Raw genomic sequence first — 144,179 nt, 5'->3', positions numbered from 1 at the left:
CACGTGATCGTTTTCTTAGCCGTGTGCGGTGCCCCCTTCCACCATAATCCTCGATAATATTGTAGCGGTGCTTAGGCGAAGCCCTGCGACAGTAGAACATCAAGATCGTCACCACGCCGTCGTGCTGACGGAACTCTTCCCCGACGCTTTGCTGGATCGGAGTCCGGGGATCGTCATCGAGCTGAACGTGTGCTAAAACTCGGAGGTGCCATAGTTTTGGTGCTTGATCGGTCGGGCCGTGAAGACGTACGACTACATCAACCGCGTTGTGCTAACGCTTCCGCTGTCAGTCTACAAGGGTACGTAGATCACACTCTCCCCTCGTTGCTATGCATCACCATGATCTTGCGTGTGCGTAGGAATTTTTTTGAAATTACTACGTTCCCCAACAGTGGTATCCGAGCCTAGGTTTTATGTGTTGATGTTATATGCACGAGTAGAACACAAGTGAGTTGTGGGCGATATAAGTCATACTTCTTACCAACATGTCATACTTTGGTTCGGCGGTATTGTTGGACGAAGCGGCCCAAACTGACATTACGCGTATGCTTACGCGAGACCGGTTCTCCCGACGTGCTTTGCACAAAGGTGGCTAGCGGGTGTCAGTTTCTCCAACTTTAGTTGAACCGAGTGTGGCTACGCCCAGTCCTTGCGAAGGTTAAAACAGCACCAACTTGACAAACTATCGTTGTGGTTTTGATGCGTAGGTAAGATTGGTTCTTGCTTAAGCCCATAGCAGCCACGTAAAACTTGCAACAACAAAGTAGAGGACGTCTAACTTGTTTTTGCAGGGCATGTTGTGATGTGATATGGTCAAGACATGATGCTAAATTTTATTGTATGAGATGATCATGTTTTGTAACCAAGTTATCGGCAACTGGCAGGAGCCATATGGTTGTCGCTTTATTGTATGCAATGCAACTGCGCTGTAATGCTTTACTTTATCACTAAACGGTAGCGATAGTCGTGGAAGCATAAGATTGGCGAGACGACAACGATGCTACGATGATGATCAAGGTGTCGCGCCGGTGACGATGGTGATCATGACGGTACTTCGGAGATGGAGATCACAAGTACAAGAAGATGATGGCCATATCATATCACTTATATTGATTGCATGTGATGTTTATCTTTTATGCATCTTATCTTGCTTTGATTGACGGTAGAATTATAAGATGATCTCTCACTAATTATCAAGAAGTGTTCTCCCTGAGTATGCACCGTTGCGAAAGTTCTTCGTGCTGAGACACCACGTGATGATCGGGTGTGATAGGCTCTATGTTCAAATACAACGGGTGCAAAACAGTTGCACACGCGGAATACTCAGGTTATACTTGACGAGCCAAGCATATACAGATATGGCCTCGGAGCACGGAGACCGAAAGGTCGAGCGTGAATCATATAGTAGATATGATCAACATAGTGATGTTCACCAATGAAACTACTCCATCTCACGTGATGATCGAACATGGTTTAGTTGATTTGGATCACGTAATCACTTAGAGGATTAGAGGGATGTCTATCTAAGTGTGAGTTCTTTAATAATATGATTAATTGAACCTAAATTTATCATGAACTTAGTACCTGATAGTATCTTGCTTATTTATGTTTGATTGTAGATAGATGGCCCGTGCTATTGTTCCGTTGAATTTTAACGCGTTCCTTGAGAAAGCAAAGTTGAAAGATGATGGTAGCCATTACACGGACTGGGTCCGTAACTTGAGGATTATCCTCATTGCTGCACAGAAGAATTACGTCCTGGAAGCACCGCTGGGTGCCAGGCCTGCTGCTGGAGCAACACCAGATGTTATGAACGTTTGGCAGAGCAAAGCTGATGACTACTCGATAGTTCAGTGTGCCATGCTTTACGGCTTAGAATCGGGACTTCAACGACGTTTTGAACGTCATGGAGCATATGAGATGTTCCAGGAGTTGAAGTTAATATTTCAAGCAAATGCCCGGATTGAGAGATATGAAGTCTCCAATAAGTTCTATAGCTGCAAAATGGAGGAGAATAGTTCTATCAGTGAGCATATACTCAAAATGCTGGGTATAATAATCACTTGATTCAATTGGGAGTTAATCTTCCAGATGATTGCGTCATTGACAGAATTCTCCAATCACTGCCACCAAGCTACAAGAGCTTCATGATGAACTATAATATGCAAGGGATGAATAAGACTATTCCCGAGCTCTTTGCAATGCTGAAAGCTGCGGAGGTAGAAATCAAGAAGGAGCATCAAGTGTTGATGGTCAACAAGACCACTAGTTTCAAGAAAAAGGGCAAAGGAAAGAAGAAGGGGAACTTCAAAAAGAACAGCAAGCAAGTTTCTACTCAAGAGAAGAAACCCAAACCTGGACCTAAGCCTGAAACTGAGTGCTTCTACTGTAAGCAGACTGGTCACTGCAAGCGGAACTGCCCCAAGTATTTGGCGGATAAGAAGGATGGCAAGGTGAACAAAGGTATAATGTATATACATGTTATTGATGTGTACCTTACTAATGCTCGCAGTAGCACCTGGGTATTTGATACTGGTTCTGTTGCTAATATTTGCAACTCATAACAGGGACTACAGATTAAGCGAAGATTGGCTAAGGACGAGGTGACGATGCGCGTGGGAAATGGTTCCAAAGTCGATGTGATCGCGGTCGGCACGCTACCTCTACATCTACCTTCGGGATTAGTATTAGACCTAAATAATTGTTATTTGGTGCCAGCGTTAAGCATGAACATTATATCTGGATCTTGTTTGATGCGAAACGGATATTCATTTAAATCAGAGAATAATGGTTGTTCTATTTATATGAGTAATATCTTTTATGGTCATGCACCCTTAAAGAGTGGTCTATTCTTATTGAATCTCGATAGTAGTGACACACATATTCATAATGTTGAAGCCAAAAGATGCAGAGTTGATAATGATAGTGCAACTTATTTGTGGCACTGCCGTTTGGGTCATATCGGTGTAAAGCGCATGAAGAAACTCCATACTGATGGGCTTTTGGAACCACTTGATTATGAATCACTTGGTACATGCGAACCGTGCCTTATGGGTAAGATGACAAAAACACCGTTCTCCGGTACTATGGAGAGAGCAATAGATTTGTTGGAAATCATACATACAGATGTATGTGGTCCGATGAATGTTGAGGCTCATGGCGGATATCGTTATTTTCTCACCTTCACAGATGACTTAAGCAGATATGGGTATATCTACTTAATGAAACATAAGTCTGAAACATTTGAAAAGTTCAAAGAATTTCAGAGTGAAGTTGAAAATCATCGTAACAAGAAAATAAAATTCCTACGATCTGATCGTGGAGGAGAATATTTGAGTTACGAGTTTGGTGTACATTTGAAACAATGCGAATAGTTTCGCAACTCATGCCACCCGGAACACCACAGCGTAATGGTGTGTCCGAACGTCGTAATCGTACTTTACTAGATATGGTGCGATCTATGATGTCTCTTACTGATTTACCGCTATCATTTTGGGGTTATGCTCTAGAGACGGCCGCATTCACGTTAAATAGGGCACCATCAAAATCCGTTGAGACGACGCCTTATGAACTGTGGTTTGGCAAGAAACCAAAGTTGTCGTTTCTAAAAGTTTGGGGTTGCGATGCTTATGTGAAAAAGCTTCAACCTAATAAGCTCGAACCCAAATCGGAGAAAAGTGTCTTCATAGGATATCCAAAGGAAACTATTGGATACACCTTCTATCACAGATCCGAAGGAAAAACCTTTGTTGCTAAATTCGAAAACTTTCTAGAGAAGGAGTTTCTCTCGAAAGAAGTGAGTGGGAGGAAAGTAGAACTTGATGAGGTAACTGTACGTGCTCCCTTATTGGAAAGTAGTACATCACACAAACCAGTTTCTGTGACACCTACACCAATAAGTGAGGAAGCTAATGATGATGATCATGAAGCTTCAGAACAAGATACTACTGAACCTCGTAGATCAACCAGAGTAAGATCCGCACCAGAATGGTACGGTAATCCTGTTCTGGAAGTCATGCTACTAGATCATGATGAACCTACAAACTATGGAGAAGCGATGATGAGCCCTGATTCCGCAAAATGGCTTGAAGCCATGAAATCTGAGATGGGATCCATGTATGAGAACGAAGTATGGACTTTGGTTGACTTGCCCAATGATCGGCAAGCAATTGAGAATAAATGGATCTTTAAAAAGAAGACTGACACTGACGGTAATGTTACTGTCTACAAAGCTCGACTTGTCGCAAAAGGTTTTCGACAAGTTCAAGGGATTGACTACGATGAGACCTTCTCATACTTAGCGATGCTTAAGTCTGTACGAATCATGTTAGCAATTGCCGCATTTTATGATTATGAAATTAGGCAGATGGATGTCAAAACTGCATTCCTGAATGGATTTCTGCAAGAAGAGTTGTATATGATGCAACCGGAAGGTTTTGTCGATCCAAAGGGAGTTAACAAAGTGTGCAAGCTCCAGCGATCCATTTATGGACTGGTGCAAGCCTCTCGGAGTTGGAATAAACGCTTTGATAGTGTGATCAAAGCATTTGGTTTTGTACAGACTTTTGGAGAAGCCTGTATTTACAAGAAAGTGAGTGGGAGCTCTGTAGCATTTCTGATATTATATGTAGATGACATATTGCTAATCGGAAATGATATAGAATTTCTGGATAGCATAAAGAGATACTTGAATAAGAGTTTTTCAGTGAAAGACCTCGGTGAAGCTGCTTACATATTGGGCATTAAGATCTACAGAGATAGATCAAGACGCTTAATTGGACTTTCACAAAGCACATACCTTGACAAAGTTTTGAAGAAGTTCAAAATGGATCAAGCAAAGAAAGGATTCTTGCCTGTGTTACAAGGTGTGAAATTGAGTAAGACTCAATCCCCGACCAATGCAGAAGATAGAGAGAAAATGAAAGATGTTCCCTATGCTTCAGCCATAGGCTCTATCATGTATGCAATGCTGTGTACCAGACCTGATGTGTGTCTTGCTATAAGTCTAGCAGGGAGGTACCAAAGTAATCCAGGAGTGGATCACTGGACAGCGGTCAAGAACAGCCTGAAATACCTGAAAAGGACTAAGGATATGTTTCTCATATATGGAGGTGACAAAGAGCTCATCGTAAATGGTTACGTTGATGCAAGCTTTGACACTGATCCGGACGATTCTAAATCGCAAACCAGATACGTGTTTACATTAAACGGTGGAGCTGTCAGTTGGTGCAGTTCTAAACAAAGCGTTGTGGCGGGATCTACATGTGAAGCATAGTACATAGCTGCTTCGGAAGCAGCAAACGAAGGAGTCTGGATGAAGGAGTTCATATCCGATCTAGGTGTCATACCTAGTGCATCGGGTCCAATGAAAATCTGTTGTGACAATACTGGTGCAATTGCCTTGGCAAAGGAATCCAGATTTCACAAGAGAACCAAGCACATCAAGAGACGCTTCAATTCCATCCGGGATCTAGTCCAGGTGGGAGACATAGAGATTTGCAAGATACATACGGATCTGAATGTAGCAGACCCGTTGACTAAGCCTCTTCCACGAGCAAAACATGATCAGCACCAAAGCTCCATGGGTGTTAGAATCATTACAGTGTAATCTAGATTATTGACTCTAGTGCAAGTGGGAGACTGAAGGAAATATGCCCTAGAGGCAATAATAATGTTATTATTTTATTTCCTTATATCATGATAAATGTTTATTATTCATGCTAGAATTGTATTATCCGGAAACATAATACTTGTGTGAATACATAGAGAAACTAAACGTCACTAGTATGCCTCTACTTGACTAGCTCGTTAATCAAAGATGGTTATGTTTCCTAACCATAGACATGTGTTGTCATCTGATCAACGGGATCACATTATTAGAAGAATGATGTGATTGACATGACCCATTCCATTAGCTTAGCACCCTATCGTTTAGTATGTTGCTATTGCTTTCTTCATGACTTATACATGTTCCTATGACTATGAGATTATGCAACTCCCGTTTGCCGGAGGAACACTTTGTGTGCTACCAAACGTCACAACGTAACTGGGTGATTATAAAGGAGCTCTACAGGTGTCTCCAAAGGTAAATGTTGGGTTGGCGTATTTCGAGATTAGGATTTGTCACTCCGATTGTCGGAGAGGTATCTCTGGGCCCTCTCGGTAATGCACATCACATAAGCCTTGCCAGCATTGCAACTAATGAGTTGGTTGCGAGATGATGTATTACGAAACGAGTAAAGAGACTTGCCGGTAACGAGATTGAACTAGGTATTGAGATACCGACAATCGAATCTCGGGCAAGTAACATACCGATGACAAAGGGAACAACGTATGTTGTTATGCGGTCTGACTGATAAAGATCTTCGTAGAATATGTGGGAGCCAATATGAGCATCCAGGTTCCGCTATTGGTTATTGACCGGAGACATGTCTCGGTCATGTCTACATTGTTCTCGAACCCGTAGGGTCCGCATGCTTAAGGTTTCGATGATAGTTATATTATGAGTTTATGAGTTTTGATGTACCGAAGTTCTTTCGGAGTCCCGGATGTGATCACGGACATAACGAGGAGTCTCAAAATGGTCGAGACATAAAGATTGATATATTGGACGGCTATATTCGGACACCGGAAGTGTTCCGGGTGATTTCGGAGAAAACCGGAGAGCCGGAGGGTTACCGGAACCCTACCGGGAGTAGTAATGGGCCATATGGGCCTTAGTGGAGAGAGAGAAGGGCGCCAGGGTGGGCCGTGCGCCTCCTCCCCCCCTTGGTCCGAATTGGACTAGGAGAGGGGGGCGGCGCCCCTCTTTCCTTCTCCCTCCCCACTTCTTTCCCCCTCCTAGTAGGAGTCCTACTCCTACTAGGAGGAGGACTCCTCCTGGCGCGCCTATAGGGGCCGGCCGGCCTCCTCCCCTTGATCCTTTATATACGGGGGCAGGGGGCACCCCTAGACACACAAGTTGATCCACGTGATCGTTTTCTTAGCCGTGTGCGGTGCCCCCTTCCACCATAATCCTCGATAATATTGTAGCGGTGCTTAGGCGAAGCCCTGCGACGGTAGAACATCAAGATCGTCACCATGCCGTCGTGCTGACGGAACTCTTCCCCGACGCTTTGCTGGATCGGAGTCCGGGGATCGTCATTGAGCTGAACGTGTGCTAAAACTCGGAGGTGCCGTAGTTTCGGTGCTTGATCGGTCGGGCCGTGAAGACGTATGACTACATCAACCGCGTTGTGCTAACGCTTCCGCTATCGGTCTACTAGGGTACGTAGATCACACTCTCCCCTCGTTGCTATGCATCACCATGATCTTGCGTGTGCGTAGGAATTTTTTTGAAATTACTACGTTCCCCAACACCATGATCATCGTTGTCACTGGCATGACACCATGATCTCCATCATCATGATCTCCATCATCGTGTATTCTTGAAGTTGTCTCGTCATCTATTACTTCTACTACTATGGCTAAAGCTTTAGCAATAAAGTAAAGTAATTACATGACGTTTATGTTGACACGCAGGTCATAAATAAATAAAGACAACTCCTATGGCTTCTGCCGGTTGTCATACTCATCGACATGCAAGTCGTGATTCCTATTACAAGAACATGATCAATCTCATACATCACATATATCATTCATCACATCCTTTTGGCCATATCACATCACACGGCACATGCTGCAAAAACAAGTTAGACGTCCTCTAATTGTTGTTGCAAGTTTTTACGTGGCTGCTATAGGTTTCTAGCAAGAACGTTTCTTACCTACGCCAAAACCACAACGTGATATGCCAATTTCTATTTACCCTTCATAAGGACCCTTTTCATCGAATCCGATCCGACTAAAGTGGGAGAGACAGACACCCGCCAGCCACCTTATGCAACTAGTGCATGTCAATCGGTGGAACCAGTCTCACGTAAGCGTACGTGTAAGGTCGGTCCGGGCCACTTCATCCCACGATGCCGCCGAATCAAGATAAGACTAGTAACGGCAAGCAAATTGACAATATCGACGCCCACAACTGCTTTGGGTTCTACTCGTGCATAGAAACTACGCATAGACCTGGCTCATGATGCCACTGTTGGGGAACGAAGCAGAATTTTAAAATTTTCTACGCATCACCAAGATCAATCTATGGAATCATCTAGCAATGAGGAAGAGGGGAGTGCATCTACATACCCTTGTAGATCGCGCGCGGAAGCGTTCAAGAGAACGGGGTTGATGGAGTCGTACTCGCCGTGATCCAAATCGCCGATGACCTAGCGCCGAACGGACGACACCTCCGCGTTCAACACACGTATGGTTGGGAAGACGTATCCTCCAACTTGATCCAGCAAGGGGGAAGGAGAGGTTGATGAAGATCCAGCAGCACGACGGCGTGGTGGTGGAAGCAACGGTGATCTCGGCAGGGCTTCGCCAAGCTCAGGGAGAGGGAGGAGTGTCACGGGAGGGAGAGGGAGAGGCCAGGGGCTTGGGTGCGGCTGCCCTCCCTCCCCCCCATGATATATAGGGTCCCTAGGGGGGGGGGCGCCGGCCCTAGGAGATCCAATCTCCAAGGGGGGGCGGCGGCCAAGGGGGTGGCTTGCCCCCCAAGCCAAGTGGGGCGCCCCCACCCCTAGGGTTTCCAACCCTAGGCGCAGGGGGAGGCCCAAGGGGGGCGCACCAGCCCACTAGGGGCTGGTTCCCCTCCCACTTCAGCCCATGGGGCCCTCCAGGATAGGTGGCCCCACCCGGTGGACCCCCGGGACCCTTCCGGTAGTCCCGGTACAATACCGATTACCCCCGAAACTTTCCCGATGGCCGAAAATTAACTTCCTATATATAAATCTTCACCTCCGGACCATTTCGGAACTCCTCGTGACGTCCGGGATCTCATCCGGGACTCCGAACAACTTTCGGGTTACCGTATACTAATATCTCAACAACCCTAGCGTCACCGAACCTTAAGTGTGTAGACCCTACGGGTTCGGGAGACACGCAGACATGACCGAGACGACTCTCCGATCAATAACCAACAGCGGGATCTGGATACCCATGTTGTCTCCCACATGCTCCTCGATGATCTCATCGGATGAACCACTATGTCGAGGATTCAATCAATCCGTATACAATTCCCTTTGTCAATCGGTACATTACTTGCCCGAGACTCGATCGTCGGTATCCCAATACCTCGTTCAATCTCGTTACCGGCAAGTCACTTTACTCGTACCGTAATGCATGATCCCGTGATCAACCACTTGGTCACATTGAGCTCATTATGATGATGCATTACCGAGTGGGCCTAGAGATACCTCTCCGTCATACGGAGTGACAAATCCCAGTCTCGACGTGCCAACCCAACAGACACTTTTGGAGATACCTGTAGTGTACCTTTATAGTCACCCAGTTAGGTTGTAAGGTTTGGCACACCCAAAGCACTCCTACGGTATCCGGGAGTTGCACAATCTCATGGTCTAAGGAAATGATACTTGACATTCGGAAAAGCTATAACAAACGAACTACACGATCTTTGAGCTATGCTTAGGATTGGGTCTTGTCCATCACATCATTCTCCTAATGATGTGATCCCGTTATCAATGACATCCAATGTCCATAGTCAGGAAACCATGACTATCTTTTGATCAACGAGCTAGTCAACTAGAGGCTCACTAGGGACGTGTTGTGGTCTATGTATTCACACATGTATTACAATTTCCGGATAACACAATTATAGCATGAACAATAGACAATTATCATGAACAAAGAAATATAATAATAACCATTTTATTATTGCCTCTAGGGCATATTTCCAACAGTATGATGGGGTGATATCCTCCTTTGAATGATTTAAGTGACTTGACTTGGCACATGTTCACGCATGTAGTTGAAACAAAATCAACATAGCCTTCACGATATTTATGTTCATGGTGGATTATATCCTACCCATGCTTGCATCCAATGTTTATTAATTTTAATGCGTGTACATGGTTGTTGTCGCTCTCTAGTTGGTCGCTTCCCAGTCTTTTGCTAGCCTTCACTTGTACTAAGCGGGAATACTGCTTGTGCATCCAATCCCTTAAACCCCAAAGTTATTCCAGATGAGTCCACCATACCTTCCTATATGCGGTATCTACCTGCCGTTCCAAGTAAATTTGTATGTGCCAAACACTAAACCTTCAAATAAACATTCTATTTTGTATGCTCGAATAGTTCATGTATCAACCAAGGCTATCCTTATCTTCCGTGTTAGGCGGGTTATTCTCAAGAGGAGTGGACTCCGCTCCTCACTCACGAGAAAATGGCTGGTCACCGGGATGCCCAGTCCCATGCTTTATGCAAACTAAATCAAAATTAATTGCAAACAAAACTCCCCCTGGGACCTGATGTATGTTGGAGGCACTCGTTGTTTCGAGCAAGCTATGGATTGATGCTTGTTGGTGAAGGGGGGGTATAAACTTTACCATTCTGTTTGGGAACCGCCTATAATTTGTTTAGCATGGAAGATATCGCCATCTCTTAGTTGTTACTTTGACAATGAAAGTATACCGTTCAAAATACAATTTATCTCTATTTCAAAACCGAGCTCTGGCACCTCTACAAATCCTTGCTTCCCTCTGCGAAGGGCCTATCCATTTACTTTTATGTTGACTCATCACCCTCTTATTAAAAAGCACTAGCTAGAGAGCACAGCTGTCATTTGCATTCATCACTATTAATTTATATTGGGTGTGACTATGATTGGATCTCTTTTACCATGAATTACAATGTCTAGTCAGTCCTTGATCTTTAAAGGTGCTCTACATTTATGTTTTGCGGTCTCAGAAAGGGCTAGCGAGATACCATCTTGTTATATCATATTATGATTGTTTTGAGAAAGTGTTGTCATCCGAGATTTATTATTATGACTTGCTAGTTGATTATGCTATTGATATGAGTAATCATGAGACCTGAGAATTATTGCAAATGTGGTTAGTTATGATCTATGCTGAAAACTTGAATGCTGGCTCGACATAGTTACAACAACAAGAGCAAACAGAGTTTGTAAAAGTTTTTCTTTCTTTCTTTCAGTTTGTCAACTGAATTGCTTGAGGACAAGCAAGGGTTTAAGCTTGGGGGAGTTGATACGTCTCCGTCGTATCTACTTTTCCAAACACTTTTGCCCTTGTTTTGGATTCTAACTTGTATGATTTGAATGGAACTAACCCGGACTGACGATGTTTTCAGCAGAATTGCCATGGTGTTGTTTTATGTGCAGAAAACAAATATTCTCGGAATGACCTGAAACTCCACGGAACATCTTAGAAAAAATAATAAAAAATCCTTGCCAAAGATGAAGACCAGGGGGCCCACACCCTTCTCACGAGGGTGGGGGGCGCCCCCCCCCCCTAGGGCGCGCCCCCTACCTCGTGGGCCCCCTAGAGACCCTCCGACGCCAACTCCAACTCTATATATTTGCTTTCGGAGAGAAAAAAATCAGAGAGAAGAAATCATCGCGTTTTACGATACGGTGCCACCGCCAAGCCCTAAAACCTCTCGGGAGGGCTGATCTGGAGTCCGTTCGGGGCTCTGGAGAGGGGGATTCATCGCCGTCGTCATCATCAACCATCCTCCATCACCAATTTCATGATGCTCACCGCCGTGCGTGAGTAATTCCATCGTAGGCTTGCTGGACGGTGATGGGTTGGATGAGATTTATCATGTAATCGAGTTAGTTTTGTTAGGGTTTGATCCCTAGTATCCACTATGTTCTGAGATTGATGTTGATATGACTTTGCTATGCTTAATGCTTGTCACTAGGGCCCAAGTGCCATGATTTCAGATCTGAACCTATTATGTTTTCATGAATACATGTAGTTCTTGATCCTATCTTGCATGTCTATAGTCACCTACTATGTGTTATGATCCGGCAACCCCGAAGTGACAATAACCGGGACCACTCCCGATGATGACCATAGTTTGAGGAGTTCATGTCTCACTATGTGCTAATGCTTTGTTCCGGTTCTCTATTAAAAGGAGGCCTTAATATCCCTTAGTTTCCAATAGGACCCCGCTGCCACGGGAGGGTAGGACAAAAGATGTCATGCAAGTTCTTTTCCATAAGCACGTATGACTATATACAGAATACATGCCTACATTACATTGATGAATTGGAGCTAGTTCTGTGTCACCCTATGTTATGACTGTTACATGATGAACCGCATCCGGCATAATTATCCATCACTGATCTGGTGCCTACGAGTTTTCCATATACTGGTTCTCTCTTATTTACTTTCCCGCTGCTACTGTTACAATCACTACAAAATACCAAAAACATTACTTTTGTTGTCTTTACTTTTGTTGCCGCTACCACCACTATCATATTACTTTGCTACTAAACACTTTGCTGCAGATACTAAGTTTCCAGGTGTGGTTGAATTGACAACTCAGCTGCTAATACTTGCGAATATTCTTTGGCTCCCCTTGTGTCAAATCAATAAATTTGGGTTGAATACTCTACCCTCGAAAGTTATTGCGATCCCCTATACTTGTGGGTTATCAACACCCACTTAGTTTTTTTTGTTGAGCTTTCATACATTTATAGCTCTAGTGCATCTATTGCATGGCAATCCCTACTCCTTGCATTGACATCAATTGATGGGCATCTCTCTAGCCCATTGATTAGCCACGTCGATGTGAGACTTTCTCCTTTTTTGTCTTCTCCACATAACCCCCATCATCATATTCTATTCCACCCATAGTGCTATATCCATGGCTCACGCTCATGTATTGCGTGAAAGTTGAAAAAAGTTTGAGATTACTAAAGTGTGAAACACTTGCTTGGCTTGTCATCGGGGTTGTGCATGATGAGAGCATTCTTGTGTGGCGAAAATGGATCATGACCAAACTATATGATTTTGTAGGGATGAACATTCTTTTGCCATGTTATTTTGAGAAGACATAATTGCTTAGTTAGTATGCTTGAAGTATTATTATTTTTATGTCAATATTAGACTTTTGTCTTGAATTTTTCGGATCTGAATATTCATGCCACAATAAAGAGAATTACATTGAGAATTATGCTAGGTAGCATTCCACATCAAAAATTCTATTTTTATCATTTACCTACTCGAGGACGAGCATGAATTAAGCTTGGGGATGCTTGATACGTCTCCAACGTATATAATTTTTTTATTGTTCCATGCTATTATATTATCTGTTTTGGATGTTAATGGGCTTTATTTTACACTTTTATATTATTTTTGGGACTACCCTACTAACCCAAGGCCCACTGCAAATTGCTGTTTTTTTGCCTATTTCAGTGTTTCGCAGAAAAGGAATATTAAACGGAATACAAACGGAATGAAACCTTCGGGAGAGTTATTTTTGGAACAAACGTGATCCAGAAGACTTGGAGTAGACGCCAAGCAACCAACGAGGTGTCCACGAGGCAGGGGGCGCGCCCTCCCCCTCGTGGGCCCCTCGTGGCTCCACTGACCTACTTCTTCCTCCTATATATGTTCATATACCCCAAAAACATACAGGAGCACCATGAAACCCTATTTCCACTGCCGCAACCTTCTGTACCCAAGAGATCCCATCTTGGGGCCTTTTTCGGAGCTCCACCGGAGGGGGCATCGATCACGGAGGGCCTCTACATCAACTCCATGGCCCCTCCGATGATGTGTAAGTAGTTTACTTCAGACCTTCGGGTCCATAGCTATTAACTAGATGGCTTCTTCTCTCTCTTTGAATCTCAATACAAAGTTCTCCTCGATCTTCTTGGAGATCTATTCGATGTAACTCTTTTTGGGGTGTGTTTGTCGAGATCCGATGAATTATGCACTACTAGGAAAATACCTGTTAGTGGCGCACCTATTTTGGCCGTTAATGACGCACTATAGGTGCGCCACTATCATCACGCCACTAGTAACAAGTACAAATGGCGCAAAAAGAAAATTCAATTTTTTTTCATTTTTGTCTTAATCTCGGATCACCATGGCTTAATCTAGGGTCAATATGCTTAATCTCAAGTCAAATCACACCCCATGGTCAAACTTCCCGAAAGGTCACCCATCCTCACACTACTCCAGCCCAAGCACGCTTAACTTTACAGTTCTATCCAACCCCAGCACCAGCTCACTTAACAGGCACTTGTTGATATATCTATCATATCAATCCTATTAAACCTTGTTGATGTCTATGACTTTGTTCATGTTCATGAGTGTGATGAAATTTTGAAAAAATATTTCAAACTTCCCGGTCATATGACGTATCATATTTTGAACATTTTTTCCAAAAAAAATTCGAAACCAATTTTTTTCTGTTACTAGTGGCGCACCTAGCAAATGGTGCGCCATTACTAAGTTTTTTTTCATTTTCCCCCCTCTAGATCTTAAAAGCCCCGTATCTTTTGTTCTGTTAGGTTTTTGGGGATTCTGAAAATCTTCAACGGGGTCCCCCGCGTTGAATTCAGATGTAACTTTTCGAGTAGATGATTTTTCATATAAAAAACCTTTTAATCCGAGTTCGTATGCAAAAGTTATGCCCATTTTACTAAATTCCAGAGAGATTTTGCAAATAAAGTCGAAATTCATATTTGTAAATTTTTCCAACAACTAGACCACATATCACATGGGAAACTTATTTTCTTTTATTTTTTGACATTTCCATCATTTTTCTTTTATTTTTTTCTAAAACTGAAAAGGCGGTCCCAGGGAGGGGGTGCAAAGAAAGTTAGTAATGGCGCACCTACACAAAGTGCGCTATTACTATAGTAATGGCGCACTTTGTGTAGGTGCGCCATTACTAAGTTTGACTAAGGTTTGACCCAGTCATACACATAGTAATGGCGCAGTATCCCCTGGTGCGGCATTGCTAACATTTTTTTTTTCAAAACTAGTAATGGCGCACCACACACCAGGTGCGCCATTAGTAATATGTCAATAATGGCGTACCTGTATCTGGTGCGTCACTGCTATATAGCAGTGGTGCACCACATACATGGTGCACCATTAATGTCCATATTAGCTATAGCCCTTTTTGTACTAGTGGTGGGTTTATGATCAAGTCTATCTATGAACAATATTTGATTCTTCTCTGAAATCTTTTATATATGATTGATTATCTTTGCAAGTCTCTTTAAATTATCAGTTTGGTTTTGCCTACTAGATTGATCTTTCTGCAATGGGAGAAGTGCTTAGCTTTGGGTTCAATCTTGCGGTGCTCGATCCCAGTGACAGAAAGGGAAACGACACGTATTGTATTGTTGCCATCGAGGATAAAATGATGGGGGTTATATCATATTTCTTGAGTTTATCCCTCTACATCATGTCATCTTACCTAATGCGTTACTTTGTTCTTATGAACTTAATACTCTAGATGCATGCTGGATAGCGGTCAATGTGTGGAGTAATAGTAGTAGATGCAGGCAGGAGTCGGTCTACTTGTCACAGACGTGATGCTTATATACATGATCATGTCTAGATATTCTTATAATTATTCGCGTTTCTATCAATTGCTCGACAGTAATTTGTTCACCCACCGTAATACTTATGCTATCTTGAGAGAAGCCACTAGTGAAACCTATGGCCCCCGGGTCTATTCTCCACTATATTAATCTCCCGTCAACAAGTTATTTCTGGCACCGTTTATTTTGCAATCTTTACTTTCAATCTATATCATAAAAATACCAAAAATATTTATCTTATCATTATTATCTCTATCAGATCTCACTCTCGTAAGTGACCGTGAAGGGATTGACAACCCCTTCATCGCGTTGGTTGCGAGGTTCTTATTTGTTTGTGTAGGTACGAGGGACTTGCGTGTAGTCTCCTACTGGAATGATACCTTGGTTCTTAAAAACTGAGGGAAATACTTATGCTACTTTGCTGCATCACCCTTTTCTCTTCAAGGGAAAACCAACGCAGTGCTCAAGAGGTAGCAGTCATCACCGGAAGTGGTCCCGATTATTGTCACTTCGGGGTTACTAGATAATAACACATAGTAGGTGACTATTGACTTGCAAAATAGGATCAAGAACTCACATATATTCATGAAAACATAATAGGTCCAGATCTGAAATCATGGCATTCGGGTCCTAGTGACAAGCATTAAGCATAGCAAAGTCATAGCAACAACAATCTTAGAACATAATGGATACTAGGGATCAAACCATAACAAAACTAACTCGATTACATGATAAATCTCATCCAACCCATCACCGTCCAACAAGCCTACGATGGAATTACTCACGCACGGCGGTGAGCATCATGAAATTGGTGATGTAGGAAGGCTGATGATGAGGATGGCGATGGATTTCCCTCTCCGGAGCCCTGAACGGACTCCAGATCGGCCCTCCCGAGAGAGATTAGGGCTTGGCGGCGGCTCCGTATCGTAAAACGCGAAGAATCCTTCTCTCCTATTTTTTTCTCTCCGAACGTGAATATATGGAGTTGGAGTTGACGTCGGTGGAGCCTCAAGGGGCCCATGAGGCAGGGGGTGCGCCCCAGGGGGCGCCCTGCACCCTCGTGGACAGGGTGTGGGCCCCATGGTGTTGATTCTTTTGCCAGTATTTTTTATTTATTTCAAAACGTGTCTCCGTTGATTTTCAGGTCATTCCGAGAACTTTTATTTCTGCACAAAAATAACACCATGACAATTCTGCTAAAAACAGCGTCAGTCCGGATTAGTTTCATTCAAATCATGCAAGTTAGAGTCCAAAACAAGACCAAAAGTGTTTGAAAAATTAGATACGATGGAGACGTATCAACTCCCCCAAGCTTAAACATTTGCTTGTCCTCAAGCAATTCAGTTGACAAACTGAAAGTGATAAAGAAAAACTGTTACAAACTCTGTTTGATCTTGTTGTTGTAAATATGTAAAGCCAGCATTCAAGTTTTCAGCAAAGATTATGAACCAACCATATTCACAATAACGTTTAGGTCTCATGTTTACTCATTTAGGTCACGGCTGTGTCGGGGGAGCGGGGGTGGGAAGTTGTCGGTTCCCCGGTGGCGGGCGATGTGGGAGGTGACGGCGTTGCAGAGGGGATGTTGCGACGCCGGCAGCTGGTAGAGTCACCGGGAAAATTGGACGGCGGCGTAGGCGTCGAAGGAGGCGGGCGAGGGTTTGCTGTTGGATGGGGAGAGGCCAATGTGCCACCGACCAGCGGGCCAGAGGAAGAAGAAGACGAGCACGCGTGCGTCCGTCTCATGGCCGCGCCAACGCAAATCCGGCTCAAAAATAGGCTGGGAATGGGTCGCCCACGGATGAAAAGCGGACACGCGTCCGTTCGGATCGGCGCGCTGGGCCGACTTTTGTGTCCGCGCCGACCTAAACGGACGTCCGCAGACGAAATGGGTCATCCCGTTGGAGTTGCTCTAAATACATTGGAATTTTTTGGAAGGTATTTTTTGATTGTCAATAGAAAAACTGCCGCCAGGGGCGCAGATGCGCACCACCATTGATGTGACGGTGGCCGATCTTTCGATGAGAGTGGGGATAATTATCGATTTGGTGGATTTTGACCTTGACGATCCGGCTATACCGTACCCGACGATACGCCTCGACAATCGCTAAACCAATCTCTGATGGTTATTGACCTTACCGTAGGCACGATCAACCTGAACAACGAGGTTCAAGTTCCTGCAAGCAACCGAAGAACCGGCAAGAACAAAGGTGAATTGCAACTGAAATTGCGGATAATAAATTGAGCACACGAACTAGATGGAAAGTTGGGGTTCCACTGTGGATCTGACAAGGCGATAGTCCTACACATCTCGTAGATGCGAATTGTACCGATGGCTAGACAATACAATAAAACTCAGGTCTAAAACCTAATCTAGGATAGCTATTTATTAAAGGCAGATGTACGTAGAGGCAGATATGCGGCCAGTCGGTTCGCTGTCCCATCCTCACACGGAGACCACGGGCCTGCGTGTAGAGGCCAAAACGTTGCAGCCAAAGGATAGGGCCCACCTCCGTCTTCGTGGCTGATATATGAGACTAATCCAAGTACTTGGATGGTTCGGTGTGCATGCGCGCAAGGCCTTGCCTTGGACCTTTGACTGTTTGAGTTGATGAGTCCTGACATGCATGGCTAGCTAGCCCATTTGCATGGTACGTATGGTAGTCAAGACACATGCATGGTATCTTTTTATTTGAAGAGCACACACACGAAATGCATGGATGCATGCTGCTTGTACACATGCATGCCTCTCTCTATATATACATACTTTCCTTCTTCGTCGCATCTTGACACGTGGCTTGTATAATTCCTTAATTTTGCATATAATTAAAAGAGGTGTTGCATTTTTGTTTTCAACCATAAAATAATTCATGAAATTATTGTTAATAGAAGTCACCTTTGAAATATGTAATTTTGTGTTATTTTTGGTCGTATCCGAGGCAGCCATGTCCACATCATCCTCCCCTTCTTGAAAATAAAGCCGTCCTCGGCGTTGCTCATTCCGAAAAAGTACTAACCAAGAAGAGAATGTGTATGCATGTAGTAACTTCATAGGTTTATCAAACATAATATCACACAAAGAATTAGTAGGTGAAATACATATACATACTTCTTCATGTTGTATTATCTCTATGCAACCTAAATCATGAACAGTGCTCTCAGATGGCTCATTACTAAGAGAGGAAAAAGTATTTGTTTCGACTACTTGATCACACGATGTAAGCAATTTAGTAACACAAATATCCATAAGAGGTGGTGTGATCAAAATAGATGCCATGTCATTGAACTCAACACATGAAGATTTTAGTTTAGCATGACATGGAGCAATCTCATGTGGAAGGGTAGATTCAATACCTTTCTTATTACCTTCGATGGCCAACTCAGAAGATGTAGGTATTGTCAGTGGCATCATGCCACAAGCCGAGAGTGGTGTGGGTCCAACAACCACTGTAGTTTGCGCATGTGAAGAAGTATCTGAAACAAAACTTCGTGTAGGGGCTCGCACTATGTGTTTGTTTGTCTCATGTATGTGTCTATTAATTTTCCGTTCAACTGTACAAGCAAGATGAAACAAACCATTCATGGAATAATATTCTTTATGCACAAGTATATCATAGATATCTCGGTTTAATCCTCTCAAAAATCTATTCATGGTAGCTTCTTCACATTCTTCTAAGCCACAACGAAACAAAGCAGTGCACAAATCATTATAATATTCTTCAACGGTGTTACTGCCTTGTGCTAAACGTTGCAATTTCCTAAACAAATCACTAGCATGGTATGAAGGAACAAATCGGTTTCGCATAACATGTTTTAAAGCTTTCCAAGTAGTAGGTCTACTATAAATATTTTCCCTGCAATAATTTCTCCACCAAACTGAAGCAAACCCGAAAAAGCTTTTAGTGACATCATTTATTTTCTTATGCTCTGAAAAATCATGGCTACTAAATATTTCTTCTACCTCAATTTCACAATCAATATATGAGTCAGGGTCATATTTACCCTCAAAATTTGGCAAAGAGGTAACCTGATGATGTGTGTCTCTACCATGATGTACATCATGCGACGGTCGTCATACCTTCTGTGGTGGGAAAGAGTGATTTGTATCAATATGCGGCAAGTCCTCTCCCACAATAGATGCAACCCAACTGTTGGTCGCTCTTGAACCTGACATGGTTAGTACCATACAAAAACAAAATCACAAGTATAATGTTTCTATAGTACTACTCGAAGGTGGTGGAAAAAAAAATCTCTCAACACTCTAGCAATTACCAAGCTCTTACCAGTTCTTACCGTGCTGCAGTGGTTGTCGGCCTTTGGCGTTGTCAAAAGTTATCAAAATTGGATATAGCAATTGCCAAGTGACCGAACAAGGTATAATATAGGAGGTGGAGCTTGGTGAAGGTTTCCTCAACTCACAATATGTGGCACAATCAAGCAAAAAGTAATGCAAGCTGAATAATTGCTCAAACTCCTAACTAATGCTGGCAGTCGACTAGTAAGAGATAAAACAATCTAAGCCTAGATACTGAATCAAGGGAGGGGAAACCGATAAAAATATAATAGCTCTAAATAGCTAGATATAAGTGAGGTATAAACGTAGCGTATGGCGATCAAGAGCGACAAAAGAAAATGTCCAGCAAGTATCACATGTATAGTAGAGGAACAATTCTGAACGTCAAAAGAGATTGCACCAAGAGTGCTAGCCGGCCTGAATGTTGCAACCCTTTTTTTCTCTTTTTTTTGCTTTGCTTTTTTTTTCTTTTACTCAGGCCGGTTGCTAGCAGAAATCACGGACACAAGGTAAACCTCAAGAAAAAAAATGCAAAATTGCTGAACAAATTGCAACAAGCTAGCTAGAAGTGTTTGGGCGTTGTGAGTAGCTAGGAGTAGTACTAGAGATTTGTGGTGGCACGCGTGGAGTCAGACAACCAGCGCGGGGTGTCTGGCGGTTAGCGTGTTTTCCTCTGGTGAAGCGGCACAGGGCAACAGAGATGAGGTGCCTGGGTGTCTGGCAGCTCGCGCGAGCGTGTATGGATGAAGCGTGGATGTACGTGCGGAGATCTGCAATACGAATCAGCGCCTGATAAAAAATAGACTGTAGCAAAGGGATACAGACGTTCGAGTCAACAGAAATTGGAAACCACAGGTCGCTATCTATTTTATTTTTTTTTTGGTCAAATTACGACTGAACTTGTGACAGAAAATATGGTGGTCAAAAACAAGGTTCGATCTAGTAGATGATTTTCTCCCAAAACTAATCTAAACCAGCACTAATTTTAGGATGGATGCAACCAAAAATTCAACTACACAAGTACTAGATGCAAAAATTGCTAAAGGCTAAAAAAAAGGTAGGCGTAATGGATGAACTAATCTATACTTTTTTTTGCTTTTTCGTGGGTTTATAGGACAAAAGAAACTAATCTACTAAAACTGTAAATCTCTCACCGATGAACCCGAAAACTGATACCACTTGGTGTGACGGTGGCCCGATCTTTCGATGAGAGTGGGGATAATTATCGATTTGATGGATTTTGACCTTGACGATCCGGCTATACCGTACCCGACGATACGCCTCGACAATTGCATGCTGCTTGTACACATGCATGCCTCTCTCTATATATACATACTTTCCTTCTTCGTCGCATCTTGACACGTGGCTTGTATAATTCCTTAATTCTGCATATAATTAAAAGAGGTGTTGCATTTTTGTTTTCAACCATAAAATAATTTATGAAATTATTGTTAATAGAAGTCACCTTTGAAATATGTAATTTTGTGTTATTTTTGGTCGTATCCGAGGCAGCCATGTCCACATCAACCATGGCCTCCTTAATTACCTTGCGCCGGAGGGCAGCCATGGGCCATGGCTGGCCTATTCGGAAGCTGCCGTGTACATTCTCTTCGCAAAGTGCTTTCGCTGTCTTGGAATCGGTATGCGCTCGCTGCTAGACCGGTGGTTGAATGGTCGCTAAGACGTACGGAAGGTGGCATGGAAAGTGGAACTAAAAGAACACCAAAACACGTTAGTTATCTGCACGTATGTACCTACCTATGTGCCTAAATAAACAAAGGAACACGGCGATCAAGCTGCCTACGACCTGGATTTGGACTTTGACGATGGACGGAAGAGAAATGCCAGGAAAATCAACACGATCTCGAGTTCACCGCCGACTCCACCAAGCGGACCGACCAGCTAGCCGGCCGGTCGTCTCCGAGTCTGCTAGACACGAACCAAATGAGAGGGAAACAAATCTTCTTTACACAATCACATTACTGCCTCTAATCCAAATTAACTGTCGCGGGTTTAGTGCAACTTTAGTACAAAGTTGCACTAAACCTGGGACGATTAGTTTGGATCGGAGGGAGTGACATTTTTTGTATACCCTCATTACTATGCACGGGTTATTATTTAGTAAACTCTAAAACTATTCTCAAGTATACTAGGAATTCAAAACATTGTAAAATGGGCCCTATGTTCATGACATGTTTGAAAAAATGATTGCTGAAATTTTGTAATCCGGTCCCTACAATTGTTTTCCTATCCAAGCTTTACGAGAAAAATGAAATAAAGACGAAGGGCATGGTCCAAGAGTTTATATTATGCTATGGTCGGTTTATGTCATGGAGTATATGATAAAAGAAATATATAGTCTATGTTTGAGAACGAATAAAGAAATAGTTTTGGTTGGCTTAAGACATTGCATCTGTTTGTAAGGAGTTCATTTTTCACCAAATGAGCCTCGAGGGATAAGTACCGCCTGAACTCAAATTTGGGATGATTTTAACCCTCGAATCTTCAAAATCGAGTAATATCCCCCCTGAGTGTTTCTACTGTGATTTGTGGTTTTTCAATATGAGTCCGTGACATGAAGTGTAGGTAGAGCAAGTGAGGGGCTTTGACTTGGCATGTTTTTTTAGGGCTTGGCATATTTTTAGGGTTTTCTTAGGGCTGCTTGGCATAGTTAGGTTGGATCAGGTTCAACACACAACGAAACGCTTGCCTCGCAAAAATAAAAAAAGCGCTTCTCCCAGACTTTTTTTAGGGGAGGCTTTGCGGTATTCCTCCGTGGGCTTAAGTGCTTTGCTCTCCGATCTACCAAGCCCAACAAGGCCTGGTCCAGTCAGTCCAGAACTCCGAATCCAGCGACACGTCACGCCTTCTCGAGGCAAAGCAAAACCAAACCAAGCCAAGTATCCATCCAATCCAACCCGGCGCACGCAGCGACGACTCGCCGGAGAAGATTCCCGTCGGGAAATCAATCCATCGGAGGAGCTCCACGATGGCGGGGGAGGGAAGGCCGGACGCGCAGCTCTTCCAGCTCCTCACCGACCTTCTGCAGGAGGTACGTACGTGCGCCCGCACGCCGTCTTGATCCGCGTTCGATCTCGATTCCTCGCCGGCCGCCGTCGACTGGAGCCTGGCTCGCCGGTTTCCCGACCGGGAGGTTCGGTTTGCTCCTGTCCGAGGTCTCCCGTCTGCTGGATCTGGTAGGCTTAGAGAGGGGGAACGCGTCTGGTTCTGCTTACAATCGTTGACATTGCTATTATCTGTATCTGATATATGGCCAAAACGCCAACACCCAAGTACCTGCACTTGTTTACCAGGTTTTCACTCACAAATCATGAAAATCAGCACTGTTTGTACGTTTGTTTCATCGTGTGGTGATTTGCAAGACAAGAATAGGGTAGCCCCCCAGAATCTTTTGTAGTAGCTGTTTTGCATTGTTTTATCAGAAACTAAGCGAATATTATGGGTTTCTGTGCCGCCGTGCACCTGCCCTACTTACTGTGTCTAGCTGTATCTGAATATTGGCAATGCCATGCGTGTGATGCTTTGTCTCATAATCTGTATACCAGTTCATTGATGTTGTCTCTGTCGATTCGGACATTGTTATGCAAAAACTGTTGGTTTACTCTTACACCTCAGTTTCCTGAGTATATTTCTTACTTCAGACAATTCAGCCTTGTATATTTTCCATGACTGTACTGTATTTGTCTTGTGGTGATGGACTCTTGAGTATAATTACCTTGGTGTCTCCATGCATCCGCCCAACTGATTGTCTCTAGCTGTATCTGAATATTGGCAATGCAATGCATGGGTGGCTTTGTCCCATAATTTGTAGTGTACCAGTTTATTGATATTGTCTCCTACTATTCACCTCCGTTTCCCGAGCATATTTTTTACTTCAGACAATATATTTTCCATGGCAATACCGCATTTGTCTTTTGGTGATGGACTCCTGATAAATTAACATGTCTTCAATCCTCTTTTGTTAATATGTAGGTGGAGTCAATGAGCAACCAGGAAGAGGTAGAATTGAGAGCAAAGATTGAAGCGCTGGGCCTAGAAGTCACTAAGGTTCCAGAGAAGGCACCTAAGCAACTTGATGAGGTAACTGCAGCAATCTTACCACCTCATCCTGCTATTCCCCTGTCCATGAATCCAAGTCTTATTGTCTCATTAGCTTTGTTCCAATTCTTTCTTCAGTTAGAAATAGCTGCAGAGCTGGACAGGCTGTCGGCAAGGCTCGATAATGTCGACAAGATGATATCATCTGCCATGACATCTGACCCCGAGGTGAAATCGCTTCTGAGCAGCACCGCCGATGTCTGGATGCCCGTCATCACCGCGTCTGCTGATGAAAGGCGAGGGTTTGCGGAAACAAGTGGCGACAAGGGAGAGCAAGAGAAATCTAAGTAAATAGCTTGGACTGAAGCCCTTGTAGTCCTTTGTGCCAGCCTTGTTCTACATGTTTCTTACATGAGTATATGTCCATAGCTATGTATCAAATGTTCTTTTTTGGGGGCATAACAGAAAATAATCACACATGTTGTTCATGTACTATAATAACTAATTTGTCGGATGGTTTGAGGTAATAAAGTCTGCCAAGTACTGTAGGGGCTTCCCTTATAGTCTTTTTGTCAAAAAAGAAAAGCCAGCCAAGCATTTAGCATTGTGTTCGGTTTCAAGAACAAAGATGTACCTGCGCTGCCAATTTTTTCTGAAAATGCACTCTGGTTGCAAGCATGTGGAAAGCATAGGTTTTGTATGGTGCTCATTTGCCTAGTTTTCCACAAATTATTTAGAACAATGTATTCGCTGCAAGAATGTGCTTCGGAAGTGTGGTCGTTGACAGAAACACATCATATCCACATTACCATCTTAAAAATGCAGTTAATTTGAATGTTTGAATCAATTTTTCGAATTCTACTCAGTTGAAGAGAGGGCACGGAACAGGGCAATCTGGTCTTGTATTCATTGTTTCAGAATAATAATAATATTGAGACAAGCTTAGAGCATTATCCCTCTAAAATCTGTGCTATTTATCCAATCACATGATCCGTTGGCTGCTACTCAGGCCAACTGGTCCCCACCGCAGCTTAGCTTCTTGGCGCGAAACCAACGACCGGGAGAACACCACGAGCTCACATCGACGGTGGCCAGGCCGTACGCCGGCCCTCCTCCGCCACCCGCTGCCCCCTCCCGAGTACCTCCAAAGCTGTCGCCAGCCAGCCATGGCGACGCCCTCCCGTCCCACCGCCACACACTTCACCTTCTTGTCTCGGCTTATCCACACTCCCTCTAGCTGCACCACACTACACCACGTGACCTCTTCGCTCCCGTGCGTATTCACGAGCTGCTTGCTGGCTAGCTAGGAGGCGCGCTGCCGGCGAGGTGATCGGGTCGACGAGCGCGTGTTGCCGCAGCCATGGCCGACGACGGCAAGCCCCGCGACCAGACCCTCCAGGAGCTCGACGCGCTCAGCCACACGCTCTACCAGGCGCACAGCAACCGCCGCCACGCGTCGCTCGCCCTCCCGCGCGGCGTCGTCGGCGAGGATGTCGTAACGGCGGAGGCGCTCCGGGCAGAGGTCGCGCGCCCGCGGACTCGCCGCCTGTCCATGACGTCGCCGTTCCGGTCGAGGGGCAAGGCGGGGAAGAAGGATGACGACGACGAGGACGACGACCGCGGCAGCCTGAGGGCCGCGGCGCCGTCCAAGAGCCGGAGCTTCGCCGCCGCGGTCTCCCCGGCGCTGGGCGGCGGGGAGAAGAAGAAGGGGTTATGGGGCTGGAAGCCGATGCGCGCGCTGTCGCACATCGGCATGACCCGCCTCGGCTGCCTCTTCTCCGTCGAGGTGGCGGCGGCGCAGGGCCTGCCGTCGTCCATGGACGGGCTCCGCCTCGCCGTGGCCGTGCGCAAGAAGGAGTCGCGCGAGGGCGCCGTGCAGACCATGCCGTCCCGCGTGCAGCAGGGCGCTGCGGACTTCGAGGAGACACTTTTCGTCCGTTGCCACGTCTACTGCAGCGGCGGTGGCGCCGGCAAGCCGCCGGCGAAGTTCGAGCCCCGCCCGTTCCTGCTGTCCGTGGTCGCCGTGGACGCGCCGGAGCTGGACCTCGGCCAGAGCTCGGTGGACTTGAGCGCCCTCGTGAAGGAGTCCACGGAGAAGAGCCAGCAAGGGGAGCGCGTGCGGCAGTGGCAGATGGCGTTCCCTCTCGCCGGCAAGGCCAAGGGCGGCGAGCTCGTCGTCACGCTCGCGTTCCAGATCATGGAGGACGGCGGCGTCGGGCTCTACAGCCAGCCGGCCACCAAGACTGCTGCATCATCCTCCTCTAGTTCGTCGGCGTTGTTCGCAAGGAAGCAGAGCAAGACGTCGTTTAGCATCACGAGCCCCAAGGTCACGCGATCGGAGCCGTCATTTACGCCGGCGAAGGGCACGCCGTCGCAGGACTTGAGTGGAATCGACGACTTCAAGCTCGACGGACCTAGCACTCCGGTGCCCGAGCCCAAGCAGGAGCAGAAGAAAGAGCCGGAGCCGGAGGCGAAAGCCGATGACTCGGAGTTCACGGAGTTCGACTTCGACGTCGTCGACAAAGGCGTGGAGGGGCAAGAAGAGAAGGACGAAGCCAACGCCGACAGCAAGAAGGAAGACAAAGAGGCGGAGGAGGAGGAGAGCGCAACGCCGGCGGCCGGCGATGAGGTGGTCAAGGAGGTCGTGCACGACAGCGCGAGCATGTGGCGCCTCAACGAGCTGGAGGCGATCACCAATCAGATCAAGGCGCTCGAGTCACTGATGCTCGGCGACACGCTAGAAGAGGATGCCGACAAGCCGGCAGAGCCGCAGGAGGACGAGGCGGCGGTGGAAGGGCTGGAGGCCGACGAGGAGGAGGTCACCAGAGAGTTCCTGCAGCTACTGGAGCAAGGAGAGGGCAATGGCAAGTCATCGACCGCTCCTCAGGTGTCATCGCTCAAGTCCAGCGCGAAGCCGGGCACCGGCGCCGACGAGGCTTGCTACGTCTCCGACCTAGGCAAGGGGCTCGGCCCCATCGTGCAGACCCGGGACGGCGGCTACCTGGCCGCGACGAACCCGTTTGACATCCCGGTTGTGAGGAAGGAGCTTCCCAAGCTCGCCATGCAACTGTCCAAGCCGTTCATCCTCCGCGGCCAGAAGCTGCCCGGCGGCGGCGCGGAGGTGTTCCAGCGACTGTGCGCCGGCGGGTGTGAGACCCTGTGCGAGAAGCTGGGCGCGCTCACCGCGACCGACGAGGTGATCGGCAAAACCGCAGAGCAGATCGCCTTCGAGGGCATGGCGTCGGCGATCATCAGCGCGCGGAGCAAGGAGCTCGGCGCGAGCTCCAGCGCGGCCGAGTCCGTCTCTCTGCTCCGGACAATGTCGGCGGCGATGAGCGACGGGCGCCAGGAGAGGATCACCACCGGCATCTGGAACGCCCATGAGGCGCCGGTGACAGCGGACGAGATTCTGCCGTTCTCGCTGCAGAAGATCGAGACTATGGCCATCGAGGCGCTCAAGGTGCAGGCCGGCGTCGCCGAAGAGCAGGCTCCCTTCGACGTGTCCCCGGTCACCGACGCGGTGGACGCTGGGCACCCTCTGGACGCCGCCGTGCCACCGGAGGAGTGGGCGAGTGCGTGCGCTGGCGCAGACGCGGTGACCATGCTGGTGGTGGCGCAGCTGAGGGATCCCATGCGCCGGTACGAGGCGGTCGGCGCGCCGTCCATCGTGGTAATCCAGGCTGGACGGGCCGGCACCGACGCCGATGGCGAGACCAGGTTCAAGGTGGCCAATATGCACGTCGGCGGCATGCGGCTGAAGACGGCCGACCGGCGTAACGTGTGGGACGGAGAGAGGCAGAGGCTGACGGCGACGCACTGGCTCGTCGCCTATGGGCTCGGCAAGGCCGGCAAGAAGGGACGCCCGTCGGGGGCCGCAGCGGGGAAGATCGGGACTGACGTGCTGTGGAGCATGTCGTCGAGGGTGGTCGCCGACATGTGGCTCAAGCCGATGCGCAACCCGGACGTGAAGATCGCAGCCAACTAAAACTAGCTGCCGGTGAGCTCCTCTGTTTCTCTGCAGCTGAAACACTTCTTCATCTTCCACACCTCAGAACTACTTACTGAATTCCTGCACTTAACTTGTAGCAGGAAAATTGAAACTGTCAATGTTTTCTTCATCTTGTTCCTATGTTGATGAGAATACTGTAAGTAAAATTATTTTTTTTGAACAGATACAATACAAGTATTTTCGTACAGGATACAAGAAATGAGAGTATCCAAAGTGTTGCTTGCTCCTGAATATAGTGTAAATGACAACTTGCAAGGGAATTTGATCACTACTACAAACAAATAAAGAAGAGTAACATCACACATAATATTATGATTCCAGTTTTCATCCTTCGCGGCATTATTTACAATGGATCTATAGCCGATTGTTTGCATGCACGACAAAATGACATTTTCTCACACAACTAACTTCGAAATGGAGATACTACAAAGCATCCTGAAAACACACCAGGCTGTAAGTCTGTAACCAAGGTGCCAAACGGGTGCTGAAGTTCATGGACTTATGGTTGTCTAAGATGCGTCTAGAACATACAAATCCTTCATACGGCTCAGTTAGCTACTGTTCCCTACAACTACAAATCACTCACATTCGTCATAATCAGCAAGAACTCAGAACTGTGGGTAAAATACTGCTGAGTGCCTCTGAGAAACAAAAAAATGTATCGATAAACTTTTGTAGAACAGGTCATATTACGTGTCAAGTTTTTCCAGATCACGAGGAAGCCCTCCACTGGGCGGCCTGAAATAAACAGATCAACAGATCAACAGTCATGACAATGCTATCCACAAGAGAGCTTTCAAGAATGTACAACAGAAAAGGTCTGTAGATAAGAGCTACCAACAACAGAAAATACAGTCTGTAGATAAGAAGATAAGGAAATTATTCCAGCCATCGAAGTGCACACTTACAATCCAGTAAATATCTTAATGGTATCGTAGAAGAACCATTGCATGGTCACGACAGGCCCTACAAGGGTAATTCGAATGGGCAGGCTTCTTGTGAACAGCCCACGCAATCCAATGCTTTTTATAGCCTGAAAGGGATACAATGTGATTATTATAGGAACAGAGTGTCAAGACTTGAAATTAACTAATCTGTTGGCTGGACAGGTACAGTCGCATCCTTACATGTAGAACGTTTTTAGCCTTTTTGTTGTACAGAGAAGAGACGATGTTATCTGCAGGATTTGAAACAACAGTACCAACAGCACCAGAAATATATCCAGCCAGGCATGTAGCACCAAGCTGCTGCGCTGTTGAACAATCCTGTTTCTTCTTTTGAATGACTTTCTGGTACAGGAAGTCGACGGTATGCTCAAATGACGAAAACATTATCATAGAAACTGCAGGAGAATAAAATAGGATAAGATAAACCTGTACATGTCAGAAAAAAGGTGACTAAACCTGTACATGGACTAATTAACTTGGGGAAAGGTTCAATTATAACATAAAGATAACTTTCCATGTATCAGAAGCAGACTGACTGTCATTGTTCCTAACTCACTGAGTAGAACAAATGACCATCACAAGACAAAAGGTGGACACTATTGACTATTGTGATATAAATGCAACCTGTGTTTGCCTCTCACACTTAACTCATGGAGTCCCTTTTTACAGTTCAAGCAACAAGTACTCCCTCTGTAAAGAAATGTAAGACTGTTTAGCTCACTACTTTAGTGTTTAGTGTGCTAAACAGTCTTACATTTCTTTACAGAGGGGTACCTTTAATTCACTCTGATAAAATCGGGAACCAAGCAAGATTTAATTCACTCTAGTACTGTAATAGCTACAACTATTTTTAGAAGAACATACCTACACCATATATCTAACTAGATTTATCTTCTAAGCGGGAAAATTAATACACTCATAACTTCCTGATACGTTACTTTAATTGGCACAATAGGATTTTGCGAACAATTAATATGTGAAACAGGGGGAGTTATTACATGGAAGATTTCGTCCCCAAAGTGGTAAAAGCCCCCTGTAAAATCTGCAATGAACAAGAAATGCACTTTCCATAAATTTAGAACTCAGGAAGATTAAAGATCGTATGTCCAGGCATACCAATAGTGAATCTAATGAACCTAAGAATAATACGAAGGAAGCTTACCCAGACAAGCCCTCAGCGGCATACACCCTTGGAAAGCCATCGACCAAACCTTTTGCAAACATGGGCTGTGTCTGCACACGGACTTTCACCGATTCGAAGGGGCAGAGGGCAACATCAGCTATGATCTGAGCAGAGGCGCTGCTAAGAAAGTAAACTGTGCTCCTGTTGCTGTCCACCAGCGCATCAGAATACTGCTTCTTGAAAAACTCGTAGAGGCCAAACTTGCAGCCGCCCTGAGCGCCGTAGCCGAATAGCTTCCCTCCCCAGCCTCTCCAAAGCGACGAAGCGCCCTCTTCTCGTACAAGAGCACTCAGTCCCGAGCATATAGTGTTATATTTAACTGGATTCACCTACCAAAAATAGATAAACGGAACAAAATTATACAGCCGCAGGCATTCATAGGATAATTTCTGAGGCAGCAGAAAACCGCAAGGCATTAATTAAAGTGGACATGGCAGTATTGTTACAGGTCTCCATACAAGATACACATAAGGGCCTTGTCTTTTAAGATCAACAAAGGGACATGTCTTCAGTTCTAGCTACAATACACTTGTTTGTGTGCAATCTGACATGACCCCCCAGCTTCTGATGTTTCTTCTACCGTTGCCGAGTAAAATCGTTACAGGAGTAGGCAAACTTGGTCATGGCTAAGCCTCTCCACGGGAGCAGTTTCAGCCAGGAGCTAAAAAGATACCAAGTTTATACAAGCTATATATGGCCTGCTACACTCAAATACTAGGTCAGAGCTCGCACGAGATCGTCCACGCAGGAAGAATCCCGGGCTGCATCGAGCACGCTGTAATTCGACCTCGAGCGAGCACCATTTCTCCCTCTCGCCAGCTAGAATAATCCTAATTAGCGAACCCACCGGCATTCCCTCCCCGCAGGGTTCAACATACAGCGGCGAGCGCACGTGTACCTGCATGTTGACCTTGAGGACGTCGAGCGGGGTGATGGCGAGGTGGGTGGCGCCGGCCGCCAGCATCCCGCCGCCGAAGCACAGGGCGTAGTACTCCGGCGAGAACAGCCGCATCCCACTCCCTCTCCCAACGCCGACGCCCCTCCTCGCCGCGTCCGCCCCCGCCGCCTCGCCGCCGGCTCCTCCGCACGAGGCCATTTTTGCGGCGCCGTGGGTGGGAGGGGGGAGAATACCGGCGCGCGAGGGGGGGGGGGGGGGGGGGGGGGGGGGGCAAGAGGAGAAGGAAGAGGAGGATTCGCTCGGTCGGTTCCTGCGTTCGTGGAGACTGGACCGGGAGCGGGCCACGTGGCCAGGCCGCGGGCCGTGGCTTCGTCTTGCTGAGACTGTTTGTTTAAGCGGCTGACTTGGCACGTCGAGGGCCTTGAACCCCCAGTAGCACGGCCCTGAGCGTGACAGGAGTAGTTGGGCCGCACGCGGCTGGATTAATCGCCTACTTGGACTGGTACGTCCCACAGGCCACAGGTTAAAACAAGAGGCAGGCAGGGGTTCTACTCAAAAAAAAAAGAGGCGATTCTAAAAAAATAGAGGCAGGGGTATTTTTTTTATGTTCTAGACTAGTTAATTGTCCGTGCGTTGCAACGGCAGCACATACATTCTTCCACTTCTGAACTTTGTCTAACGAGTAAGTCTTAACTCCCTTATCCTATATCCTATATACATAAGAAGTTGATCCCCACTATCCTATTTATCTCAAAATGCACACGTGCCACCTCATCAAAGGCCCACCACTACATGCATGAGGCAAAGTTTTCCATTATTAATTGATCTCATGCACCCTTTTCACTTCCCATACACGCCACCTTATCAAAGGTCCGCTCAACATGCATGAAAAAAATCCATTACGTTATGCCACTTATATTCAAAATATGTTCTAACTACACAATCAATTCCAATATATGAGATTTATTTTTAGCTTTAGTTCATATAATATTAATTCAACAATAGAAGCTTCGTACAATCAAATCACTGAAATATATTGCAATTCATTCTCGCAGCAACTCGCCGGGTATTATCTACTATCCTCAACGAGCCTTTCTTGCTCCCGGTTCTTTCAATTCAACCTACTCTACCATTTTGTTGATGCTTCGAGGTGCCTTTGAGACCCCGAGGTTTAAACTTTGCGGTAATCATGTATTACAAAGCTTTGACAAATTACATGTACCATTGACCTTTCATTTGGGCCAGAATGCATTGGAAATGTTGGACAAGGTACCCAATGCACAATGAGAATACTTTCAATAGAGCATTCCGAAAAGATCTAACTTCCAAACATACTCACCTCATGAGCTTTCACAATTACTCTTCTCAAGGAGAAAAATGCTTTTAAAGAAGAACTTGCCGAGTGATAACAATAAGCGGTTAAGATATCAAAGTGGCTTTTGCAACTCCATTTTATGCAATGCCGTTCTCGAGTCCGTGCTACCTTGAAACTTGAATGCTTGAATTCTGATTATGTCATAACCCTTCACCAATTGTGTACTTAAATCCCGGGCACAACAACTACTATCTCTTGGTGTCCTTCAACTTCTGAGTCCTACAAGAACATGCACCTTTTCTAATCCCGATGCTTACAACTTTGTCTAACGATGATCAAAACGATTCATGCGCAGGCACTCAGATATACATACTAACCCACTATGCCAGTGTATTACCATTTTCATCAATATAGAAAAGCATTGTATTGAACATACACAAATACCACATAATGCAACGGCTATGCTCTAGATCCATTCCATAATATACAGACAAATACGTAAACAATAATGTAAAGCAGTTTGAGAAAACAAACATTTATAGAGCCATTTTGATTCAAAGGTATTTCATATGAGAAAAATGATGTAGATTGATCATGCATGAAGAGATGAACCAAACATGATAGTATAAAATGGCACAAGGCCATAAATTAGCTCGCCTCTCGTATAACCATTGATGATATCAATGTGTTGTACTTGAGCTAGAAAAAAGTGCACAATCTATTTCAGTTTGAAGTAGCCTGCCTATACTCTGCGAAAAATGCTAATGGTCACCACCGTGGTAGACGCCTTTAAAACAAATTTCCACGGCTCGATTTTTTTTTCAAAATTTCATATGAATAGAAATACACATGTATATCCAAAATTTGCAAACATTATACTTTGACACATAGCGTACACAAAAAAAGACAAAAATATGTATTTTCAAAATGGGTCGACCTTTTTTGTTGTTTGGGCCGGATTTTTCTTTGTACAGTCTACAAATCACAATTTTTGCAAATGCATTTTCATGCGACCATGCGGAACACATATAAGTTTCCATGGAAATAGTTTCAATTTTTTTCAAAATTTTAAAATGAAAACACGGAACGACGCAAACGTCATTTCGAGTTCGTAGACGTTGGTCCCAATGTGACGCTCTGACCAGCAGCGAACAAGGAGACCCCCCCCCCCCCCCCCCCCGCCCTGAGCGTCGGCGAGGGTAACGGTGCCCACACGCACCTCCACGTGAGTCGGCCCACATAACAACAGAGCGTCCAGATCCAACGCTGTTTTTTTTGTTTTGCTTGTCGCTTTCGACCGGTCGACCGTTGACCAGTTTTTTTAAGAAAAATATGATTTAGAAAAAAAATAACTCAAAAGATAGCTCAGAAACTCGAAAACATTTACATTCAAAAAAATTCATGGGATTCAAAAAATGTTCATGAACTCTAAAAAATTCAAGTGTTCAAAAGAAATTTCATGCATTTGAAAAGACTTCGCCATTTAAAAAAAGTTCACGAGTTAAAAAATCATGGATTCAAATAAAATTCATGCATGTAAAAAAAGTTCAAAAAATGAAAATAAGTTCACGAATATTTTTTAAATCACGAATTTAAATAAAAAACATTCAAAAAATTACAAATATGAGGAAAGGTGCCTAAAAGTTCAAAAATTTGAAATAAGTTTTTAAATTTAAAAAGACTTAACGCCATTAATAAAATAAAAAGGAAAGGAAAAGAAAAAAGAATAAAAATCGTCTAGAAAACAAAAAAAACAGAAAAGGAAAAAAACGGTTAGAAGCATCTCAAAACCTGTCGGAAGCTTCTAGGAGCTTCACAAAACCGGCTGGGTTCACTTCCGAAAAAAGAGGAATTGCACGCACCGAACAGGAATGTGCGCTACAACCGTTTCCGAACCAAAAATATATTAATGGGCAAAGCCCAAAGGAGGAGAGAGTATGCGCCGGTTTGCACCAACAACTATGCAGTGGGCGCCAATAAGAGCGGAGGCGAACGAGGCCCAAGTAACGGTGCAGAAACACATTTGTTTTGCACGTAATTTCAATTAGTGATTTCGAGTTCAGGGAGCAACTAATTAATAAGCGCTCCTTTGGGAGCCTCACAACGATCAGCGCCATTGACACGCTCTCAGCCGCCCGCCACGTGTCGTGCTCTGGGCTCTTCTTTTGGATTTTATTTTTTTATTTTTTCGCACACGTTTTTAGCTTTTTAAACAGTTTTTTCTCGTTTTTTCGACATTTTGCTTTTCCACTGGTCTTTCTTAGCTTTTGGAACAAACAAAGTTCGATTTTTTTATGCGAGAAAACGTGTTTTTTTCTTTCACGAGAGTCATGGTTTTGCTTTCATGAGAGGCACGATTTCGTTTTCGCAAGAGTCACGGCCGTGCCTCTTGGAAACAAAAAAAACACGTTTTCTGTTTTTTTCCTTTCGCGAGAGTCACGTCCATGCCTTTTGGAAACGAAAAAAAACGTGTTTTCTGTTTTTTTGCCTTTCGTGAGAGGCACGGTTTGCTTTCGCGAGAGGCACGACCGTGCCTCCTCAGAAAAGGAAAAAAAATGTGTTTTCTTTTCTTTTTCTTCCTTCCGCGAGAGGCACAGTTTTGCTTTCACGAGAGGCACGGTTGTGATTTTACGAAAGGCACGGGCGTGCCTCTTTTGGAAAGGGAAAAAGCACGTGCTCCTGGTTCGGTTTTTTCGTTCGTTTTTTTTTGTAAAAAAATGTTCGTCAAAATCTATCAATATGAGATCTAGTTTTGAAGATCTCGACGCGAGAATCTAGCGGTGAAAACGAAATAAATCGTGCATCCAAATCTCGATCCGTTTTCGAGTTTGTTAGAGGAGTACTCATTGCAAAGTACTCCTCAATTAGTGATTTCGAGTTTGTTTGGGCACACCGCCCTTACGCCATGGGCCAGCCCATTTAAACTTTTTTTCTCTACTGTTAAGATTCAAAATGTTTGCACCGGTTATGATTTGAAGTCAAGAATCCTATGCACAGGGCAACAATGGTAACCATTCGGCCACCCGTTGTTGTGATGTTTAAAAGTCCTTTAGCTTCTTCAATATGGTAATAAACAACGTTACAGTTTCCCTGTTTTCTTTTTTTTTCTTTTTTGCTTTGGTCGGTTTTCTTCTGGTATCTTCTTTTTCTTTTTTCTCTCGTATTCATTTTTAATTTTCTAACAATTGTAAACTTTTTTAACTTTGAGATTGTTTTTTCAAATTTGATGAATTTTTTTCAAAATTGATGATTTTTTTCTCCAAATTTGTTGAACTTTTATCATCTTTGATGAATCTAAAAAAATTGATGAACTTTTTCGGAAAATAGGTAAACTTTAGAAAAAGTGAACTTTTTTCATATCCTACGAACCTTTTTCAGAAGTGATAAACTTTTTTCAGCACCGATGAACTTTTTTTCAAATTCGATGAACTTTTTTTTTCAAATTGATATTTTTTTAAGTCTTTGAACTTATTTTGAAATCCATGGAACATTTTCAAGTTCACAAAAATTTTCATATATTGTGATTTTGCTCTTTTTTTGTTTTTTTAAGTTAACGCTGGACTAGTCAAGCAGCCAACTTTTTTCCGAATCAACCAGACCAACTAGAATCGGTTCGGCAAGATTTTCGCGTCACGTTCGCTGCAATCATTTGAAGTTTAGTTGGGCCGGCCCAGTAGCGTGACACTTCATGCGCCAGTAACCTAAACCGGCGCTGAGAGCGCCGGTTTGGAGCTCCCATTTGTTAGGCTGAGTTGTCGTCAACACGTGGCCCTCTCATGCAGAGAAAAAGTATAGCACCCAGCCGCAGGTAGGCTACAAGAAAATCCCGAGGCTCATGAGCGCTCAAGATCGACTCGTGTTTTGACTTGACTCGAAAATAAATTAGCCGAGTATGAACAATTTATCTTGCTCGAACGAGCTTGCTTGATTTTAGTTTAACATAATATAATTATATTAAATAATTATGATATATGGTAGAAAGGAAAAAGTATAGCACCCAGCCGCAGGTAGGCTACAAGAAAAGCTCGAGGCCCATGAGCGCTCAAGATCGACTCGTGTTTTGACTTGACTCGAAAATAAATTAGCTGAGTATGAACAATTTATCTAGCTCGAACGAGGAATCAGCTGATCTTGAGCTAACACCGGCTCGCTTGATTTTAGTTTAACATAATATAATTATATTAAATAATCATGATATATGGTAGAAAGGAAAAAGTATGGCACCCAGCCGCAGGTAGGCTACAAGGAAAGCTCGAGGCTTATGAGCGCTCAAGATCGACTCGTGTTTTGACTTGACTCGAAAATAAATTAGCCAAGTATGAACAATTTATCTAGCTCGAAGGAGGAATGAGATGATCTTGAGCTAACACCGGCTCGCTTGATTTTAGTTTAACATAATATAATGATATTAAATAATCATGATATATGGTAGAAAGGAGTAGGATAATTTATTACCACATATATGTTGTGTATGATTTTTCTCCATTTTATCTAGAGATCTCATCTCTTTTATCTACTAGGACTAGCAAACATGAAAGCTTAATTAAGGGTAGAGGAAACTTAGGCCTCAATATGCAGACCGTGTGTTAAATATCCTATTATTTTTGGCCAAGTTTGAGAGCTGACGCACTTTCGTTTCTTTACTTGCCCATCCATGGTCGCTTGCTGTGTTAAAATTTATATTATCATGTTTTGATTGGAATATTATTTTATAGTGATTTTTTATGTTGTGTTGTGGTATATCTTGTTAGAAAATTTGTCTTAGATTAAGAATTATCATGTTATTTAGCTCGAAATTTGCTTCCGAATGACTCGAGATCGTTATAAGCTGAGCATGAGTCACTTTCTACAGCTCGACCTTGAGCTTAACTAAGTTTGAGCTTGCTCGAGTTTTAGTATATGTTGATCTGAGCCTAGTTCGACTCGCTCGAACTCGATTCATTTGCAGCCCTAGCCACAGATGCTCCATTCCCTTACCGCTAGACCGTTCCAGTCGGTTTCCCTTCCATGCTTGATTCCATCCGTCCTAAAACCGTCGTCTATGCCTTTGGATGAAGGACTCGTCATCCGCTCGTTGAACATGAGTGACCAATCGATGGTGGAGACAAGGAGCGAAGGCTATATGCTTGGATCAGGCCATCAGGGCCCTCTCCCCCGATCTCGGCCTCGAGTGGAGCACTCCGCTGTCAATCTAGACCTCCAGCGGCAGCGCCCATTGTGACACACCTTCTTACCCACCGTGACGCCAACGAACTGGCGCACAGCCACACTGCCGTCCAAGATCGTAGCCATCCGCATTCCCTCACCAGTCATGCCTTCTCCACTCTCCTCCCCAACCCACTCAAAACGAGAATTATCCTTATCCCCTTGAAAATAAAATCACCCAGATCCCCTTCCTCCTTTGTTGAAGTGAGCAAGGTTCACGTTTTTCATTATAGAAGGTAGCTGCAGCCTTGTGAGACATGAGACCAACTTTTTCTGTTTGCAGGTAATTTTATTTTCTTCCTATCATGTTACTCTGCAATCGGTCAGCATATCCATGCATGTTTGAAACAGTTATGGACATGCAGGGTTAATGCTTTTTTGCTCAGGTACAGCTTACCAAACATGTTGCTTGCTGTGAGTGTGTCTGAATCAAGACTACAACATTCTTTAATCAATGATTTGGTGTTGTAAGTTGTACAGTTTTTTTTTCTGCCAAGTGTGTTTAATAAGTGGTCTGCAACACAAGATAAATATTTGTAAGCTCATATTCACATTGATCTAATTTGTGTCCATTTGTTTGCTCAGGTCAGGCCACTAATCGAGAAGCATGTCTTGCATGCATTGCGGGTGGAGAAGCTAACTGCTGCTAATGTATGATCCGTTGTTCCATTTGCATATGTGTTAGTGTCGCAGAATGTTGTTCATAAATAAAATGTTCTTAGAGCATTTTTTGGCGGGAGGGGTCTGTTTTCAGTGGTTTCTTCGCGTTTTGTTAGGATTTGCATCCTGCTCAGGAAGACGAGATGGCGGCGGCTCCCTGAAGATAGAATAAGGTTCTCCCCGCCTAGCCCCCATCTCGATGGTGTGTTTAACATCATCGGTGGGCGTGTGGAGGTGTGTCTCCGGCAGATCTGTCCTTGGTGGATTTGCTCGGATCTGATTGTAGTTCGTCTCCGGTCATGTGTTTTTAGGTTGGATCCTTCCGGTCTATGCTACTCTTCATTGGCGACGGTTGCTGTTCTGTTGCGCTGATCCTATAGGGCCTTAGCACAACGACTTTCCGACTGTCTACTACAGCAAGTTTTGTCCGGGTCCGACGAGGGAGGGGCAATGACGGCGGCGCCCCTTCGGCTCGCTTCAGTGGTTGTAGTCGTCGCTAGGTGGTCTACGGATCTGGATGTAATTTTTATTATCCTGGTGTTCGTTGTACTGTCATGATTGATGAATAGATCGAAAGTTCTCTCACAGAAAAAAGTACAATGACAAATTGGATGATCCAGAGATGTAATTTCTTTACTCAGTTGAATGCATCAAGTTAATTCCAATACATGTATTTGACACACTTATATAAGTTCAAGGTCTGAAGCTCTTGTCATTTGTTTGGAAGTGGACTGTGTCGAGAGTGGTTTTGATTTTTTTTTCCTTTTATCATTTCCATCCAGGGATCAAGTGAATGTGAACTTGGGGTTAACTTGATTTTGAAATGGGTAACGCTTTAGTTTATAAATCCAGTCTTGTCACAGCTGGATGCATTTAACAGCCATAAGTTCCTTGCTGAAGCCATTTTATTCCTCGCCTTGGAATGATTGCTCAACTTATTTCTATTCTATGCATAGTTTGTCCTTAATTTATTGGTTTATTTTCCTTGACTTATTTAAATTTCTTGCACGGATCCCTTTTTCAGTAAAAGAGTAGGCCATTATCTCGCTGGGAGGCATTATGTACTTAGTTGGCGGATTAATTTGTCTGCTCTCAAGTCTCAACTTAGATCAAATGTATGCTTTGCTAAGTTTTTTATTTATTTATTTTTTCTTGTTACCATCAGTTATCTGATATATCCCTCAAAGAGTAATAACCAATCATCAAAATAAACAACTTATTCTTCTGATATGTATGTATTTAATCTACATGTTCCATGGCTCTATACATCAATGAAAATTCTTGCCAAAAAATGACGGGCGCGGCAATGCACAACATGGTCTAGTATATGCTTTAAAATAACTTAACGGATATGTTAATTAGTGTGTGTGAGGTGACATAGCTGTGTGTGCTCAAAAATAAATTCACTCCCAAAGATAAAATGCAGAGCTCCACATCCACCCTTCTAAAGTCTGAACAACAATCAAGCTACTCCTTAGTCCCTAATTTCTACAGAAAAATCGATAACATACAATTATCCATCGATATCATCTTGATCGTAGTGTAGTTATATAAGATTATTTTGCTAAACAGTCTGATTCTTCTTCTACAAACTGCAACCCTTGCACTCTGTAGACCATTGTCCAATGGTTAAAGAGACCGAACAACACGATCGCAAATGAGCTCAAGAAAGCCAACACGATCATAAACTAGGTTCACTAAGGATTTAGGTATGAACAAACTATTGTATGCAGTGGCGGAGTTTCCTAAAAACATCCAATCTAAGCTCACACAAAAACAATCCTTTACAACTTAATCCAAGGCTGGGGGCCAATCCCCCCCCCCCCCCCCCCCCCCCCCCGCCCCACCAACAACTCTCTTGACATGAGGTCTACCACTGATTGTTTGTACAATCTAATACTATGATTTAACACTCAAAAGAAAAGAAAATAAGGAACCAAAATATCATACCACATATAATAATTACATAAAACAACAGGTTAAATAAATATCGATTGAATGAAAATGTAAAAACCCCTTTAATATGTAACGAACAGCTTGTAGTTTCATCTGCAGCTTGATTACGTCTTCCAGGGAAAAAATGGCATGTCGACTAAATATAATTAAGCAAAGCATCCTTCTATGACCTCAATCAAGGGTCAAGAAAAACCATTAGGGCTAGGTAAGACTTGCACAATACAAAGAGGATGTGCTATCGTATCAATATTTTGAACAACAATTGCCGGTCTAAAGGAGAGACGAGAATATTCCAATTTGTTTTCTTCTTGTTGTTACCATGCCAGTGAAGCAACTGGATCTGACAATACTACACCTAGCCGGCTACAGGTACACACTCACACGGCCGCTGCGTGCCACCTTAATTCACAATGAAAGTCAGCGCATAACAGGTAGCCGGTTGACCACGTATGTACGTAGAAACATGTCACCCGCTGCATGGTTTTCATTATACTCAATCAACTCCCATATGCATCAAACTAGTTTGGATTAAGTCTCCATTGAGTATCACCAACATCCCTCTACGAAAAATCAAAATTAAGCGGTGGCCTGTAAGGTCCTCTCGTTAAGTGTCTTTACATAATCATATCTTGCTTCTTATTAGAATTTCTCATGTACTATGAAATTCTCTTTCGATCAGCCGGATCATAAGACCACTCATCTAGAATAATTTCTCTATGAATAGAAGGCTTCAGGAGACCAGCTGCGGTGACATTTGATGCAGTTTGCCTACTTCTAATGGGTGACCTTGACGTGCCTGCGTCATTATTAGAATTTGGTGACAGATTTCTCTTTGATTAATACCTCCCATAGCATAGATCAATCAAAGTCCATGGAGAAAACATATATTAGAAAGCAAGGAAAAAATATTCATTATCACACTAGGCTATTAGGCCTGATAGAACACGCACAAGAGGAAGGAGATATGGCAATATTAATTATCTCAATTTTGGGGCTACAATTACTACCTTGCCGTTGTGGATCTGCAGCGATCTACTTGCCCCTGAGTCCGCCGGCCGAGCTATACACAAACATATACGAGATGCGAGTTGAAAAAACCTACAGATAAGAGACGACATATGAGGCGTGCGGCTGACGTGCTTATACAACAACGTACGTGACTAATCAAGTCACGGTTTAATTAGGCATGTGTGTATAGTCATTGCTCATGGTTTTGGTCCTTTTATTTAGTTGTCCACGTCACATTCGATGGGTTTTATTGGGTTCAAGTCAAGTGAATACATACCTATATATAGTTGGTCAAGAAAATCCGTTGGGTTGAAGTGAACCCAACGTTGCTACACTGGCCCCGCCGCTGGCAATAATTCTTTTGCACGGTTCTGTATCAGAATCGTCACTCTACAAAATAATTGGGCTGACAAGTCTCATCTCCATCAAGGTTCTACAATGAAATCTTTTTGGTGCACATATCTCCTTTGCTGCTGTAATTTTTCAATGGTTTCATATTATATATATAGTTTCAGTGTGTAGTTTGTTCTATAGGCTCCAGTTGGTTCACAATACTTGGCATTTGATGAGTTGTGGCCTCAGTTGTCACAATTTCAGTATGTATTTTGTACTCATGATGTAGTAGTAGGAGCATCAGGGAAGTGTTGTGGAGGAGACGATGCTATCTAGGGCTATAGCGGTGGGGGTGTAGATACGAGGATGATCAAGGCGACATGATGGTGGAGAGGATTGGGTCACACGCAATACAAAGAGCACAGAGGTCAGACGATTGTGATTGTTACTTTTGTGGAGTCTACAATAAATTAAAGGTTTGGTCTTCCTAATCTTTTGGAAACTTTTAATCTAATTCTTTGTATGTATCAATATTTTACTTTTAGTATATAATAGATAGATGAAGTAACATCTTTTGCCATTCGAAATGCTAGGTATAAATAATATGTCCCATGCTCAAGGGTTTGCTCAGCCACCGCTAGGAACTCAAGGACAAGTTGGTGGTTCCTCTCTTCCGTCGGCGCCGCCATCGGTCTGCCTCGTCTCCTGTGGTCTTAGGGTCATCTAGGCACAGTGGACCCAGGCTCCTGCTGACGGGAGGGAGCTTGTCTCTATTTTTAGTATTTTAAAGGCTAGTTAGGGTTTGTGTCATGCTTAGGAAGGCGAGGTTGCACGGTGATTCCGTGAAGATGGAATGAGGTTCCCCGCGCTGATCCCACGTCCCGACTATGCATCTAGCGTCGTCGGAGGGTGTGTGAAGATGTGTCTTCATCGGATCTCGCAACATTCCTTTTGTTCTGGTCTACTCTAGACCTGCTTGGATCTAACTTTTGTCCGTATGTGTTCATGTGTTTATAGGTCGGACCCTTACCATCTACGCTTCTCTTCATCGACGACAATTGAAGTTCTGGTGCGCTAGTCCTGCGGGGCCTTGGAACAACGACTTCCTAACTGTTACTACAACAAGATTTTCTTGGCTTGGGTGAGGTTGGGACGATGATGATGGCACGCCTTTGACTCTCTCCAATGCTTATAGACGTCGCTAGATGGTTTAAGGATTGGATGTACCTTTTACTTATGATGATTAAAAAATCAAATCTATTATTAAAGTTTATCATATGTACAAACTTTTCCCTTTGTACTACTGTGACAGTTGACATATATATAGCTTTCCGAGAAGAAAAATATGTTGTATGCTCGTGGTTTCCTTTGTGGCCACCATAAACTGCAGATGTGTCCGTACTGCATGCACGTGCCAGTGCAGGCGACAATTCATATTTACCACATACTGCGGCGGTTAGCACGCAAAAGCGCACCCATGCAGCGGCACCGATGCTACATGAGTCGACCCATTTTGTGCCTTTTTAAACTCTTTTGTGGCTTTCACTGTGTGTTTCTTCACCGGTTTTTGGGAACCTCCTCTGACCTGATTTATTCGTTTTTATTTTGGTTTTCTTTTGATTTTGTCTTTCTCTTTTTTTTAACATTTTCCCTTTCTATTTCCTTTTTTCACACCTACAAACTTTTTTGAAATCCTGAATGATTTCGAAATTAATACTGTTTTAAATCATGAACAATTTTCAATTCATAAATTATTTTTTAAAATCATGAACAATTTTCAATTTTTTTGCAATTTTTAAAAATATGCAAACAATTTTCAAACTCATGAAAATTATTGCAATGATGGGTCTCCTTCCAGAACATTCAATTACGAGTACGAGAATTGAAAGACATGAAATTTCTCAAATCTCTATGACATCTAGTAGATAGATAGAATATTTTCACGAATAGGAAAATCAGAAGAATCTTTCTCTCTATTCACTATCATTCCACGTCTTTGACTGCTATTAGTTTTTTTACTACAATAGATATAGTTTGATATGAGAATACAGTTCTCAAAATAATGGAAACGATTCTCTTATAGGAAATGGTTCGAAAATCGCTATTCCACCTTTTAGGTATCCTGAAAAATGATACGTGTGAAGATCATGCATTTTTGTCAAATTCAGATCCATTTTCGAGTCCATGATATAACACTCCCTCCGTTCCTTTATATATGGTGTATTTGTTTTTTGATAAAATTTCAGAATGTAAGGTGCATTTCTTCTAATTCATGATAATTCCCTTGTTAACCCTTCATAAAAAGGGAAGTAACTCTCTACCGATTGTCTGTATCTCCCTTTGTAGCAAAAGAAGAAAAGTATCTCTGTATCGATTGCATGTATCTCTTTTTTTTCTGGACTAACTGATTTAGTTGCCATTAACCAACAAATTTTTCAAGGGTAATTTCGTCCTACCTTGTCTATAATTAAGTGTCTTTGTCACCGTGCTGAAAATTATACACCTTACATAAAGGAACAGAGGGATTATAACCAAATTGGAAAGATCTTCCATCTGTTTAGATAAGAAAGAATAAATGCAAAGGTGTATAATAGATCGACATGAAGATCGTGAGCTGCCCCATAATGAAACCAGCAGTATTCGTAAATATCCCCTTCTTCCCTAATCCAAGATTGGAGAAAGAAGATCTAAGAGGGGCATATGGAGAATGTAGTCAGAAATATATAATAGAGTCCGACCATAACAACCGAATTAATTATCCTCATCGAGAAACTTAGATTACTAAATAGAAGATATTTGAAAATCGTGGCATGGGTCTTTGTTTTTTCTTTCTTTAGAGTTTTCAATATGCACAATTTCTCGATGTTTCAATGAGAGCTTCTTGATTTTCCATATATAGAAAGAGATAGACTACAAATGACATCTCTTAATATTTACAAAATTTGTGATTTTTTAGAAATTCATGAACAATTTTTGAATTCACGGAATTTTTTTCGAAAATTTTAAATATATACGAAATTTTGTGAATATTTTGAAATTCATGAACATTTCTCAAACTCATGATATTTATTTTTGAAATTCATACACATTTTTAAAATCGCATATATATTTTTTGAATTCACGAATATTTTTGAAATTCATCAACATTTTTTGAATCCTCGAATATGTTTTCCAGTCCGCGAACATTTTTCTGGAATTCTTAAAAAATATTTAAACTTATGAACAAACTCCTGAGCATTTTTTGAATAAGTGATTTTTTAAAATTATGAATTTTTTTATTTCACAAATAGTTTCTCAAATGTGCGCACATTTTCTGAATTCGTTAAATGTTAAATTTGATGACATTTTTCTCAAATCGCGAACATTTGTCTAATTTTTTTGAACTATCTTAGTACTCTCTTCGGTGCTTTTTACTCCGCGTATTAGATTTCTGTCAAGTCAAACTTTACAAAGTTTGACCAAATTTATATTAAAAAATATCAACAACCACAATATGATAATACTGATCGGGCATTTTGAATATTGAAACTTTCTTCTATAAGTTTGATCGAAGCAAAGATAGTTTGACCTTGGATAAATCTTATATGCAGACTAAGAAAGATCGGAGTGAGTAAACGGCCGGATGAAATAAATAAATTCCACTTACAACCAGCTATAATAAAATGACAATGCAAACACTAGGGGGCACTACGTGTGCACTTTGTACTGAAAGGCGTGTTTTTTGCATGGTAATACATATCTTATTTATATCACAACGATCATAATACAAGCCACTACAAACTAACGCTAGGTTTAGTACAAAGAAACAACAATAAAAAAGTAAAATTACAATCAAGACCAAAAAATCCTCTGAATTTGACACCAATATCCGTCGCCTGCCTCTGGAACCACCACAACAGCCACCAAATGAACAAATGATGGATCATCTTCACAATCGAGCTCAAAGTGACTTTATCGCTGATATACAGTTTTACGGACCTCCAAGGTGGCTCACCAACGGCGAAACCATTATCGTTGAACGAATAAGACGCCGGAGGAGAAAATCATACCTGTCATCCACGAACCACGAACCCAGCACACGCTCCACCATCTTTCATATGCCGCCGATGCAGACCACAATTTGCATCCACTCCCGGACTACCTCTTAAGCTCCGCGCCGGCGCTGGAGCAAACACCGTCGCAACGGCTGGAGCTCGAGGACACAGATCCATCACCAGGATGTCGCTGCATCCACGCCGTCCTTACTTGAACATACTAGTTTTCAAATCCATCTTCAATCATAGGACCGATCGTCTCATCAGAATAGGATCTGAAGAAACTTTATTTAGCGTTGCCATCGCCGCGGCCGAAGCAAGACGATGAATAATCTTAAAACCTAAACTATATGAGAGTAACAAAACGATCCATACACGTGGATCTGATCTTCGAACGGAAGAAAGAAAAGCAGACGTCCCTACGCGACTCCTGAAAGGTGCGTTTGCTGAGTTTCCAGTGCACGGGTCGCTGTATAGAAGTTCTCGTGTAGGCGTCCCATCACGGCCTAATAGAATTTCGGGCACAGCTACAGTGTTTCAAAATATCCGGTGTGCGTGCGTGCCCGGCGCCACCACCTTGGCGAATGCCGGCCACCACGCGACGGGGGTGAGCGTGACTCCGCGCCGCCGGCGTGATCGATTCGATCCCTCCACTCGACAAAAGCTATAAATCACCATGTGTAAGTCTTCGTCTTGACTATGCTCCTTCCTTGTAAAGCGTACGAGCCGTGCCGTACGTGTGCTTTATGTTACACATGAACATTTTTGGATTTTTTTTACCATATACTAAATTTGCAAACGTTTTTCGAACTGATGATATATTTTTTGAAATTTTTGACATTTTTTAAGACCGGATACATGTTTCAAGAAGTCAGGAATATTTTTGAAATTCATGAATATTTCTGAATCCATAAATATGTTTCAAATTCGTGAACATTTAAAATTTATAATATGTTTTCAAGTTCGCAAACTTTTTTTTGATTCGTGAACGTTTTCGGAATTCATAACAAATATTCAAACTGACGAAAAAATTGCTGAGCATTTTTTGAATTCGTGATTTAAAAAATGAATGGACTTCTCCTATTTCACAAAAAAGTTTTTTTAATGCGCATACATTTTCTGAATCCGCTAAATGTTAAATTTGACAACATTTTGAAAAATCGCAAACTTTTTCTAATTTTCTTGAAGCATATTAGTAGAAAGCAGGGTGAAAAAAATAAATTATGCTTAAAACCGCCCATAAAAAATAAGATCGCAAACACTAGGGAGCGCCACATGTGCACTTTTTACTGAGAGTCGCGTTCGCTGAGTTTCCAGCGCACAAGTCGCTGTATAGAAGTTCCTTTTTTTTCGACGAGAAATATTGATCTTTATTGCATAATGAAAAATTTATTACAATCAGCCATAAGGCTTGCAGCTATGAAGGAGGGAGAAGACTCCAACCAACAATCAGAATCTTTCATTGTCCAGGCGTTCCATCACGGCCTAATAAATCCCTGTTACAGGCGTACAGCTACAGTGTCTCAAAATACCCCGGTTGCGTGCCGGGCGCCGCCACCTTGCCGAACGCCGGCCACCACGCGACGTGACGGGGGTGAGCGCGACCCCCCGTGTTAGGATTAATTAATTAGTTTAATTAATGGAAATCCCTGCTTAGCAAAACCGATGTATGGTTTCTCTCTCGATGGATCACGTCCTATTGTAACGGACGCGTTCTTTCGATCCATCTTTTATAAAGGTCGCGCCTGTGCGACCCGTCCCTTCCAGGGATATAAATATGTACATCATCGACATTCATCAATAGTGATTGACTACTGTTCATTCGCACAGTTTCTTTACATGTTATCACGCACGTCTCACTAGCGAGAGCGACAGGCCACACACAGGAACTCGCCGAAGAAGGACTTGGAACAGTGAGGATGTCGTCCCTCGCCTCCCTTCTCCTTGGTCTTCTCTGGAAAGAAGGTCGCTGCCATTTCCTTGCCGAGCAGCGCCGCCGGTTCGTCCGCCATCGATGGGGGGCACCACCAGCAGTTTCTGGCCTTGGCATTAACCGCTGCCAGAACTTCGCTGGAGGACGCCGCCATCACGCGGGCGTTGGATGACGCCGTCGCGCCACGCCGGAGAACCACCGCCTGGCCACGCCGGTTGACAACCGTCAGGGTCTGGACCCAGGGCTAGTTGCCGGACTGAATGCTCCACCACCGCAGAACACTGGGATGGGCGTGCAAGAGCCTCCAGTTGCCGCTCCATCCGCACCACGGTGGTGCCGTGTGCACGGATATGGCCCGTGCCCCGCTTGCTCCAGTGGCACATGTCTGCCGTCACCAACGCCGGCAGAGGAGGATGAGCGGGAGATCGTCCACGACGTACCTGCACGCGGCTACAGCCCAGCTCCGACGCGCGTCGCCAACGCCAGGGGCGATGGCCTCGTCTTCATCCCGACTCCAGGACGCGCCATGGCCACCGTGGGCGCGGTCACCACTGCCGGAGCAAGTGGAAGCACCGGTCTAGGGCCTGAGATGGCCACCGCAGGGACAAGCAGTGCCCCATGGGCGTTTGGCCGCTCCCCTGCTCCTCGCGGCGAACAGGGCCCCTTCCTCTTCGGCACCGGTGGGACGCCTGCCACGGACGTCGCCGGAACGAGCGGCAGCGCAGGTCTGCCCAACACCGGCGCGAGCCGCCGTCTCCTCTTCGGCCGCTCCGTCACCGCCGTTGACCGTCGTCCTGGACGCTGTCCAGGAGCGTGGGATCCGGCGTCGCTCGGACTCGCCAACGGACTCTAGAATGGAGTGGACATCCCTGACTACAGCCCCTCGTCGGACGAGGAGGACTCCCTTCCTTCGCCGCCGGTGGCTCGCCGGTGAGCGCGTGTACGGCGCGGCGGCAGGAACAAAGGAGGGTGCCGCTGCGTGGGATGGGGATCGGGGGCGGTAGGGGAAACCCTAACCGTCGACCGCTTTTATTCAACGCTAAAGCGGTCCGGGCCTGTTGGGCTGAAAGGCTTGATGGGCTGCGACCTAAGCCTAGTTCTGAGCCGCAGAAAAGAAGGAAAATGAAAAAAAATACTGTAGCAGTGGGCTGTGCTACTGGTTTGGGTCTCCCTGTATGCGACCCGGGACCGTTTTTTTCGTTTTTCTTTTTCTGTTTAGTTCTTTAACTAGCAGTTTGAAGTTGTGACTAGTTATTTAGTAATTTGTGTAAATTACTATATTGTATTGTTCAGTAATTAGTGTGTATTACTGTATTGTACAAGTACAATGTATGTCAACGTATATGTTCCGGCAATTTGGCAATTGCTATATGTTGATCAATATACATGCATTGTTTTATTTACAACACAATTAATTTACTATGAGAGTACATTAATAAGCATGATGAAATTAATAAGCATGATGATTGCATGCAGGATATGGCTGACATATCTAAAAAAGAGTTTGCTGAACTTGCCGTCGATGGTTCTAACTATTTGACATGGGCAATGGATGTCAAAATCAATTTGACGGCCAAGGGACTCAATTCCGCTATAACCACACCTGCCCAAGAGACTGCATCCGTAACAGTCATAATAAGGTATTCAGCGTTGCACTTCATTCGACATCATCTTCACCCTGACCTAAAGACAGAGTATCTGATGGAGGAGAGCCCTCTGACACTCTGGAACTCCTTAAAAGGGCGGTGATGTTGCCTGAAGCGCAACGGGAATGGGCACTAGTCCGATTCCAAGACTTTAAGTCTATAGCTGCATACAATTCTCTTGTTCATAAGATCAACTCCAAGTTGAGATTCTGTAATAGTGTAGTTTCTGATACTGATCTTATTGAAAAGACGCTTTCTACTTTCCATCCTTCTATGAGGATACTTGCTGAACAGTATCGTCAGCAAAAGTATAAGAAGTATTCCGAGTTGATTTACTCGCTGCTTCAGACGGAGAAGCACAATGAGCTTCTTGAGAAGAACAATTTGGCTCGTCCAACAGGAACGATGCCTCTGCCTGAATCACACCTCAACTCTAAGAATACTCAAAAGTTCAATGGTTCCAAAAAGAACCGTAGGACATTCAATGGAAAGTGGAAGCGTAATGAGAAGCAGAATAAGTATGGCGTCCAAAAGGGAAAAGGTTCTTTCAAGAAGAATGAAAGGGCTAGCAACACCTGTTGCTTCAGATGTGGTTGTAAGGAACACATTGCAAAGAAGTGTGACACTTCCAAGCATTTGGTGGAATTGTACCAACAGTCACTTGGAAAGGGCAAGAAGGCTTAGGGGAACCAGTATGAAGCACACTTCACTGGCAATGAAGATGGTACCCCTACGGTTGATGGTTCTCGAGAGGATTCTCCGAACATGGACAACCAGGAGAAAAATCGGCAAGTGGAAGATCCAATACTAGATGTCGATGACATGCTAGTGGAATTTGGTTCTACTGACATATATGGAGACCAGATTTAGTCTCATTTGTCTAAATATTGTAATGATGTTATTAGACATATTACATGTGTCGTAAAATAAGTTATGTCCTTAGGCATAATGTGTTAGCTATGTCGTGTGACATAGGACTTGTAATAAGTACAAGACATGTATAGTTTGTAATGTATGTATTGATTCTATAAGAGTTTGATTATATACTGAACCTTGTTCTTTTACTCTATAGAACTTCAAGGAATAATACAATGGAGGAGGAAATGTGTTTAGTGGATAGTGCATCTACTAACACGATACTTAGGGAGATGAAGTATTTTCAGACACTCAAGAAGAGTAATGGAAGTGTCATGACAATTGCTGGTCGAGACACGGTAATTGTTGGTTCTGGTCAAGCTACAATTACACTCCCTATGGGTACTAAATTGGTAATCCCGGATGCTCTACTGTATCCAGATTCTACTCGTACCTTGCTGAGTTTTAAGGATATCCGCAAAAATGGTTTCCATGTGGAAACTAATGATGAGAGTGGGGCCGAATGCCTACTCATAACTCAGCAAAAGGGATTTCGAAAGGAAGTCCTTGAGAATTTGCCTTCTCTATCTTCTGGGTTGTATTATACATACATTAAACCAGAGACACATATGGCGTACAAGATAGTTTTTCAGAATCTTGATAAGTTCAAGATTTGGCATGGTCGCCTGGGACATCCTGCTATCGGGATGATGAGAAAAATTATTGATGGTTCTGTTGGACACAACATAACGGATAGAAAGTTCCCAAAATCATCGGATTTTGTATGCACAGCATGTGCAACTGGGAAGTTGATCACAAGGCTATCTTATATGAAATTAAAGGATGAGCAACTTGATTTCCTTGAACGCATTCAAGGAGATATTTGTGGTCCAATACAACCGTTATCTGGACCATTCATATATTTCATGGTCCTAATTGATGCATCAACGAGATGGTCAAATGTGTGTCTACTGTCAACAAGGAACCATGCTTTTGCAAAGCTAATTGCTCAGATCATTAAATTGAGAGCAAATCATCCTGAGCATAGGATAAAAACCATCCGAATGGATAATGCTGCGGAATTTAGTTCACGAGCATTTAATGATTACTGCCTAGCTTTGGGCATTTCAGTGGAGCACTCAGTACCTTATGTACATACCCAGAATGGTCTTGCGGAATCACTTATCAAGAGAATCAAGTTGATAGCAAGACCGCTCCTGCAAAATAGTCTTCTTCCAACTTCATGTTGGGGTCATGCAGTTTTACATGCTGCAGAATTGATACAAATTCGACCAACTACATATCATACGGTCTCCCCATTGCAGTTAGTACGTGGAAACCAACCAAGTATTTCCCATCTGCGACAATTCGGTTGCGCGGTATATGTACCGATCTCACCACCGCAGCGTACATCAATGGGCCCTCATAGACGAATGGGGATCTATGTGGGGTACAATTCTCCGTCAATTATTAAGTACCTGGAACCCCTGACAGGGGATTTATTTACAGCTCGGTACACTGATTGCATTTTTGATGAGGACAATTTCCCGGCATTAGGGGGAGAGAATAACCACAAAGAATGCCGCGAAATAGATTGGGATGTGAAAGGCATCTAGTCCTTAGATCCACGTACGAATGAATCTGAACTGGAGGTTTAGAAGATTATAAATTTGCAAAATATTGCAAATAATCTGCCAGATGCATTTACTGATTATAAAGGTGTCACAAAATCAAATGTTCCCGCTATGAATGTGCCAGAGAGAGTGAATGTGACCCATAGATCTACTCAGCCACCCAAGAGGGGGAGGAATCTGGACACAAAGGACAAGGCTTTGCAGAAGCGTCCAAGAGGAATGAGGAATTCTCAAATAGTAAATGCAAGTCAACAAAATGTTGATATTCAACCTAGGGTTGAAGGACACCTGAAGGATGTTGGACATCCAGAACCCAACACGAGTGTGCACACAAATTTTGGTGTTGGGACATCGGAAGACCTTGATCCAATTGTTGAGGGAAATCACGAAGGATCAAAAGGTATTGATGAAATATCCATTAATTATATTGATTCAGGAGAATCATACAGTAGAGAGACTATAGTTGTCGACATTTATTTCGCCTCTAGAATTGCAGAAGGCCTTGATTTGGATCGAGAACCTAAGTCCATGGCAGAGTGCATGAAGCGCTCAGACTGGTCCAAATGGAAGGGAGCAATTGAGGATGAATTGCGCTCGCTCATAAAAAGAGGGGTATTTACTGCAGTAATGCCCACTCCTCAGCATGTGTTCCCTGTGGGAGCAAAATGGGTTTTCGTTTGTAAGAGGAATGAGAAAAATGAGGTGGTGAGATATAAGGCGAGGCTTGTAGCACAGGGGTTCACGCAGAGACCCGACATCGATTATGATGAAACATATTCTCCTGTTATGAGTGGAACAACGTTCCGATATTTAATATCACTGGCAGTGAAAATGAATTTGTCTATCCAACTGATGGATGTTGTGACTGCATATTTATATGGGTCACTGGATTCAGATATTTATATGAAAGTTCCTGAGGGAATGAAGCTTCCGAATCCAAAGGCTAATCGCAACATGTATTGTGTAAAGCTTCAGAAGTCATTATATGGCTTAAAGCAGTCGGGAAGAATGTGGTATAACCGACTGAGTATATTCCTTCTTCAGAAGGGTTACTCAAACAACAGTGATTGCCCATGTGTGTTTATTAAGAAATCTAAGAATGGATTTTGCATTATTTCTGTGTATGTGGATGATCTAAATATCATTGGGACTACACAAGAAATACATGAGGCAAGTAATCATCTTAAGACGGAGTTTGAGATGAAAGATCTGGGTAAGACTAAATTTTTTTTGGGCTTACAACTTGAACATCTTCCTTCAGGAATACTTGTTCATCAGTCTGCTTATATCCAAAAGATTCTTGAGAAATTTAATATGGATAAAGCATATCCATCGAAAACACCAATGGTTGTTAGATCTCTTGAAAGAGATAAAGACCCATTTAGACCTAAGGGTGATGATGAAGAGGTTTTAGGACCTGGGTTTCCTTACCTCAGTGCTATTGGAGCATTAATGTATCTAGCAAACTGCACCAGGTCTGATATATCATTTGCAGTAAATTTATTGGCTAGATTCAGTGCATCACCAACAAAGAGGCATTGGGTTGGTGTGAAGAACATTTTCAGATATCTTCAAGGCACCAAAGATCTTGGTTTGTTTTATCGGAAAAATCAAGATAAGACCATGGTGGGATATTGTGATGCTGGATACCTATCGGATCCCCATAATGCCAGATCACAGACTGGTTTTGTCTTCTTGAGTGGAGGTACGACTTTTTCTTGGAAGTCGACAAAACAAACTCTGGTGGCTACATCCACGAATCATTCTGAAATTATTGCTTTGTTTGAAGCATCATGTGAATGTGCATGGCTTCACAGAATGATTAACTTTATTGAAAGTTCAAGTGGGATTGGATCATTGGAATCACCCACTATTATCTATGAAGATAATGCTGCATGTATTACACAGATGCAAACAGGTTATATAAAGAGTAATATTACAAAGCATATTTCTCCTAAGTTATTTTATCCCCATGAGTTACAGCAGACCGGGGAGATAAATATTTTGCAAACAAAGTCATGTGATAATCTTGCTGATTTGTTTACAAAGTCATTACCAAGTTCTTTATTTGAGAAGTACATCAATGGAATTGGTATGAAACGACTTTGGGATTTGCAAAGTTCAGGGGGAGTGTCTCCCTGAATGATAATCTGTTTGTGATCCTCGGATCTTTAATATTGCACTCTTTTCCTTTATAAGTTTTCCTAAATGGTTTCTTGTGGGAGGTTTTTAATGAGGCAATAGTAATGCAGGCATTGTGATATGTCGGTTTCTCCTTATTTTTCCACTGGGTTTTTGGAAGGAGTTTTTGATGGCATATTGTACATATCTTCTCATATTTTTCCTACAGGGTTTTTGGAGGAGACTAATCGTGATGATGATGATGAAGATGTTGATGATGATGTTGCCAAGAATAATTGAAGCAGAGATTAAGGGGAGTGTTAGGATTAATTAATTAATTTAATTAATGGAAATCCCTGCTTAGCAAAACTGATGTACGGTTTCTTTCCCTATGGGTCACGTCCTATTGTAACAGACGCGTTCTTTCGATCCATCTCTTGTAAAGGTCGCGCCTGTGCGACCCGTCCCTTCCAGGGATATAAATATGTACATCATCGACATTCATCAATAGTGATTGACTACTGTTCATTCGCACAGTTTCTTTACACCCCGCATCGCCGCTGTGATCGATTCGATCCCTCCACTTCACCACGCTTTACGGAGTAATCCTACATCCAGAGGCCTTTTACGGTGTGATTTTCAGGTGTGTGAGGCCCTCCTCCCCCCCCCCCCCCCCCCTCCCCCCCCTCCCTTAAATCAATCACAACGTTTCAATTCAAAACTACTCCGTAAAACACGTGTAATATTAGTGTAGCATTACCACCCCCTCTTTAGCCAAGGCGATCAATCAACATGTGCAATGTGCGCGTCTTCTTCTTGACGACGGCCCTTCTTTTTCTTGTAAAGCATATGTGCCGTACCGTACGTGTGCTCTATGTTACACACATGCAACTTAAGGAAGAAAGGCAGACGGATGCATGACTGCATGAGCCAATTAGTAGAGGGGCTGATTTAGATGTACTCCCTCGGTCTCACAATATAAGAGGTTTTTGCAAGCTATGTTAGGTTAAAAAAACGTCTTATATTATAGGACGAAGGGAGTATGTAAATATGTATTCACAGGTTTTAACGAGGAAAAATGTTTTTACAGACACATATTAAGTGGTGCACCATCGACCCATCGCATGCATCCGGTTGCATGTACATATACGGTATACTTACATGTATGACATGACACATGGGAAATGTATGTAAACTAATGAAATGGCGCGTATCTACGTACATGAGCGACTACGTCTGAACTTAATTTGTACAATATGTACGTACGTGTGTGCTGGCCCGTGTCTCTGCAGACTGCAGCGAGGGCGGACCGACAGAGCTTTTAAAGGTCGTCTCTACGGTGCCGATGATGACCGGCAACTGCCAGAGCCGGCGCCGGTGGCCGCACAGCACGTCGCCGCGCGCGCGGGAGGATGGGTGGTTGGCAGCGCCGGCGACACCACGACGAGGGCGCGGCGGCAGGACGGGCAGGTGGAGCTGGAGAGGAGCCACACGTCGACGCAGGCGGCGTGGAAGCCGTGGCCGCAGTGCGGGAGCACGCGCACCTCGTCGCCGCGCGTGAACTCCGCCAGGCAGATGGCGCACTCCGGCCGCTCCCCCTCCTCCTCGTCCACCTCCCTCTGTCCCGGTCGCCACGACACGGTCGGCAGCGACTGCAGCGCGGTCTTCTCGAGGCCACCGCACGGCGCCTTGGCCGCCGGCCCGTCGACGGAGAAGGCGGAGGGGTTGCAGAGCATGGAGCAGCGAGCGACCATGGCCAGCCCGACCACGCACAGCAGGAAGCAGAGCACCGCGATCACGATCAGGACCGTGTCGGTGTGCGCGCTCGTCGCACCCCCGGCCATGGCGGCCGCCGGAGGCTCGGCCATCGCGGTGAGGCGGTCGACGGACTGCTGCAGCAGGTGGCGCGGCATTGTCTGGTTCGTTCTCGGTGGCCGGTCGGTGGAGAGGACGACAGGATGAGGAGAGGAGCACCGTGCCAGCGAGCACGCGGGGCCAGTTTAGGTCGTCTCTCAGTGTGCTTGCTGTGTAGCCGGAATTGAGGAGGGAAGAGTTGGGTGCTCCTGCAGCTGTTTTTATAGCTAGTGCCAGGATTAGCCGGGTCATACAGTAAGTGGGTGGCTAAGCTTAGGTAGCAGGGATATGATTGATAATTAAGCAGATATAAGTGGGAGTGTCACTTTATACCAATTCTTGTTTGAATTCTCGTTGAATGTCTTCATTGCTTCACTCCCTGCATTTTTCTTCATCTTTTCAGCTACAACTGGGTACATGTCACTCTCAAAATTAGGTGCGACCGACCTGGACTAATTAAGTTATTGATCTATTGCTACTTCCTGCCTTTCTTCTTCATAAGATATGAAATCTCGATCGAGACTTGTACTCGAGAAGAAGATATTACAACTTTGCTTGTACTTGGTCACGGTCAAAGTGGCGTACAAATAGTCTAGTACTCCCTCTGTAAAATAATATGAGAGCGTTTAGATCACTTTATGATCTAAACACTCTTATATTTCTTTACGGACTCTAGTGATCTAAATATTTTTATTTTCTTTACAGGGAGAGTACATACGTACATACCTATCAGAATGAACATGCATCTCAAGTGAGCCGGCCGATCGAGCACGCACGTACGATGAGAAACAGCTACTCCTACTACACTGGCTAGTACGATGGGCAGGAATAAGGCAACGGGAGGTGAGAGCGTGACCGACCAGACCCATGTGTGTATTGTCGTCCGCCACGTCAGATACGTGCGCCAAAGCAAAGCCAAGATCTATCTATCCGGATAACATATCCGCCGCGCGCCCTACCTACGCTACTCTACGCGCCAACCTTTTATTCCAGGCAAGGAAAATATGCACATCCACTTGTGCTACTCACTTTTGGCACTGCTTGCTATTACAAGTGCAAAACCCGTCTCGATTCAACGCATGAACGTGGAGAAGAATTTGGTCGTCGTCGGTCAAATTGCGCGGCAACACGTACACGCGCGCGGCCTAAAACCGTCGCTCACTCCGAGTCGCGACGAGATAAGCAAGTGATCAGGTGGAGCTAGTCTACCACCATGGCATACGGGCCTAGGGTGGTGCGGTGGCGACCCCGCGCGAGCCCGACGGACGGCATGGACTCCGGCAGCACGAATTTGGGCGGCCCGCTGTGCGCATGCAACTTGGGACGCTCTGCATGCCCGTTTGGATTCCATTGGATCGATCGACCGATCACGTTTTCTTTCCTTTTAGCTGCCCTCCTTTTGCCGCCACTTGTGATCTAATCTAGATGTCAATCATGGTGGTTAGAATAGGATCGAAAGAGGGCAAAGCAAAGCAAAGCGTAAAGGAGGCCCGACCGACCGACGGGATAACGCGATCGATGCCATAAACAAAGGGGATCAGTCCCTACTCGATCGATGGATCACACCCAGGGCGCAAGATAAGATTGTATACATGACAATAATCCCATTGTCAACACCGACCTGGACCTGGTTGGTGGTTGCCATGCACCTTAACCGGTCTACGTGGATCCATCGATGCTGCTAGCTGCTTGCTGCCTTGCCGTGCCGCCGGCTGCCAGTGCCGGGGCCAAGGTTGAAAAAGTACTTGAGGGTACGGAGCGCGAGAGGTCAAGGAACCCTCGAATCGAATCGATAGAAGCAATTCGAAGAAAGCGTCGACTGGTTGTTGCACTTGCATGCTCTGGGTAGCTTGGGTGGTCGGAATGGGCATCATTTATATACGTGAGATTGACGGATCGCCATGAACCGCACGAGGGGGAGAGAGAGAGACCTCCCTCGATCATTCATGGCGATGGACGGCGGGCGTACATTCCACAATCATCACGGCGGCCTAAAATATCCCGCGTGCCCGGCCGGCGCCACCACGTCGCCGACGCGACGGGGGTGAGCACGACCCGACCGCCGCCATGATTGACACTTGACCACACTGAAGCCATCGGTCGACATGAACATGTACGCATCTTGGTGACGAGGATCATCTTTACCGAAAGCGTAGGCGCCGGGCCGTACGTTTGTGCTTTAGAGCATCTTTCCAGCAAACCGTGGTACCTCAAATTTCGTTTACGAGATACTGTAAATCGAATTTAATACCCTGAACGGCACGAAGTATCAAATCTGGTAAGCATATGTTGTATAATTTAAACTAGCACTTTGCGTCACTTACATCGCCGAAATTCATACGAGAGACAGAATTTATACTAGCTTAAAGCATAATAAAAACATAAATCTACTCTCATCATCATCAGACTTCTTGCGTGGAGGTGGTACTCCATCAGCGAGTTCGAGAAGACGAACGCCAGGTCGTATTCCTCCCGCACCGCTGCCGTCCACGCCACGTCACCTTCTTCACCGACGGCGGCCGCCTCCTTTGCCTCATACCACATGCGCTCCGCCTCCCGGAGTCGCTTGGGCGCGGGCCAGAAGATCTCGTCGAGCCGGTCAAAGTTGCTCCAGGCCCGTCGACCATCGCTTGCACCTTGCGCCAATCCTCCATCGGCAGGTGGAGGGAGGAGCTCCCCGCCTTGTCGTCATGGCCGTGCTTGCATGGCGGCGAGCCGTCGCGGCCCCCTCGGCCACCCCTCTCGCGACCTGTGCTCAGAATCGAGGCGAACTTTCGCTCCCTTTGCGCGCGGCAAACAGTGGCCGGAGGAAGAAGGATTTCTCGCCGGAGAAGACGATTTGCAGCGGAGGGGGATACGGAAATGCCGCATGCGAACCCTAAAAAGCGGCCGCTACAGTATACATGCGGGAATCAAGGGGCGGTTTATGGGCCGATAATAAAAAGAATACGGACCGGGCCGTTTTTACGGAATGGTTAGGCCTGTTTTTTAAAGCGAACTGTAAATTCACCGTAATTTAACGAAAATCACTAATTAAGGAGTGCTCGTTACAAAGATCATTCCGACCTTCTTAGGTTGCGACAAGTGGCGCGTTGCATGTGCGCTACTTATCGCAACCTGGAAGTTTTCATTTTTTTCGTAGATTCGTTTATTTAAAATGGTTTATCTCTTAAATCGTGGGTCTAAATCTCGAACCATTTTCACCGTTGGATTCCTCGCGTTGAGATCTTCAAAACTAGATCCCATATTGATAGGTTTTGAATTTTTTCTTCATGAAAGAAACAAACAGGAAGCACGGGTTTTTCCCTTTCCGAAAAAGGCACGTCATGCCTCTCACGAAATCACAACCGTGCCTTTCATGAAATCAAAATCGTGCCTCTCACGAAAGAAAAAAAAAAGAAAACTTGTTTTTTTTGTTTCCGAGAGGCATGGCCGTGACTGTCGCGAAAGCACAATGTGCTTCTCACGGAAGGAAAAAAAAATAGAAAACACGTTTTTTTTCCGTTTCCGAGAGGCACGGCCGTGCCTTTCGCGAAAGCACAACCGTGCTTCTTGCGGAAGCAAAACCGTGCCTCTCGCGAAAGGAAAAAAATAAAATTGTTTCCGAGAGGCACGGCCGTGACTCTGGCGAAAGCAAAACAGTGTCCCTCGCCAAAGCAAAACCGTGACTCTTGTGAAAAAAAGAAAACACGTTTTTCCGCTTAAATTTTTTATTTTCTTCTTATTCAAAAGCTTAGGAGGACCATTGGAAAACTGAAACGTTAAAAAAACCTGAAAAAATCGTTTAGAAAGCAGAAAACGTGTACGAAATAAAACAAAATCTAGAGGAAGCGCCAATAGCGCGACACGTAGCGGACGACTGAGAGCTCGCTGCGCTGATCATTGTGAGACTCTCAAAGGAGCCCTTGTCAATTAGTTGCTCCCTTAACTAATTTTTATGAGGTGCCCCCCTTCTCCCCTTTAACCCTCAATCACAATCTATCTGTTTGTAAAACCTTGTAAATCTATGTATGTGTAGCATTATTCCTAATTTAATGGGTCGGTGAGCTTTCAAGGGAGACGCTCTTGTATATGCAAATGTACAGCACACACGTCTGTATCTTTTTCTTTTCTTTTTGACCGTGTAGCCGGCCAGAATTTGTTAGTAATCAATCAACTGAAAGTGACCGATCTACAAGTATTTAAAGCAATTTTAATGGGGCGATTCATTTCGTTCGCCCGCATTTGTTTGAGTCGGTGCGGACAAAAGTGACGGCCCAACACGCTGACCCAAACGGACGCGCGTCCGTTTTTCGTCCGCGGGCGACCCATTTCAGGCCCATTTTTGAGCCGGATTTGTGTCGACGCGGACACGAGACGGACGCGCGCTCGCCCTTTTTCCTCACCGGGCCCGCTGGTCGGTGGCACATTGGATTCACACCCTTGCCCGCCTGCTACGTCGCCGGCCATTTTTTTAGATAAAAAAGGATACATAAATAATTTTAGCGTACACAGATAAAAAGAAAAGACCACTACTCGTCGATTTCTGAATCCGACTTGGTAATGTCCTCCTCCGATGTCTGAATATAGGCGTCAGCATACGCCTCGTCTTCAAAGTCCCAACCCGCCGTTTCTCGTAGTTTCAATTTCAATTGAGCTGCCTGCTTTCGCGAACGCTTGTCCTCCCGATAGGCGGCTCGCTCCCTCCTCCTCGCGTCCCTCTCCGATCTCAATTGCTTGTAGAACTGACGCTCGTCGACGATGTCCTGCGGGTAGCCTCCACGCCACAGCACCAAGGCTTCCACGTCCTTCTCTGCGATGGCGAGGCGACGCTGCCGCCTCCGGTGGACACGACGATACTCGTCGGTGAAAAGCCGCGGGAGAGGCGCCAGATCCTGCGCCCGCTGGCTCGACACGTTGGGAAAATTCATATCCCGACGAGGCCTCAGAAGGCGCCACACCGCCGCGTCGTGTGCGCGGGCCGCCTCCTCTGCGGTGTCGAAGGTGCCGAGGGCGAGACGTTTCTCGCGAAATTAGATCTCGGCGGAGAAGGCGCCGGAGCGTTGCTCGCGGACTCCGCGAAAATCCGAAGCGCGTAGGCGGCGGATCGACATGGTGGCGCAGAGGCGGCGAGAGTGGGCGGCCGATAGAGTGTGGAGAGAGCGCCTTCTTTTATAGCGAGCGCCGGCCGCTGCGCGCGCGAACCTTTCTCACGCGTTGGAGCGCCAAAACCAGCGCGCGCGAACCTTTCCCGCGTGCTGGAGCGTCAAAATCAGGGCGACGGCACGATGTTAAATGCGCGCGGTCATGAAAATGGATCGGCCCATTGGACGCACTGCCGACCCAAAACTGAAGAGAGCGGACGGCGGGCGAACGGCCGATCCAAACGGACAAAAAGCGGACAAAAACACCGTCTGTTTGGGTCGGTTCATTGGAGTTGCTCTTATGTTACTGATAGAAATTAACTAAGTGATGCACCATCGCACGCTGTACAGTTGCATTTTGTACGTACGTGCACGTACCAGCTGCACAAATACCACCGACAGAGAGCTACTCCCTCCGTCTCAAAATATAAAAATATTTTTGACACTAAAGAAAGGTCAGAGGTGGAAGCGCCTCGTCCGGACTCCGGACTCGTCGGCCACTGTGCCGGCGGCCGAGGCCTGCGCAGCCGCGACTACGTCGGCACGCTCACGGCACGTCTGGGGAGGGGGAGACTCGGTGGCTGCCGGCGATTGGGCGGCCGCGACGACGAGGGCGCGGCGGCAGGACGGGCAGGTGGAGCTGGAGAGGAGCCACACGTCGACGCAGGCGGCGTGGAAGCCATGTCCGCAGTGCGGGAGCACGCGCACCTCGTCGCCGCGCGTGAACTCCGCCAGGCAGATGGCGCATTCCGGCCGCTCCTCGTCCACCTTCCTCGGCTCCGGCTGCCACGACACGGTGGGCAGCGACTCCAGCGCCTTCTTCTTCATCCCCTTGCACGGCGACTTGGCCATTGCACCCGGCGCGTCGACGGAGAAGGCGGAGGGGTTGCACATGCGGGAGCAGCGCGCGACCATGCCCAGCCCGACCACGCAGAGCACGAAACAGAGCACCGCCGCCAGGATGAGCAGCGTGTCCGTGTGCACGCTCGTCCCACCGCCGGCCACCACGGCCGGCGCGGCGGCCATCGCGGCCAGGCGGTCGACGGGCTGCTGCAGCAGGTGGCGCGGCATTCTCGTTCTTTCTCGGTGGGACAGGGTGAGACGAGACTTGAGAGCACTGTGGCAGCAGGGGATGGAGGGGCCGGTTTAGGTCGCCAGTGTGCTGTGTGCAGTGGGGATTGCAAAGGAGGGAAGAGTTTAGGTGTTTGAGCTGCGGTTTTATAATGTCAGGATTAGATCGGTCATGCTAAGATATGATTCATAGCGAAGCTCATGCTAAGCGTGAGTGTCACTTTCGAACCATTCCTGTGGAATATTTCCATTGCTACATTCCAATCTCCCTGCCTTTTTCTTCACCATTTCTGCTACAACTGGGTACATGTCACTCCCCAAATTAGGTGCGACGTATCTGGGCTACTTAATCTATGCTTTGCTACTTATGAGTACATTTATTTAAAATTTAGAATCTTGCACTCGAGATGGAGATACAAGCATCTCTCGCACTTTCCCGGAAAACCTTTGACCCTTGAAGATTTTCTGGTTTTGAGTACTTGATCACAGTCACAAATAATGGTACCAGTGTACTATACGATCGTACATACGTATCTGAACATTTAAGCAAACCAACCAACCATAGGTTCTCCCTCCGTTCGATAATATAAGAGCGCTTTTTATACTAGTCTATTATGAGACGAAGGAAGTACGTGCTAATGCAAATACACAACATTTAGGTCCGGGATAATTGATAATCAAACTCTCTAGGGAACAAGGGCTATAGGACTAACCAGTAATAAAAAGCACAAATTATATTAGAACAACCATTTCAACGGAAATCTGACAACCGGGTCCCACTAGTAGGTGGCGCTCCTTTTTAGCCTGAGCTCAGTAACTATAGGAGTAACCAGTAATGAAATGAAAATGTGACTGAAAATTCAAACTACTCAAAACATATTTCAGTACAAAACAGTAGCATATTTCAGTAACAAACATGAGCATATTTCAGCAACAAACGGGAGCATATTTCAGCCATACATAGTTCAACGAGATGGCAATTCATGGTTCATGTTTTACTGGAAGTGGGATGGATTGAAAAAAAAACTGTGTGTGTGTGCGCATGGGGGGGGGGGGGGGGGGGAGGGGTGGTGGTGGCCAAAGCAGGATGCTAAGTTTTTGCCGGCTCATGTCTATTCCAAGGTCCATACTCAGTAATTTTACGGGTGTGGCGTGTTCCAGATTTGGGTACTACTGAAACGGGTTTGAACCTGCGAGATGAGACGGGTATTATAATTTACTCAGCAGCATCCCTGTGGGGTTAGAAAATACACTCATCTTCGTCCTCTAATAGGGTAAAAAGAACCCGCGAGGACGCGGGTTTCATGGCCCCATTGCCATCTTGAGCCACCACCAATCCCTCCTGTGTGGTACTTTTCTCACAAAAGGCAAGCCCTGGATTGTAGTACTCTGCCTGACAAAAGCCCCTGCATGTCAGCCGTATTACTATGTACTCCCTCCGTCTTGAATTTTTCTTGAATTACTTGTCGCAGAAATAAATATATTTAGATGTATTTTTAGTTCTAGATAATCCATTTCTCTTCATTTATACGACAAGTAATCCGAGACTGGGAGAGTATATTGTAGCAAACTCATTTGTATAGCAACAATTGATATTTAATAGGTGGGTCCCAGCACAAATCTCAATGCAGATGTGGATGATCGATTCTCTACCGCTAGGTATCGAAACCGTTAATAATGTCTCTGCGAGCCAACATATCCTCCTTTTCTCCCTGAGCTCACACATGAGTCCCTCAAAAAAGAGCGCTGCTACGCAGACGACGATGTGCGGACAATTTGTGCACGGCGCTGCACATCAGGTCGTCCATGCATATCATCAAAGTCGAGCAAATGGCTGGATATGGCATCGTGCAACTATCGTGCGATCGATCCATCGTCTGCATAGCAGTTTCACCCAAGAAAAGGTGGTAGCATCGGTGGCAAAGCTCTCTCTCCCCGAAGCTCATTATTGTTCTAGCCTCCTGTCCATCCTCACATGATTCATCTGCGCGTGGGCTGGAGCTCATTCCTGTATTTTGGAGCATGGTGCCGTCAGCGACATCCCACATCGTGTGCCCAGCGAAGGAGTGGGAGCTTTCACTCCCAGTGGACTCCCATTTTATTCATTTGATCATATTTGTATTCATGTATGATTTGAACAATTCTTTTCATTCCAAACGTTTGTTATTGTTTAATTTATTCGGATTTGAACATTTGTTGTAATGAGATGATTATTGTATTGTATGATGCTGGAACACCATAAATTTTTGCTTATCTATTTATGTTGTTGTTGTATATACATTATATTGTTAAAAAATATGAATTTGCCTAAAACCCTAAAAACAGTTTTGTGGATCTGTTTCGCCGGAGCCCACGTGGTACCAAAAAATCGTTTTCGAGAGAACCTTCAAATGAATTTGCTAGAGGCCATTTTGCAAAATCCGCTACAGATGCTCTAATGAATCAAAAGCTACAAACAAGCAAAAGAAAGCTGACGGGAGAAATTGGTTCGTCGAGATTGGCGTGCGGCCTAAAACCGCCACTGGCGATGGACGGCGGTCAGGTGGAGCTAGCTTAGCCTAGTGGCGAGGCGACCCCAGATATCCATGGATGGACGCCCCCGGCGGCTGGCCGGCGGCCCGCTCTACCGATCGAGTTGGGAGTTGGGACATGCCCCCTCCCCGAGTCTCCTCCTCCCCTCTGCCTTTGCGCTTTGGGTCTAACTGGGTCACGTTTCTTTTACATTTTGCCCACTTGTTATCCAGATGACAATCATGATGGCTAGAACTAATGGCATCGAAAAGGGAACAAAAAATACTAGCACAAAGCAATGCGTACGTGAAAAGGAGACGATAAGCCGACTTGTAAAGCGCAGTGCCTACTAGACGCATCACAAAATTGTACTCCTACTATAAGCCCTCCCTCCCATGGTCAACAACCGCCTGATTGGTGGCGTAATCGTAAAATGCTCGCGCTTCTACCGGCCGACGTGGATCCATCCATGCCCACGCCGCCGCCGGGGCCAGAGAAGAAGCATTGTAGCCAAGCTATCGAGCGCCGGAGGTGGAGGAAACACCCGAAGCGATTTGATTTGACGTGGAAATTAGGTGCAGAGTTGTTGCATCTGCTTGCATGGGTAGCCCATCATTCGTCGGCGGGGTCGACCGTCGACGGATGGCGATGAACCGCACGAGAGAACCTCCCGCGACCACTCATGGCGATGGGGCCGCCGTGTCCGCCGTCCTTACGCACACGCGTCCGTGCAGCCCGGCGTACGTACTGTACCCACCGCATCGCGGCACATCACATCACGGCCCAAAATATCCGGCGTGCGTGCGTGCCCGGCGCCACCACCTTGCCGAATGCCGGCCATGACGCGACGGGGGCGAGCGCGACCGCCGCGGCGCGGCCATGATCGGCACTTGACCCTCTTGCGCTAAAGCTACCGGTCGGTCTGTACAAAATATGATGGAAGCGTTCTACCCTCTCGAGAGAGGGCCGCGGGTATTTATTGATAATGATGGGGCTTATCCCATAAGCGCATACATAACTTGGAGTACAAGAGAGAATAGATAGAGATGAGAGTTTAAACTAGATACCAGTATATCTCTAACTAACTAACCCTATAACAAAAGTATATGCGCCGGCCCATAGGCCTACATGAGATATTTCAACACACCCCCTTAATCACAACTTGATCAAGTTGAGATTACGTCTAAAATTCTCAAAACTCCTTGTAGGCAACGCCTTGATAAAATCATCTGCAATCTGATCTCCAGAATGAATAAACCGAACGTCCAACTCCTTGTTGGCAACACGTTCTCTGACAAAGTGAAAATCTATCTCGATATGTTTCGTTCTGGCATGAAACACTGGATTAGCAGAAAGATAAGTGGCGCCAAGATTATCACACCATAAACAAGGAGTTTGCACTTGTATCACTCCAAGTTCCTTCAGCAAAGACTGAAGCCAGATAATTTCTGTAGTGGCATTAGCCAGTGCCTTATACTCAGCTTCTGTATTAGACCTGGAGACAGTAGCCTGTTTCTTTGCACACCATGATATCAAATTTGGACCAAGAAAAACTGCAAAACCACCTGTGGACCGTCTATCATCAACACTGCCAGCCCAGTCAGCATCAGTAAATGCACTGACAAGTGTGGATTGAGACTTGCTGAATAATAGTCCAACATTTACTGTATACTTCACATATCTCAAAATACGCTTAGCTGCAGTCCAGTGCAAGGTGGTAGGTGCATGCAGAAACTGACATACCTTATTTACGGCAAAAGATAAATCTGGTCTAGTAAGAGTTAAGTATTGAAGTGCACCAATCATACTTCTGTACTGAGTGCTATCTTCCTGACTTAGGATCTCTCCTTCATACAAGGACAGTTTCTCTGAACTGGATAATGGAGTTGGCGAAGGCTTGCAATCCTGCATTCCAACCCTTTTCAAGAGATCATTAGCATATTTTTCTTGAGACAAGACAATACCATCTTTGTTCCTTTTTACTTCAATGCCGAGAAAGAAGTTCAAATCTCCCAAGTCTTTCAAGGCAAACTCAGAGCCCAGGTCCTTTAGGAGTGCTGTCACTGCTTCATCAGATGAGCTTGCAATGATAATATCGTCAACATATATGAGCATGTACATTGTTATTTTGGACTTGTTGAAAATAAACAATGAAATATCAGACTTGGAAGGAACAAAACCAATAGCTTGCAACTTCATACTCAAGCGATGATACCATGCTCTTGGGGCCTGTTTCAGACCATAAAGAGCCTTATCAAGTTTGCACACATGAAAGGGTGCATTCTTGTTTTCAAACCCAGGTGGTTGTTTCATGTAAACCTCCTCTTCCAGAACACCATGCAAAAACGCATTCTGCACGTCCAACTGTCGTAGGCTCCATCCCCTAGACACAGCAACAGATAAAACCAATCTGATAGTAGCAGCTTTGACAACCGGACTAAAGGTATCCTCGTAATCTATTCCATACCTCTGTTTAAAACCTTTTGCCACTAGCCTGGCCTTGTATCTATAAACCGTGCCATCTGCTTTCATTTTAATTTTATAAACCCACTTACAGTCTATCAAATTCTTACCTTGACTACGTGGAACCAAGTGCCACGTCTCATTTTTCCTCAAGGCCATATATTCTTCTTCCATGGCCTTCTTCCATTTTGGATCTGTCAAGGCTTCATCAACCGAACGTGGTTCCCCTGTTGTACAGGTTAAACCAAATTTCAAAATATTTTTGTAATTTACAGGCTGAATTTTTCCTGTTTGAAGTCGCGTGCTGGTGCGTGTAGCGCCCCCTGGTCCGGGCGCAGAAGATCCCACACCCGATCGTGCAGGCCTGTGTGGTGGCGATTCCGATGAGGATCCTGCATCTGGCGAACCAGAGGGAGATCCCCAACCGGACTGGATGGGCGAGGCAGCGACCGCATCGCCGTCTGACGCAGCCTCGTCTGCACGCGCGTCGGGACCCACCTCAGGCGCGTGAGTGGGGGACAGCCGTGGACCCGCAGCACGCGTGGCGGGTGGAGAGCGGCCCGCTTCAGCCCCGCATGGGCCGTTGCCGCCCGTGCGTCCTGAGGCAGAATCATGTCGCGCTGGCGGCGGCGTATCTGCATGGGATCGCTCGCCTGCGGATCCCGAGGCATGCACAGGCGCAGGCGAATCGTCCTTGTGTCGCGTGCATTCATCTTCTTCCAGAGCATGAAATATGGGCTGATATGCACTGTTTTTAGCGCCATTTTCTGCACGAAAAATTTCTGTACTTTCTGCACCATCAATAGGATTAGTAGCATGAGAATTATTCATGTGATCAGTAGTATTGTTGCCCCCTTGATCTAAGCCGGAAAGATGAGCAGGAAGAAGGAGAATCTCTTTTTGTAAGAGAGCGTCGGCGTTTGGATGGAGATCTCTAAACGGAAAGACTGTCTCATCAAAAACGACATCACGGGAGATACACACCCGACCGGTGGAAACATCAAGGCACTTGACGCCTTTATGTTGGGGGCTATACCCAATGAACACACACTGTTTTGACCGGAAAGAAAACTTTCTCGAATTATATGGCCGTAGGTTTGGCCAACACGCACACCCAAAGACGCGGAGAGAAGCATAGTTTGGTGTACTGTGTAGGAGACGTTCGGTGGGTGTTTCAAAGTTGATAACTCGACTAGGTAGAATGTTTATAAGATGAGTGGCAGTGAGAAAAACTTCATCCCAGAACTTGAGGGGCATAGATGCATTAGCAAGTAGGGACAGACCAATCTCAACGATATGTCTGTGCTTACGTTCAGCCGAGTCGTTCTGTTGATGAGCATGAGGGCAAGAAACATGGTGAGAAATCCCTAATTTTTGGAAGAAAGGGTTCAATTTTTCGTACTCACCACCCCAGTCTGACTGAACTGAGATAATCTTACTATTGAATTTTTGTTCAACGAGTGCTTGGAAATTTTGGAAGACTTGAAACACATCAGATTTATTCTTGAGAAGATAGATCCAAGTATACTTGCTATAGTCATCAATAAAGCTTACATAATATTTGTATCTGCCAACAGAAAGAGGTGCTTGCCCCCATACATCAGAAAAAATGAGTTCTAATGGTTTGGAAGAGACACTAGTTGACACGGGATAAGGAAGCTGATGACTTTTTCCTTTCTGACATGAATCACAAACTGTTTCATTGTTAGGCTCACCAACAAACGGGAGCTTATTTTTCCTAAGCACACGATGAACAATAGTAAAAGAAGGATGCCCTAGACGATTATGCCACCTTGCCGAAGATAATGTGGTGACACCAAGACCTTGTTTATTGGAACTCCTAACATGCGGAATCAACGGATAGAGCCCACCAACGCATCTACCTCTGTAGAGAATTCTCCTCGTTGTTTGGTCCTTAATCAAGAAGAAAAAAAGGATGAAACTCAAGAAAAACATGATTGTCCAAAGCAATACGATGAACAGAGAGGAGATTTGTTCTAGCATGAGGTGAATAAAGAATTTTTTTAAGATGAATGGGTCGGCTAGAGGTATGTAATACTGACTGACCAACATGATCTATTCTCATACCTGTTCCGTTTGCACCATGGATCTGATCTTGCTCGCGATACTTGTCACGGATAGTTAGCTTCTCCAGCTCTCCTGTGAGGTGGTCAGTCGCCCCACTGTCGACGTACCAGTTCGTATCCACCCCGTATTGGGCAGTAGCAACAACTTTTTCTTCCAGTGCGTCATCATCGAACCTGTACCAGCAATCTTTGGCACTATGGCCAAGCTTACCACAGATCTGGCACTGGATGGGATCATTCCCCCTTGCATTGTTGTTGCCAGGTGCCGGGCCACCGGGGCCTCCTGGACCTCCGGGACCGCCTGGTGCACCACCTGATCGGGCGCCCTTGTTGTTGTTGTAGAAAGGACGCCCGCCGCCGCCCTGCCTTTTCTTGTTGTAGCCACCATAGCCGCCGCCGTAGCCGCCACCGTTTGGCTTCTGCTGCTGCTTGCCTTGAGGAGGCGGCGGTCCACCATGACGTGCGGCGGTGTTAGCAGAGGACTTGAATCCTCCGCCACCGGCGCCGCCCGTGAAGAGCTCCACTCGCTGATCAAAGTTGCAGATCTGCGAGTAGAGGAGGTCGACGGTGACTGGTTCGGTGCGGGCGTCCAGGGCTGAGACCACAGAGTTGTAGTCGAGGTCCAGCCCCGCGACAATGAAGGAGACAAGTTCATCTTCCTCCAGTGGCTTCCCGGCCGCAGCAAGTTCATCTGCGAAGCCTCGCATCCGGGAGAAGTACGCCGCAGCAGATTGGGTACCTTTCTGAGCATTGGCGAGGGAGATGCGAAGGTTATTGATGCGTGAACGAGACTGTGAAGCAAACATGTTACCGAGGCTTGTCCAGAGTGCGTGAGCAGTCCGGATGGAGGCGACGGAGACGAGCACATCTCTTGTCAGGTTGTTCAGGATGTGCCCGAGGACCTGCTGGTCCTGCCTGATCCATGTGTCATACGCTGGGTTTTGGATCGTCTGATCCTTGTCGTCCTTGTTCTTGACAACGGCGAGCTTCTCTGGCTCCGTGATGGAGCCGTCGAGGTAGCCATAGAGCCCTGCGCCGAGGAAGTGGGGGAGGATTTGTGCCCTCCACAAGAGATAGTTCTCCCTGGTTAGCTTCTCTGGGACCTGAGAACCAAGGCCGGAACCAGCTGGGGTTGATGATGAAGACGCCATCGGGTTTTTGGTGTAGATGGATTTGTTTCTAGGGTTCAGAACGTGGAGGAAGAGGATGCTCTGATACCATGTAGAAAATATGATGGAAGCGTTCTACCCTCTCGAGAGAGGGCCGCGGGTATTTATTGATAACGATGGGGCTTATCCCATAAGCGCATACATAACTTGAAGTACAAGAAAGAATAGATAGAGATGAGAGTTTAAACTAGATACTAGTATATCTCTAACTAACTAACCCTTTAACAAAAGTATATGCGCCGGCCCATAGGCCTACATGAGATATTTCAACACGGTCTACATGTACACATCTGGGTGATGAGTGACGACGATGATCTTTACCTAAACCATAGCTGCCGTACGCGCGCTTTTATGCATGCCACGACCTACAGCACCCACGTCTGTAGTATATTCCCTTTTCACTTTCTGAATTTCCGCTCTTTTGTTTAGCTGATGAAATTAATATGGTGCCGAAAAGAGAGCACGTCCACCCGAACCTGTGCGGTTTGCACATCCAGCAATCCCAATTGGAAAAAAAAGAAATTGATATGAAAGTATCGTCGAAAAAAGAAGGTGGTTTGAAAGTATTTCCAGATGGATGAAAATGCTGCCAACACAAATCAAGTGAGATGCGCCATCTCGCACACTGTACAGTTGCATTTTGTACGTACGTAGTAGTACTACCTGCTGGCCAAGATCTATTGACAAAGAGCGGCTATATACGTGTGACGTGTGTGTGTCGTATGCACGTCGCGAGCATACTAATTAAGTTGCTGCGGCGGAGACGCTACTGTGCCGACGGCCGGCAACGGCCGGGGCCAGAGACGGCGGCCGAGGCCTGCGCCGCAAGGACGTCGGCGCGCTCGCAACATGTTTGGGGAGGGGGCGGCTCGGTGGCCGACGGCGGCGGCGACACGACGAGGGCGCGGCGGCAGGATGGGCAGGTGGAGCTGGAGAGCAGCCAGACGTCGACGCAGGCGGCGTGGAAGCCGTGGCCGCACGTCGGGAGCACGCGCACCTCGTCGCCGGGCGCGAACTCCGCCAGGCAGATGGCGCACTCCGGCTTTTCCCCCGCCTCCTCCTGGTCGCCCTGCTCCGGCCTCCACGACACGGTGGGCAGCGCTTGCAGCGCCTTCTTCTTGATCCCCTTGCACGGCGCCGCCACTGCCCCCGGCGCGTCGACGGAGAAGGCGGAGGGGTTGCACAGGCGGGAGCAGCGGGCCACCATGGCGAGCCCGACCACGCAGAGCAGGAAGCAGAGCACCGCCGCCAGGATGAGCAGCGTGTCCGTGTGCACGCTCGTCCCGCCGTGCGCCATGGCGGCTGCCGGAGGCGCGGCCAGTGCGGCGAGCCGGTCGACGGACTGCTGCAGCAGGTGGCGCGGCATTTTTCTCGTTGGTTCTCTTCTCTGTGGGGCAGGAAGTCTGAGATGTGAGCAGGGAGGGAGGAGCGCTGGAGTGGAGGAGGGAGGAGTTGCGTGCTGGGTGCTGCGTTTTTATAGGGTCTGGGATTAGCTCATAATACTCCAAGTGGCTTCATCAGGTGGAGGGATATGATTCATAATGAGGCTCATGCTAAGTGGGAGTATCACTTTCGAATGAACCATGCATTCTCCTACCTTGAAAATTCTGGTGGCATGGCATGTTTTCATTGCAAGCCACATTCTCTCTGCCTTTTTCATTCCATGGCCTGGCTCTTTTTTTGCTACAACTGGGCACATGTCACATTCCCAATTAGGCGCGACCTGTCGGTCTGGACAAATTAACCTGTGCCACTTCCGGTCTTTTCCTTCTTCTTAATATTATTGGCACAATAATGCTGCAACGTGCATTAAGAAAGGGAAGGTGGTGCAACTCCAGGCGAAGATGCAGACATTACTACAATTTTACTGTTGCTAGTCACGGTGCATGCTGCAGCCATGCATCTCAAACGTAGTGAACCGATCTATCGGACGTGCAAATGAGCATATGCTGTCGTGTGAAGGAGGGGGGCACGAGAGAGACAGGGCCGGCCCTGGGGCATGGGCAGAGGGGCGGCGGCCCAGGGCCCAGGCCGAAGGGGGGCCCATGATGTGTATACATATAGAGTATAAGCAAAAAAATAGATAAGGAAAAAATTATGTGGAAAAATAAATGAAATGTGCTTGGCCCGTCAGGTAGCTAGGTAGAAAGTAAAAAAAAAAAGATAGCTAGGTAGAGATTAGCGAAGCATCAGCCACGACGGCCGCACAGCGCACGCGTATACATGTGAAACAAATCAATCGGAAGATCTGGCTTGTGCCTTCAATCGTCGGTTCGTCTTTCGTCGTGTCGTCGGCCCGTCACTCTGCCGCTAAGCACCTTGGCCGCTCGTTGTCGCTGCTGCGCGCGGCAGTCCGGCAGACTGTTGTTGCGCTGTGCGGCCGTGCCGGCAACCCGGCCATCCGGCAATAGGTTAATACGTTATACGTATGTGAGCGTCAGGACAGTACGTATCCACGACTCCTGATCCATTCATCGATCCCTCAATTTCATTAGTTTCTTTACTAGGTATTCAACTATCCATCTGAAGTTTCAAAATTTTTATGTATACTCTTCTACATAGTATACATTCAACCATCCTAATCTTTAGTCATTCTATGTCCATATCTAGGGTTTCGCTCATCCGATCTATAAATTTCTAATTCTTTGTATACTCTTTACTTTTATAATTTTAGGACACAGCATGCTACGTTGCCTAAGAAGCTTTTTCGGATGATAACTCATCTGATGTTGATCTTGATAGTGCCTTTAATGACTTTGCATCAATGGAGTATTATTGTTGTCGATGGAGTGAGTCGAATTTGTTTCTTTTTTAGGTAATCATGTCATTTTAGTTTTGTTTTGCTATCTTTTGAGTATTTCTGTCGTAATATGGCATTGTCCAGTAATTATAATAGTCAAATTTTAAACTAAAGATGTGTGGTTGAAAGATTACTCTTATTATTGTCCTATATATATATATATTTATGTATCACACGCACACATACATATATATGATCTTACGACATGGGGGCCCATCTCGTCGAGTTCGTCTAGAGAGATTCCACGGCCAAAAGCATGAGCAGAAGACAAACAAAACGCCGATGATCGAAGGGACAATTGGCATTGGAGAAAGAAGAAAATAGCCTTGCGCGTGGCGCCCACGTAGCATAGAGTAGGAGCAACGTGAGACGAGACCGACCAGAGTCAGCAGACCCATGTGTAGGGTGTCCCGCCACGTCAGGTTCGTGTGTCAAAACCAAACCAAAACCCAGAGATCCGGATAACCATAGGCGCCTTCCGCACATCACATGCCAGGAGCAGCTCGTGTCCGATCCCAAGGACCAAGGTACACTTTGTCAGTGGTCATCTGTACCAGCGCGTCTGTACTATAGACTATAGTCCACGGTGTTCACATAGATAGAGAAACCGTCTTGGTTCAATGCATGCATGCATGCATGCTTCTGTGCAACTTCATTGGAGAATACAGGACATGCCATGCAAAGAGCCCTTGACGGGGAGGATTGGCCGGCGTGCGTGCGTAGCACACGGCACGGCGCAAATTGCCCGGCAACACGTGCTCCGCTGCGCTGCGCTCCGGCGCTGGCCTAAAACCGCCACTCACGACCGAGATCATTGGTGATGGCCTAGCTAGTGGCGGCCCCGTTCCGACGCCATTGACGGACGGACTCCGGCTGCCGGGGTTGGGACGGCGACCCGGCCACTCCGCGCGAGTTGGGACACCGCCCCCCAGCTCCCAGCTGCCACCTTTGCCCTCTGGCTTTTAACTGGATCACCGATCACGTTTTCTTTTCTTTAAGCTCCTTTCCCCCGGCCACTTGTTATCTGGATCTCAATCGGCTATCATGTGTGGTTAGAACTAACCGACGGGATCCAAAGGCGGGCAAATTGGCAAAGCAAAGCGTAAAAGAGAATTGTCTACTCGATCGAGCACCACACCCACCCAGGGCGCAAGATAAGATTGTATATCTATCTAACCCTTACACGGTCAGACGCCGGCATGATTGGCTTAATACGTTCCTGCTGACTGCTTAGCCAGCAAAGCCTGCTCTTTAGTTTACCGGACGATCGACGTGGATTGATCGGTGCTGCCGCCGGCGGTGGCCGGAGTCTAAATAGTACTTCGAGGGTACGGGGCGCGAGAGGTCAAGGAACATTCGAATCGATTCCTAGGGAAACTTGGTGCCCCGTCCCGCGTTGCACTTCGCATGGCTGGGTGGTCAGATGCTACTGCTACAAAGCAATGCGTCTGTGAAAAGGAGATGATAAGACGATTTGTTAAGCGCAGTGCCTACTAGACCCATTACAAAATTGTATACTACTACTACTATAAACCCTACCTCCCTCTCACATTGTCAGCACCCGCCTGATTGGTGGCTGCTTGATCACCGCCGCAATCCGCCGTAATCGGAGAAGGCCCTAATCGCTGCTCGATCCACCAGCTCTTCTAGCGGCCGACGTGGATCGATGATGAAGGTAGGTATGGAGCGCGTTTTGACGAGGAGATTAAGAGCAACTTCAATGCATCGATTCAAATGGACGCTCTACCCGTGTTTCGTCTGTTTCGGTCGGCCTAACGGACGAACTGGTCACTTTTTTGTTTGGATTATCAGTGCGCCCAACGGTAGCTGGCCCTTTTTTGACATGCCCACCCTAACATTTCGCCACACACGGAGCAGCCAGTGAAGCTCGCAGTGGCTGGGCGCCGGCAGGAACGAGCGTCGGCACATATAAGCGTCTGCCCGCGACGGGCGCCGACAGGGACGAGTGGCAGAGAGAAACGGAGGCGGGATGTGCTGCGTGGGTGGGTGGACCAGCGGGGAGAGAGAGAGAGAGAAATGGGTCTACCACATATAGCCATGCCTCGCATGCAGCGGATAGAGGCAGACAAAGAGGACACAGAAAATGTCTACTTTGTTTTCGTCTTCGATCCAAATATAAGACAAATTTGTATTGTAAGATTATCTCCAACAGCCACGCGCCACGCTAAAAAGCATTTGCAGCGTGTTGTTCGTGAGTTTTTGTGCGGCGAGAAGCACTTGCTTCAGCGGTCGCTGCAAATTATAACGCGCGCGAGCCGCTCCAATTAATAGGCGCTACAAAAAAAAACTACGCTATGCACTCAAAACAAAACAAAAACCATAGGCATAGATAAAAAAAGCAAATACATAGATAAAAAAGCGATACATAGATAGTTCATCTAGCATAGATAGGTAAAAACGACAATGAAACTAGAAACTACTCCGAATCGTTGTCCTCCTCCTCGCTTGTGTTGTCCGATATATCAAGCCACGCGTCTTCTCACCGCTCATCATTGCTAGAGAAGAATGATGCCGCTCCCAGATCGCACTGCAATATCGCCAGTGCCTTCCAACGACGCCTGTCCGTCCGTTTCGCGCGCCGCCTTGGCCTCATCTGCACCTAGAAGGCGTTCACGTTGGCGACGTCCTCCTAATGGCGCTGGCGCCACTCCGCCATGGCTTGCTCCTCCACCTCGGCGATGAGGAGGCGGCGTTGCCGCCGCCGACGGCCGGCGTCAGTTATTAGCCGCGGCGGAGGGGCGATGGCCTGTGCCTGCTCGCACGTCCAGACATCGTGGAAGTTCATATCTGTGGGCGAGGCCTCCCGAGGCGCCACGCCGCCGCGTCGTACGCGTTCTCGAACGTGCCGAAGCCGAGGCGGGCGTCTCCGGACCGAATCTCAGCGTAGAAGGCGCCGGAGGGGCGCTCGCGGACGCTGCGATAGCGTAAAGATCCTCGACGGCGCGCCGGCCTGGTGGCGCGGTGGTGGCGTGTCGGTGGCAGGGTGAGGAAGCGGCAGAGGAAGCGGGAAAAAAGCGCGTGACGACGTGGATAGCGATGGGAGGCCGCGTGGCGAGCGCAGCAATTTATAGACGCGCCGGAAGCGGTGCACCAAATATAACGCACGCGACCTTCCGTTTTTTCACGCACGCGCAGTCGTTTCCCGCGCGTCTGAGTTTTCCGCCACCGTTGGAGCCCGCGAAATGATCCCACGCACATTAGAATCGCATTTTGCCGTTCGCGTGGTTTTTGCTGCTGCCGGTGAAGATGCTCTAATAAATGAATCTGCACGGACACCGAACAACACAAACGGGCGCTAGCGGACCAAATGGGTCGTTGCGTTGGTTGCCCGCACGTCCATCCGTTGTTGCATTTGCTTGCATGGGTTCGGTCATCAACTCATCATTCGTAGGTGGGCCCGACCGTCGACGGATGGCCATGAACGGCATGAGAGCACTCATTCATGGCGATGGTCCTCCGTCCGTACGCACACGCGTCCGTGCAGCCCGGCGTACCTACTCTACGCATCGGCATATCGCGTCAACATCACATCGCGGCCTAATATATCCCGCGCGCCCAGCGCCACCACCTTTGCCGGATGCCGGCCACCACGCGACGCGACGGGACACGACGGGGGTGAGCACGACCGCCTCGCCGCCGCCGTGCGTGATCGACGCCTCCCTCCACTTGACCATGCTTTGCTTTACCCACACCCACCCCTCTTGCGGCAAAGCGATAGATCGGCATGCATGCATCTTGGTGACGGCTGACGATGATATTTTAGTTAAAGCGTAGGGTTTCTACATGCGCTTTATATATGCAACAGCACACACGTCTGCATATTCTTTTTTTTAACCTTTGACCGGCATTTGTTAGAGATCGTAAACCCCCTCTAAATTAACTGGAGTTGATGTACAAGTATTTACACATCGACGAACATGTTACAGACACTAACCAACTGATGCATCGTCGCACGCTGTACAGTTTGCATTTTCTACGTGTGTACGTGAGCGACCATATACGTGCGTATGTCGTATATGCATGTACGTTGCGAGCATACTGCATACTACCATACGACCGAGGCCTGTGCAGCCGCGACGGCGTCAGCGCGCTCACAGCACGTTTGAGGAGGGGGAGACCCGGTGACCGCCGGCGATTGAGCGGCCGCGACAACGAGGGCGCGGCGGCAGGAGGGGCAGGTGGAGTTGGACAGGAGCCAGACGTCGACGCAGGCGGCGTGGAAGCCGTGGCCGCACGTCGGGAGCACGCGCACCTCGTCGCCGCCCGCGAACTCCGCCAGGCAGATGGCGCACTCCGGCCGCTCCCCCTCCTCCTCGTTCCTCTGCTCTGGCCGCCAGGACACCGTGGGCAGCGCTTGCAGCGCCTTCTTCTTGATCCCCTTGCACGGCGCCGCGACTGCCCCCGGCGCGTCGACGGAGAAGGCGGAGGGGTTGCACAGGCGGGAGCACCGGGCCACCATGGCCAGCCCGACCACGCAGAGCAGGAAGCAGAGCACCGCCGCCAGGATGAGCAGCGTGTCCGTGTGCACGCTCGTCCCGCCGCGCGCCATGGCGGCCGCCGGAGGCGCGGCCAAGGCGGCGAGGCGGTCGACGGACTGCTGGAGCAGGTGGCGCGGCATTTTCCTCGTTGGTTCACTGTGGGATAGGAGGATGAGATGAGAGCAGGGAGGTCTCTGTGTGGAGTGGGAACTAGGTAGGAGGTAAGAGCTGGGTGTTGGTGCTGCGTTTTTATAGGGTCTGGGATTGGCTCGTACTCCAAAAGTGGCTTAGGTGGAGGATATGATTCATAATGAAGCTCATGCTAAGTGGGAGTATCACTTTCTTGTGGCATGTTTTCATTGCTAGCCTCATTCCTTCTACCTTCTTCGTGCCTCTTTTTTTTGCTACAACTGGGCACATGTCACCTTCCAAATTAGGTGTGACCGGTCGGTCTGGACTAATAAACCTATGACTCTTTCTTTTCTTATTTTTGTATAATCAATAATGCTGCAACTTCAAGCGGAGATGCGGACATTACAATTTTACTATCACTTTGCACTGCTCCTAGTCACAGTGCATGCGACTGCCATGCATCTTAAGTGTAGTGAACCGTTCTATCGGACGTGGAAATGATCATATGCTGTCACCTGAAAGAGGGGCACGAGAGAGATTCCACGGCCAAAGGCCGGAGCAGAAGACAAACAAAACGCCGATGATCGAAGGGACGGACAACTGGAGAAAGAAGAAAAGTAGCCTCGCGCGTGGCGCCCACGTAGCATAGAGTAGGAGCAACGTGAGGTGAGAGTGAGAGTGAGACCGACCAGAGTCACCAGACCCATGTGTAGCGTGGTCCGCCACGTCAGGTACGTGTGTCAAACCAAACCAAAACCAAAAGTGGATCCGGATAACATAGGCGCCGTACGCATGCACATGCCCGCCTGCGGCAGGAGTAGCTTTGTGATCGATCCCAAGGACCGACGTACACTTGGTCACCTGTATACTAGCGCATCCCATAGTCCACGGTGTTCACATAGAGAATGAAACCGTCTTGGTTCAATGCATGCGTGCTTCTTTGAGGGTTCATCGGTGAACACAGGACCATGTCCACCGGAAGCTAAGCAAAGAACCGTTGACGGGGAGGGTTGGCCGGTGTGCGTGCCTAGCACAGGGCACGGCGCAAATTGCCCGGCAACACGTGCTCCGCTGCGCTCCGGCGCTGGCCTAAAACCGCCACTCACGACCGAGATCATTGGTGATGGCCTAGCTAGTGGCGGCCACATCGGCCATCCCGACGCCATGCATGGATGGACGAACGGACGGACGCCGGCTGCCCGGGTTGGGACGGCGACCCGGCCACTCTGCGAGCGTCGGGACACCGCACCCCCACTGTTCTCTGCCCTTGGCCCTTGGCTACAACTGGATCACGTTTCTTTTTCTGCCACTTGTTATCTACCCAGATGGCAATCATGGTGGTTAGACTAAGAGCAACTTTTTGTCCGTTTGGATCGGCTCGGCCGACACAATCGTCCGGCGTTGTGTTTGGGTCGGCGCGAGCGCCCAACGCTGGCCCGACCCATTTCATCGGCGCGCCAAAAAAAGTATTGCAAGCATTTTGACAATAAATACATGCATTTAATTAAACATAAAAGCCGACCACGAAGGCCGGCGAAAGTCCACATTACATTAATTAAAATACTAAAAACTAGACGACGCGCTGCCCTAGGCGTCCTCGTCGGCGGCGGCGTCTACGTCGGGACCGGGGAGGTCGATCAACGTCGGCGCATGGCCGGCCCAGGGGAACGCCGTGTTCCAGACGGCGGTGATGTCGGGCTTTGCCGCCGCTGCTTGGGCCTGGCGCGCCTCCTCTTCGGCCTCGCGCTCGAGCATCTGCAGGCGCTGGCCCTCCCGGCGGTCCTCGGCAAGCCGAACGCGGCGCCAGTGATCGAGGTAGGCCGCCTCCTGCTTCTCCGTCGCCCCGAGCCAGATCGGCGGAGCCTTGACCCACTCGCGGACTACTCCGGTCCAGGAGTAGCGCTCGATGTAGGCCGGCTCCTCCGGCTCGGCTTTGGGCGGGGACGGCGGGGCCACCGGCGGCACGACGCAGTCGCCCGCCACGGAGAGGGCCATGGCCTCCGCCATGGCAGCCTCCAAAGCCGCCTCGTCCGTCTCCCTCCACCGCTCCTCCTCCTCGTTCTCCTTGATGGCCGCCTGGTAGGCGGCCTCGGCCTCCTGATCCTTGTCGCAGACGACGAGCGCGGGCGGCGGCAGGCTGTGGTCGACGCCGCGGACGCCGCGTCGCCTCGCCTCCTCGTGCTCGATGGCGAACCATCGAGCCCAGTTGAGCGAGTCGACGGCAAAGCGCGGGTCGGCGCGTTGCTCCTCGCTCAGCAACGCCCGCCGGCGCCGCACCTCCTTCGCATGGGCCCTGGCCGTCCGCGGCGCCGGCAGCACTGGGATCCTTTTCGGATCCAAATGCCAGTCGTGCGGCAGCGTCACGTCCGGGTACGACAGAGGCAAGCGGTGGTGCCAGTGCCACTCGGCCTGGTGCACCGGCACGCTGATGCGCTGCCTCTGCCGGGGAGCGCACGCCGACACGGGAAGGGCGGGGAGAGAGGGGGAATGGCGGGCGGGGGCTTTGCCCTTGCGGCTGCTGCCGACGCCGAAGAAGAAACCCATGCTGGCGGTGGCTAGGGTTGTCGCCGGCGTGGAGGCAGAGGTGGCCAGATGGGGACGGGGGGGGGGGGGGGGAGTGGTAGTGGATGAGGACGGCCCCGCCGCACGCCCGGCTTAAAAAAGGACGACCGCCGTCGCTGACGTGTGGGTCCAAGATGGGCGGTCGTCATAAATTATGTTGACCGTAGCGGTTGGACAGCCGCCGGGTGGGGACGCGGCGGACGGCGTGGAGACGCGCGGCGCGTCCGCGCCGACGCATTCCAGGCGCAATTTTAGGGCGAAAATGGGTCGACGCGGACGCCGGGCGAATAGGATTTGAATTTGGGTCGGCGCGTTGGGCCGCCACTTTTGTACGCGCCGATTCAAACAAATGCGGGCGGACGAAATGGGTCGCCTCATTGAAGTTGCTCTAATGGGGATCAATCGAAAGAGGCAATCAATCTAAAGCAAAGCGCAAAGGAGACCGGCCAGACGAACTGATCTCGTATTATGGAGAGGTAAATTAAGTGGCGACTCGATCGACCGACCCAGGGCGCAGGATAAGATTCTATATCTAACCCTTCCATGGTCAAACGCCGGAATGATTGGCTTAATTTGTTCCTCCTCCGGCCTCCCTTTTGTGACTGGTTAACCAGGAAAGCGTTGCCCTTTAGTTTACCGGCCGGTCGACGTGGATTGATCGGTGGTGCTGCCGCCGGCCACCGGGACCGGAGTAGAAATAGTACTTGGGGGTACGGGGCGCGAGAGGTCAAGGAGCACTAGCTCGAATCGATTCCGAGGGAAAGTTGGTGCCCCGTCCGGCGTTGCACTTTGCATGGCTGGGTGGTCAAATGCTACTCAATTCGTACGTGGGGTCGAGGGCATTGGTGCTGTCCGGCCGGCATTGGGTCTGGAGGAGCGTCACTGTTCGGTCGCGAACTCGCGATGCCTCCTGTCTCTTCTCATTTGCATGCCCGCCCGCGCGCTCATCCTATATATCGACGGTGCAGATTGCGTCTCGAGTTCGCGTGTTTTTACTTCAAAGGAAAATATAACTATGGCACCGGCTTGATTTTTGGGACAGTCAATTTTTTTGGGAGCCACTGATCAGACTACTGATCTTTTGAGTTTATCAGACTAGTTGAAGACCGTAGGATCGGAAGAATCTTGGCCATCCGATCTTGGTCGTATGTTAGGGACGCGGTTTTTGTCTAGCGCGTTTCACTCACAGCGTATATCCCAGCCGTTGCCGAGCACATGTGGATTCGTGTCGCATGCACTCCAAAACACTGTGGGGCCACACTAGGCTCGTGTATATGCCTGTATATCACATTACTACTCGACCCATTCCCACCGTATTCCATATCAGTGGGCCCAGTCCCTGTCCGCCCCCACTTCCCTTTATCCCTTCTGCCTCATTTCTTCCCAACCACCAGAAGAAGCGGACCAGTATCTATTCTTTCTCCCCATCAATGGCGCCTAGGGGCGGCTACACAGTAGAAGGAGGAAGTTCAATAACGTCCATGGATCTAGGCCACGGGAGTGTTGAATCAGGCGAATCTCTTCAGGTTATGTTTGCCATTTCTTCCTTTATCACTTCCCCTTTTCGATTTTTTCTGATCCGCTTTGCTAAAACTCGCTCCTCACTTTATCTTCAGCCGGAACACCGTATTGTGGATGAACCTTCAAAAGATATTCTGGATCTGGAGTTCTACGGCATAGACATGTCCTCTGCACACAGATGCATTCACGGAATGCATCCAGCAAAAAAAGTTGCGTTCGTCTACGCAGCCACAGGGAGGAGGTTCCTAGGATGCCCTCTCTCGGTCAGCAATTTTTCACTTGCTGAATTGTTCTGTTTTGTTTTGATTCCCCATACTCAGAAATTCATGTATCTTCTTTGCCCACTCATTTTTCTCCTGTATGCAGGGAGATGATATGTGCCACTGGTTCTTGTGGATTGATGAACCATGGGGTCCAGTACTTAGCCGTTCAATAAAAAACCTATGGGATCAAACTTCTCGGGGTGCTGACAGAGCAGCAATGTTGGAGACAAAGAAGAAGGAAATGGAGCACGCTTACTTTGATCTTTGGACTGAAAGAAGCAATATGGAGATAGAACACGAGCAGGTTGTCAACGGTTTGAAGAACAGATTAGTTGACAATGAGATTAAGATGTCCAGGAGGTTGGATTTTCACATTAAGTTGTGTGTGGCATCTATTTCTTCAGCTGTTACTCTAGCTTCATTGCTGGCTTATGTTCTATCTACATTGACATAGCAATGTAGTTTATTAGAAAGTATGTGTTTGCTTCACATCGAAAGCATTTGTCTGCTTCATATCAATGTTTGGGCAGAATGTATGACAATTATGTGAGCAGAATTACCCTTTGTTTTGAATGAACTCATTTGTTATGAATCTACTGCTCTTGTTTCACTTTCTAAGTCTCAATTGAGGTTTTTATTTTCAGAGCAAGATTAAAGTTGAAATTAATCTTTAGTCTATGTTATCTTTCCACTTGTTGTCGCCATGTCGAGCGCTTGAGCATCAGCAGCTGCATTTTTAGTTTTATGCAGAAAACATCCTTATGAAGTGCTTCAACCGATCTATTTGAAGTTCCAAAGACAGACAAGTTTACACTCTGATAAGTATGCAGACCACGTGTCACTGTTATGAATTCCATTTAAAATGAAACCATTATAGTGCCACTTGTTTGTATACTGCCACGATTATCATTCTTAGGCAATTATTGTGCTCCAACTAAAGTCGGAATCTTTTGTGATGTTACACAATTAATTACAGTAAAAGTTTTCTTTCTCTTAGCCATTGATTTTATCTCAAGACCCATTGTCTTACTCTATAATTTCGTCCCCGCGATAATCGGAGTTTGATATCATTGCCGATGTCACAGGTGTGATGAAAAATCTATGTCAAAAAAAGAATTCCACCTCAGGAGACGTTTCTCACTAGATCTCGTGCTAAAAAGGTAATCTTCGCTTCCAACGGCAATAGAATATTTCGGTCCATTTATCCACACGGATATATGCATTTTCCAAGCATTTTATCATGCCCGCATAGGTATTATTAGATAATGTGCTATACGTCTCCAACGTATCTATAACTTATGAAGTATTCATGCTATTATATTATCTGTTTTGAATGTTTATAGGCTTTACTAAACACTTTTATATTATTTTTGAAACTAACCTATTAACCGGAGGCCCGACCCAAATTGCTGTTTTCTTGACTATTTCAGTGTTTCGAAGAAAAGGAATATCAAACGGAGTCCAAACGGAATGAAACCTTCGGCAGACTTATTTTTGAAACGTAAGCAATCCAGGAGACTTGGAGTAGACGTCAGGGAAGCTTCGAGGAAGTCACGAGGCAGGGAGACACGCCCCCACCCTCGTGGGCCCCTCGTGGCTCTCCTGAGCGACTTCTTTCGCCTATATATGTTCATATACCCTAAAAACATCAGGGAATAGAATAGATCGGGAGTTCCGCCGCCAGAAGCCTCCGTAGCCACCGAAAACCAATCTAAACCCGTTCCGGCATCCTGCCGGAGGAGGGGAATCCCTCTCCGGTTGCTATCTTCATCATCCCGGTGCTCTCCATGACGAGGAGGGAGTAGTTCACCCTTGGGGCCGAGGGTATGTACCAGTAGCTATGTGTTTGATCTCTCTCTCTCTCTCTCTCTCTCTCGTGTTCTTGAGGTGATACGATCTTGATGTATCGCGATCTTTGCTATTATAGTTGGATCTTATGGTGTTTCTCCCCCTCTACTCTCTTGTAATGGATTGAGTTTTCCCTTTGAAGTTATCTTATCGGATTGAGTCTTTAAAGATTTGAGAACACTTGATGTATGTCTTGCGCGTGCTTATCTGTGGTGACAATGGGATATCATGTGGTCCACTTGATGTATGTTTTGGTGATCAACTTGCGAGTTCCGTCACCTCGTGAACTTATGCATAGGGGTTGTGATACGTCCATTTTGCATCATGCTTTTATATCGATATTTATTGCACTATGGGCTGTTATTACACATTATGTCACAATACTTATGCCTATTCTCTCTTATTTTACAAGGTTTACATAAAGAGGGAGAATGACGACAGCTGGGATTCTAGGCTGGAAAAGGAGGAAATATTAGAGACCTATTCTGCACAGCTCCAAAAGTCCTGAAACTCCACGGAAGACGTTTTCTAAATATATAAAAAATACTAAGAATAAGAACTTCACCAGGGGGGCCACACCCTGCCCACAAGGGTGGGGGGCGCGCCCCCTACCTCGTGGGTGTTGGGGAACGTAGTAATTTCAAAAAATTTCCTGCGCACACGCAGGATCATGGTGATGCATAGCAACGAGAGGGGAGAGTGTTGTCCACGTACCCTTGTAGACCGTGAGCGGAAGCGTTAGCACAACACGGTTGATGTAGTCGTACGTCTTCACGATTCGACCGATCAAGTACCGAACGCACGACACCTCCGAGTTCTGCACATGTTCAACTCGATGACGTCCCTCAAACTCCGATCCAGCCGAGTGTTGAGGGAGAGTTTCGTCAGCACGACGACGTGGTAACAATGATGATGTTCTACTGACGCAGGGCTTCGCCTAAGCACCGCTACGATATGATCGAGGTGGATTATGGTGGAGGGGGGCACCGCACACGGCTAAGAGACGATCAACTTGATCAACTTGTGTCTGGAGGTGCCCCTGCCCCTGTAGGACTCCTCCTTTCCTTGTTGGAGTAGGAGTGAAGGAAAGAGGAGGAGAGGGAGAAGGAAAAGGGGGCTGCACCCCTTGTCCAATTCGGACCAGAGGGGGGGGGCCTGTAACACCCCGGATGTAACTTTCCCAATTTGTACTCCAACTCTTGCCGTTTCCGGCGTTAAGTTATTTTATTTTCTCGGGTTCGGGTATTTGTCTCTGTGTGTTGTTTCCTTTGTCATGCATCTCATATCATGTCATCATGTGCATTGCATTTGCATACGTGTTCATCTCATGCATTCGAGCATTTTCCCCATTGTCCGTTTTGCATTCAGGCGCTCCGTTCTCCTCCGGTGGTCATTTCTAAATTTCTTTCGTGTGTGGGGATTAAACATTTTCGGATTGGACCGAGACTTGCCAAGCGGCCTTGGTTTACTACCGGTAGGCCACCTGTCAAGTTTCGTACCATTTGGACTTCGTTTGATACTCCAACGGTTAACCGAGGGACCGAAAAGGCCTCGTGTGTGTTGCAGCCCAACACCCCTCCAAGTTGGCCCAAAACCCACCAAAACCTGCTCCATCATCTAGAGCGTTCGATCACGATCGCGTGGCCGAAAATCGCACCTTATTTGGACTCTCCTAGCTCCCTCTATGTCTATATAAAGCCCCCTCTGAAATTCTCCTTCTCCTCCCCCCGAAAACCCTAGATCCGTCTCCGCCCGCCGCCCGCCGGACATTTTCCCGCCGACGGACGTGTCCGCCCGACGTGTCCGCCGCCACATGGCGTCACCGGATTCCCTGAGACGCCGCGCCCACATCCCCGCGCTCCGGCCCGCCGGGCCCAGGCGGAGCCCTCCCGGCCCGGGTCGCCGCCGCCCCGCGCCGCCTGAGATCCCGCGCGCCCGCCTCGGCTTCCTCCGCCGTCCGAGCTCGAGCCCGGCGCCGGCCTTCGCCTCCTCGCCGCCCCAGCCTCTCCACCGACCCGAGCCGGCGCCGCTCCGCTCCTCCGCCGGCTTCGTCGCGCCCGGCCACCGCCGGCGCCGCCCCCGACCTCCACCGGAGCTCCGGCCACCTCGCCCCCAGCTCCGGCCCTCTTCTCCGGTGACGACGACCGGCTTCGGTGAACAGTGCTGCTACAGTGCCCGGATCCCGATCTAGATCTGGAATTTGCCTCGGTTGACTTTTGCCCCGAAACCCTAATTATCTTGCCATGTTCATCGCATCATAACATTGCATTCGTAACTCCGTTTTGGGCATATAGCATATCAAAATGTTCATCTCAGAGAGTACATCATTTCATTCCATTGCATCATTTTCATTTGAGTTCATCTTAATGCCCGAAATGCTGTTAGAAGAGTGCTACTTGAGATATTTGTCAGATCTGCTACTCCATTTAGATATTTGTCATTTTTGCCATGATTATTGTGTGCATGATATGCCCATGAGCTCTACATATGTTCTGTTAAGGGTTTTGCCATCTTTCCAGAGGTGCAACCCATGTAGGTTTATGATGTGTGTGGTGACTAGCACAAGCTTGCCAAGTGAGGCACTTGGTAACGCTGATTTCAGGGACTTAGCATTTCCACTAAGTCCTTGACCTGTTTATCTCATATGGCCATATGTTCATGTTGTTTCCTAGTGATCCGTGCCTCCTTTGAGGATGATCAGTAAGGATGTTTTGTTAATCTTGTAGTGCTCTATCCATCTATGTCTTTGTTTGCAATTATGGAGCACCCTAGCTTGAGTCAATCAAGCTCTATTTTTGCTACTTCGCGAATCTGGACAGATTGTTTACTTGTTAGCGATTTTGCCGAAGATGTTGTAGTTGATCCGTGCATGCTATGTTATTGTTCTTGCCATGTCTAGCTTGCATTTTGTGTATTCTTAATGGGTGTATGCTTAGATTTCCATGAATTGCTCTGTAGTGAGTGCATCGAGCTCGTAAACATGCCTACTTGATATCTGTTTTCAACATGCTCCAGTTTTCACTAAGTCTAAGAACTGATAATGTTTTTGCCATGTTCACATGCTTGCAATTGTATTTTCTGATCCCTTTTGGCTCAAGGTCACTAAGGGACTTTTGTTAAGCTCTTTGAGTAGCTCCATGACATGCTTTACTTTGCGATGTTCAGGTCTTGTAGCATGTAGTTTTGTTGCTCCGAAGAGTGCTACCTGATCTGAAATTCCAGACAAGTGTTAATTTCACTAAGTCTGAAATCTGTTTGCCATATGCATTTTTGCCATGCTTGTTTGAATCTGTTAATGGATGAATTGGCCGTAGCTCAGTGCTAGACTTTTGTTAAGCATCATGAATGCATCCTTGCCATGTATTTTGTTGTCATGTTTGGATGCTGTAGCATGTTCATCTCATTGCATTTAGATGGCTACTTGCTGTAAATCGCAGACCGGTGTCATATTTGAATCGCTTGCCATTTCCAAACCGTGACTCCGATTCCGGCGTTCTTTATATCGTTTTCAAGCGATTTCATCTCATCTTTCCAGTGGCACACTTGGTTTTCCATGTTGAGGCCAGGTTCATGGATTCCTTGTCTAATCTTGCATATGCATCCCGCATAGCATACCATCCTTGCATCATATTATTTGATCTTTGCACGTGGTTGATTGTGTTCCGTTTGCTTGTTTGTCTTGTTTGGGTAGAGCCAGGAGACGAGTTCGCTAACGAGGAGCCCGTTGAGTTTGCTTTCGAGGATCCAGTCAACTCTGACAACTGTGCAGGCAAGATGATCATACCCTCGAAATCACTACTATCTTTGCTTTGCTAGATGCTCGCTCTTTTGCTATGCCAATGCTACGATGCCTACCACTTGCTTTCAAGCCTCCCAAATTGCCATGTCAAACTTCTAACCCACCATGTCCTAGCAAACCGTTGATTGGCTATGTTATCGCTTTGCTCAGCCCCTCTTATAGCGTTGCTAGTTGCAGGTGAAGATTGGAGGCCGTTCCTTGTTGGAACATTTATTTACTTGTTGGGATATCATTATATTATCTTGTTATCTTAATGCATCTATACACTTGGTAAAGGGTGGAAGGCTCGGCCTCTCGCCTAGTGTTTTGTTCCACTCTTGCCGCCCTAGTTTCCGTCATATCGGTGTTATGTTCCCGGATTTTGCGTTCCTTACGCGGTTGGGTTATAATGGGAACCCCTTGATAGTTCGCCTTGATTAAAGCTTTTCCAGCAATGCCCAACCTTGGTTTTACCATTTGCCACCTAGCCTCTTTTCCCTTGGGTTTTCCGGAGCCCGAGGGTCATCTTATTTTAGCCCCCCCTGGGCCAGTGCTCCTCTGAGTGTTGGTCCAAACTAGAGTCCTGTGCAGCGCCCCCTCGGGGAAACTCGAGGTTTGGTTTTAGTTGTATGGAGAGCTCATCTGAGTGTGCCCTGAGAACGAGATATGTGCAGCTCCTATCGGGATTTGTCGGCATATTCGGGCGGTGTTGCTGGATTTGTTTTAACCTGTCGAAGTGTCTTGAAGAACCGAGGTACCGAGTCTGATCGGAACGTCTCGGGAGGAGGTCTACTCCTTCGTTGACCGTGAGAGCTTGTCATGGGCTAAGTTGGGACTCCCATGCAGGGATTTGAACTTTTGAAAGCCGTGCCCGCGGTTATGGGCAGATGGGAATTTGTTAATGTCCGGTTGTAGATAACTTGAACCTTAATTTAATTAAAATGAATCAACTGAGTGTGTTACCGCGATGGCCTCTTCTCGGCGGAGTCCGGGAAGTGGACACGGTGTTGGAGTAATGCTTGCGCAGGTTGCTCTCTAGTTTCTCGCTCGCGCTTTGCCTCCTCTTCTCGCTCTCTTTTGCGAACAGGATAGCCACCATATTTGCTAGTCGCTTGCTGCAGCTCCACATATTTACCTTGTCTTACCTATAAGCTTAAATAGTCTTGATCGCGAGGGTGCGAGATTGCTGAGTCCCTGTGGCTCACAGTTTACTATTACACCAGATGCAGGGCCTGATGATTCCGCTCCAGGTGACGCGCTCGAGCTCAAGTGGGAGTTCGACGAGGACTCTCAACGATACTATGTTTCCTTTTCTGATGATCAGTAGTGGTGCCCTGTTGGGGGTGATCGGGACCGTGTCGCATGTTGAGTTATCTTTTATTTTGGCGCCATAGTCGGGCCATGAGTGTTTGGATGATGTAATGTTATTTATGTACTTGATTGATGTGGCGAGTGTAAGCCAACTATGTTATCTCCCCTTTTATTATCTATATATTACATGGGATGTTGTGAAGATTGCCTAACTTGCGACATATGCCTTCAATGCGATTATGTCTCTAAGTCGTGCCTCGACACGTGGGAGCTATAGTCACATCGAGGGTGTTACAGGGCGCAGGTCTCCTTCCTTTTGGCCTATCTCCTCTATTCCCGTATGGCCCAATAAGGCCCATATACTCTCCGGCGAATTCCCGTAACTCTCTGGTACTCCGAAAAATACCCGAATCACTCGGAACCTTTCCGAAGTCCGAATATAGTCGTCCAATATATCGATCTTTACGTCTCGACCATTTCGAGACTCCTCGTCATGTCCCTGATCTCATACGGGACTCCGAACTCCTTCGGTACATCAAAACATATAAACTCATAATATAACTATCATCGTAGCGTTAAGCGTGCGGACCCTACGGGTTCGAGAACTATGTGGACATGACCGAGACACGTGTCCGGTCAATAACCAATAGCGGAACCTGGATGCTCATATTGGCTCCTATATATTCTACGAAGATCTTTATCGGTCAGACCGCATAACAACATACGTTGTTCCCTTTGTCATCGGTATGTTACTTGCCCGAGATTCGATCATCGGCATCTCAATACCTAGTTCAATCTCATTACCGGCAAGTCTCTTTACTCGTTCTGTAATACATCATCTCGCAACTAACTCATTAGTTGCAATGCTTGCAAGGCTTAGGTGATGTGCATTACCGAGAGGGCCCAGAGATACCTCTCCGACAATCGGAGTGACAAATCCTAATCTCGAAATACGCCAACCCAACAAGTACCTTCGGAGACACCTGTAGAGCACCTTTATAATCACCCAGTTACGTTGTGACGTTTGGTAGCACACAAAGTGTTCCTCCGGTAAACGGGAGTTGCATAATCTCATAGTCATAGGAACATGTATAAGTCATGAAGAAAGCAATAGCAACAAACTAAACGATCAAGTGCTAAGCTAACGGAATGGGTCAAGTCAATCACATCATTCTCCTAATGATGTGATCCCGTTAATCAAATGACAACTCATGTCTATGGTTAGGAAACATAACCATCTTTGATCAACGAGCTAGTCAAGTAGAGGCATACTAGTGACACTCTGTTTGTCTATGTATTCACACATGTATTATGTTTCCGGTTAATACAATTCTAGCATGAATAATAAACATTTATCATGATATAAGGAAATAAATAATAACTTTATTATTGCCTCTAGGGCATATTTCCTTCAGTCTCCCACTTGCACTAGAGTCAATAATCTAGTTCACATCGCCATGTGATTTAATACCAATAGTTCACACCACCATGTGATTAACACCCATAGTTCACATCGACATGTGACCAACACCCAAAGGGTTTACTAGAGTCAATAATCTAGTTCACATCACTATGTGATTAACACCCAAAGAGTACTAAGGTGTGATCATGTTTTGCTTGTGAGAGAAGTTCAGTCAATGGGTCTGCCATATTCAGATCTGTACGTATTTTACAAATTTCTATGTCAACAATGCTCTGCACGGAACTACTCTAGCTAATTGCTCCCACTTTCAATATGTATCCAGATTGAGACTTAGAGTCATTTGGATTAGTGTCAAAACTTGCATCGATGTAACCCTTTACGACGAACCTTTTGTCACCTCCATAATCGAGAAACATATCCTTATTCCACTAAGGATAATTTTGACCAATGTCCAGTGATCTACTCCTAGATCACTATTGTACTCCCTTGCCAAACACATGCCAGGGTATACAATAGGTCTGGTACACAACATGGCATACTTTATAGAACCTATGGCTGAGGCATAGGGAATGACTTTCATTCTCTCTGTATCTTCTGCCGTGGTCGGGTTTTGAGTCTTACTCAACTTCACACCTTGTAACAAAGGCAAGAACTCCTTCTTTGACTGTTCCATTTTGAACTACTTCAAAATCTTGTCAAGGTATGTATTCATTGAAAAACTTATCAAGCGTCTTGATCTATCTCTATAGATCTTGATGCTCAATATGTGTAAGCAGCTTCACCGATGTCTTTCTTTGAAAAAACCCTTTCAAACATTCCTTTATGCTTTGCAGAATAATTCTACATTATCTCCGATCAACAATATGTCATTCACATATACTTATCAGAAATGTTGTAGTGCTCCCACTCACTTTCTTGTAAATACAGACTTCACCGCAAGTCTATATAAAACTATATGCTTTGATCAACTTATCAAAGCGTATATTCCAACTCCGAGATGCTTGCACCAGTCCATAGATGGATCGCCGGAGCTTGCATATTTTGTTAGTACCTTTAGGATTGACAAAACCTTTTGGTTGCATCATATACAACTCTTCTTTAATAAATCCATTAAGGAATGCAGTTTTGTTTATCCATTTGCCAGATTTCATAAAATGCGGCAATTGCTAACATGATTCGGACAGACTTAAGCATAGATACGAGTGAGAAACTCTCATCGTAGTCAACACCTTGAACTTGTCGAAAACCTTTTTGCGACAATTCTAGCTTTGTAGATAGTAACACTATTATCAGTGTCCGTCTTCCTCTTCAAGATCCATTTAATCTCAATGGCTCGCTGATCAATGGGCAAGTCAATCAAAATCCATACTTTGTTCTCATACATGGATCTCATCTCAGATTTCATGGTCTCAAACCATTTTGCGGAATCTGGGCTCATCATCGCTTCCTCATAGTTCGTAGGCTCGTCATGGTCAAGTAACATGACCTCCAGAACAGGATTACCGTACCACTCTGGTGCGGATCTTACTCTGGTTTACCTACGAGTTTCGGTAGTAACTTGATCTGAAGTTATATGATCATCATCATTAGCTTCCTCACTAATTGGTGTAGTAGTCACAGGAACAGATTTCTGTGATGAACTACTTTCCAATAAGGGAGCAGGTACAGTTACCTCATCAAGTTCTACTTTCCTCCCACTCACTTCTTTCGCGAGAAACTCCTTCTCTAGAAAGGATCCATTATTAGCAACGAATATCTTGCCTTCGGATCTGTGATAGAAGGTGTACCCAACTGTCTCCTTTGGGTATCCTATGAAGACACATTTCTCCGATTTGGGTTTGAGCTTATCAGGATGAAACTTTTTCACATAAGCATCGCAACCCCAAATTTTAAGAAATGACAGCTTAGGTTTCTTGCCAAACCATAGTTCATACGGTGTCATCTCAATGGATTTAGATGGTGCCCTATTTAACGTGAATGTAGCTGTCTCTAATGCATAACCCCAAAACGATAGCGGTAAATCAGTAAGAGACGTCATAGATCGCACCATATCTAATAAAGCACGGTTACGACGTTCGGACACACCATTACACTGTGGTGTTCCAGGTGGCGTGAGTAGTGAAACTATTTCACATTGTTTTAATTGAGGCCAAACTCATAACTCAAATATTTTACTTCTGCGATCATATCGTAGAAACTTTTATTTTGTTACGATGATTCTCCACTTCACTCTGAAATTCTTTGAACTTTTCAAATGTTTCAGACTTGTGTTTCATCAAGTAGATATACTCATATCTGCTCAAATCATCTGTGAAGATCAGAAAATAATGATACCTGTCACGAGTTTCAATATTCATCGGACCACATACATCAGTATGCATGATTTCCAACAAATCTGTTGCTTGCTGCATTGTTCCGGAGAACGGAGTCTTAGTCATCTTTCCCATGATGCATGGTTCACAAGCATCAACTGATTCATAATCAAGTGATTCCAAAAGCCCATCAGCATGGATTTTCTTCATGCGCTTTACACCAATATGACCTAAACGGCTGTGCCACAAATAAGTTGCACTATCATTATTAACTTTGCATCTTTTGGTTTCAATATTATGAATATGTGTATCACTACGATCGAGATCCAACGAACCATTTTCATTGGGTGTGTAACCATATATGTAAACAGAACAACAATTTATTCTCTTACTTAAATGATTAACCGTATTGCAATAAACATGATCAAATCATATTCATGCTCAACGCAAACACCAAATAACACTTATTTAGGTTCAACACCAATCCCGAAAGTATACGGAGTGTGCGATGATGATCATATCAATCTTGGAACTATTTCCAACACACGTCGCCACTTCACCCTTAACTAGTTCATGTTCATTCTGCAACCCCCGTTTCGAGTTACTACTCTTAGCAACTGAACCAGTATCAAATACCGAGGGGTTGCTACGAACACTAGTAATATACACATCAATAATCTGTATATCAAATATACATTTGTTCACTTTGCCATCCTTCTTATCCGCCAAATACTTGGGGTAGTTCCGCTTCTAGTGACCAGTCCCTTTGCAGTAGAAGCACTTAGTCTCAGGCTTAGGACCAGACTCTGGGCTTCTTCACTTGAGCATCAACTTGTTTGCCATTCTTCTTGAAGTTCCCTTTCTTTCCCTTTGCCCTTTTTCTTGAAACTAGTGGTCTTGTTGATCATCAACACTTGATGCTCTTTCTTGATTTCTACCTTCATCGATTTCATCATCATGAAAAGCTCGAGAATCGATTTCATCATCCCTTGTATACTATAGTTCATCACGAAGTTCTACTAACTTGGTGATGGTGACTAGAGAATTCTGTCAATCACTATTTTATCTGGAAGATTAACTCCCACTTGATTCAAGCGATTGTAGTACCCAGACAATCTGAGCACATGCTCACTGCTTGAGCTATTCTCCTCCATCTTTTAGCTATAGAACTTGTTGGAGACTTCATATCTCTCAACTCGGGTATTTGCTTGAAATATTAACTTCAACTCCTGGAACATCTCATATGGTCCATGACGTTCAAAAACGTCTTTGAAGTCCCGATTCTAAGCCGTTTAAGCATGGTGCACTAAACTATTAAGTAGTCATCATATTGAGCTAGCCAAACGTTCATAACGTCTGCATCTGCTCCTGCAATAGGTCTGTCACCTAGCGGTGCATCAAGGACATAATACTTCTGTGCAGCAATAAGGTTAATCCTCAGATCACGGATCCAATCCGCATCATTGCTACTAACATTTTTCAACATAGTTTTCTCTAGGAATATATAAAAATTAAACGGGGAGCAACATCACGAGCTATTGATCTACAACATAGATATGCTAATACTTCCAGGGCTAAATTCATGATAAATTTAAGTTCAATAAATCATATTACTTAAGAACTCCCACTTAGAAAGACATCCCTCTAATCTTCTAAGTGATCACGTGATCCAAATCAACTAAACCATAACCGATCATCACGTGAAATGGAGTAGCTTTCAATGGTGAACATCAATATGTTGATCATATCTACTATATGATTCACGCTCGACCTTTCGGTCTCAGTGTTCCGAGGCCATATCTGCATATGCTAGGCTCGTCAAGTTTAACCTGAGTATTCTCCGTGTGCAAAAACTGGCTTGCACCCGTTGTAGATGGACGTAGAGCTTATCACACCCGATCATCACGTGGTGTCTGGGCACGACGAACTTTGGCAACGGTGCATACTCAGAGAGAACACTTTTATCTTGAAATTTAGTGAGAGATCATCTTATAATGCTATCGTCAATCAAAGCAAGATAAGATGCATAAAATATAAACATCACATGCAATCAATATAAGTGATATGATATGGCCATCATCATCTTGTGCTTGTGATCTCCATCTCCGAAGCACCTTCATGATCACCATCGTCACCGGCGCGACACCTTGATCTCCATTGTAGCATCGTTGTCGTCTCGCCAATCTTATGCTTCCACGACTATCGCTGCCGCTTAGTGATAAAGTAAAGCATTACAGGGCGATTGAATTGCATACAATAAAGCGACAACCATATGGCTCCTGCCAGTTGCCGATAACTCGGTTACAAAACATGATCATCTCATACAATAAAATTTAGCATCATGTCTTGACCATATCACATCACAACATGCCCTGCAAAAACAAGTTAGACGTCCTCTACTTTGTTGTTGCAAGTTTTACGTGGCTGCTATGGGCTTAGCAAGAACCGTTCTTACCTACGCATCAAAACCACAACGATAGTTTGTCAAGTTGATGTTGTTTTAACCATCGCAAGGACCGGGCGTAGCCACACTTGGTTCAACTAAAGTTGGAGAAACTGACACCCGCCAGCCACCTGTGTGCAAAGCATGTCGGTAGAACCAGTCTCGCGTAAGCGTACGCGTAATGTCGGTCCGGGCCGCTTCATCCAACAATACCGCCGAACCAAAGTATGACATGCTGGTAAGCAGTATGACTTATATCGCCCACAACTCACTTGTGTTCTACTCGTGCATATAACATCAACGCATAAAACCTGACTCGGATGCCACTGTTGGGGAACGTAGTAATTTCAAAAAATTTCCTACGCACACGCAAGATCATGGTGATGCATAGCAACGAGAGTGGAGAGTGTTGTCCACGTACCCTCGTAGACCATAAGCGGAAGCGTTAGCACAACGCGGTTGATGTAGTCGTACGTCTTCACGATCCGACCGATCAAGTACCGGACGCACGGCACCTCCGAGTTCTGCACACATTCAACTCGATGACGTCGCTCGAACTGTGATCCAGCCGAGTGTTGAGGGAGAGTTTCGTCAGCACGACGGCGTGGTGACGATGATGATGTTCTACCGACGCAGAGCTTCGCCTAAGCACTGCTACGATATGACCGAGGTGGATTATGGTGGAGGGGGGCACCGCACACGGCTAAGAGACGATCAACTTGTGTCTAGAGGTGCCCCCTGCCCCTGTATATAAAGGAGCAAGGGGGAGGCGGCCGACCTAGGAGGAGGGCGCGCCAAGGGGGGGAGTCCTACTCCCGGTGGGAGTAGGACTCCTCCTTTCCTTGTTGGAGTAGGAGTGAAGGAAAGAGGAGGAGAGGGAGAAGGAAAAGGGGGCTGCACCCCTTGTCCAATTCGGACCAGAGGGGGGGGGGGCGCAGGCCTCCTTCCTTTTGTCCTATCTCCTCTATTACCGTATGGCCCAATAAGGCCCATATACTCCCCGGCGAATTCCCGTAACTCTCCGGTACTCCGAAAAATACCCGAATCACTCGGAACCTTTCCGAAGTCCGAATATAGTCGTCCAATATATCAATCTTTACGTCTCGACCATTTCGAGACTCCTCGTCATGTCCCTGATCTCATCCGGGACTCCGAACTCCTTCGGTACATCAAAACATATAAACTCATAATATAACTGTCATTGTGGCGTTAAGCGTGCGGACCCTACGGGTTCGAGAACTATGTAGACATGACCGAGACACGTCTCCGGTCAATAACCAATAGCGGAACCTGGATGCTCATATTGGCTCCTACATATTCTACGAAGATCTTTATCGGTCAGACCGCATAACAACATACGTTGTTCCCTTTTGTCATCGGTATGTTACTTGCCCGAGATTCGATCGTCGACATCTCAATACCTAGTTCAATCTCGTTAACGGCAAGTCTCTTTACTCGTTCCGTAATACATCATCTCGCAACTAACTCATTAGTTGCAATGCTTGCAAGGCATAGGTGATGTGCATTACCGAGAGGGCCCAGAGATACCTCTCTGACAATCGGAGTGACAAATCCTAATCTCAAAATACGCCAACCCAACAAGTACCTTCGGAGACACCTGTAGAGCACCTTTATAATCACCCAGTTACCTTGTGACGTTTGGTAGCACACAAAGTGTTCCTCCAGTAAACGGGAGTTGCATAATCTCATAGTCATAGGAACATGTATAAGTCATGAAGAAAGCAATAGCAACAAACTAAACGATCAAGTGCTAAGCTAACGGAATGGGTCAAGTCAATCACATCATTCTCCTAATGATGTGATCCCGTTAATCAAATGACAACTCATGTCTATGGTTAGGAAACATAACCATCTTTGATTAACGAGCTAGTCAAGTAGAGGCATACTAGTGACACTCTGTTTGTCTATTTATTCACACATGTATTATGTTTCCGGTTAATACAGTTCTAGCATGAATAATAAACATTTATCATGATATAAGGAAATAAATAATAACTTTATTATTGCCTCTAGGGCATATTTCCTTCAGTGGGCCCCCTGGTGGCCCTCCGGTGACCATCTTATGCTATATGAAGTCTTTCTATGGGAAAAAAATAACAAGCCATCTTCTCGGACGAAACTCCGCCGCCACGAGGCGGAACCTTGGCGGAACCAATCTAGGGCTCTGGAAGAGCTGTTCTGCCAGGGAAACTTCCCTCCCAATGGGGGAAATCATCGCCATCGTCATCACCAACGCTCCTCTCATCGAGAGAGGGCAATCTCCATCAACATCTTCATCAGCACCATCTCCTCACAAAACCCTAGTTCATCTCTTGTATCCAATTCTTGTCTCCAAGTCCGGGATTGGTGCTAGTAGGTTGCCAGTAGTGTTAATTACTCATTGTAGTTGATGCTAGTTGGTTTAATTGGTGGAAGATCATATGTTCAGATCCTATATGCACATTAATACCCCTCTGATTATGAACATGTTTATGCTTTATGAGTAGTTACTTTTGTTCCTGGGGACATGGGAGAAGTCTTGCTATTAGTAGTCACTAGTCATCGACCTGTGCAACAGCACGGGCTAGTTATATACTTGGCAACATAGTAGTGTTTTTCAAGTAAAACTTCCATTATATGGGATGTTTGCTCATGTCATCATATACCCAGCTAAATTTTCATTTGTTCAAAAGCTTGATGGTGTTATTTTGTTACCCCCATATAAGATGACTATTTTATTTGACATGTGCTGAAAGCTCATGCAGAAACGAAAATACAAAGAATTTTTCACATTGTTAACTCTCCTAAATAAATCGATGTGCGGAGCACAAAAGGGAAATCATCCAGAAAAGTTATACACGGTGTACAGCACAAACACATTTCTGAAAGGTTGTACACACGATGAGTCTCTGTATTTTTCATCTAAAAAAATTGACTTAAGAACAATTTTGTACCTATAGCAGCTTCTGTACCAACTAACTATACAAAATAAAGGCCAGCAAAATATATTTACAATTATCAAAACCTTTTCTACAAACTATAATCTTCAGCAAATATTTGTATCATAAGTTCGCTAACCCCAGAGACTGATTATTTTTCTCATCCCAAAGATCAGGTAGAAGTACTATCAAATACTCAAATTATTATAGAGATAAGACATATCGTAGAGGTTGCTGGTCTGATGAGTTCCACACCACATTATAAACTATAAAACAAAACTGGATTATATAGTATTGAAGGAAGAGATCTGCAGATGACTTAAAACATAAATGTAATTTGAGAATCATTTTCTCTCTCTTCCACTCGTACCCAAACGTGTATCCATTTCTATTAGAAGGAGAAACAAAACTTTGGCGCATTCGGCCTTCCTTTCTAAACCGGGATATAACATTGTAAACAAAACATACAAACGTACCAACATGCCACTTCTGCTGATGTAAAATGTAGCAATAGATTCTATTGACTGGCTGCTACATATTCTAGTTCTGCGTTGTGATGTTAATGATTATGGCCTGGAATCAAATGGTCATTTGTCTACCAAATTATTCAACAATAATTACATGATATGGATAAAAGAGAAGAAAAATGAGCAGTTCCATACTTAATGACAAAATATATTTACATTTGATTCTAGTGTAGGAACATGATTTGTAGGACAAAAGAGGCAACAACACATGTACATTATAATAGAGGCTAGATAGTTTCTTCATGAACAAATATACCTAACTTTATCTAAGAAAATAGCACCCTTTGCGCCAAAGAATACTATTTTCATTCATTCTAAGTGACAGTGCCGCTTATACATGCTAGCAGTTTTTTTGACACAAACACCTGTGTCTAAGTCAGAAGAAGCTAAAACAAAAATGCTGACTAAGCTCTGCTCATAGACACATGGGCAGATTGCAGGAGAACCCCTTGCAGTTTTTCCAAGTGGAAGATGACATGTACATTAATGCACTGCTTTAATCTTGATAGACTCACCATGTTCCCGCTCTGTACCTTTTCATGCAAGCAGCGCAAGTTCACAGACATACATAAGATCAAAAACAATTTTCGAACCTTGTTGAATATGCCAACAAACTATTTTGTAATCCTTCTTCCGTATACTGCGCTAATGCGAGCCTCATCTCCAAGATTTGAGCAGTCACCTAATTCACAGATAAATAAAAAAAAACGGGTGGGCAACGATCTATGTTGGCAACAACTACAATTGAACTTACACAAATGGCATTTGTGTTTCGCAAAAAAATGGCATTTGTTAACTCGAACCCTACAGGGGGCTCATCTAAGATCATCGAGAGTGATGTCGGAGCCGAGTAGAGTACACAACAAACAATGAGGTGGAGTAATACTCGCTCTCCCAGCGCATATCCCAGCCGTTGCCGAGCGCATGTGGATTCGTGTCGCATGCACTCCAAAACACTGTGGGGCCACACTAGGCTCGTGTATATGCCTGTATATCACATTACTACTCGACCCATTCCCACCGTATTCCATATCAGTGGGCCCAGTCCCTGTCCGCCCCCACTTCCCTTTATCCCTTCTGCCTCATTTCTTCCCAACCACCAGAAGAAGCGGACCAGTATCTGTTCTTTCTCCCCATCAATGGCGCCTAGGGGCGGCTACACAGTAGAAGGAGGAAGTTCAATAACGTCCATGGATCTAGGCCACGGGAGTGTTGAATCAGGCGAATCTCTTCAGGTTATGTTTGCCATTTCTTCCTTTATCACTTCCCCTTTTCGATTTTTTCTGTTCCGCTTTGCTAAAACTCGCTCCTCACTTTATCTTCAGCCGGAACACCGTATTGTGGATGAACCTTCAAAAGATATTCTGGATCTGGAGTTCTACGGCATAGACATGTCCTCTACACACAGATGCATTCACGGAATGCATCCAGCAAAAAAATTTGCGTTCGTCTACGCAGCCACAGGGAGGAGGTTCCTAGGATGCCCTCTCTCGGTCAGCAATTTTTCACTTGCTGAATTGTTCTGTTTTGTTTTGATTCCCCATACTGAGAAATTCATGTATCTTCTTTGCCCACTCATTTTTCTCCTGTATGCAGGGAGATGATATGTGCCACTGGTTCTTGTGGATTGATGAACCATGGGGTCCAGTACTTAGCCGTTCAATAAAAAACCTATGGGATCAAACTTCTCGGGGTGCTGACAGAGCAGCAATGTTGGAGACAAAGAAGAAGGAAATGGAGCACGCTTACTTTGATCTTTGGACTGAAAGAAGCAATATGGAGATAGAACACGAGCAGGTTGTCAACGGTTTGAAGAACAAATTAGTTGACAATGAGATTAAGATGTCCAGGAGGTTGGATTTTCACATTAAGTTGTGTGTGGCATCTATTTCTTCAGCTGTTACTCTAGCTTCATTGCTGGCTTATGTTCTATCTACATTGACATAGCAATGTAGTTTATTAGAAAGTATGTGTTTGCTTCACATCGAAAGCATTTGTCTGCTTCATATCAATGTTTGGGCAGAATGTATGACAATTATGTGAGCAGAATTACCCTTTGTTTTGAATGAACTCATTTGTTATGAATCTACTGCTCTTGTTTCACTTTCTAAGTCTCAATTGAGGTTTTTATTTTCAGAGCAAGATTCAAGTTGAAATTAATCTTTAGTCTATGTTATCTTTCCACTTGTTGTCGCCATGTCGAGCGCTTGAGCATCAGCAGCTGCATTTTTAGTTTTATGCAGAAAACATCCTTATGAAGTGCTTCAACCGATCTATTTGAAGTTCCAAAGACAGACAAGTTTACACTCTGATAAGTATGCAGACCACGTGTCACTGTTATGAATTCCATTTAAAATGAAACCATTATAGTGCCACTTGTTTGTATACTGCCACGATTATCATTCTTAGGCAATTATTGTGCTCCAACTAAAGTCGGAATCTTTTGTGATGTTACACAATTAATTACAGTAAAAGTTTTCTTTCTCTTAGCCATTGATTTTAGCTCAAGACCCATTGTCTTACTCTATAATTTCTTCCCCGCGATAATCGGAGTTTGATATCATTGCCGATGTCACAGGTGTGATGAAAAATCTATGTCAAAAAAAGAATTCCACCTCAGGAGACGTTTCTCACTAGATCTCGTGCTAAAAAGGTAATCTTCGCTTCCAACGGCAATAGAATATTTCGGTCCATTTATCCACACGGATATATGCATTTTCCAAGCATTTTATCATGCCCGCATAGGTATTATTACATAATGTGCTATACGTCTCCAACGTATCTATAACTTATGAAGTATTCATGCTATTATATTATCTGTTTTGAATGTTTATAGGCTTTACTAAACACTTTTATATTATTTTTGAAACTAACCTATTAACCGGAGGCCCGACCCAAATTGCTGTTTTCTTGACTATTTCAGTGTTTCGAAGAAAAGGAATATCAAACGGAGTCCAAACGGAATGAAACCTTCGGCAGACTTATTTTTGAAACGTAAGCAATCCAGGAGACTTGGAGTAGACGTCAGGGAAGCTTCGAGGAAGTCACGAGGCAGGGAGACGCGCCCCCACCCTCGTGGGCCCCTCGTGGCTCTCCTGAGCGACTTCTTTCGCCTATATATGTTCATATACCCTAAAAACATCAGGGAATAGAATAGATCGGGAGTTCCGCCGCCAGAAGCCTCCGTAGCCACCGAAAACCAATCTAAACCCGTTCCGGCATCCTGCCGGAGGAGGGGAATCCCTCTCCGGTTGCTATCTTCATCATCCCGGTGCTCTCCATGACGAGGAGGGAGTAGTTCACCCTTGGGGCCGAGGGTATGTACCAGTAGCTATGTGTTTGATCTCTCTCTCTCTCTCGTGTTCTTGAGGTGATACGATCTTGATGTATCGCGATCTTTGCTATTATAGTTGGATCTTATGGTGTTTCTCCCCCTCTACTCTCTTGTAATGGATTGAGTTTTCCCTTTGAAGTTATCTTATCGGATTGAGTCTTTAAAGATTTGAGAACACTTGATGTATGTCTTGCGCGTGCTTATCTGTGGTGACAATGGGATATCATGTGGTCCACTTGATGTATGTTTTGGTGATCAACTTGCGAGTTCCGTCACCTCGTGAACTTATGCATAGGGGTTGTGATACGTCCATTTTGCATCATGCTTTTATATCGATATTTATTGCATTATGGGCTGTTATTACACATTATGTCACAATACTTATGCCTATTCTCTCTTATTTTACAAGGTTTACATAAAGAGGGAGAATGACGACAGCTGGGATTCTAGGCTGGAAAAGGAGGAAATATTAGAGACCTATTCTGCACAGCTCCAAAAGTCCTGAAACTCCACGGAAGACGTTTTCCAAATATATAAAAAATACTAAGAATAAGAACTTCACCAGGGGGGCCACACCCTGCCCACAAGGGTGGGGGGCGCGCCCCCTACCTCGTGGGTGTTGGGGAACGTAGTAATTTCAAAAAATTTCCTGCGCACACGCAGGATCATGGTGATGCATAGCAACGAGAGGGGAGAGTGTTGTCCACGTACCCTTGTAGACCGTGAGCGGAAGCGTTAGCACAACACGGTTGATGTAGTCGTACGTCTTCACGATTCGACCGATCAAGTACCGAACGCACGACACCTCCGAGTTCTGCACATGTTCAACTCGATGACGTCCCTCAAACTCCGATCCAGCCGAGTGTTGAGGGAGAGTTTCGTCAGCACGACGACGTGGTAACAATGATGATGTTCTACTGACGCAGGGCTTCGCCTAAGCACCGCTACGATATGATCGAGGTGGATTATGGTGGAGGGGGGCACCGCACACGGCTAAGAGACGATCAACTTGATCAACTTGTGTCTGGAGGTGCCCCTGCCCCTGTAGGACTCCTCCTTTCCTTGTTGGAGTAGGAGTGAAGGAAAGAGGAGGAGAGGGAGAAGGAAAAGGGGGCTGCACCCCTTGTCCAATTCGGACCAGAGGGGGGGGGGCCTGTAACACCCCGGATGTAACTTTCCCAATTTGTACTCCAACTCTTGCCGTTTCCGGCGTTAAGTTATTTTATTTTCTCGGGTTCGGGTATTTGTCTCTGTGTGTTGTTTCCTTTGTCATGCATCTCATATCATGTCATCATGTGCATTGCATTTGCATACGTGTTCATCTCATGCATTCGAGCATTTTCCCCATTGTCCGTTTTGCATTCCGGCGCTCCGTTCTCCTCCGGTGGTCATTTCTAAATTTCTTTCGTGTGTGGGGATTAAACATTTCCGGATTGGACCGAGACTTGCCAAGCGGCCTTGGTTTACTACCGGTAGGCCACCTGTCAAGTTTCGTACCATTTGGACTTCGTTTGATACTCCAACGGTTAACCGAGGGACCGAAAAGGCCTCGTGTGTGTTGCAGCCCAACACCCCTCCAAGTTGGCCCAAAACCCACCAAAACCTGCTCCATCATCTAGAGCGTTCGATCACGATCGCGTGGCCGAAAATCGCACCTTATTTGGACTCTCCTAGCTCCCTCTATGTCTATATAAAGCCCCCTCTGAAATTCTCCTTCTCCTCCCCCCGAAAACCCTAGATCCGTCTCCGCCCGCCGCCCGCCGGACATTTTCCCGCCGACGGACGTGTCCGCCCGACGTGTCCGCCGCCACATGGCGTCACCGGATTCCCTGAGACGCCGCGCCCACATCCCCGCGCTCCGGCCCGCCGGGCCCAGGCGGAGCCCTCCCGGCCCGGGTCGCCGCCGCCCCGCGCCGCCTGAGATCCCGCGCGCCCGCCTCGGCTTCCTCCGCCGTCCGAGCTCGAGCCCGGCGCCGGCCTTCGCCTCCTCGCCGCCCCAGCCTCTCCACCGACCCGAGCCGGCGCCGCTCCGCTCCTCCGCCGGCTTCGTCGCGCCCGGCCACCGCCGGCGCCGCCCCCGACCTCCACCGGAGCTCCGGCCACCTCGCCCCCAGCTCCGGCCCTCTTCTCCGGTGACGACGACCGGCTTCGGTGAACAGTGCTGCTACAGTGCCCGGATCCCGATCTAGATCTGGAATTTGCCTCGGTTGACTTTTGCCCCGAAACCCTAATTATCTTGACATGTTCATCGCATCATAACATTGCATTCGTAACTCCGTTTTGGGCATATAGCATATCAAAATGTTCATCTCAGAGAGTACATCATTTCATTCCATTGCATCATTTTCATTTGAGTTCATCTTAATGCCCGAAATGCTGTTAGAAGAGTGCTACTTGAGATATTTGTCAGATCTGCTACTCCATTTAGATATTTGTCATTTTTGCCATGATTATTGTGTGCATGATATGCCCATGAGCTCTACATATGTTCTGTTAAGGGTTTTGCCATCTTTCCAGAGGTGCAACCCATGTAGGTTTATGATGTGTGTGGTGACTAGCACAAGCTTGCCAAGTGAGGCACTTGGTAACGCTGATTTCAGGGACTTAGCATTTCCACTAAGTCCTTGACCTGTTTATCTCATATGGCCATATGTTCATGTTGTTTCCTAGTGATCCGTGCCTCCTTTGAGGATGATCAGTAAGGATGTTTTGTTAATCTTGTAGTGCTCTATCCATCTATGTCTTTGTTTGCAATTATGGAGCACCCTAGCTTGAGTCAATCAAGCTCTATTTTTGCTACTTCGCGAATCTGGGCAGATTGTTTACTTGTTAGCGATTTTGCCGAAGATGTTGTAGTTGATCCGTGCATGCTATGTTATTGTTCTTGCCATGTCTAGCTTGCATTTTGTGTATTCTTAATGGGTGTATGCTTAGATTGCCATGAATTGCTCTGTAGTGAGTGCATCGAGCTCGTAAACATGCCTACTTGATATCTGTTTTCAACATGCTCCAGTTTTCACTAAGTCTGAGAACTGATAATGTTTTTGCCATGTTCACATGCTTGCAATTGTATTTTCTGATCCCTTTTGGCTCAAGGTCACTAAGGGACTTTTGTTAAGCTCTTTGAGTAGCTCCATGACATGCTTTACTTTGCGATGTTCAGGTCCTGTAGCATGTAGTTTTGTTGCTCCGAAGAGTGCTACCTGATCTGAAATTCCAGACAAGTGTTAATTTCACTAAGTCTGAAATCTGTTTGCCATATGCATTTTTGCCATGCTTGTTTGAATCTGTTAATGGATGAATTGGCCGTAGCTCAGTGCTAGACTTTTGTTAAGCATCATGAATGCATCCTTGCCATGTATTTTGTTGTCATGTTTGGATGCTGTAGCATGTTCATCTCATTGCATTTAGATGGCTACTTGCTGTAAATCGCAGACCGGTGTCATATTTGAATCGCTTGCCATTTCCAAACCGTGACTCCGATTCCGGCGTTCTTTATATCGTTTTCAAGCGATTTCATCTCATCTTTCCAGTGGCACACTTGGTTTTCCATGTTGAGGCCAGGTTCATGCATTCCTTGTCTAATCTTGCATATGCATCCCGCATAGCATACCATCCTTGCATCATATTGTTTGATCTTTGCACGTGGTTGATTGTGTTCCGTTTGCTTGTTTGTCTTGTTTGGGTAGAGCCAGGAGACGAGTTCGCTAATGAGGAGCCCGTTGAGTTTGCTTTCGAGGATCAAGTCAACTCTGACAACTGTGCAGGCAAGATGATCATACCCTCGAAATCACTACTATCTTTGCTTTGCTAGATGCTCGCTCTTTTGCTATGCCAATGCTACGATGCCTACCACTTGCTTTCAAGCCTCCCAAATTGCCATGTCAAACCTCTAACCCACCATGTCCTAGCAAACCGTTGATTGGCTATGTTATCGCTTTGCTCAGCCCCTCTTATAGCGTTGCTAGTTGCAGGTGAAGATTGGAGGCCGTTCCTTGTTGGAACATTTATTTACTTGTTGGGATATCATTATATTATCTTGTTATCTTAATGCATCTATACACTTGGTAAAGGGTGGAAGGCTCGGCCTCTCGCCTAGTGTTTTTGTTCCACTCTTGCCGCCCTAGTTTCCGTCATATCGGTGTTATGTTCCCGGATTTTGCGTTCCTTACGCGGTTGGGTTATAATGGGAACCCCTTGATAGTTCGCCTTGATTAAAGCTTTTCCAGCAATGCCCAACCTTGGTTTTACCATTTGCCACCTAGCCTCTTTTCCCTTGGGTTTTCCGGAGCCCGAGGGTCATCTTATTTTAGCCCCCCCTGGGCCAGTGCTCCTCTGAGTGTTGGTCCAAACTAGAGTCCTGTGCAGCGCCCCCTCGGGGAAACTCGAGGTTTGGTTTTAGTTGTATGGAGAGCTCATCTGAGTGTGACTTGAGAACGAGATATGTGCAGCTCCTATCGGGATTTGTCGGCACATTCGGGCGGTGTTGCTGGATTTGTTTTAACCTGTCGAAGTGTCTTGAAGAACCGAGGTACCGAGTCTGATCGGAACGTCTCGGGAGGAGGTCTACTCCTTCGTTGACCGTGAGAGCTTGTCATGGGCTAAGTTGGGACTCCCATGCAGGGATTTGAACTTTTGAAAGCCGTGCCCGCAGTTATGGGCAGATGGGAATTTGTTAATGTCCGGTTGTAGATAACTTGAACCTTAATTTAATTAAAATGAATCAACTGAGTGTGTTACCGCGATGGCCTCTTCTCGGCGGAGTCCGGGAAGTGGACACGGTGTTGGAGTAATGCTTGCGCAGGTTGCTCTCTAGTTTCTCGCTCGCGCTTTGCCTCCTCTTCTCGCTCTCTTTTGCGAACAGGATAGCCACCATATTTGCTAGTCGCTTGCTGCAGCTCCACATATTTACCTTGTCTTACCTATAAGCTTAAATAGTCTTGATCGCGAGGGTGCGAGATTGCTGAGTCCCTGTGGCTCACAGTTTACTATTACACCAGATGCAGGGCCTGATGATTCCGCTCCAGGTGACGCGCTCGAGCTCAAGTGGGAGTTCGACGAGGACTCTCAACGATACTATGTTTCCTTTTCTGATGATCAGTAGTGGTGCCCTGTTGGGGGTGATCGGGACCGTGTCGCATGTTGAGTTATCTTTTATTTTGGCGCCATAGTCGGGCCATGAGTGTTTGGATGATGTAATGTTATTTATGTACTTGATTGATGTGGCGAGTGTAAGCCAACTATGTTATCTCCCCTTTTATTATCTATATATTACATGGGATGTTGTGAAGATTGCCTAACTTGCGACATATGCCTTCAATGCGATTATGTCTCTAAGTCGTGCCTCGACACGTGGGAGCTATAGTCACATCGAGGGTGTTACAGGGCGCAGGTCTCCTTCCTTTTGGCCTATCTCCTCTATTCCCGTATGGCCCAATAAGGCCCATATACTCTCCGGCGAATTCCCGTAACTCTCTGGTACTCCGAAAAATACCCGAATCACTCGGAACCTTTCCGAAGTCCGAATATAGTCGTCCAATATATCGATCTTTACGTCTCGACCATTTCGAGACTCCTCGTCATGTCCCTGATCTCATACGGGACTCCGAACTCCTTCGGTACATCAAAACATATAAACTCATAATATAACTATCATCGTAGCGTTAAGCGTGCGGACCCTACGGGTTCGAGAACTATGTGGACATGACCGAGACACGTGTCCGGTCAATAACCAATAGCGGAACCTGGATGCTCATATTGGCTCCTATATATTCTACGAAGATCTTTATCGGTCAGACCGCATAACAACATACGTTGTTCCCTTTGTCATCGGTATGTTACTTGCCCGAGATTCGATCATCGGCATCTCAATACCTAGTTCAATCTCATTACCGGCAAGTCTCTTTACTCGTTCTGTAATACATCATCTCGCAACTAACTCATTAGTTGCAATGCTTGCAAGGCTTAGGTGATGTGCATTACCGAGAGGGCCCAGAGATACCTCTCCGACAATCGGAGTGACAAATCCTAATCTCGAAATACGCCAACCCAACAAGTACCTTCGGAGACACCTGTAGAGCACCTTTATAATCACCCAGTTACGTTGTGACGTTTGGTAGCACACAAAGTGTTCCTCCGGTAAACGGGAGTTGCATAATCTCATAGTCATAGGAACATGTATAAGTCATGAAGAAAGCAATAGCAACAAACTAAACGATCAAGTGCTAAGCTAACGGAATGGGTCAAGTCAATCACATCATTCTCCTAATGATGTGATCCCGTTAATCAAATGACAACTCATGTCTATGGTTAGGAAACATAACCATCTTTGATCAACGAGCTAGTCAAGTAGAGGCATACTAGTGACACTCTGTTTGTCTATGTATTCACACATGTATTATGTTTCCGGTTAATACAATTCTAGCATGAATAATAAACATTTATCATGATATAAGGAAATAAATAATAACTTTATTATTGCCTCTAGGGCATATTTCCTTCAGTCTCCCACTTGCACTAGAGTCAATAATCTAGTTCACATCGCCATGTGATTTAATACCAATAGTTCACACCACCATGTGATTAACACCCATAGTTCACATCGACATGTGACCAACACCCAAAGGGTTTACTAGAGTCAATAATCTAGTTCACATCACTATGTGATTAACACCCAAAGAGTACTAAGGTGTGATCATGTTTTGCTTGTGAGAGAAGTTCAGTCAATGGGTCTGCCATATTCAGATCTGTACGTATTTTACAAATTTCTATGTCAACAATGCTCTGCACCGAACTACTCTAGCTAATTGCTCCCACTTTCAATATGTATCCAGATTGAGACTTAGAGTCATTTGGATTAGTGTCAAAACTTGCATCGATGTAACCCTTTACGACGAACCTTTTGTCACCTCCATAATCGAGAAACATATCCTTATTCCACTAAGGATAATTTTGACCAATGTCCAGTGATCTACTCCTAGATCACTATTGTACTCCCTTGCCAAACACATGCCAGGGTATACAATAGGTCTGGTACACAACATGGCATACTTTATAGAACCTATGGCTGAGGCATAGGGAATGACTTTCATTCTCTCTGTATCTTCTGCCGTGGTCGGGTTTTGAGTCTTACTCAACTTCACACCTTGTAACAAAGGCAAGAACTCCTTCTTTGACTGTTCCATTTTGAACTACTTCAAAATCTTGTCAAGGTATGTATTCATTGAAAAACTTATCAAGCGTCTTGATCTATCTCTATAGATCTTGATGCTCAATATGTGTAAGCAGCTTCACCGATGTCTTTCTTTGAAAAAACCCTTTCAAACATTCCTTTATGCTTTGCAGAATAATTCTACATTATCTCCGATCAACAATATGTCATTCACATATACTTATCAGAAATGTTGTAGTGCTCCCACTCACTTTCTTGTAAATACAGACTTCACCGCAAGTCTATATAAAACTATATGCTTTGATCAACTTATCAAAGCGTATATTCCAACTCCGAGATGCTTGCACCAGTCCATAGATGGATCGCCGGAGCTTGCATATTTTGTTAGTACCTTTAGGATTGACAAAACCTTTTGGTTGCATCATATACAACTCTTCTTTAATAAATCCATTAAGGAATGCAGTTTTGTTTATCCATTTGCCAGATTTCATAAAATGCGGCAATTGCTAACATGATTCGGACAGACTTAAGCATAGATACGAGTGAGAAACTCTCATCGTAGTCAACACCTTGAACTTGTCGAAAACCTTTTTGCGACAATTCTAGCTTTGTAGATAGTAACACTATTATCAGTGTCCGTCTTCCTCTTCAAGATCCATTTAATCTCAATGGCTCGCTGATCAATGGGCAAGTCAATCAAAATCCATACTTTGTTCTCATACATGGATCTCATCTCAGATTTCATGGTCTCAAACCATTTTGCGGAATCTGGGCTCATCATCGCTTCCTCATAGTTCGTAGGCTCGTCATGGTCAAGTAACATGACCTCCAGAACAGGATTACCGTACCACTCTGGTGCGGATCTTACTCTGGTTTACCTACGAGTTTCGGTAGTAACTTGATCTGAAGTTATAGGATCATCATCATTAGCTTCCTCACTAATTGGTGTAGTAGTCACAGGAACAGATTTCTGTGATGAACTACTTTCCAATAAGGGAGCAGGTACAGTTACCTCATCAAGTTCTACTTTCCTCCCACTCACTTCTTTCGCGAGAAACTCCTTCTCTAGAAAGGATCCATTCTTAGCAACGAATATCTTGCCTTCGGATCTGTGATAGAAGGTGTACCCAACTGTCTCCTTTGGGTATCCTATGAAGACACATTTCTCCGATTTGGGTTTGAGCTTATCAGGATGAAACTTTTTCACATAAGCATCGCAACCCCAAATTTTAAGAAATGACAGCTTAGGTTTCTTGCCAAACCATAGTTCATACGGTGTCATCTCAATGGATTTAGATGGTGCCCTATTTAACGTGAATGTAGCTGTCTCTAATGCATAACCCCAAAACGATAGCGGTAAATCAGTAAGAGACGTCATAGATCGCACCATATCTAATAAAGCACGGTTACGACGTTCGGACACACCATTACACTGTGGTGTTCCAGGTGGCGTGAGTAGTGAAACTATTTCACATTGTTTTAACTGAGGCCAAACTCATAACTCAAATATTTTACTTCTGCGATCATATCGTAGAAACTTTTATTTTGTTACGATGATTCTCCACTTCACTCTGAAATTCTTTGAACTTTTCAAATGTTTCAGACTTGTGTTTCATCAAGTAGATATACTCATATCTGCTCAAATCATCTGTGAAGATCAGAAAATAATGATACCTGTCACGAGTTTCAATATTCATCGGACCACATACATCAGTATGCATGATTTCCAACAAATCTGTTGCTTGCTGCATTGTTCCAGAGAACGGAGTCTTAGTCATCTTTCCCATGATGCATGGTTCACAAGCATCAACTGATTCATAATCAAGTGATTCCAAAAGCCCATCAGCATGGATTTTCTTCATGCGCTTTACACCAATATGACCTAAACGGCTGTGCCACAAATAAGTTGCACTATCATTATTAACTTTGCATCTTTTGGTTTCAATATTATGAATATGTGTATCACTACGATCGAGATCCAACGAACCATTTTCATTGGGTGTGTAACCATATATGTAAACAGAACAACAATTTATTCTCTTACTTAAATGATTAACCGTATTGCAATAAACATGATCAAATCATATTCATGCTCAACGCAAACACCAAATAACACTTATTTAGGTTCAACACCAATCCCGAAAGTATACGGAGTGTGCGATGATGATCATATCAATCTTGGAACTATTTCCAACACACGTCGCCACTTCACCCTTAACTAGTTCATGTTCATTCTGCAACCCCCGTTTCGAGTTACTACTCTTAGCAACTGAACCAGTATCAAATACCGAGGGGTTGCTACGAACACTAGTAATATACACATCAATAATCTGTATATCAAATATACATTTGTTCACTTTGCCATCCTTCTTATCCGCCAAATACTTGGGGTAGTTCCGCTTCTAGTGACCAGTCCCTTTGCAGTAGAAGCACTTAGTCTCAGGCTTAGGACCAGACTCTGGGCTTCTTCACTTGAGCATCAACTTGTTTGCCATTCTTCTTGAAGTTCCCTTTCTTTCCCTTTGCCCTTTTTCTTGAAACTAGTGGTCTTGTTGATCATCAACACTTGATGCTCTTTCTTGATTTCTACCTTCATCGATTTCATCATCATGAAAAGCTCGAGAATCGATTTCATCATCCCTTGTATACTATAGTTCATCACGAAGTTCTACTAACTTGGTGATGGTGACTAGAGAATTCTGTCAATCACTATTTTATCTGGAAGATTAACTCCCACTTGATTCAAGCGATTGTAGTACCCAGACAATCTGAGCACATGCTCACTGCTTGAGCTATTCTCCTCCATCTTTTAGCTATAGAACTTGTTGGAGACTTCATATCTCTCAACTCGGGTATTTGCTTGAAATATTAACTTCAACTCCTGGAACATCTCATATGGTCCATGACGTTCAAAAACGTCTTTGAAGTCCCGATTCTAAGCCGTTTAAGCATGGTGCACTAAACTATTAAGTAGTCATCATATTGAGCTAGCCAAACGTTCATAACGTCTGCATCTGCTCCTGCAATAGGTCTGTCACCTAGCGGTGCATCAAGGACATAATACTTCTGTGCAGCAATAAGGTTAATCCTCAGATCACGGATCCAATCCGCATCATTGCTACTAACATTTTTCAACATAGTTTTCTCTAGGAATATATAAAAATTAAACGGGGAGCAACATCACGAGCTATTGATCTACAACATAGATATGCTAATACTTCCAGGGCTAAATTCATGATAAATTTAAGTTCAATAAATCATATTACTTAAGAACTCCCACTTAGAAAGACATCCCTCTAATCTTCTAAGTGATCACGTGATCCAAATCAACTAAACCATAACCGATCATCACGTGAAATGGAGTAGCTTTCAATGGTGAACATCAATATGTTGATCATATCTACTATATGATTCACGCTCGACCTTTCGGTCTCAGTGTTCCGAGGCCATATCTGCATATGCTAGGCTCGTCAAGTTTAACCTGAGTATTCTGCGTGTGCAAAAACTGGCTTGCACCCGTTGTAGATGGACGTAGAGCTTATCACACCCGATCATCACGTGGTGTCTGGGCACGACGAACTTTGGCAACGGTGCATACTCAGAGAGAACACTTTTATCTTGAAATTTAGTGAGAGATCATCTTATAATGCTATCGTCAATCAAAGCAAGATAAGATGCATAAAATATAAACATCACATGCAATCAATATAAGTGATATGATATGGCCATCATCATCTTGTGCTTGTGATCTCCATCTCCGAAGCACCTTCATGATCACCATCGTCACCGGCGCGACACCTTGATCTCCATTGTAGCATCGTTGTCGTCTCGCCAATCTTATGCTTCCACGACTATCGCTGCCGCTTAGTGATAAAGTAAAGCATTACAGGGCGATTGCATTGCATACAATAAAGCGACAACCATATGGCTCCTGCCAGTTGCCGATAACTCGGTTACAAAACATGATCATCTCATACAATAAAATTTAGCATCATGTCTTGACCATATCACATCACAACATGCCCTGCAAAAACAAGTTAGACGTCCTCTACTTTGTTGTTGCAAGTTTTACGTGGCTGCTATGGGCTTAGCAAGAACCGTTCTTACCTACGCATCAAAACCACAACGATAGTTTGTCAAGTTGATGTTGTTTTAACCTTTGCAAGGACCGGGCGTAGCCACACTTGGTTCAACTAAAGTTGGAGAAACTGACACCCGCCAGCCACCTGTGTGCAAAGCACGTCGGTAGAACCAGTCTCGCGTAAGCGTACGCGTAATGTCGGTCCGGGCCGCTTCATCCAACAATACCGCCGAACCAAAGTATGACATGCTGGTAAGCAGTATGACTTATATCGCCCACAACTCACTTGTGTTCTACTCATGCATATAACATCAACGCATAAAACCTGACTCGGATGCCACTGTTGGGGAACGTAGTAATTTCAAAAAATTTCCTACGCACACGCAAGATCATGGTGATGCATAGCAACGAGAGTGGAGAGTGTTGTCCACGTACCCTCATAGACCGTAAGCGGAAGCGTTAGCACAACGCGGTTGATGTAGTCGTACGTCTTCACGATCCGACCGATCAAGTACCGGACGCACGGCACCTCTGAGTTCTGCACACATTCAACTCGATGACGTCGCTCGAACTGTGATCCAGCCGAGTGTTGAGGGAGAGTTTCGTCAGCACGACGGCGTGGTGACGATGATGATGTTCTACCGACGCAGAGCTTCGCCTAAGCACTGCTACGATATGACCGAGGTGGATTATGGTGGAGGGGGGCACCGCACACGGCTAAGAGACGATCAACTTGTGTCTAGAGGTGCCCCCTGCCCCTGTATATAAAGGAGCAAGGGGGAGGCGGCCGACCTAGGAGGAGGGCGCGCCAAGGGGGGAGTCCTACTCCCGGTGGGAGTAGGACTCCTCCTTTCCTTGTTGGAGTAGGAGTGAAGGAAAGAGGAGGAGAGGGAGAAGGAAAAGGGGGCTGCACCCCTTGTCCAATTCGGACCAGAGGGGGGGGGGGCGCAGGCCTCCTTCCTTTTGTCCTATCTCCTCTATTACCGTATGGCCCAATAAGGCCCATATACTCCCCGGCGAATTCCCGTAACTCTCCGGTACTCCGAAAAATACCCGAATCACTCGGAACCTTTCCGAAGTCCGAATATAGTCGTCCAATATATCAATATTTACGTCTCGACCATTTCGAGACTCCTCGTCATGTCCCTGATCTCATCCGGGACTCCGAACTCCTTCGGTACGTCAAAACATATAAACTCATAATATAACTGTCATTGTAGCGTTAAGCGTGCGGACCCTACGGGTTCGAGAACTATGTAGACATGACCGAGACACGTCTCCGGTCAATAACCAATAGCGGAACCTGGATGCTCATATTGGCTCCTACATATTCTACGAAGATCTTTATCGGTCAGACCGCATAACAACATACGTTGTTCCCTTTGTCATCGGTATGTTACTTGCCCGAGATTCGATCGTCGACATCTCAATACCTAGTTCAATCTCGTTAACGGCAAGTCTCTTTACTCGTTCCGTAATACATCATCTCGCAACTAACTCATTAGTTGCAATGCTTGCAAGGCATAGGTGATGTGCATTACCGAGAGGGCCCAGAGATACCTCTCTGACAATCGGAGTGACAAATCCTAATCTCAAAATACGCCAACCCAACAAGTACCTTCGGAGACACCTGTAGAGCACCTTTATAATCACCCAGTTACCTTGTGACGTTTGGTAGCACACAAAGTGTTCCTCCAGTAAACGGGAGTTGCATAATCTCATAGTCATAGGAACATGTATAAGTCATGAAGAAAGCAATAGCAACAAACTAAACGATCAAGTGCTAAGCTAACGGAATGGGTCAAGTCAATCACATCATTCTCCTAATGATGTGATCCCATTAATCAAATGACAACTCATGTCTATGGTTAGGAAACATAACCATCTTTGATTAACAAGCTAGTCAAGTAGAGGCATACTAGTGACACTCTGTTTGTCTATGTATTCACACATGTATTATGTTTCCGGTTAATACAGTTCTAGCATGAATAATAAACATTTATCATGATATAAGGAAATAAACAATAACTTTATTATTGCCTCTAGGGCATATTTCCTTCAGTGGGCCCCCTGGTGGCCCTCCGGTGACCATCTTATGCTATATGAAGTCTTTCTATGGAAAAAAAATAACAAGCCATCTTCTCGGACGAAACTCCGCCGCCACGAGGCGGAACCTTGGCGGAACCAATCTAGGGCTCTGGAAGAGCTGTTCTGCCAGGGAAACTTCCCTCCCGATGGGGGAAATCATCGCCATCGTCATCACCAACGCTCCTCTCATCGAGAGAGGGCAATCTCCATCAACATCTTCATCAGCACCATCTCCTCACAAAACCCTAGTTCATCTCTTGTATCCAATTCTTGTCTCCAAGTCCGGGATTGGTGCTAGTAGGTTGCCAGTAGTGTTAATTACTCATTGTAGTTGATGCTAGTTGGTTTAATTGGTGGAAGATCATATGTTCAGATCCTATATGCACATTAATACCCCTCTGATTATGAACATGTTTATGCTTTATGAGTAGTTACTTTTGTTCCTGGGGACATGGGAGAAGTCTTGCTATTAGTAGTCACTAGTCATCGACCCGTGCAACAGCACGGGCTAGTTATATACTTGGCAACATAGAGTGTTTTTCAAGTAAAACTTCCATTATATGGGATGTTTGCTCATGTCATCATATACCCAGCTAAATTTTCATTTGTTCAAAAGCTTGATGGTGTTATTTTGTTACCCCCATATAAGATGACTATTTTATTTGACATGTGCTGAAAGCTCATGCAGAAACGAAAATACAGAGAATTTTTCACATTGTTAACTCTCCTAAATAAATCGATGTGCGGAGCACAAAAGGGAAATCATCCAGAAAAGTTATACACGGTGTACAGCACAAACACATTTCTGAAAGGTTGTACACACGATGAGTCTCTGTATTTTTCATCTAAAAAAATTGACTTAAGAACAATTTTGTACCTATAGCAGCTTCTGTACCAACTAACTATACAAAATAAAGGCCAGCAAAATATATTTACAATTATCAAAACCTTTTCTACAAACTATAATCTTCAGCAAATATTTGTATCATAAGTTCGCTAACCCCAGAGACTGATTATTTTTCTCATCCCAAAGATCAGGTAGAAGTACTATCAAATACTCAAATTATTATAGAGATAAGACATATCGTAGAGGTTGCTGGTCTGATGAGTTCCACACCACATTATAAACTATAAAACAAAACTGGATTATATAGTATTGAAGGAAGAGATCTGCAGATGACTTAAAACATAAATGTAATTTGAGAATCGTTTTCTCTCTCTTCCACTTGTACCCAAACGTGTATCCATTTCTATTAGAAGGAGAAACAAAACTTTGGCGCATTCGGCCTTCCTTTCGAAACCGGGATATAACATTGTAAACAAAACATACAAACGTACCAACATGCCACTTCTGCTGATGTAAAATGTAGCAATAGATTCTATTGACTGGCTGCTACATATTCTAGTTCTGCGTTGTGATGTTAATGATTATGGCCTGGAATCAAATGGTCATTTGTCTACCAAATTATTCAACAATAATTACATGATATGGATAAAAGAGAAGAAAAATGAGCAGTTCCATACTTAATGACAAAATATATTTACATTTGATTCTAGTGTAGGAACATGATTTGTAGGACAAAAGAGGCAACAACACATGTACATTATAATAGAGGCTAGATAGTTTCTTCATGAACAAATATACCTAACTTTATCTAAGAAAATAGCACCCTTTGCGCCAAAGAATACTATTTTCATTCATTCTAAGTGACAGTGCCGCTTATACATGCTAGCAGTTTTTTTGACACAAACACCTGTGTCTAAGTCGGAAGAAGCTAAAACAAAAATGCTGACTAAGCTCTGCTCATAGACACATGGGCAGATTGCAGGAGAACCCCTTGCAGTTTTTCCAAGTGGAAGATGACATGTACATTAATGCACTGCTTTAATCTTGATAGACTCACCATGTTCCCGCTCTGTACCTTTTCATGCAAGCAGCGCAAGTTCACAGACATACATAAGATCAAAAACAATTTTCGAACCTTGTTGAATATGCCAACAAACTATTTTGTAATCCTTCTTCGGTATACTGCGCTAATGCGAGCCTCATCTCCAAGATTTGAGCAGTCACCTAATTCACAGATAAATAAAAAAAACGGGTGGGCAACGATCTATGTTGGCAACAACTACAATTGAACTTACACAAATGGCATTTGTGTTTCGCAAAAAAATGGCATTTGTTAACTCGAACCCTACAGGGGGCTCATCTAAGATCATCGAGAGTGAGTCGGAGCCGAGTAGAGTACACAACAAACAATGAGGTGGAGTAATACTCGCTCTCCCAGCCAACGGAAGGTTAACCACTGCGCCACATAGCCGGGCCAAATCCGTTTTCTGCCAGCTGCCTCACATCAGGACGGGCGTTTACGGCTTGGTACAGAATTTGTACCTGGCAAAAAGCAAAGTTCGTTGAAGCAATATTGATTGATAATATCTATCTTAAGTAGCACGATACAGATATTACCTTCAAATTAATCCATCGTAACTTAAACATGTCTTATATTCTTGAATGCAACCTCACCGATCAAACATGATGAACTTCAATAAAATTTAGTCATTGACGCCACGGAACAGAAACTGAACCTGAATAGTTTGCAGCACTTTGTTGACTCCTAAACATTGATTTTACTGCTAATTTGGTACTTATAGATGGAAAATTGTACCTGTCCAGGCACAATATATAGGAAAAGTGGAAAATAACTTGGTTGCATCAGCATAGTACATAGTACAATTAATACTGGAGTTGAAACTATCAATTTTGGCACACAATTTTAATTTGTAGCTCCTGTCAGTGCCCCTTGGTTCGTATAAACAACCAATTTATGTTAAAATAACAGTATGGGGATTAACCACAGTAATAGATCAGAAGTCCTGATGAATAAATAATACAGCATATTTCAAAGGAATTCATCAGTAAATCTACTCGTAGGCCCGTAGGAACTAATATTAGATAACAGAAAATCACTTTGCCAAATACCTGACCAGGAGAACAACGACCCATCGAACAGGAAACTATTCATGACCACGGCGTCTAGGGCCGCTGTAGTAGTGCATCGTGATATGAGATTGTTGGACTTGTCATACTCGTATAATAGTGCCGCTCACAATGTAACGTTACAACATGGGACCTCAGGCTACTGCACGTAGTGCATCAACTTTAGATGACAGAGTCTAGGGCCTGCGCATGCAGTTCACCGTGATCCAACTTTGTTGTCATAACCATGGCCGCATCACTCTGAAACATTATAATATGGGACCTTGGGTTACTCCACGTAGTGCATCTTGATCGGATGTTCAACTTCAAATCGAGGACGACATGCTTCGCCCAAGATGCCGCGGTGAAGCCAACCCATCTGTTCACATGATCAAATGATCGTGCTTCTTCACCAAGGTTTTGACGTTGTCAATAGGACTGTCCAGGTCACATAATGAAAGTCTGGGATTATGAAAGCAAAGATTGGGTGATATGTCCATCGATCCTTCCATTGAGAAGAAAGTACGCTTGTCTATGGAGCTTCTTTCTGTCTGAGTTGTGCTATGTATCAGAGGGTGGCTCGTGTGGGCTCATGGATGGTTGTATGAGGAGGAGCGGAAGGGAAGGTCTTGCAGGTGAGGAAGAGGATGCATCTCTGTTGCCTTGAGCGTCGGGCCAGAGAAGATGCATCTACAACTGCCTCACGTTGGAGATTATACATACAATCGTATCCTTTGAGGACTCTTTTTTTTTGCAGGTGTATCTTTTCAGGACTCTAAACTACAATTACCATGGGTTTGAGATCTGAAGGTTAAATTTAGATGTTAGATACATTTATAGTTTTTTAGAATCAAGATACATCTATAGCTGCGTCATGTTGGAGATTACGTACACATAAAATCATGTCCTTCTACTCTCTTTTTTGCAGATGTATATTTTTAGGACCCTAAACCCCACTTATTTCATCTGGACCGTAGGCTTGAGATCTGAAGGTTAAATTTACGTGATTAATGAGAATTAACGTGGAATCTCCATTGGTGCTTCCGATTAGTAAATATAAGATGTGAATTTGGTATTCGTTCGATATTTCGATGAGATGTATGTTGTCTCTCCTCTAGTGGTGTTATGTGAATGTCGACTACATGACACTTCACCATTATTTGGGCCTAGAGGAATGCATTGGGAAGTAATAAGTAGATGATGGGTTGCTAGAGTGACAGAAGCTTAAACCCTAGTTTATGCATTGCTTCGTAAGGGGCTGATTTGGATCCATATGTTTCATGCTATGGTTAGGTTTACCTTGATACTTTTGTTGTAGTTGCGGATGCTTGCAATAGAGGTTAATAATAAGTGGGATGCTTGTCCAAGTAAGGGCAGTACCCAAGCACCGGTCCACCCACATACCAAATTATCAAAGTACCGAACGTGAATCATATGAACGTGATGAAAACTAGCTTGACGATATTCCCATGTGTCCTCGGGAGCGCTTTTCTCTATATAAGAGTTTGTCCAAGCTTGTCCTTTGCTACAAAAGGATTGGGCCACCTTGCTGCACTTTATTTACTTTTATTACTTGTTGCTCGTTATAAATTATCCTATCACAAAACTATCTGTTACTACTTGTTTCAGTACTTGCAGAGAATACCTTGCTGGAAACCGCTTATCATTTCCTTCTGCTCCTCGTTGGGTTCGACACTCTTACTTATCGAAAGGACTATGATAGATCCCCTATACTTGTGGGTCATCAAGACTCTTTTCTGGCACCGCTGCCGGGGAGTGAAGCGCCTTTGGTAGGTGGAATTTGGTAAGGAAAAATTTATATAGTGTGCTGAAATTTACTGTCACTTGTTACTATGGAAAGTAATCCTCTGAGGGGCTTGTTCGGGGTATCTTCACCCCGACCAGTAGAGCAAAGAGTTGCCCCTCAACCTACTGAAAATGAAAATGAAAATGAAAATGTCTGCTTTCAAATTCCTTCAGGTATGATAGAAAAACTGCTAGCTAATACTTTTTTAGGAGATGGAACAAAACATCTAGATGAGCATCTAATATATGTGGATGATGTTTGTGGATTATTTAAGCTTGCAGGTGTACCTGGAGATGTTGTTAAGAAGAAGGTCTTCCCTTTATCTTTGAAGGGAGATGCATCGACATGGTATAGGCTATGTCATGATATGGGGTCTTGGAATTACAAACGATTGAAATTGGAATTTCATCAGAAGTTTTATCCTATGCATCTTGTTCATCGTGATCGCAATTACATATATAATTTTTGGCCTCGCGAAGGAGAAAGCATCGCTCAGGCTTGGGGGAGGCTTAAATCAATGTTATATTCATGCCCCAATCATGAGCTCTCAAGAAAAATGATTATTCAAAATTTCTATGCTCGGCTTTCTGATAACAATCGCACCATGCTTGATACTTCTTGTGCCGGCTCTTTTATGATGAAGACTATTGAATTCAAATGGGATTTATTGGAAAGAATTAAACGCAACTCTAAAGATTGAGACCTCGACAAAGGTAAGGAGTCAGGTATAACACCTAGTTTTGATTGTGTTAAATCTTTTATGGATACCGATATTTTTCGTAAATTTAACACTAAATATGGACTTGACTCTGAGATAGTAGCTTCTTTCTGTGAATCTTTTGCTACTTATGTTGATCTCCCCAAGGAGAAATGGTTTAAATATCATCCCCCCATAGAAGTAAAAGTAGTTGCACCTATTAAAGTTGAAGAAAAGATTGTCACTTATAATGATCCAATTGTTCCTACTTCTTATGTTGAGAAACCACCTTTCCCTATTAGGATAAAGGATCATGCTAAAGCTTCAACTGTAGTTTGTAAAAGCAATATTAAAACATATATAGCTCCTGAGCAAGCTAAAGTTGAACCTAATATTGCTATTGTTAAAGATCTCTTACCTGATAATATTGATGGGCATGTTATTTATTTCTGTGATGAAACTGCTAGAATTGCTAAGCCCTGTGCTAAAGATAAACCTAGACCTGTGGTAGGCATGCCTGTTATTTCTGTTAAAATAGGAGATCATTGTTATCATGGCTTATGTGATATGGGTGCTAGTGCTAGTGCAATACCTATTAGCCTATATAGAGAAATTATGCATGATATTGCACCTGTTGAGTTAGAAGATATTGATGTCACAATTAAACTTGCCAATAGAGATACTATTTCACCAATGGGAATTGTTAGATATGTTGAAGTCTTGTGTGGGAAAACTAAATATACTGCTGATTTTCTTGTTCTTGGTTCCCCACAAGATAGCTTTTGTCCCATTATATTTGGTAGACCCTTCTTAAACACTATTAATGCTACCATAGATTGCAAAAGAGATGTTGTTACTATCGGTTTAGATGATATGACTCATGAATTTAATTTCTCTAAATTTAGTAGACAACACTGTGAAGAAGAATTACCTAGTAAGGATGAAATTATTGGTCTTGCTTCTATTGCCGTACCTCCTAGTGATCCTTTTTAGAACAATATTTGCTAGACCATGAAAATGATATGTTTATGAATGAAAGAAGGGAATTAGATGAAGTATTCTTTAAACAAGAACCTATTCTGAAAAACAATTTACCTGTTGAAATCCTAGGGGATCCTCCTCCACCCAAGGGTGATCCCATGTTTGAGCTTAAACCGTTACCTGATACTCTTAAATATGCTTATCTTGATGAGAAAAAGATATATCCTGTTATTATTAGTGCTAACCTTTCAGAGCATGAGGAAGAGAGATTATTGAAAACTCTGAAGAAGAACCGTGCTGCTATTGGGTATACTCTTGATGATCTTAAGGGCATTAGACCCACTCTATGTTAACATAAAATTAATTTGGAAGAAGACGCTAAACCAGTTCGTGACCATCAACGCCGACTGAATCCTAAAATGAAAGAAGTGGTAAGAAAGGAAATACTAAAGCTCCTTGAGGCAGGTATAATCTATCTCGTTGCTAATAGTCACTGGTAAGCCCTATCCATTGTGTCCCTAAGAAGGGAGGTATTACTGTTGTTCCTAATGATAAAGATGAATTGACCCCTCAAAGAATTATTACAGGTTATAGGATGGCAATTGATTTCCGCAAATTAAATAAGGCTACTAAAAAGGATCATTACCCCTTACCTTTTATCGATCAAATGCTAGAAATATTATCTAAACATACACATTTTTGCTTTCTAGATGGTTATTCTGGTTTCTCTCAAATACCCGTGTCAGCCAAAGATCAATCAAAGACTACTTTTACATGCCCTTTTGGTACTTTTGCTTATAGATGTATGCCTTTTGGTTTATGTAATGCACCTGCTACCTTTCAAAGATGCATGATGGCTATATTCTCTGACTTTTGTGAAAAGATTTGTGAGGTTTTCATGGACGACTTTTCCGTCTATGGATCTTCTTTTGATGATTGCTTGAGAAATCTTGATCGAGTTTTTCAGAGATGTGAAGAAACTAGTCTTGCCTTGAATTGGGAAAAGTGACACTTCATGGTTAATGAAGGTATTGTCTTGGGGCATAAAGTTTCGGAAAGAGGTATTGAAGTTGATAAAGCCAGAGTTGATGCTATTGAGAAGATGCCATGTCCGAAGGACATCAAAGGTATACGAAGTTTCCTTGGTCATGCCGGTTTTATAGGAGGTTTATTAAGGACTTCTCAAAAATCTCTCGGGCTCTGACTAATTTATTACAAAAAGATATACCATTTCTTTTTGATGATGATTGTGTAGAAGCATTTGAAGTACTTAAGAAAGCATTAATCTCTGCACCTATTGTTCAGCCACCTGATTGGAATTTACCGTTTGAAATTATGTGTGATGCAAGTGATTATGCTGTAGGTGTTGTTCCAGGACAAAGAGTTGATAAGAAATTAAATGTTATCCAATATGCTAGCAAAACTCTAGACAATGCTCAAAGAAATTATGCTACTACTGAAAAAGAATCTTAGCGGTTGTATTTGCTTGTGATAAGTTCAGACCTTATATTGTTGATTCTAAAGTAACTATTCACACTGATCATGCTGCTATTAAATATCTTATGGAAAAGAAAGATGCTAAACCTAGACTTATTAGATGGGTTCTCTTGCTACAAGAATTTGACTTACATATTGTTGATAGAAAGGGAGCTGAGAACCCCGTTGCAGAAAACTTGTCTAGGTTAGAAAATGTGCTTGATGACCCACTTCCTATTGATGATAGCTTTCCTGATGAGCAATTAAATGTCATAAATGCTTCTCATACTGCTCCATGGTATGCTGATTATGCTAATTACATTGTTGCTAAGTTTATACCACCTAGTTTCACATACCAGCAAAAGAAAAATTTCTTCTATGATTTGAGGCATTACTTTTGGGATGACCCACATCTTTATAAAGGAGTTGATGGTGTTATTAGACGTTGTGTACCTGAGCATGAACAGGAACATATCCTACGCAAGTGTCACTCCAAAGCTTATGGAGGACACCATGCTGGAGATAGGACTGCACATAAGGTATTGCAATCTGGTTTTTATTGGCATACTCTCTTCAAGGATGCCCGTAAGTTTGTCTTATCTTGTGATGAATGTTAAAGAATTGGTAATATTAGTATACGTCAAGAAATTCCCATGAATTATTCACTTGTTATTGAACCATTTGATGTTTGGGGCTTTGACTATATGGGACCCTTTCCCTCCTCTAATGGGTATACACATATTTTAGTTGTTGTTGATTACATTACTAAGTGGGTAGAAGCTATTCCAACTAGTAGTGCTGGTCATAACACTTCTATTAAAATGCTTAAAAAAGTAATTTTTCCAAGATTTGGAGTCCCTAGATATTTAATGACTGATGGTGGACCACATTTCATTCATGGTGCTTTCCGTAAAATGCTTGCTAAATATGATGTTAATCATAGAATTGCATCTCCTTATCACACTCAGTCTAGTGTTCAAGTAGAATTGAGTAATAGAGAACTCAAATTAATTTTGCAAAAGACTGTCAATAGATCTAGAAAGAATTGGTCCAAGAAACTTGATGATGCATTATGGGCCTATAGAACTGCATATAAAAATCCTATGGGTATGTCTCCGTATAAAATGGTTTATGGAAAAGCATGTCACTTACCTCTCGAACTAGAACACAAGGCTTATTGGGCTATTAAAGAACTCAATTATGATTTTAAACTTGTCGGTGAGAAGAGGCTATTTGATATTAGTGTTGGGGAACGTAGCAGAAATTCAAAATTTTCTACGCATCACCAAGATCAATCTATGGAGTAATCTAGCAACGAGGGGAAGGAGAGTGCATCTACATACCCTTGTAGATCGCTAAGCGGAAGCGTTCAAGTGAACGGGGTTGATGGAGTCGTACTCGTCGTGATCCAAATCACCGATGATCCTAGTGCCGAACGGACGGCACCTCCGTGTTCAACACACGTACAGCCCGGTGACGTCTCCTACGCCTTGATCCAGCAAGGGGAGAATGAGAGGTTGGGGTAGACTCCATCCAGTAGCAGCACGACGGCGTGGTGGTGGTGGAGGAGCGTGGTACTCTAGCAGGGCTTCGCCAAGCACCGCAAGAGACGAGGAGGGAGAGGGGTAGGGCTGCGCCAAGAAGGAGATTGAATCGTGTCTATGGCAGCCCAAAACCTCAAGTATATATAGGGGGAGGGGAGGGGCTGCGCCCCCACCTAGGTTTCCACCCCTAGGGGTGGAGGCCATCCCTAGATCCCATCTAGGGGGGGGGGGCAAGGGGGGAGAGAGGGGGGCGCACCACTGGGTGGGCCTTAGGCCCATCCGGGCCTCAGGTTTGCCCCCTTCCACTCTCCCTTGCGCCTTGGGCCTTGGTGGGGGGGGGGGCGCACCAGCCCACTAGGGGATGGTCCCCTCCCACACCTGGCCCATGCAGCCCTCCGGGGCTGGTGGCCCCACTTGGTGGACCACCGGGACCCTCCCGGTGGTCCCGGTACATTACCAATAAAACCCGAAACTTTTCCGGCGACCGAAACAGGACTTCCCGTATATAAATCTTTACCTCCGGACCATTCCGAAACTCCTCGTGACGTCCGGGATCTCATCCGGGACTCCGAACAACATTTGGTAACCACGTATATCTATTCCCTATAACCCTAGCGTCATCGAACCTTAAGTGTGTAGACCCTACGGGTTTGGGAACCATGCAGACATGACCGGGATAACTCTCCGGTCAATAACCAATAGCGGGATCTAGATACCCATGTTGGCTCCCACATGTTCCACGATGATCTCATCGGATGAACCACGATGTCGAGGATTCAATCAATCCTGTATGCAATTCCCTTTGTCTAGCGGTATGATACTTGCCCGAGATTCGATCGTCGGTATCCCGATACCTTGTTCAATCTCGTTACCGGCAAGTCTCTTTACTTGTTCCGTAACACATCATCCCGTGATCAACTCCTTGATCACATTGTGCACATTATGATGATGTCCTACCGAGTGGGCCCAGAGATACCTCTCCGTCACACGGAGTGACAAATCCCAGTCTCGATTCGTGCCAACCCAACAGACACTTTCGGAGATACCTGTAGTGTACCTTTATAGCCACCCAGTTACGTTGTGACGTTTGGCACACCCAAAGCATTCCTACGGTATCCGGGAGTTGCACAATCTCATGGTCTAAGGAAATGATACTTGACATTAGAAAAGCTTTCGCATACGAACTACACGATCTTGTGCTAGGCTTAGGATTGGGTCTTGTCCATCACATCATTCTCCTAATGATGTGATCCCGTTATCAACGACATCCAATGTCCATGGTCAGGAAACCGTAACCATCTATTGATCAACGAGCCAGTCAACTAGAGGCTTACTAGGGACATGGTCTATGTATCCACACATGTATCTGAGTTTCCTATCAATACAATTCTAGCATGGATAATAAACGATTATCATGAACAAGGAAATATAATAATAACCAATTTATTATTGCCTCTAGGGCATATTTACAACAGTCTCCCACTTGCACTAGAGTCAATAATCCAGTTCACATCGATATGTGATTAACACTCAAGGTCACATCCCCATGTGACTAACACCCAAGAGTTCTGGGTTTGATCTTGTTATGCTTGTGAGAGAGGTTTCAGTCAACGGGTCTGCAGCATTCAGATCCGTATGTACTTCGCAAATTTCTATGTCATCTTGTAGATGCAACTACTACGCTACATTTGGAGCCATTTCAAATAACTGTTCTACTTGGAGCTATTCTAAATTGTTGCTCCATTATACGTATCCGGTATCTCTACTCAGAGCTATCCGGATAGGTGTTAAGCTTGCATCGACATAACTCTTTACGTCGAACTCTTTATCACCTCCATAACCGAGAAACATATCCTTATTCCTCTGAGGATAATTTAGACCGCTATCTGGTGATCCACTCCTAGATCACCTTTGTACCCTCTTGCCAAATATGTGGCAAGGCACACATCAGGTGTGGTACTCAGCATGGCATACCGTATGGAGCCTATGACAAAAGCATAGGGGACGACCTTCGTCCATCCTCTTTCTTCTGCCGTGGTCGAGCTTTAAGTCTTAACTTCATACCTTACAACTCAGGCAAGAACTCCTTCTTTGACTGTTCCATCTTGAACACCTTCAAGATCATGTCAAGGTATGTGCTCATTTGAAAGTACCATTAAGCGTTTTGATCTATCCATATAGATCTTGATGCTCAATGTTCAAGTAGCTTAATCCAGGCTTTCCATTGAAAAACACTTTCCAAATAACCCTATATGCTTTCCAGAAATTCTACGTCATTTCTAATCAACAATATGTCAACAACATATACTCATCAGAAATTCTATAGTGCTCCCACTCACTTCTTTGGAAATACAAGTTTCTCATAAACTTTGTATACACCCAAAAACTTTGATCATCTCATCAAAGCATACATTCCAACTCCGAGATGCTTACTCCAGTCCTTAGAAGGATTGCTGGAGCTTTGCATACTTGTTAGCATCTTTCAGGATTGACAAAACCTTCCGCTTGTATCACATACAACCTTTCCTCAAGAAAATCGTCGAGGAAACAATGTTTTGACATCCTATCTGCAAGATTTCATAAATAATGCATTAATCGCTAATATAATTCCAACAGACTCTTAGCATCGCTACGAGTGAGAAAGTCTCATCGTAGTCAACTCCTTGAACTTGTCGGAAAACATCTTAACGACAAGTCGAGCTTTCTTAATGGTGATACTTACCATCATTGTCCGTCTTCCTTTTAAAATCCATATGTACCTAACAGCCTTACGACCATCAAGTAGTTCTTCCAAAGTCTACACTTTGTTTTCATATATGGATCCTCTCTCGGATTATATGGCCTCGAGCCATTTTGGAATCCAGGCCCACCATCGCTTCTCCATAGCTCATAGGTTCATTGTTGTCTAGCAACATGACTTCCAAGACAGGATTACGTACCATTCTGAAGTAGTACGCATCCTTGTCATCCCACGAGGTTTGGTAGTGACTTGATCTGAAGTTTCATGATCACCATCATAAGCTTCCACTTCAATTGGTGTAGGTGCCGCAGGAACAACTCCCTGTGCCCTGCCACACACTAGTTGAAGAGACGGTTCAATAACCTCATCAAGTCTCCACCATCCTCCCACTCAATTCTTTCGAGAGAAACTTTTCCTCGGGAAAGGACCCGATTCTAGAAACAATCCCTTATTGCTTTCGGATCTGAGACAGGAGGTACACCCAACTATTTTGGGTGTCCTATGAAGATGCATTTATCCGCTTTGGGTTCGAGCTTGTCAGCCTGAAACTTTTCACATAAGCGTCGCAGCCCCAAACATTTTAACAAATGACAGCTTAGGTTTCTCTAAACCATAGTTTATACGGTGTCATCTCATCGGAATTACGTGGTGCCCTATTTAAAGTGAATGTGGTTGTCTCTAATGCCTAACCCATAAACTATCGTGGTAATTCGATAAGAGACATCATGGTATGCATCATATCCAATAGGGTGCAGTTATGATGTTCGGACACACCATCATACTATGGTGTTTCAGGCTGTATTAGTTGTGAAACAATTTCCACAATGTCTTAATTCTGTGCCAAACTCGTAATTCAGATATTCATCTCTATGATCATATCATAGATATTTTATCCTCTTGTCACGACGATCTCTCACCTTCACCCTAAAATTACTTGAACCTTTCAATAATTCAGACTCGTGATTCATCAAGTAAATATACTCAACATCTACTCAAATCATCTGTGAAGTAAGAACATAACGATATCCACTACACGCCTCAGCACTCATTGGACTGCACACATCAAAATGTATTACTTCCAACAAGTTGCTTTCTAGTTCCATTTTACTAAAAACGAGGCTTTCAGTCATCTTGCCCATGTGGTATGATTTGCATGTCTCAAGTGATTCGAAATCAAGTGAGTCCAAACGGTCCATTTGCATGGAGTTTCTTCATGCATATACACCAATAGACATGGTTCGCATGTCTCAAACTTTTCAAAAACGAGTGAGCCCAAAGATCCATCAACATGGAGCTTCTTCATGCGTTTTATACCGATATGACTTACGTGGCAGTGCCACAAGTAGGTGGTACTATCATTACTATCTTATATCTTTTGGCATGAACATGTGTATCACTATGATCGAGATTCAATAAACCATTCGTTTTAGGTGCAAGACCATTGAATGTATTATTCAAATAAACAGAGTAACCATTATTCTCCTTAAATGAATAACCGTATTGCGATAGACATAATCCAATCATGACTATGCTCAATGCAAACACCAATCTCGATGGTAGAGGGAGCGTGCGATGCTTGATCACATTAAGCTTGGGAAAAACATCCAACACATATCGCCAGCTCACCTTTAGCTAGTCTCCATTTACTCCGCAGCCTTTTATTTCGAGTTTACTAACACTTAGCAACCGAACCGGTATCTAATACCATGGTGCTACTAGGAGTACTAGTAAAGTACACATTAACACAATGTATATCCAATATACTTCTATCGACCTTGCCAGCCTTCTCATCTACCAAGTATCTAGGGTAATTCTGCTCCAGCTGCTGTTCCCCTTATTACAGAAGCACTTAGTCTCGGGTTTGGGTTCAACCTTGGGTTTCTTCACTAGAGCAGCAGCTGATTTGCCGTTTCATGAAGTATCCCTTCTTGCCCTTGCCCTTCTTGAAACTAGTGGTTTCACCAACCATCAACTATTGATGCTCCTTCTTGATTTCTACTTTTGTGGTGTCAAACATCGCGAATATCTCAAGGATCATCATCTATGTCCATGATATATTATAGTTCATCATGAAGCTCTAGCAGCTTGGTGGTAATGCGTTCGGAGAAACATCATTATCTCATCTGGAAGATCAACTCCCACTCGATTCAAATGATTGTTGTACTCAGACAATCTGAGCACAAGCTCAACAATTGAGCTTTTCTCCCTTAGTTTGCAGGCTAAGAAAATCGTCGGAGGTCTTATACCTCTTGACGTGGGCACGAGCCTGAAATCCCAATTTCAGACCTCGAAACATCTCATATGTTTTGCGATGTTTCAAAAACGTCTTCGGTGCCTCAACTCTAAACCGTTTAACTGAACTATCACGTAGTTATCAAAATGTGCATGTCAGATGTTCGCAACATCCACAGACGACGTTCGAGGTTCAGCACACTGAGCGGTGCATTAAGGACACAAGCCTTCTATGAAGCAATGAGGACAATCCTAAGTTTACGGACCTAGTCCGTATAATTGCTACTATCAACTTTCAACTAAATTTTCTCCAGGAACATATCCAAATAGTAGAACTGAAGCGCGAGCCACAACATAATTTGCGAAGACCTTTTTGACTATGTTCAGGATAATTAATTTCATCTTATGAACTCCCACTCAGATAGACATCCCTCTAGTCATCTAAGTGATTACATGATCTGAGTCAACTAGGCCGTGTCCGATCATCACGTGAGACGGACTAGTCAACATCGGTGAACATCTTCATGTTGATCGTATCTTCTATACGACTCATGTTCGACCTTTCGGTCTTCTGTGTTTCGAGGCCATGTCTGTACATGCTAGGCTCGTCAAGTCAACCTAAGTGTTTGCATGTGTAAATCTGTCTTACACCCGTTGTATGTGAACGTTGGAATCTATCACACCCGATCATCACGTGGTGCTTCGAAACAACGAACTGTCGCAACGGTGCACAGTTAGGGGGAACACTTTCTTGAAATTATTATGAGGGATCATCTTATTTACTACCGTCGTTCTAAGTAAACAAGATGTAAAAACATGATAAACATCATATGCAATCAAATAATAGTGACATGATATGGCCAATATCATATAGCTCCTTTGATCTCCATCTTGGGGCTCCATGATCATCTTGTCACCGGCATGACACCATGATCTCCATCATCATGATCTCCATCATCGTGTCTCCATGAAATTGCTCGCCAACTATTACTTCTACTACTATGGCTAACACGTTTAGCAATAAAGTAAAGTAATTTACATGGCGTTTCTCAATGACACGCAGGTCATACAAAAAATAAAGACAACTCCTATGGCTCCTGCCGGTTGTCATACTCATTGACATGCAAGTCGTGATTCCTATTACAAGAACATGATCTCATACATCACATATATATCATTCATCACACCCTTTGGCCATATCACATCACAAAACACTTGCTGCAAAACAAGTTAGACGTCCTCTAATTGTTGTTGTAAGTTTTTACGTGGCTGCTATAGGTTTCTAGCCAGAACGTTTCTTACCTACGCCAAAACCACAACATGAATTGCCAATTTCTATTTACCCTTCATAAGGACCCTGTTCATCGAATCTGATCCAACTAAAGTGGGAGAGACAGACACCCGCCAGCCACCTTATGCAACTAGTGCATGTCAGTCGGTGGAACCGGTCTCACGTAAGCGTACGTGTAAGGTTGGTCCGGGCCGCTTCATCCCACGATGCCGCCGAATCAAGATAAGACTAGTAACGGCAAGATAATTGACAATATCGACGCCCACAACTACTTTGTGTTCTACTCGTGCATAGTAACTACACATAGACCTAGCTCTGATACCAATGTTGGGGAACGTAGCAGAAATTCAAAATTTTCTACGCATCACCAAGATCAATCTATGGAGTAATCTAGCAACGAGGGGAAGGAGAGTGCATCTACATACCCTTGTAGATCGCTAAGCGGAAGCGTTCAAGTGAACGGGGTTGATGGAGTTGTACTCGTCGTGATCCAAATCACCGATGATCCTAGTGCCGAACGGACGGCACCTCCGTGTTCAACACACGTACAGCCCGGTGACGTCTCCTACGCCTTGATCCAGCTAGGGGAGAAGGAGAGGTTGGGGTAGACTCCATCCAGTAGCAGCACGACGGCGTGGTGGTGGTGGAGGAGCGTGGTACTCCAGCAGGGCTTCGCCAAGCACCGCAAGAGACGAGGAGGGAGAGGGGTAGGGCTACGCCAAGAAGGAGATTGAATCGTGTCTATGGCAGCCCAAAACCTCAAGTATATATAGAGGGAGGGGAGGGGCTGCTCCCCCACCTAGCTTTCACCCCTAGGGGTGGCGGCCAGCCCTAGATCCCATCTAGGGGGGCGGCCAAGGGGGGAGAGAGGGGGGCACACCACTAGGTGGGCCTTAGGCCCATCAGAGCCTCGGGTTTGCCCCCTTCCACTCTCCCTTGCGCCTTGGTGGGGGGGGGGCGCACCAGCCCACCAGGGGCTGGTCCCCTCCCACACTTGGCCCACGCAGCCCTCCGGGGCTGGTGGCCCCACTTGGTAGACCACCGGGACCCTCCCGGTGGTCCCGATACATTACCGATAAAACCCGAAACTTTTCCGACGACCAAAACAGGACTTCCCATATATAAATCTTTATCTCCGGACCATTTCGGAACTCCTCGTGACGTCCGGGATCTCATCCGGGACTCCGAACAACATTCGGTAACCACGTATATCTATTCCCTATAACCCTAGCGTCATCGAACCTTAAGTGTGTAGACCCTACGGGTTCGGGAACCATGCAGACATGACCGAGATAACTCTTCGGTCAATAACCAACAACGGGATCTGGATACCCATGTTGGCTCCCACATGTTCCACGATGATCTCATCGGATGAACCACGATGTCGAGGATTCAATCAATCCCGTATGCAATTCCCTTTGTCTAGCGGTACGATACTTGCCCTAGATTCGATCGTCAGTATCCCGATACCTTGTTCAATCTCGTTACCGGCAAGTCTCTTTACTCGTTCCGTAACACATCATACCGTGATCAAATCCTTGATCACATTGTGCACATTATGATGATGTCCTACCGAGTGGGCCTAGAGATACCTCTCCGTCACACGGAGTGACAAATCCCAGTCTCGATTCGTGCCAACCCAACAGACACTTTCGGAGATACCTGTAGTGTACCTTTATAGCCACCCAGTTACATTGTGACGTTTGGCACATCCAAAGCATTCCTACGGTATCCGGGAGTTGCACAATCTCATGGTCTAAGGAAATGATACTTGACATTAGAAAAGCTTTAGCATACGAACTACACGATCTTGTGCTAGGCTTAGGATTGGGTCTTGTCCATCACATCATTCTCCTAATGATGTGATCCCGTTATCAACGACATCCAATGTCCATGGTCAGGAAACCGTAACCATCTATTGATCAACGAGCCAGTCAACTAGAGGCTTACTAGGGACATGGTGTTGTCTATGTATCCACACATGTATCTGAGTTTCCTATCAATACAATTCTAGCATGGACAATAAACGATTATCATGAACAAGGAAATATCATAATAACCAATTTATTATTGCCTCTAGGGCATATTTCCAACAATTAGCTCACTTGATGAATGGAGAACCCAAGCCTATGAAAATGCCAAGTTGTTTAAAGAAAAAGTTAAAAGATGGCATGACAAAAGAATACAAAAGCGTGAGTTTAATGTAGGTGATTATGTATTGCTATACAACTCTCGTTTAAGATTTTTTGCAGGAAAACTTCTCTCTAAATGGGAAGGCCCTTACGTTATCGAGGAGGTCTATCATTCCGGTGCCATAAAAATCAACAACTTCGAAGGCACAAATCCGAAGGTGGTGAACGGTCAAAGAATCAAACACTATATCTCAGGTAATCCTATAAATGTTGAAACCAATGTTATTGAAACTGTAACCCCGGAGGAATACATAAGGGACACTTTCCGTAACGTTTCAGACTCCGAAAAGGAATAGGTATGTGGTATGGTAAGTAAACCGACTTCAAAACAGTTTTTAAGGCAATATTTGTCCGTTTTGGAATATTTAGAAAAATAGAAAAATAAGTAGTAGTCCAGGAAGGACACGAGGGCTCCACGGGGGTGGAGGGCGCGCCCTACCCTACTGGGCGCGCCCCCTACCTCGTGGGCACCTCGTGTGCTCTCTGGACTCCGTTTTTGTACACAACATGTATTTTGGTCGGTAAAAATTCATTATATAATCTCCTGGGGATTTGACTCCCGTATCATGCAAAAATCTTCTGTCTTTGTTTCGAGCTATTTTTCTGACAGATCTAGATTATCATGACGTCTCCAAGTGCTCCCAAGGACAAGTTCTTCGAGAAGGTCATCAACCCTTACCTCGCGGAGGTGCAGCGACACCCTTAAACCATTGAGATGCGTGATGGGTTGCTGCACATCCGTGATGCTGAGGGACCAAAGGGGACCGGGAGTGTGGAGACGAGGCTCGAAGCAACGGAGCAACAAGTTTTCAAGTGTTAGGGGATAGTAGAGAGTGGACTCAACTCCAACCACATGATGATCGCAGAGTTCACCAATAAACACAAGCTGGATTCCGACAACATCGAGGAGACCATCTTCAAGCTTCACGAGAAAATCGAGCACCTTCAAGCTCAAATCTATGACCTGCAAAACCAAAACTGTGAGTATGAATATAGATTCAAAAGGATGAGTTTGGCTGCAGATTTGAGGATTCCAGAGACTCGGTCATTCTTCTATTATGGTGAGCCTATGCCTTGGAAGAAGGACGACAAGCCTACGCCATCAACAAAATCACCACCGTATCCACCAACAAAGAAGAATTGAGTATCTGGTATGGGCACTCCACTTGGCAATTGCCAAGCTTGGGGGAGTGCCCCGGTATCGTATCACCATCACTTTTTTCTTTACCATTTTTCTTAGTTTGATCCTTTTGGTAATATTTTGATCCAGTAGAATAAAAGTTCTTAGTATGATCTAGTTGTGAGTTTTTCTTTATAAATCCTTCTATGTAATCGAGTCCGTGAGCTATATAATAAAGATTAGTGTTGAGTCAAGGGCTTGATTATTTTGCCATGATCCTAAGTGAATAAAAGAAAAGAGAAATAAATAAAAAGAAACAAAGAGATCATGTGAGCCTTATGGAGAGTAATGAGCTCACATAAAAAAAGTGTGATGAATAAAAGTTGTTGAGGGTTGACAAACATAGTTTTGGTCATCGTTGCAATTAATAGGAAGTAATAAAGAAAGAGAGGTCTTCACATATAAATATACTATCTTGGACATCTTTTATGATTGTGAGCACTCATTAAAATATGACATGCTAAAGAGTTTACGTTGGACAAGGAAGACAACGTAATGGGTTATGTTTTCTTACATCTGAGATAAATTATATTGTCATGGATCATCCAACATGGTTGATCTTGCCTTTCCCCCTCATGCTAGCCAAATTCATCGCACCAAGTAGAGATACCACTTGTGCTTCCAAATACCCTTAAACCAGTCTTGCCATGAGAGTCCACCATACCTACCTATGGATTGAGTAAGATCCTCCAAGTAAGTTGTCATCGGTGCAAGCAATAAAAATTGCTCTCTAAATATGTACGACTTATTAGTGTGGGAGAAAATAAGCTTTATACGATCATGTGATATGGAAGAAATAAAGGCGACAGACTGCATAATAAAAGTCCATATCACAAGTGGCAATATAAAGTGACGTTCTTTCGCATTAAGATTTTGTGCATCCAACCATAAAAGGCATGACAACCTCTGCTTCCCTCTGCGAAGGGCCTATCTTTTACTTTTATCTCCTACCTTGCATAAGTGTCATGGTGATCTTCACCCTTCCTTTTTACCTTTTATCCTTTGGCAAGCACGGTATGTTGGAAAGATCCTGGTATATATGGCTAATTGGATGTGAGTTTTCATGAACTATTATTGTTGACATTACCCTTGAGGTAAAACGTTGGGAGGCAAAATTATAAGCCCCTATCTTTCTCCGTGTCCGATTAAAACTCCATACCCATAAGTATTGCGTGAGTGTCAGCAGTTGTAAAAGACTATATGATAGTTGAGTATGTGGACTTGCTGAAAAGCTCTTGTACATTGACTCTTTCCTATGTTATGATAAATTGCAATTGCTCCAATGACTGAGATTATAGTTTGTTAGTTTTCAACAAAGTTTACTATTCATACTTGAGATTGTGATTGAATTATTAATCTAGCATAAGAAATAATATGGCAAGAATTATATAAGTTGCTGTTCTAAACCCCCGGGAGTCAAGAGATATTTGCGTGAAACCCCCGGGAGTCGGAAAAACAGCTCGAAACAAAGCCAAGAGATATTTGCATGATACGAGAGTCAAAACCCACGGGAGATTAAATAATGAATTTTTATCGACCAAAATACGTGTCGTGTACGAAAACGGAGTCCGGAGAGCACACGAGGTGCCCATGAGGTAGGGGGCGCGCCCAGTAGGGTAGGGCGCGCCCTCCACCCTCATGGAGCCCTCGTGTCCTTCCCAGACTGCTGCTTATTTTTCTATTGCTGTAAATATTCCAAAACGGAGAAATATTGCCTTAAAAACTATTTTGGAGTCGGTTTACTTACCGTACCACATACCTATTCCTTTTCGGAGTCTGAAACGTTCCGGAAAGTGTCCCTTATGTATTCCTCCGGGGTTACGGTTTCAATAACATTGGTTTCAACATTTATGGGATACCTGAGATATAATGTTTGATTCTTTGACCGTTCACCACCTTCGGATTTGTGCCTTCGAAGTTGTTGATTTTTATAGCACCGGAACAATAGACCTCCTCGATAACGTAAGGACCTTCCCATTTAGAGAGAAGTTTTCCTGCAAAAAATCTTAAACGAGAGTTGTATAGCAATACATAATCACCTACATTAAACTTATGCTTTTGTATCCTTTTGTCATGCCATCTTTTAACTTTTTCTTTAAACAACTTGGCATTTTCGTAGGCTTGGGTTCTCCATTCATCAAGTGAGCTAATATCAAATAACCTCTTCTCACCGGCAAGTTTAAAATCATAATTAAGTTCTTTAATAGCCCAATAAGCCTTGTGTTCTAGTTCGAGAGGTAAATGACATGCTTTTCCATAGACCATTTTATACAGAGACATACCCGTAGGATTTTTATATGCAGTTCTATAGGCCCATAATGCATCATCAAGTTTTTTGGACCAATTCTTTCTAGACCTATTAACAGTCTTTTGCAAAATTAATTTGAGTTCTCTATTACTCAATTCTACTTGACCACTAGACTGAGGGTGATAAGGAGATGCAATTCTATGATTAACATCATATTTAGCAAGCATTTTACGGAAAGCACCATGAATAAAATGTGAACCACCATCAGTCATTAAATATCTAGGGACTCCAAATCTTGGAAAAATAACTTCTTTAAACATTTTAATAGAAGTGTTAAGATCAACACTACTAGTTGGAATAGTTTCTACCCACTTAGTAACGTAATCAACAGCAACTAAAATATGTGTATAACCATTAGAGAAAGGAAAAGGTCCCATATAGTCAAAGCCCCAAACATCAAATGGTTCAATAACAAGTGAATAATTCATAGGCATTTCTTGACGTCTACTAATATTACCAATTCTTTGACATTCATCACAAGATAAGACAAACTTACATGCATCCTTGAAGAGAGTAGGCCAATAAAAACCAGATTGCAGTACCTTATGTGCACTTCTATCTCCACACTATTGGAATCAGGTACTTTGCCATCTGCCAGCTCTTTGCCGTCAGCTAGCGGACGACAAAGAAGCTCTTTGCCATCAGCTACCAAAAAGCAGACGGCAAAGAACTGGCTGATGGCAAAGTGTTGGGGAACGTAGCAGAAATTCAAAATTTTCTACGCATCACCAAGATCAATCTATGGAGTAATCTAGCAACGAGGGCAAGGAGAGTGCATCTACATACCCTTGTAGATTGCTAAGCGGAAGCGTTCAAGTGAACGGGGTTGATGGAGTCGTACTCGTCGTGATCCAAATCACCGATGATCCTAGTGCCGAACGGACGACACCTCCGCGTTCAACACACGTACAGCCCGGTGACGTCTCCTACGCCTTGATCCAGCAAGGGGAGAAGGAGAGGTTGGGGAAGACTCCATCCAGCAGCAGCACGACGGCGTGGTGGTGGTGGAGGAGCGCGGGACTCCAGCAGGGCTTCGCCAAGCACTACGAGAGACGAGGAGGAAGAGGGGTAGGGCTGCGCCAACAGGGAGATTGAATCATGTGTAGGGCTGCCCCTTTGCTCAAGTATATACAGGGGGAGGGGAGGGGCTTCCCCCACATAGGGTTCCCTCCCTAGGGGTGGCGGCACCCCCCAGATCCACTCAGGGGGGCGACCAAGGGGAAGAGAGAGGGGGGCGCACCTAGGGTGGGCCTTAGGGCCCATCTGCGCCTAGGGTTTGCCCCCCTCCCCTTGAGGACGCCTTGGGCCTTGGTGGGAGGCGCCCCAGCCCACCTAGGGGCTGGTCCCTTCCCACTATTGGCCCATGTAAGCCTCCGGGGCTGGTGGCCCCACCTGGTGGACCCCCGGACCCCTCCGGTGGTCCCGGTACACTACCGGTGATGCCTGGAACAATTCCGGTGGCCAAAACCATACTTTCTATATATCAATCTTCACCTCCGGACCATTCCAGAACTCCTCGTGACGTCCGGGATCTCATCCGGGACTCCGAACAACATTCGGTAACCGCATACATACTTTCCCTATAACCCTAGCGTCATCGAACCTTAAGTGTGTAGACCCTACGGGTTCGGGAGTCATGCAGACATGGCCGAGACAACTCTCCGGTCAATAACCAACAGCGGGATCTAGATACCCATGTTGGCTCCCACATGCTCCACGATGCTCTCATCAGATGAACCACGATGTCAAGGATTTAATCAATTCCGTATACAATTCCTATGGCTCCTGCCGGTTGTCATACTCATCGACATGCAAGTCATGATTCCTATTACAAGAACATGATCAATCTCATACATCACATATATCATTCATCACATCCTTTTGGCCATATCACATCACAAGGCATATGCTGCAAAAACAAGTTAGACGTCCTCTAATTGTTGTTGCAAGTTTTTACGTGGCTGCTATAGGTTTCTAGCAAGAACGTTTCTTACCTACGCCAAAACCACAACGTGATATGGCAATTTCTATTTACCCTTCATAAGGACCCTTTTCATCGAATCCGATCCGAGTAAAGTGGGAGAGACAGACACCCGCTAGCCACCTTATGCAACTAGTGCATGTCAGTCGGTGGAACCAGTCTCACGTAAGCGTACGTGTAAGGTCGGTCCGGGCCGCTTCATCCCACGATGCCGCCGAATCAAGATAAGACTAGTAACGGCAAGAAAATTGGCAATATCGACGCCCACAACTGCTTTGTGTTCTACTCGTGCATAGAAACTACGCATAGACCTAGCTCATGATGCCACTGTTGGGGAACGTAGCAGAAATTCAAAATTTTCTACGCATCACCAAGATCAATCTATGGAGTAATCTAGCAATGGGGGGAAGGAGAGTGCATCTACATACCCTTGTAGATCGCTAAGCGGAAGCGTTCAAGTGAACGGGGTTGATGGAGTCGTACTCGTCGTGATCCAAATCACCGATGATCCTAGTGCCGAACGGACGGCACCTCCGCGTTCAACACACGTACAGCCCGGTGACGTCTCCTACGCCTTGATCCAGCAAGGGGAGAAGGAGAGGTTGGGGAAGACTCCATCCAGCAGCAGCACGACGTCGTGGTGGTGGTGGAGGAGCGCGGGACTCCAGCAGGGCTTCGCCAAGCACTACGAGAGACGAGGGGGAAGAGGGGTAGGGTTGCGCCAACAGGGAGATTGAATCGTGTGTTGGGCTGCCCCTTTGCTCAAGTATATATAGGGGGAGGGGAGGGGCTGCCCACACCTAGGGTTCCCTCCCTAGGGGTGGCGGCAGCCCCCAGATCCCATCTGGGAGGCGGCCAAGGGGAAGAGAGAGGGGGGCGCACCTAGGGTGGGCCTTAGGGCCCATCTGCGCGTAGGGTTTGCCCCCTCTCCCCTTGAGGACGCCTTGGGACTTGGTGGGAGGCGCCCCAGCCCACCTAGGGGCTGGTCCCTTCCCACTATTGGCCCATGTAAGCCTCCGGGGCTGGTGGCCCCACCTGGTGGACCCCCGGACCCCTTCGGTGGTCCCGGTACACTACCGGTGATGCCCGGAACAATTCCGGTGGCCAAAACCATACTTTCTATATATCAATATTTACCTCCGGACCATTCCGAAACTCCTCGTGACGTCCGGGATCTCATCCGGGACTCCGAACAACATTCGGTAACCGCATACATACTTTCCCTATAACCCTAGCGTCATCGAACCTTAAGTGTGTAGACCCTACGGGTTCGGGAGTCATGCAGACATGGCCGAGACAACTCTCCGGTCAATAACCAACAGCGGGATCTGGATACCCAAGTTGGCTCCCACATGCTCCACGATGCTCTCATCGGATGAACCACGATGTCAAGGATTTAATCAATCCCGTATACAATTCCCTTTGTCTAGCGGTACGATACTTGCCCGAGATTCGATCGTCGGTATCCCGATACCTTGTTCAATCTCGTTACCGGCAAGTCTCTTTACTCGTTCCGTAACACATCATCCCGTGATCAACTCCTTGGTCACATTGTGCACATTATGATGATGTCCTACCGAGTGGGCCCAGAGATACCTCTCCGTTTACACGGAGTGACAAATCCCAGTCTCGATTCGTGCCAACCCAACAGACACTTTCGGAGATACCTGTAGTGAACCTTTATAGCCACCCAGTTACGTTGTGACGTTTGGCACACCCAAAGCACTCCTACGGTATCCGGGAGTTGCACAATCTCATGGTCTAAGGAAATGATACTTGACATTAGAAAAGCTTTAGCATACGAACTACACAATCTTTATGCTAGGCTTAGGATTGGGTCTTGTCCATCACATCATTCTCCTAATGATGTGATCCCGTTATCAATGACATCCAATGTCCATGGTCAGGAAACCGTAACCATCTATTGATCAACGAGCTAGTCAACTAGAGGCTTACTAGGGACATGGTGTTGTCTATGTATCCACACATGTATCTGAGTTTCCTATCAATACAATTATAGCATGGATAATAAACGATTATCATGAACAATGAAATATAATAATAATAACTAATTTATTATTGCCTCTGGGGCATATTTCCAACAGTCTCCCACTTGCACTAGAGTCAGTAATCTAGTTCACATCCCCATGTGATTAACACTCACAGGTCACATCGCCATGTGACCTACATCCAAGAGTCTACTAGACTCAATGATTTAGTTCACATAACTATGTGATAATCACTCAAAGAGTTCTGGGATTGATCATGTTATGCTTGTGAGAGAGGTTGTAGTCAACGGGTCTTGCCATATTCAGATCCCTATGTATTTCGCAAAACTTTATATCGTAGATGCTGCTACCACGTTCCACTTGGAGCTATTCCAAATTGTTGCTCCATTATACGTATCCGGTATCTCTACTCAGAGCTATCCGGATAGGTGTTAAGCTTGCATCGACGTAACTCTTTACGTCGAACTCTTTATCACCTCCATAACCGAGAAACATTTCCTTATTCCTCTAAGGATAATTTTGACCGCTATCTGGTGATCCACTCCTAGATCACCTTTGTACCCTCTTGCTAGACATGTGGCAAGGCACACATCAGGTGCGGCACTCAGCATGGCATACTGTACAGAGCCTATGACAAAAGCATAGGGGACGACCTTCGTCCTTCCTCTTTCTTCTGCCATGGTCAATCTTCGAGTCTTACTCAACTTCACACCTTACAACTCAGGTAAGAACCCCTTCTTTGACTGATCTATTTTGAACTCCTTCAAAAACATGTCAAGGTGTGCGTTCTTTGAAAGTATCATCAGTCGTCTTGATCTATCTCTATAGATCTTGATGCCCAATATGTAAGCAGCTTTATCCAGGTCTTCCTTTGAAAAACACTCTTCAAACAACCGTTTATGCTTTCCAGAAATTCTACATTATTTCGGATCAACAATATGTCATCCACATATACTTATCAGAAATGTTGTAGTGCTCCCACTCACTTTCTTGCAAATACAAGTTTCTAGCAAACATTGTATAAACCTAAAAGCTTTGATCACTCTATCAAAGCATGTATTCTGAAACGAGATGCCTGCTCTAGTCCATAGAAGGATTGCTGGAGCTAGCATACCTTTTAGCATCCTTAGGATTGACAAAACCTTTTATTGTATCACATACAACTTTTTCTTACGAAAACTGGTAAGAAAACTTGTTTTGTCATCCATCTGTCAGATTTCATAATCGAAAAATACAGCTAATGCTAACATGATTCCGACGGACTTAAGCATCGCTACGGGTGAGAAATTCTCATCGTAGTCAACTCCTTGAACTTGTGAAAAGACTCTTTCCCACAAGTCGAGCTTCATAGACGGTAACATTACCGCCCATGTCCGTCTTCTTCTTAAAGATCCATTTATCTCAATGGCTTGCCGATCATCGGGCAAGTCCACCAAAGTCCATACTTTGTTCTGATACATGGATCCTATCTCGGATTTCATGGCTTCTAACCATCTGTTGGAATACGGGCCCACCATCGCTTCTCCATAGCTCGTAGGTTCATTGTTGTCTAACAACATGATATCTAAGACAGGATTACCGTACCACTTAGGAGTAGTACATATCCTTGTCGACCAACGAGGTTCGATTGCAACTTGATCCGAAGCTTCATGATCACTATCATTAACTTCCTATTCAACAGACGTAGGCGCCACAGAAAACATCTTTCTGTGTTGCATCACTCTCTGGTTGAAGTAAAGGTTCGACAACCTCATCAAGTTCTATCTTCCTCCCACTCAATTCTTTCGAGAGAAACTCCTTCTCGAGAAAGGACCCGTTCTTAGCGACAAACAATTTGCCCTCAGATCTGAGATAGAAGGTATACCCAACTGTCACCCTTGGGTATCCTATGAAGATGTGTTTGTCCGCTTTGGGTTCGAGCTTCTCTGGCTGAAGCCCCAAGCATCGCATCCCCAAACGTTAAGAAACGACAACTTTGGTTTCTTGCCAAACCAATGTTCTTATGACATCGTCTCAACGGACTTAGATGGTGTCCTATCTAAAGTGAATGCAGCTGTCTCTAATGCATAACCTCAAAAATGAAAACGGTAGATTGGTAAGAGACATCATAGATCGCACCATATCTCATAAGGTTCGATTACGACGTCCGGACACACCATAACCCAGTGGTGTTCCAGGTGGCTTCAACTGTGAAACAATTCCACAATGTCTTAAGTGTTTGCCAAACTCATAACTCAGATATTCTCATTGATCAGATCGTAGGAATTTGATCTTCTTGTTATGATGATTCTTAACTTCACTCTAAAATCACTTGAACTTTTCAAACGTTTCAGACTTGTGCGTCATTAAGTAGATATACCTATATCTACCCAAATCGTCAGTGAAGATGAGAAAATAGCAATATCCACCGCATGCTTCAATTCTCATTGGATCACACACATCAGCATGCATGATTTCCAACAAGTCACTTGCCCGTTTCATTGTACCTGAAAACGGGGTCTTAGTCATCCTGCCCATGAGGCATGGCTCACATGTGTCAAGCGATTCAAAATCAAGTGACTCCAAACATCCATCGATATGGAGTTTCTTCATGCATCTTACGCCAATATGACCTAAGCGGCAGTGCCACAAGAAAGTGGTACTATCATTATTAACTCTACATCTTTTGGCGTGAACATGCGTATTACCACGACCGAGATTCAATGAACCATTCACATAGGGTGCATGACCATGAAAGGTATTATTCATGTAAATAGAATAACCATTATTCTCTAACTTAAATGAATAACCGTATTGCAATGAACATGATCTAATCATATTCATGCTCAACGCAGACACCTGATAACATTTATCTAGGTTCAATACTAATCCCGAAGGCAGATGGAGCGTGCGATGGTGATCTCATCAACTTTGGAAACACTTCCAACACACATCGTCACCTCGCCCTTAGCCAGTCTCCATTTAGTCTGTAGCTTTTGCTTCAAGTCACCAATAATAGCAACTGAACCGGTATCCAATACCCAGGTGCTACCAGGAGTACTAGTGAGGTACACATTAATAACACGTATATACTTTGTTGAAGTTGCCAGCCTTCTTATCTACCATGCATTTGGGGTAATTCCGCTACCAGTGACCGTTCCCCTTACAATAGAAGCACTTAGTCTCGGGTTTGGGCTCAACCTTGGGTTCCTTCACTGGAGCGGCAACTGGTTTGCCATCCATGAAGTTTCCCTTCTAGCCCTTGCCCTTCTTGAAACCAGTGGTCTTGTTAAACCATCAACACTTGATGCTCCTTTCTTGATTTCTACCTTTTGCGGTCTTAAGCACCGCGAACAGCTCCGGGATCAATTCCATCCCTTGCATGTCATAGTTCATCACGAAGATCTAGTAGCTTAGTGATAGTGTCCAGAGAACTCTATCAATCACTATCTTATCTGGAAGTTTAACTCCCACTTGATTTAAGTGATTGTAGCACCCAGACATTCTGAGCACATGCTCACTAGCTGAGCTATTCTCCTCCATCTTGTTGGAAAAAGAACTTGTCAGAGGTCTCACACCTCTCAACACGGGCATGAGCCTGAAATCCCAATTTCAGCTCTTGGAACATCGCATATGTTCTATGGCGTTCAAAACGTCATTGGAATTCCGATTCTAAGCCGTAAAGTATGGTGCACTAAACTATCAAGTAGTCATCAGGATGTGTCTGTCAGGTGTTCACAACATCCACAGACGATGCTGTAGGGGTTTGCACATCGAGCGGTGCATCAAAGACGTAAGCCTTCTGTGTAGCAGTAAGGACACTCCTCGGACTATGGACCTTGTCCGCATCATTGCTTACAATATCTTTCAACTTAATCTTTCTCTAGGAACGTATTGAAACAGGGAGCTACAACGTGAGCTATTTATCTACAACATATTTGCAAAGACAATTTAGACTATGTTC

The 144,179-nt window shown here is 45.1% G+C and overlaps 9 protein-coding genes and 2 pseudogenes across 10 annotated transcripts; 5 read left to right on the top strand and 6 right to left on the bottom strand.

The window, feature by feature from the left end:
* Nucleotides 1-22,528: 22,528 nt before the first annotated feature.
* On the top strand, nt 22,529-24,340 carry LOC125510376 (ecotropic viral integration site protein). Its single transcript, XM_048675530.2, has 3 exons — nt 22,529-22,770; nt 23,712-23,819; nt 23,916-24,340. Exons 1-3 carry the CDS (start codon nt 22,708-22,710, stop codon nt 24,126-24,128), a joined length of 384 nt encoding a protein of 127 aa, XP_048531487.1. The 5' UTR covers nt 22,529-22,707; the 3' UTR covers nt 24,129-24,340.
* A 523-nt stretch (nt 24,341-24,863) lies between these two features.
* PMI1 (plastid movement impaired1) lies at nt 24,864-28,013 on the top strand. 2 transcript variants are annotated; one of them, XM_048675527.2, is made up of 2 exons: nt 24,864-27,774; nt 27,867-28,013. In XM_048675527.2, the coding sequence occupies exon 1, from the start codon at nt 25,138-25,140 to the stop codon at nt 27,760-27,762; it is 2,625 nt and encodes an 874-aa protein (XP_048531484.1). In that variant the 5' UTR covers nt 24,864-25,137; the 3' UTR covers nt 27,763-27,774; nt 27,867-28,013. The 2 variants fall into 2 exon arrangements, with proteins under 2 accessions (XP_048531484.1, XP_048531485.1); XM_048675528.2 differs by having other exon boundaries at nt 27,864-28,013.
* A 55-nt stretch (nt 28,014-28,068) lies between these two features.
* Nucleotides 28,069-31,076, bottom strand: PHT3;3 (phosphate transporter 3;3). The gene is made up of 6 exons (XM_048675529.2): nt 30,815-31,076; nt 29,896-30,245; nt 29,732-29,775; nt 28,914-29,128; nt 28,695-28,819; nt 28,069-28,524 (listed from the first exon to the last, which is right to left on the bottom strand). Exons 1-6 carry the CDS (start codon nt 31,010-31,012, stop codon nt 28,476-28,478), a joined length of 981 nt encoding a protein of 326 aa, XP_048531486.1. The 5' UTR covers nt 31,013-31,076; the 3' UTR covers nt 28,069-28,475.
* A 17,930-nt stretch (nt 31,077-49,006) lies between these two features.
* On the top strand, nt 49,007-49,588 carry LOC147972632 (uncharacterized). Its single transcript, XM_087524415.1, has one exon. The coding sequence runs from the start codon at nt 49,007-49,009 to the stop codon at nt 49,586-49,588; it is 582 nt and encodes a 193-aa protein (XP_087380541.1).
* A 4,967-nt stretch (nt 49,589-54,555) lies between these two features.
* LOC147972631 (RING-H2 finger protein ATL80 pseudogene) lies at nt 54,556-55,572 on the bottom strand (annotated as a pseudogene).
* Nucleotides 55,573-60,808: 5,236 nt separating this feature from the next.
* On the bottom strand, nt 60,809-61,686 carry LOC125510373 (RING-H2 finger protein ATL80 pseudogene; annotated as a pseudogene).
* A 3,542-nt stretch (nt 61,687-65,228) lies between these two features.
* On the bottom strand, nt 65,229-69,774 carry LOC147972630 (uncharacterized). Its single transcript, XM_087524414.1, has 3 exons — nt 68,596-69,774; nt 67,035-67,327; nt 65,229-66,456 (listed from the first exon to the last, which is right to left on the bottom strand). Exons 1-3 carry the CDS (start codon nt 69,772-69,774, stop codon nt 65,229-65,231), a joined length of 2,700 nt encoding a protein of 899 aa, XP_087380540.1.
* Nucleotides 69,775-70,326: 552 nt separating this feature from the next.
* LOC125556587 (RING-H2 finger protein ATL8) lies at nt 70,327-71,236 on the bottom strand. Its single transcript, XM_048719287.2, has one exon. The coding sequence runs from the start codon at nt 71,156-71,158 to the stop codon at nt 70,559-70,561; it is 600 nt and encodes a 199-aa protein (XP_048575244.1). The 5' UTR covers nt 71,159-71,236; the 3' UTR covers nt 70,327-70,558.
* Nucleotides 71,237-76,426: 5,190 nt separating this feature from the next.
* Nucleotides 76,427-77,323, bottom strand: LOC125556586 (RING-H2 finger protein ATL80). The gene has a single exon (XM_048719286.2). The coding sequence runs from the start codon at nt 77,229-77,231 to the stop codon at nt 76,659-76,661; it is 573 nt and encodes a 190-aa protein (XP_048575243.1). The 5' UTR covers nt 77,232-77,323; the 3' UTR covers nt 76,427-76,658.
* Nucleotides 77,324-81,190: 3,867 nt separating this feature from the next.
* LOC125556585 (uncharacterized) lies at nt 81,191-82,136 on the top strand. The gene is made up of 3 exons (XM_048719285.2): nt 81,191-81,311; nt 81,402-81,569; nt 81,673-82,136. The coding sequence occupies exons 1-3, from the start codon at nt 81,216-81,218 to the stop codon at nt 82,021-82,023; spliced, it is 615 nt and encodes a 204-aa protein (XP_048575242.2). The 5' UTR covers nt 81,191-81,215; the 3' UTR covers nt 82,024-82,136.
* Nucleotides 82,137-99,289: 17,153 nt separating this feature from the next.
* LOC147972629 (uncharacterized) lies at nt 99,290-100,192 on the top strand. The gene is made up of 3 exons (XM_087523429.1): nt 99,290-99,385; nt 99,476-99,643; nt 99,747-100,192. The coding sequence occupies exons 1-3, from the start codon at nt 99,290-99,292 to the stop codon at nt 100,095-100,097; spliced, it is 615 nt and encodes a 204-aa protein (XP_087379555.1). The 3' UTR covers nt 100,098-100,192.
* The last annotated feature ends 43,987 nt before the right edge of the window (nt 100,193-144,179 follow it).

The sequence above is a fragment of the Triticum urartu genome, chromosome 5A (assembly GCF_056163025.1).
Source record: "Triticum urartu cultivar PI428250 chromosome 5A, HENAU_Tu73, whole genome shotgun sequence".
Taxonomy (NCBI): Eukaryota; Viridiplantae; Streptophyta; class Magnoliopsida; order Poales; family Poaceae; genus Triticum; species Triticum urartu.
Note: the sequence above shows the minus strand (reverse complement) of the source record. Positions and strands in the feature narration are given on the sequence as shown.

Coding starts and splice junctions, on each gene's coding strand:
- PMI1 (XM_048675527.2), top strand. CDS start 25,138: ATGGCCGACGACGGCAAGCCCCGCGACCAGACCCTCCAGGAGCTCGAC.
- LOC125510376 (XM_048675530.2), top strand. CDS start 22,708: ATGGCGGGGGAGGGAAGGCCGGACGCGCAGCTCTTCCAGCTCCTCACC. Junction 22,771..23,711: donor TCACCGACCTTCTGCAGGAG/GTACGTACGTGC, acceptor GTTAATATGTAG/GTGGAGTCAATGAGCAACCA. Junction 23,820..23,915: donor CACCTAAGCAACTTGATGAG/GTAACTGCAGCA, acceptor TTCTTTCTTCAG/TTAGAAATAGCTGCAGAGCT.
- LOC147972629 (XM_087523429.1), top strand. CDS start 99,290: ATGGCGCCTAGGGGCGGCTACACAGTAGAAGGAGGAAGTTCAATAACG. Junction 99,386..99,475: donor AATCAGGCGAATCTCTTCAG/GTTATGTTTGCC, acceptor CTTTATCTTCAG/CCGGAACACCGTATTGTGGA. Junction 99,644..99,746: donor TCCTAGGATGCCCTCTCTCG/GTCAGCAATTTT, acceptor TCCTGTATGCAG/GGAGATGATATGTGCCACTG.
- LOC147972632 (XM_087524415.1), top strand. CDS start 49,007: ATGTTGCCTGAAGCGCAACGGGAATGGGCACTAGTCCGATTCCAAGAC.
- LOC147972630 (XM_087524414.1), bottom strand. CDS start 69,774: ATGGCGTCTTCATCATCAACCCCAGCTGGTTCCGGCCTTGGTTCTCAG. Junction 67,328..68,595: donor TAGATCATGTTGGTCAGTCA/GTATTACATACC, acceptor TTGATGGTGCAG/AAAGTACAGAAATTTTTCGT. Junction 66,457..67,034: donor CCCCCACTCACGCGCCTGAG/GTGGGTCCCGAC, acceptor TGCTGTGTCTAG/GGGATGGAGCCTACGACAGT.
- LOC125556585 (XM_048719285.2), top strand. CDS start 81,216: ATGGCGCCTAGGGGCGGCTACACAGTAGAAGGAGGAAGTTCAATAACG. Junction 81,312..81,401: donor AATCAGGCGAATCTCTTCAG/GTTATGTTTGCC, acceptor CTTTATCTTCAG/CCGGAACACCGTATTGTGGA. Junction 81,570..81,672: donor TCCTAGGATGCCCTCTCTCG/GTCAGCAATTTT, acceptor TCCTGTATGCAG/GGAGATGATATGTGCCACTG.
- LOC125556586 (XM_048719286.2), bottom strand. CDS start 77,231: ATGCCGCGCCACCTGCTCCAGCAGTCCGTCGACCGCCTCGCCGCCTTG.
- LOC125556587 (XM_048719287.2), bottom strand. CDS start 71,158: ATGCCGCGCCACCTGCTGCAGCAGTCCGTCGACCGGCTCGCCGCACTG.